We start from the raw sequence: 138,115 nt of genomic DNA on the forward strand, positions 1-138,115 counted from the left end.
TGTGTATTTTTACTCTGCAAGATCTAGGCAGAGGCAGTTTCACCTCTGTTAATCTGTTGCCATCCATGCCTTCACAAGTTGATAAACGGCATCATCTGTGAGTAATATTGTTTGTTATCACTGAGACGACTTGTGTACATTATTATTTGTTGTGAAGGCATGATACAGTTTGCAGTTTGAATTTAATTTGAATGCATGTATGACCTAAGCTAGTAAGGTTAAGCTAGCTCATATGCCATGTGGTTTCTTTAACATTTTGATCATGAGCGTGATTTCATTTGATGTTTTATTCGGGCACTCACTAAACAGATAAATATTGTGCTCATATTTTTGAATATGTGACTTACTGGTGTGTTTGTTATATTGTATATTGATGCAACATTTTTATTGGTTTATTTCTGGTTTTGTCAACAGTTTCACACTTTTTCCTTATTAAATCATCCAACTCAACACATCGGCCTGTTCCTTGGATTTTGATTAGGAGAGTTTTTAAGCTGTCTGTATAGCTGAGTCTATGTTCACGAGGACAACACTTAGTGAGGACAGAACAGGCACAGACAGTTATTTTTGCAGCTTTTTCAACTGTAATTTTAAATTAGAATTTACTTGACAGGTTTGGTTAAAAATTTTGGGTTTAGTCTCCATTTGGTCTTATTTAGTGTCAGGCACAAAAGCATTAGTTTATTTTGTGTGTGTTTGTCTGTTTTTCTAACAACCTGTCCAATCTGTACCCCACTGTTATCCAATGCTAACACTCACACCTATTGTCAGTTTAGAATCACCAGTTAACCTAACTTCATGCATGCCTTTTGACTGTGGGAGGAAACCTCTCAGACACATGCGAACACCACACAGAAAGCCCTGACTTTACACCCATGATTTTCTTGCAAGAGGCGAGAGGTACTAAGTAGTAATCACCAACACCATGCTGTCCCATAGATTAGATCTGTTAGTCCAAAGTGTGCCTGACAAAAATCAAATGACACAGCAACGCTAACAAAGATTTTGCTTTTGAAAACTAGAAAGATAGCGACTAAACATACTAAATACCCATTAATCGTTTATTGCCAAGTTTAATGTTTATTCAATACCAATAGGCAGTACATTTATGTATTTCAAGACTACAAGCAATGAACAGCTACTAGTGGATCTAAGCACCACATGTAATAATTATATACATTCAATTACAGGGATAAAGAAAAACAAATCAAATAATAATCCTATTCATACAGACATCCTAGAGCTTAAATTGGTCTGTAATGAGGTTGCCACCTCCACTGAAGCTCACACTTAGTGACTTACTGTTAAATAATTGCATATATTTACTGCATATAGTAAACAACCAAATATTAAATCATCAAAGTGTAATGCATCAGTTTGGAACACAGTAAAGTTTATATCCTAATAGACCCCACCTAAAATCACAAGGTTAAAACTGGTTCAGGGTTTTCTGCATTCTCTATTAGTTTATTGGTGTCAAGCACATCAGGTTGCGATCGTTCACCATTGAAGTACAGTGGATTTTCAAACGTGGGGAAGGGACCAGGAGACTTCTTGTAGAGGAAAAATGCAATGACTACCAGTGTGGAAGTGATCGTAATCACCAGCACAACTACCACACTAGTGTGGACACGAGTGTGATGATCTTGATCTCCATCAGGTCCTGCAGGTTCAAGCAAGCAAGTTCAGATTTTAAAACATGATTTAATTTAAATTTAAATTTTCACTCTAACTAGTATTACACTATATACTTTTCATGAACATATATATTGTTATATAATTAAACAACACAGAGGCATATAAAGACAGAACTTACCACTTTTTGATCCTGAAGTTTGCGGCATCACTAGTGGCAAAAAAACAAAGGAAAAGAATGAAAAAAATGGTAAAAACTCAAAGATTTAGGTTTATTAGCTCTCTCTTTCCTGTAAACCATAAGACTTTAGCATTAACGTAAAGTAAGATGTAAGATATCCAATGGTAGATGGCATCTGTGTGGGTTACTAACAAGCTGCTTAGTAACACATGTAATGAGTATTATTAATTATAAATTATTACAGTTGTGCATTTGTTAATATTTTCCTTCGATAAATAATTGGATATAATTACTTCACATTGACACAATTATTTTACCTTTGGCTGTTTTACAGATATATGGTCTGTCGTGCCATCTGCGACCTGAGTTCCAAGTCCCATCTGAGGTTTGAATTGCTCCAAAATCAGAATCCGGCTCATCTGGAGCCCAGTTAGTGAAGTCCAAAATAGTTCTATCCAACCAAAGCCATGTCCCTAGGGGCAAACAGAAATGTATTCCTTTTTTCACTTTGCTAACTTACCAATACCCCACTGAATGTGGCTACACAGATGCTGACAAGAAAGACATGATAAACAGTACTGATTTAGTGGTGATTTGAGGTTTTAGTTTGTTTCTTCAATTAAGTCAATCAATTGTTAATATGGTTTCATTAAATAGTTTTTCTATAAACACTAAAAGATTATACTTATTGTGGCCATACCTTTATGAGTTTTAAACAGACCAATCCAGAAAGAGTTGTGTCTATCTTTGAAATTTGTCACAACGCCTTTGATGAATTCTTGCTCAGAGGGATCTTCAATGCTAGCCAACACTCCACCTTAAAAAGAAAACATCGACTGTTTGTAACAATGTTGAAAACACATATTAGGCCTAATCTTAACACCACATATTTACTGTATAGTGATTCTAAAATTGTGACAAAATATTCAGCATGTATCTTACCATGCCTTACACAGCTGCTAGCTGCATCTGCCCATTCAATTTCATCTTGGATAAACAAATAACAATAACCCCTATATGGCAGCCATGTGTAGCTCTGTTGGTACTCTAGATCTGTATCATCAGGACAATTTCCAGGAAATATTGTAGACTCAGTTGGTGCCACGTCTGTGAAGAATAGAAGCAAAAATGCTCAATGAATCATGAAATGTTCAACTGTGACTTGGTGAAACGGTTATCTCCTGGGATCAAAATGTTCTGCGATGTCTGTTACTGTAAATGAATGTAAATAATAAAAGGAAAAACACTTGAGCTGACCAACAGCCAGCTAAGAAAAAAAAAAAACTTTAGTATCTCTTATTTAATGGACAGTAATGGGTCTGAAACACTCACAGGCCATCAAAGTTCTGTTCTCATTACTTTCACATGATCAGAACACAGAGCACTGACAATCCTGCCTCTTACTTTTAACTATATCCTTCTAAAGACATTAATAAGCAGAGATTGCTTGACATTGGCCAGTTAATTAGCAATTGCCAATTTAGTAATATCTAATATAGAAATTAAGACGTATAATCAAGATGCCAGAGATGTAGGAAAAATCATAAACTTTTTAAAAACATACCTGAAGACTGCATACAGGCACTTTTTATGGTCACATTGCAGAAAGCAGTCCTCCATTTTCCATCCACATCTATGTACACACAAGGTTTGTCCCTGCTCGGTTCAAATTCAGCCCAGCCGGCATTGTTCAGATGCCAACCATCAATATATTTAAAATAACCTCCAGTCTGAAAATAAACATGGATCAGATGTTGTCAAATCAATAGTTTTGTTGGGGATGTTTTCTGTCTGTCATGTCTGTTTAAAACTGCTCCTGCCAATATGTATTATATAGATTACAAATTTAGATTTTATTAAGTCAGCAGCCTTGGGCCATACGCCACTTGTAATGATTTTCCAAAATAAGTTATTCAAGAACTTTATCACATCTTATTTTATACATAACTAAAGAACCCCATGTAACTCTTATTTTCAAATGTCCTGTATGTTTAATCATTTTTATAGGACACAGGTGTAATTTTGGATAGTTGCAACCTTGTACCTGCTGTTTGTTAAGTCCAATCCAAAGAGGAGTATTGAGTTTTATAGCCAGCAGCTCAACATATGCCTGTGTCCAGTCATTTCGCAGGCTGGCCAAGTTGGCTTTATCAGCTTTACAACGTTTCTGGGCATCATCCCAGGTGAGATTTTGAGTAACAACCTTGATGCTGTCATTTCCCAGAGTCTCATAGATATTATAATCTATGCTTTCAGGTGGTACTTTCATGTTTGGATCTGTTAAGAGCAAAAAGAAAATTAGACATGAGATTAATTCATATTTTTGCATCGCTGCAAACTATATAACTGTCTACAGGAGTTTATATTTATTTTTGTCCATTATTTGCAAATTCGCATAGCAGGCCAAAAACACTGATGTGAGTGAGCTACCACTGGAATGCAGTTGTACAACAACAATTTAACTTCTTAACATCTAACAGATCTCCAGCGACCTCATTATGGGTTAGAGCTGGGTTTGCATCAACCTCTCCATGACATTTTCACCTGTTTGGTTTGCTCAAATGTAAATATAATAATAGAATTAAGGCTTATGTTTGAAATGAAGCTCTTTTTGAATTTGGATCAAATGCTACTTAACCCTACCCCTAAATGATTCACTAGAGAAGTGGTGAGACTGCAGGAGAACAAAATGTTTTATGAATTATGTTTAGCCTCTGAAAATTTCTACTCCAAAGAGATGGACTCACCAAGATTCCGTTGACAGATATATCCATTGGTGTCATTGCAAGACCTTATTATCCATTTACCAATCCCAAAAGCAGGATTTCCGTTCATTACAACACAGTCATCCTGGGTAAGAATGGTAAGTGATCATGATTTTAAAATCTCTTTTTTAAAAGGTGCAATTAATTAAGATTACTTTTTGCATACAAGCAGTGGTGACATGTTTAAATTAATCTTGAATATCATTACCTCATTCCATCTTTGATAAAAGCTGCCAGGATGACGGTGATATCTCTGCAATGAAAATGATCATTATTAATATTTCATTAACATTTCTACTCCTGGGACAGGAAGGGCAGTTTGACATTGACCTCTGACCAAGCCCAGCATCACTGGACACATCTATAACCACACCTACCTGTCAAATCACAATGCATAGCTCAAACTATGTTTACCTCATTCCATCTTGGATACACCATCCCGAAAGGTTGTTCACGTCTCTAAAATCAAAATTTGCCAGTGTAAATATTTCTTTAAAATTTCTGTGAAAAATAAAATGCTGGTCAGAGCTTGACACTAAATTCTGTGTAGTTCAATTCAGAGATGGGCAGTAACGCGTTACTTGTTTACTGTAATCTGATTACTTTTTTCAAGTAACGAGTAATGTAAGGGATTACTATTGCAAAAACGGTAATTAGATTACCCTTACTTTCACGTAGGAACGCTGCGTTACTGCGTTACTAAAACCGTGATTTTTTTTGCGAGAGTGTCTCATGACAGTGACGTAAGCGAGTGCGACGTTCGTGACAACAGCTGTCTGCAGATCAACAATGGATAATATATCGAGTGCGGGAGAGAGTATGAGCATGCAGCGTTTAAAGCGTGGAAGTACTGACCTTATTTTGAGTTTGATTCCATAAAAAGTGACAAAAACATTAGTGTCCATTGTGCGTGGGAAGAAAACTTATTTTTACAGCGAAAAAAACCCCTAAACTTCCAAGCAAGCAGCGAGTGCGCTACGACGTAATGTGAAATTCACAGAGAAACTCGCGGATTCTTCCACTGACCCCTGTGGCACACCTGCCCCAGGGTAAACCTCTGCCTACCCCAGTCCTGCTTTACAGGTGAAAATAGAGCAACAGGACCGGTAGTCTTTGATTTTATTTATTTTCTGCTGTGTTTTACTTTCATCTATTTGAAAGAGTGAGTGTAAACACAAAAAAATATTTTATTTTATGTGCTGGAATGTGCAGAAAATAGGTTTAAATGTTAAACAAATTTCTTCCAGTCAGAGAATGTTGCATATAATTTAATTTTTGCTTGATGCATAAAGTTAAAAGATTAAAACTAATAAAACAAGTTTTAAAAAGAGACTTTTCCATTTGATTACATTTTGTATGATGGATTATGCAGAAAAAGTTGAATTGGGTTGAAAGATCTATCGCTTTATTACCTATTCAGGTTGTAAATCATGTTTTTAAAAAGTAACTAAGTAATTAATTACTTTTGAAAATAAGTAATTAGTAAAGTAACGGGATTACTTTTGGGGGGAAGTAATCAGTAATTAGTAACCGATTACTTTTTTCAAGTAACTTGACCAACACTGGTTCAATTCAATCATAGCATCACTGAATCTATATCTGTAACTCGACAAGAAATGTGAAATCATGATACAAAAGCAAGCTGTAAAATGACAATACAGCTACTGATAGTTGTACAAAGGATTAGCTTCACATTACACCTGTATGAGATTGAATGAACTCACAGAATAGCCCCAGTTGGTGTATTGCCTTTTTTTCCCATCGGTCCAGAAAAAACCCTCTTGGCTTATAGCATTCAAACCAATCCACAGGTCTGTAGATGCTGTATAAACCATTCTGGTGATCAAAAATGCTGAAAATTGAAGATACAGACACAAGATATTAAATGTAGGTTTCTGGTTTCTTTTCCATTTTTGGTAAAACAATGGAACTCGTTGGTAACTCTTTCCTCCATAATGACCTCCCCTGTGTCCTTAATGAGGATTTTTGAAACCTTAATATACACCAATAAAAATGTGGTTTGACAGCCATTTGAATGGGCTTTAGGTTTTTCTGAGCTTAGCCCTAGTAAAATGTAGCCCTAAGTACAGACAGAGATCAACCACACCAACTTCTGATGCACACCCAGTAATTTTGTTCTGGAAGCAGACCTAAAATATAACAGAAACCAGTCCAGAAAAGAGAAACGAGGGGTACCCCTAGTAGGCATTTAAGGGGGAAAGAGTTAAAGTTTAAATCCAGTTTAAATACAAATCTGAATAAAACATAATTAGAACTAACCTTGCACACTTCTTGTAGGTATAGAGACTAAAGTGCCCCCCACCTCAATGCATTTTGACCGTGCATATTCCCAAGTGATCTGCCTGTCTTTATAGATGTTGTAACACTGCAGAAAAGAAATGTAATTATTATTATGATAAGAGTTAGGTGAAACATTTCACCACTGAAACCTGTGTATTTTACATGATCTCATTTATAATTAGTACTGAATGAAGCACACAGATGGAGGGGTCAAAATTTGCTGACTCTTTTTTAATTCCACTCCACATTTGACAAACTTTTTTCTGCTTCCTTGATTCTCCTTCATTCGTTTTTTTAAATCAGTTCTTTATTACATTTTAAAGAATCAACTTGACATTTGAAGCCAAATAAAAGCTCAATGTATATTTTGATGGTGGGCCTCTGCTATAATTTTGTCATTTTAAAAACTTCTCTGAAATAAAGGTTTAAAAGCCTGACCTTTGTGCCAAATTTCATCCATTTGTTTGGGCAGCCACCTGTTGGAGCAACTGTTGGGGCTGCGGTGGTGTTGGTTGGCGATGTCCTTCCTCGCTTGCAAATAAATGAAAGCTCTCTTCCACAATTAGAAGTACTCCAGAAGCCTATAAGATCAACAGAGTATTCATTAGGAACATTATCCTAATCCATTAATCAATTATTTTATTCCAGACATCATGTCTAGATTTGATCATTTTTCAGTTCAAGCATTCAGAGCATTTTTACTCACCCATGTGATAAGACATATAAACACAGTTTTGATCAAAGCCACTAGTGCTGGGTTGATCTGCATCCCATCTTCGAAATGACACCGGACTACCATCCATCCACCTTAATGTAGAGCATTATAGTTAAATTTTTAATTGAAACATAAGAAAATATTCATCATTTGATGTTAGACTTTTTTGTATTATGGTGTCACTATTTCTATTCCATAATAAATAAACAAACAGTCAGTTGAGTGACAACATGGATTTAGTTCACTGATGACAAAAAAAACCCTTCTTTAGATTAAATGACAGGTCTTTAAAAAGGAAATGTACCTCATTACAAATAGGAAATAGGAAATGCACTTCTTATCAATGATCATGAGTCGGCCTAAAATCTCCCTTTTCCCCTTATGGCATTAATTATTACTCACCAAGGTGACCCATCAAGATCCACTGACAAACCTATATAATAACGCCCATAGCTTCTGGATATCTGTAGAGACACACACATAAATATGCACAATTATATCTAGTGTGTGCCACATTCTAATGTTTTTGGCCTGCTCTAATATATTAATAAAACAAAACAAAAAGTATGAATTAAAAATATAGATATTTACCTGTTTCCATATGAAAACATTTTCCTCTTTACTGGTTATAGATACTAGGTCACCGTGCCTCTGCTGACAGAAGTGACGAGCATCTTCCATGGGCATTGACATTCTGTTAATAAAATACTGATTCCCTCTCCGCTCCAGCCAACCATCCGAAGTGGTATTGAATTCTGTAAAAGTTTAGAAACACATTGATGGGCTTGTCAGTGTTCTACCGAATCTTTTGGTCAGATCCGTTTGTCCAGGTAGACCCAACCTTTAAAAAAAACAAAACTAAAACACTTGGTGGCCACATCAGATTTTTGAAGAGGACTGAAGGTATACAATGAATAAAAAGGTATAAAATGTAAAATCTATGCCATTGATATTCAGATCATCCCAAATATTTTTCAACAAAAATTTATTTTTATTCATTAATTTCTTCAGTGATGTCATTATCAGAGGTGGAGCAAGTAAAGTACCAGCATTCTTTACCTAAGCAGAAGTACAGATATATTTGTTTAAAAAAAATACTGCAGTAGAAATTGAAATACTAATTCAAGTTCATTACACACTCACTCAATTCTACCATCTATTTATTATGCAAAGGTAACTGAACCTTGTCCTGTATTAATGTCATTCTAAAATAATATTATTATTACATGAGAACACAAATGTTATTCCAATCTAAATCTAAACCTAATGAATGAACTTTGCTTAAATCTGTTATGTAGGACACAAGTAGTTAAAAAACATTTTTTTAAAATAACCATTTTCAGTCGTCCACATAGTAGAGCGTGACTTTGCCTCCACACCTCCACCAAATAACTTTTAATGTGATCTCCAGTAGATTTTCTTAGTGTGCAGGTTTTGATCACTTCATCACTTTATGGATTTACAAAACTGAATTCAACATGATGTAGGCAGATGTTTCACAGCTATACTAACAGTATACTGTATATTGTCCTTATACTAGACCTTTAAAGTTGGTAAAAAGGTGGATGCCTCATCTAAGCATCACATGCTTAAATGCAAATTAATATACTACATTTACATAACACTGATCATGAGCACCACAATATGAAAATGGATATAAATTATCGAAACACATCATATACAAATCCAATATGTAAAGATGATGATGATTACATGTAATCAGTTTATCAAGTGTCACTAAGCAGTCCTTATCTTTAAATATAACCTCTCTTCTTCCTCCTTAGTTTTTTTCTATATTGGTCTCATGCTTTATAAAATTACTGTTTATAATTTATAGTATAAGTTTGTTTATTTGAAAGGTAACAATGAAAATGATTTATCATACTGCTTTGGGAATTTGCAAGTTTGAGCTACAATGCGAAACCACCAAACAGGATGAAGCTGTACTCGGGCAAATCCGCAATCCAGGTGTTGTAGTGCATATGTGTTATTCACCCAGGTTATGTTTGAGGTTAATCCATGTGAACTTACCCACCACAGTATTATTCGGAGGTAGTTTGGGAGTCACTCCTGCAAGAGCACAGACAGAAGTCCATTTTATTCAAAGGAAAGGAAAGCAACAGTAAACATGTCGTTGCACTCTGTAGTCTACACTGCGGTATACTGTAATGCAGTCATTATTTTTAGTCGGAAATGTGTTTCAACGATAGTGACAATTTCTCCAATCATATACACTGAAATCATGGCAAGAAGAGATTACAGAATATTGTGAATATTAACAATAATCTTTTCACCCCTGAAGACAGAAAAGAACATGCATACGAAGGTTAGTTAAAAAATGTTCCAGCAGTGAGACTGGTCAGCATTCAGTCAACTATACCTGTACGGATCTGACACAACCAGTCATTGTAACTGTCACAGTTCAGATCATTCCAAGAACCTTCTTCATCCCAGTTATGTATCACAAACTCAGCACAAGATTCTGCATTGTTGAAATTGTTTGGTTCTCCTTCCTGCCAGTGCTGGAAATCTAGCTGTTAACAATAAGAAACAACAACATTATGTTGAGTTATTGTAAATATTTTATTAAAATAACATTTAATGATTTAATTAAAAAAACAAAACGAAAGAAAACAAGAACAGAATTCCATTAACTTACTGGGCTTCCATCAGTCCAGGCGTAACCAGTGCTTGTTTCAGGAATGTGAAGTCCAATCCAGCCTTTTCCACCTCTGCTGTACAAAAAAGGAAACGAAAAACACTCTCACTGTCTTCTAAAGTACTAAAACAAACATTTTAGCTACATTTGCAGTTAGCTGATGGTGTCAGTCTCATCAGTCTTTGTGCTTTTCTGAAGCAGCTAAAACATCATATTTTCTCACCCTACAGGCAATATGTAGTACTTCAGGTGATGAAAGTAGAAAATATGGAGCATCTGAATTTGCTACTGCATAGAACGCAGGCCAGATAAATAAGTGTATAATTTACTACTATATGAATGCTTTTTTTCAGTTTTTCAGTAGGTTAAAACACCAACATGGTGTGTTGTGTGAATGTGAAACATATTTGCCAGCATGCTGAATATTTTAAACAGGATTATTTCACGTAGACCATCATTGTCTAGAGTTTGATCTTATGTTAGGATAAACTAATGGGTGTATCATTTAGACTGGGAAATAATTGACAGAAGATACTATAAACAGTAGTTGTTATTGTAGACTAAGTCATGCTGTACCTGAACAGTCGTAGCTCAGCAGAACTGTGGATGCTAAGCAGATCTCCTCCAATGGCCCTGCAGTAATCCCTGGCCTCAAACCAAGTCTTTTCTTCTGAGCGAGGACCTGTAAAAAACTTCAAACACAAGACAACAACTCTGTAAATTTCTCAACCGCAGATAGTTCATGCAATTGACTGTAGTTAAATTTCATTTAATTTTGTGAGCACAACACTGTATGGAGTCCTGAGGAATAAGGAGAAATAGAATGCAGAACAAGAAGAACAAGTCCCTATCGTAATGAATGAAGAGATTCCTAAAACTGACAGGTTGCTAATGTAACATAGGACTAACACAAAGAGACCCACTTACACTCACATTCACACTTATAGCATATTTTGGCTGACATCACATTGCTGTAAAGGGCCAGTGCTAAATACTCCACAATAGACACAATTTCTTTGAGTTCACTCAAGGCTGACCGAAGGTTGTACCTTAGCGCACATGGCTCTCGTTCCCACTCGAGTCCAACCCTCTGGACATTTAGGAGGAGCCACAGTTGGTGGTGGAGAAGTTGGAGCCATCCCCTCTGCCATGTACTTGCAGATATATTTTTCTTTGTTGGTGCAGGGAAGCAGGTCCCAGAGTCCAGCTAAAACCCCAGTTGTCATGGCAACACAGCCTTGCTGGTAACCTTAGGTCATTGAGGAAAGCAACAGTCATGTGCAACTTATTGGGATGCAGTTTATTCCTGATATTTAAGGAAATTCAGATGCATCCATACCTGGCATTTGACTATTCCAGTGAGTGAACCTTACTGTGGGTGAGTTGGTCCACTCAAAAACATCAATATTATTTTGATTTGAGAGCCCTATCCAGAAGTATTTCTCTGGTCTCAACCCCACCAAGCTGACAAGGAAGGCATTATCCACCCTGCAAAAATGTATATAATTCATAGATTTCTTTTCATGTTGAATATACTGTGCAGCACATGCATCTGCATGCATGTTTGTGGATTTCCCAAAGAAATCGTTATGCGATTTATAACAAAGATGAACTGGTTGTTTTCTTACCCATTTGAAACATCAGCTAAGTATGAGTTTGAACTCTTGCAGTCTTCGCTAGCTTGACTGAAAGTCTTTGTCTCAGTGCCTACAAAGTAGCAGTAGGAGCCATGTTTTTTCCATCCCTATAGGAGAGTAAACACATCACAACTGAGGAGTACATTAAAATTTCGCCTATCTATTTGTAATCTGCTTTTTAAAATGTTCTACTGTTTTTACAAAGTGAAATTTTAACCATAATCATGCTTTGTTATTACTCACAGCTTTACATCCAATGTCTATATCTGGTTCATTTCCAGTGCTTTCAGTGGAACTTTGCTTCATACAGATAAAGCCATGTTGCTCATCACATGACCGATCTGCCCAGTTCCCATTCTGCAAGAACAAAAGCATTGTAAACACTTGCAGATGTGTGGGCTGGATTGCTGAATGGATAAAATGCAAATATTTAAAGCACTGTAATTACAGTTACTCCAAGGTGCTTTGGTATATTTCTCAAAATACTAAGAACTCAAAGTGCTTATACGTGCAGTAAAACACTATCACATCCAAAAAGCCTGTAACTTGCCCCAAACCTTCAAATCATGAAATGTTTTAAAGTTTAGATATTTCGTAAGAATGACACGAGGCTATAGAAGTAAATTCAACGCTTTCTAATTCTAAAAGAGTCTTGTCCTGTTTTCTCTCACATTTAATCTATTTTACCAGTCTGCCACACCTAAGATACTGATTTCATTTGGAAAACATTCAACTTTGTAAACCAGTGTGGAAACTATGAAGAAAAATGTCGGAAGAAAATATCCTGCAGCACACAACTAAGTTAAAACGGTAGAAAAATATGTAAAGTATCAGTATTGTAAAACATGTACTTTAGAAACAGCACAAAAAATACAGTTTAATATTTCTTACAAAACTTTTTCTTGAAGATCAATACATCAAGTGTAGTGTATTATGCTTTCTCCATGCATGATTTGTCTAGCTTAACACATATAGATGAATAAATATGCACAAGGTCTTACCTCTCCCCTGATGAGAACACAGTCATCTCCATCAGTGGAGACTCCTGGTTTTCCATATTCCCAGCTGGTGAAGGACACGTGAGATTGGTCACTCCAATCAAACAGTCCCTCTATCCTAATGTCGTTCAGTCCAATCCAAAGCTCATCAGTGGATGCTACAGAAAAATAATGGACCAAATATCAGCCAGAAGCTAAAATTTCCCCCATTACATTGAAAATTACTTGTACAGTTCATAGACTGGTAAAAAAGTGACAGGCATTGTCTAAATCATACTTTAACATATGAAAAAATCAACAGCTCCCACATGTGTGGAAATATTTGACATAGACTCGCAGCAAGCTGGAGCTGAATGAATGACATGATCTCTATTGTCACTCCTAAATGTACAGTCATGCTGCCAGTTATTACGTGTAAAGTGTGCATGTCATTCGAATCTGTTAAGGCTTTCTTAATTATTAGTCTTTTAAATTCAAAATTCGGTATTTTTTTATTATTTGCCGGAGTAAAAACAATTATGATATAGTGATGAATCCAGCACTCTCTCAATGATTTTTAAGAAGTGAAATTGTCATTCATATATTATTGAGTGTTTACTTGCTTTGTACTCACTGGCTGGTTATCTATTGGTAAACATTTTGGTTTTGATTAAGGACAAACTTGGATAAACTCAGTAGGCGTAAATAGAAACTGGATTAGGTGGAATACACATTTTGATTAGGTTTAGGTGAGATACACAGTTTAGTTAGAGTTAAAAAACAAACAAACACACAATTTAAATTAAATGCAAATAAAAATATTGTGACCTAAGCCTATGTAACTTTTTTTAAACCACACCACAAAATATCCCTAAAGTTTACCATATCCTGCCATAACAATAAAAAGTTTAATGATGCTATTAGTGAATTACAAACTGGAAACCGATATGTTCAGTCTCAGCACATGTGCACCTTCTCAATTGAATTAAATATATTTGCTGTTGGGAATCTGTTTTGTATTAACGTTATTTCATGGAGACAGGATTGCCACATACCGTATCCAAGCTGAGAGATCACAAAGCTTTGATCCTCCACATTTCTGATGCTCACTAAGTCGCCGCCTTCTGCACGACAAGCTTTCCTAGCGCCAGACCATGTTTGAGTATTACGCTGAAGATGAAAACAGTGGCCATTGTAGGGAATCCAAGGTGCTGAGCAAAACCCTTGTTCAACTGATGATGAAGAGAACAAATATATAAGAACTTCACTTTGGATTCCCCCAGAAACTACTGCCACCTAGAGAAACATTCAAATAGAATAGAATATTTTTATATACTTTGTGGAGGTGCTGGTGGGACCCCATCTTTGTAGCAGATGTAGCCCATTTTCTTGGCACAGGATGAACTTTGCCAAGAGTGCTCTCCAGCAGTGTCAAAAATTGCACAGTTGTGTCCTGGAGTAGGAAGGGGATTCCCTAAATCAAGATAATAATGATGATAGTTAACACTCACACGTGACCCAATCATGCACAATAAAAAAATAGAATACAAAAAATTGTAGGAGTACTTTAAATCTTTGAGTATCATGTAATTTGTAACAATATTGGTGGTATTTAGCATTTAGAAAAACTAACAACAGAGGGATAGAATATGAAAATATTGTATTAGTTCACTTGTTAAAAAGATAAAAATGTATAATAATTAGCAGCAACTTGGAGACATGAATGAATATTTAACTGGGTTTTTTTAAGGTTTAGACTGTTTTACTTCTTACAATTATCTACATGAATTCTTGAAAAACCTTTTACCCTAAGTGTCTAGTTGTCACAAGAGTTAACCTGACAGATTAGATTTGCTTAACACTGTAATTTTCTGCAACTTTTCAGTTAATTTCCAGATCGCTCAGATGTTTGAGGATTATTGCTGAAAGGAACTTTGTCTTTGCAGTGAGGACTTACCAGAATCCCATCGCAGATAACGGAAAGGTTTGCCATCAGTCCACTGCCAGCCATGTTCTGGGTCCAAAACTAACCCAATCCAAAGTTTTTTTCTCCCTGCTCCCAATAATGCTGTGTGTTCAAGTGTTTATGAGAGAGAGGGACGAAAAAAGAAAAGCACTTGTTATTTTTTCATGAACTATAACATCAGCTTTAAAATTGTCAATTGGTAGGAATAAGACAGACAGACAGACAGATCGATACTAAAATATATTGCAGGTTCATGCAATATCAAAAGTATTTGTAATCCAAAATCTTGATTATTTCATTTAAAATTCAAAATGCTGCATCTGTTTGAGTTCTGGCAAATAACCACCAGGTGGCACCTCACCTGAGATCAAAGCTTGCTCACTGGGCTCCACAATACTGACCAAGGAGGCAGCCTGCTGTTTACAGCTGGTATCAGCTTGTCCCCAAGTCAGAGATGACTGTATGTTCAGCTGGTAATACGCTCCTGTTATGAGATTTTTTTTCCAGTACTCTGTGGCTGTATGTTGAGAGAAAAAAAATTTATTTAAATAATTCTTACATTTTCACTCCAGTAATGTTGAAATTTGACAAACTCACAAGTGGTTGGGCAGTATCCCCACTGTTCACGTTCAAATTTTGTTTCAACTGCACACCATGGTCGCTTTGTTGAGGAGTCAAATGTAGTGCAGTCTCCATACCACCGGTCTTTGTACAGGAAGGGAAACATGCAGATCTTTCCAAATGCATTTCCCTCAATGGTAAAAAGCTCTAGAGGTGAAAAGAAAAGGAATGAGGTTGGGTCAAGTTAAATTAAAATTTGAAATAAGCCAGTAAACAAAAAGCATGACTTATTTGACATGAGCCTGTATTTCATTGCTCCAAGGTTTCCAGTGCCTATACACAAATGCACACTTACACACAAAAGCATATGTTTTATACTATACCTCTGTATGTTCTTGTACAAGCACCGCTTGAGGTCCCTGTAATTGTGAATTGGTTATTTGGTCCTGTTGTTTTTGAGAGAGCAATTGTTTCATCATCTTTCATCTCAATGAATAAATCATTATTTTTGAGGGCGAGCAGTGTTCCATTCCTGCATTCCCACTTTTGCAGGTCGCTCTTGTCATCACAGTCATACAGGCTCACTTCACTCCCTATACTTTTGCCCTGAGCTCCCAGGCATTTTTTAGTTGTGGTAACAAAAAGCCGGTCATCAGTCGTCCAGCGTAGGTCAAGGCAGCGGCTATACTTTTTCAGCAAACAAAAACCAGTGGCTTTGTTCATGAGTGAAAACGGGGAATCTGCAAAGGGAAAAGTTTGAAAAAAACTGATCAGCCTATTGCACAAAGTTTATTCCAATATGGATTCAAACAAGCCTTTAATGAAAGCCTTGTTTGAATCCATAAACATGCTAAAATATTTTTTTTTCTCAAAAAAAATAGTAGGGTTTCTCAAAGCTTGGTCATGACAAATCGTTAAATCAAATGTTTGAGCTTATACTATACCATTTTTTGTTGAGCATTGGCATGTTGTGATGAAGAGGCCAAAGACTGCTAGAGATATTCTTGGGAGCATCATTCCTCCAATCAGTCTCAGAGCAGCAGACAATGTCCATGCATTGCAAGCAGGGGACTTATGTGCCTGAACGTGAAAAGGAGGCAACCTTAATATCTCTGACATGACTCTGTTTCCCCCCCTTCATTGAGAAAGTCTCATGTTTCACATTGGCACATTTCCACATTTTGCTACTGGTACAGGGGTGGACAGGAAGGAAGGAAGGGCAACATACACAAAAGCACACACTCTTTCTGTTTAACTCCAGACATGGCAAAAAGCTGTCCCATTCACTTCCCCTCCATAGGAAGAAAGAAATGCGTAAGGAATTGGCTTAACATGTTTCATGAATCAGCATTAGTGACCCAGAGAAACAGTAATTCACAAGCTTTGATGCAGTACATATGGATTTATAGTTTTGCCTTTGACATCTTCCTTATGATTAAGTAGAGGTCAGAATCACAAAGTTCCTCACAGTACTACACTACCATAATACTGTAACGATGTTATCAGGATAAAGGCATTCTGCAGTATTCTACACAGTCCAAGATCATCTACTATCACACTCGGTGATAGTAGGACCCAATGACATGTGAGCTTAACTTGTGTTACGAAATTGGCTGTAGGTGCAAATGTGCAAGTGAACGGTTACTCTGTGTCTGACCCGATGAAGCTGAGGTGACTGATGTTACCGATGCTATAATTCATAATGTTATGACAGATACCGGGGGGGGGGGGGTGTCTTTGCTCTGTACATAAATGCTTTCTATCTGACATTCACCCTACAATGGATGCATCAGAGAGCAACTTGGGGTTAGTATCTGGCCTAAGGATATTTAACATGCACACTGGAGGAGCCTGAAATCAAACCGCCAACCTTCTACTTAGCAGATGACCTGCTTTTCCTCCTGAGCTGCAGTCACACTAATGAAGAAAACACTGTGTGCATCCTGAGTGTAGTAACATAATGTCCTGCTTTAGGGTGGAGGCATTCAGATGTTTTTTTGTTTTGTTTTGTTTTGTTTTTTTTTCCAGTTCTTCCTTAATATCTATCACTGCATTTTGTATTTTCACTTCCCCTTTGGTTATTCTCCTTTTCGTGGTGGCACATTGTGCTGAAGTATGAACCTTTGTTACCACAATGATGTTTTTATGATGCCTGTATGAAGCAAAAAAAAGGAAAATAATACTTTTTTCAACATAATTAGAAACTAAACTATTATTGTAGGGTCAATCAAAAGAAATACCTTCAACAATATAAACACAAATGCTTTACAACAAGGTGCAAATTATTATTTACACAAAAAGCCCAGATTAGACATAAAATATCTAAAATGGAGTGCACAGTTCTGAAAAGAAATCTTTGGAGAAATGAAACTACGTAAGATGAATTTGGATGATGGGAAAAGAAAAGTACAAAGAAAGAGAAAAACATTTACGATACGAAAAATTTTCTGACAAACATGGTGAAGGCAGTGTTATGATATCGGCATGGCTACTAGTGGGACTGGGTCACTAGTGATTATTGATGATAGAAGCATCTGGACGAACTCTTTGCTCAGATTTAGCCAAATGCTGGAAAACTGTTTGGACAGAGCCTCACAAATGGATAAAGTAAAGCTGTTGGTTATTTAAGATGTTCTTAAATAACCAAGTCAGTCAGCTGATCTAAACCCAACAGAGCATGCTTCTCACAAGCAAGCAGCAACTGATGGTGGCTGCTTTAAAGGCCTGGCAGAGCATTACAAGAGAATAATTACATGTGATGTACAAGGGTAAAAGGTGTGTGATTTCAATTTCTATCCAAGTATTAAAAACAATCCTTATATCCTTATATTAGTTTGTCCAGATCTTTGTAGGCTGTCAAAATGGGGGCCTATGCAAACATTTTTTCTGAAATTACTAAGTAGTTAATACAATCCTTTTTAAACCCCTTGAATTAAAACTAAAAGTCAGCACTTAAATCGCATTTTGAGTCTATTATTTAGTATTCTCTTTTGAAATGTACAAAGGTAAAATTTGTTTCTGTCCAAATACTTATGGACCTAATTTTGTTGGAAGTCAATTTTTATTGAGGTGAAATGAATGGTTAATGGGCAGAGAACAAGGCAGGAACCTTTGTTGATTTATTGGCTTCATTTATTCCACTGCAGTGGATTTCTAAACTCTTTAACTAAATGGTGCAGTTATGGTGGTAACTGGTTTGTAGTGTTTGTGGCTTTAAGCATAATCTGTAAAGGAATTTGGTAATGTTACCGTAGTATACAAGGAAAAAAGTAAATACAGTTTATTAGTACCTCTGTTTTACAAAAGACATTTCAACTCGCATATTGAAAACCGAACATGTCTGATTTTCCTGGAGCTGACCCAGTTAGAAGGTCAGATCAGACCCAACGAAGCTTGACTATTACAGCTTTTACTTTACAGAAAGTTTACTTCACAAAAAAAGTGAGAGCTCTCAACTTTTGTATATTTATATCAATTTTAATAGCAACAAGACACATTAGTGAGACCAAAAGAAAAAAAAAACACTTAAATACTTGACCATAAAACATGTTCTCAAGCCAATAAATGCTTTTGTAATCTACAAAATATGAGTTAGCCATGCATTAAGAGTTGTAAAAGCAAATGATAGAAATGCAGTGTAGTTCATTGAGCACACCCTGGACTTTGGTGTTTGATAAGGTTTCACAGTCTCAGCTCAGCTGTGGTAATAAAAGCTGCTGTCCAGTATTTCAGGTACAAACACTGGACTTACACTGTAACCTGGTTATGATGTTGAGATGTTTCTCTTTATTTGGACTCTTAACGTTTCTTTTGTCATCTTTGTTTAGATGTGAAACAAATATTTGCTCTGCTTTCAGGTATGTTTCTTCAATCTGAAATTGCTTGCAATATCTTTTTTGTACATCCTGAGCAAATAAGGGGTATAACAGTGAGGGAGAGCACTCATGAGTCATGCAAGCTATGACAAATTGTGCAATGTTTGCTGTAGTAGCTTTAAAATGTATGAATAAGAGTAATATAAATAAAATGCACGAATAAACATGTCTCCTTGATATCTTCTTGTAATGAAACTGTCTTCGCAGTATTGTTAGTCATCACCTTGTCTCGTCCTGATGAGGAATTTAACCGTAATTCTGGTGAATGTGTTCCTGCTGACCTCAACTGTGGCTTCAAGGAATTGTGGCGACGGCTCTGATGAGGAATTTTGTGGTACGTGGTCGTTCTACACAAGTTAAGCTGAAGCTGAAATTTATATTTTAGTGTCAGCTATTTAAAATTTACCAGACATTACTGGAGAAATTGTGCTGTCCTTGTCTCATGCACACGGTCAGCTTAACATGTGTTCAGTAACTCATGTGTCTGTTAAGATTTATAACTCTTTGACTACATCATGATCATTATTTTGTCCCTGTTGCAGTCTGTAAGAAATGTAAACACAATTAAAGCACAAATAAACAAATATATAAGCGATCATGTGTTCTACTTACTGTTCTACTTTGAAGTGACTTATTTTTGTTTTTGACATGAGTAAATTTGTTCATTAATTTACGCACACTGGTTGTGAGATGCTGTGTAAAAGCCTTTTCATTGCACTTTTAGTTTGTAGCTTTCAATGATAAATCCATAATTTGATATATCATCTAAAAGGCTCATGCGACTTTGAGGATCACTCCTGCGGTTGGAAAGATGTTAGTCAAACCTCTTATTCCTGGAGAAGGCAGATGGCAAACATTACCTTAATACCTGGACAGGACCATACCACAGGAAGTGCATGGGGTGATTAGTATAACTTCCTGTCATATTGTTGATGGCACATTTTAAAGTGGATTCACAAACAACTGAGATCCATTTTTTATTTGATTATGAGATTTAGTCTGTTAACACTGGATTTTTTTTTCTGATTGCCACAGGTCATGTCATGCATATAGATGGTAAGGAAGGAGGTGGTTTGTTTTCAGATGCTAATTTGGAATATTCTGTTGACCAGGGAGCTGCTCTGGGATGCCAGATTAGGTACTAAAAATTAATCATTAATATATGAGTCCCACAGCTGAGTCCCTGATTGATAGTGCATATCAGTACGCCCCGTGCCAGCAGTTATCTGTTTTTATGTAATCTGTCTGTTAATATGTTTCAGGTTTTGGTACCATATTTATGATCAAGAATCATCATCACTCCCATCAACATCAGCTCTTACAGTAAAAATGGTCAGAGACCACACTGAAACAGATTTACTGAAGATTTCTGGTGAAACAGATGGTTGGGAGAATGCCACAGCGTTAATTGGGAATCAGCCAGGAGGATACAAGGTTAGCAAAGCATCCTGTAGACTTTAACCTATACACACACAGATAGTAACAGTAAACATTTAATTAAGGTTACTATCTTTTTAGTTCCTCCTTCATATTATATTGATCTTTATCTGATCTTTAACTGTTTCCTGTTCTTCTGGAACACCTCTGCATCCGGGGGAACAATAAAGCATTTTAGGTTTTATTATTCTATTTAACTTTCTTTTTGATCAGTGGCTGAATGTTCTTGCCACATCTGCAGGTACACAGTCCACATTTTCAGTGTTTGTTTTTTTTTTCACTAAAAACCTCTTAACAACCTCAAGTCCTTGTGTCCAAAAAGGACAAGGCAAAACCATAGCACTCAGCATTACGAAGATGCTTTCTTGTAAATTAAAATACACATGATAATTTCAGGTGAACTTAAGCAAACATGCCAACCAGGTAAAATCTGAATGCTTTCCATTAATCAAAGAAACAAATGTATCAAAATTTAGATGTACATGAATGTCAGTGACCTAAAGTGTTATTAAAAAAAGAGGTTACAGTAATACTAGTTTTATCGCTGTTTGTTGTCAAACTCATATAGACCAAAGTAGTTGTCATTGTTAAAAATATGCCTTTAGATTACTAAATGAAAAGAATTAATCTATGCTTCTCATTTTGTCATGTATGGACCCAATAGACGTCTTTTCTACTTGTAAAAAATGTCAACATCCATCAGTTTTTTCAGCCATACTGGAACCTGTTTTAACCCAGTAGATGACATCAGGGTTTCATGGCAAGATGAAGCTGTCATGTTTTCATGTTTTTGGGTGTCTTCAAAGAAATGCAGTAATCAGTAAGGGTGAAAAAATAATTTCAAATTTTTGATTATGAATTTAATACTGAGGTCTTTTTCTTTTTGCAGCTGCTGTTTTCATTCAGTCTATCAATTTTGGAAAAACTGGATGTTATGTTGGATGATATCAACTTTGAATACTGTAAAGAGGGGGAAATCCCAGCTGGAGGTACAGATAACCTTTCATGTGACTTTGAAAAGGATACCTGTGCATGGTACCATGACTACAGAGCCAGTCTCTTGTGGGAAAAGAGTAAAGGTGGATATGATCGCCCAACTGGGAATGGTGAGTAGTATACTGAGCATTAACATACTTATTAACATACGTTTAATATTTTGGATCTTCCTGGGATACATGGATTGAAATATTGTGATTAATAAATAATATTAAATCCACCATGAAACTATATAGCAATACAGTTTAAATAAACTTTAAACAATCCAGAGTACTATGCATGGCCTCTGATATGTCCTTTAGGTCATGTGATCTTCTGTAGTATTAATAATGCAGTTATTACAAATTGCAGTAATTTCAAGTGAGTGTATAACTTGATTTTTCCATCTCACTCATCAACTTTGAAGGAAACTTCAAAGTTTATGAGATTGCTTTGAGTGTATCTCCTGTTGTGCTTTGTTTTTCTTCTACAGGCTACTACATGCTCATAGAAGCTAAAAGAAACCTAAACATCTCATCAGCAGCCAGACTCATCAGCTTTCCTCAACCTGCCGGTCAAGTGCTTTGTGTGAGTTTCTGGTACCACATATTTGGCAACAGCATTGGTACGTGAACCCCTGTCCATAACTGCACTTGGAGGCAAATTTCGTCTAAATGCACAGAGAGAAAACAATCTGTATTTTAATGAATTGAGATACATTAAATGTATTGCTGTTTTCTCATCATCAGGGTCACTCAAGTTTATTGCAAAGCATTCTGGTGAGCCAGAGACAGTTGTGTGGATGAGGAGTGGCACCCAAGGAAACAAATGGCATTATGCTGATCTTACCTTCAACAGCGACAAACCAATACAGGTATAACTGATGGTTTTGTTATTGCTATAGTTTGTTTGTTTGTCTGTTGGCAGAATCATTTTCAAGAAATACTACTGGAAAAATATTTTTTGCAACAAAATCTGATGTATACCTGTTTTCCAGTTTATGATAGAAGCTGTTATGGGAGGTGAACAAGGGAGCATAGCCATTGATGACGTAGTGGTGTTCAGCGGTGAAAATGGTTCTTGTCCACCAGAGAGAGAGTGCACCTTCCAGGGCTCCCTTTGTGGCCTGCTGCCTCACCCATCTGCAAACTTCAGCTGGGACCGGATCACCGGAGAGTCCCAACCAGCCAACTCTTCAGGCCCCAGAGTGGATCACACACTGGGGACAGATCAAGGTATGCAAATGTTTAGGATAACAATATACGGTTGATTTTCAAAGCCACCCATATTAAGTGTTTTGTGTTGTTGGAAGAAAACTCAGTGGATCAATTGAAGTGATATGATTCATCCTCTGGGGAGTATGAATGAATTACATTTCATCAAGGCCAAAGTCCACTTTATTCTCAGTATTTGTTGTTTCCTTTCCAATCTTGAAGTTTAAGGCAGGAATAGAGACGCAGTGCATGTGTTATGTACATTGGCACATGATACGTTTTCAGTAGAAATATTTTATCTTATTTGAAAGTACCTGCAATGTTTTTTTTGAGGATGACGCATTGTCACACATGATACATTTAGTGATTTAATAAACACTGTGCCTTTCCTTGCTAAGCAACCTGTGCACAAAGGTAAATATGCATGTCCTCAAAATAAAGCAGAATGTATGATAACGCCACATATTTTGTAGGTTATTACCTGAGCGCCCAATTGTGGAGCCATCCTGTGGGGTCCAGAGGTGCAATGACGAGCGCGGTGCTCGAGCCCACCCCTTCAAAAGGGGAATGCCTAATGTTCTGGTACTACATGGAGGGAAGTGGCGTGGGAGAGCTAAATGTGTATCTTCAAACCCTTGGCAGCCACGAAGATCCCGTCCAGCTCTGGACCAGAGCAGGTGATCAGGGGAAGCACTGGAGGCATGGAAGAGTGACACTTCTCAGTCCTCATAGCACATATCAGGTATGTACACATAAACGCAATGTTTTTTGGTTTTTATATCATTTTATATATTTTCTGTAATTTGTCTAATGATATAATATAAAATATATACTGTTTTGGTTTTTTTTCCTCCGGTACAATATTGTTACACTTCATCTAATACTTTATAGATCTATAAAGATTGCCACTGTCGATTAGCTGATGTCAAGAACCGATTAACTGATTTTTTTAGTTATGTTTTCTCCTGTATGGCTTTTTCCTTGTGTCTTTGTTTTTACTATTTTGATGCAATTTGTCAAAAGTAATTAAAAAATAGACATTAGCAGTACAGTTAATTTTTTATAGGTTATTTATTTCAAACATTTTATATATTTCAAGGATAACGAAACACTTAAAAAACACTTACTTTCATCATTTTAGCAAATATACTTTAAAGGATGTCATGTAAAAGACAAAGTTATGACACAACATTTGTGCTTTTGAATTCGAGGTGATTTTTGAGGCGATAGTTGGGGATGAACCAAGCAGAGATATTGCCATTGACGACCTCATAGTCCTGAATGATGCATGCCCTCCGACGGGTAAGTAGCCACTGTAGATTTCAGATAACATATCAATCATAGTGTTTATTTGTTCAATTGATTTGATTTGATTACACTGTGTGTATCCAGCTGTATAATGTGTCTGTGTGTTTCTTTGAAGGTTTTTGTGACTTTGAGAGGGACTTCTGTGGTTGGGTCAACAATCCTCCCCCAGAGTTTGGAGTCGAGTGGGATTGGCTCTCTAGCAAAAGTGATAACTCAATGATTCCACCCAGAGACCACACCACAGGATCTGCTTTAGGTAAGTTACATGTCACACATGTACTTTAACTACAGGCTCACTTCAATATCACTGTTATAGCATTTGCTCTATAAGTGAAGATATCCTTCAAATTCTTAGGCAATGTCAGAAGATGCCACTTTTTAAAAAATAAATATGTTTTTCAGGCCACTTTGCATTTTTCATGGCATCCGATTCTGATAAAGAAGAAATTGCCCAACTGGAGAGTGAATCAATGGCAGCTGTTGACCAAGCTTGTCTGGAGATGTGGCACCATGTTGGAACATGGCTGTCAAATAGTGAGTACAGTTTTTTTTACTTTATATTTAGCTTATTTTATTAACAATCTGCAAATATGTGGTGTAAACAACATAAGGTCTGGTTTTCTGCAGTCAAACATGAATAGTTATCAACTTTACAATAACTTAAAGACAAAAACTACCAACATTAATGTCAGTCACGCCATGTTAGTGTTAATTTCATGTTAAGTCCAATGCCAGTCATGAAAAAACTCAATCCAGATCTTAGTACAGTTGTCAACATTGGCATTGTAAGTGGAAAATTTCTTTCAACCTGTCAAAAGACCAGTGAATCTACTGTAGTAACATGTATCCATTAAGGAAAAAATGGGAATACAAAATAATAGCATCAATGTAACTACTTGCAGCCATAAATTGAAGTAGCAAAAGCATTTGTGTGCAAATTAGCATGGAGTTACATTCACTTACATTCATTAAAAAACCCAAACAAAAGTCTTATCATTAGTAGTGCTTTGTGTTAGACAAATAAATTGCTGTCTCTTGTTTTTATTACCTTATTTCCTTGTCATTGTGATCCATTCTCAGCCGTTATTTAAACCCCTAAATAAACTGTCATATGTTGATTATTGAGGCACGGATCCGATACAGACAAGTGAGGCAGGGCCATTTATTGAGGCTGAAGTTAAAGTCAAAAACAGCACACTGAAGTGGTTCAACCAACTCTAAGAAAAACAAAACTGAGAGGAAAGACTGTTTATACACATGAAGGGGTGGAAATACCAAAGTAACAAGTCACAGCTGCAGATAGTCAAGACAGCAGGGGAGGGAGCAAAACCCAAAACCAGGCACAGGAGTTAACTAATTAATAAAGTATAACCAATAATGAATGCAGAGACAAAGAAATGACTCCTCTGTTAAGCATCGCCTCAACAGAAGGGATACCACGGGAGAATGAAACAAAGGGAAACTAGTAAGGGAACTAATAAACTCCATAATTAAGAAACAAATAAAGGCTCCAAATACTAAAATAATAAAAAAAACTTTAAATAAATATACATAAATAGTAAACATAACTAAGAACCAAACAGAGAACCTCTAATAACAAACATAACATAAACAAAGAAATAACAGTTAATTATTCTCTTGATGACCCAGGGCCTTCAGCTATTACACTGACGGTGTTTGTCAATGAGGCTGCTGGACTGCGTGCTGTATGGAATACAAGTGGATATTCGAATAACACTTGGATCCGAGACAGGGTGGATTATAGCGCATCAGGCCCTCACCAGGTAAGAATTGTATCAATTTTGATGTTGATTTTCTCATGAAAATATTGACCAATGATAAATCAGCGCAGAGTTTTAAACTTCTATTGTTCTTTATCGCAGATTATTTTACAAGCAAGGTGTCCCGCCTCAACAGATGAAAGCTTTTCCCTGGATGACGTTCACATAATCAGGAACATGTCTTGTGATGACCTCATTCCAACCACTACACCATACCCAACCACCACCATGACCAGTGCTCCTGCCTCAGCCATGGACTGCACCTTTGAAGAAGGTAAAACTGCTAAATTTACCAGAAATTTAGCAGAAATAGCTTTATTTGTTAATAGTATGCTACAAAAGGAAATGCCATTCAAGTTCTTATGATTACTGGCATTAGAGCTTACAAATCATGGTCATGATAATGATGGCCATGGTATGCTCTAAGTACATACCTAAGCCCACATATGGACACAACTTAGCTCAATGAACAATAAAGAAATATAAATGAATTTACAATATTTGTTGGTATTATTGGTATCCCATCTCCCTCATGTCCAGTTCAAAACACCAGGCTTCATAACAGGACTTCACTAAGTATGCATTGGCTACATCCATCGCTATATATGATCTATAACATATATAGTTATATAAGTATAACTATATATGATCTATCTATAACATTTTAAAATATTATAGATATCTGTAACCACTCCTACATGCATTTTTCTTAATTTGGGTATGTCAATTTTGTCTTTCCTCCTCATGTACTTATATAGTGTTTTAATACTAATATTTATCTCTTGTAAAAACAGGTCTGTGTAACTGGGTCCAGGAGGCCAATCATGATTTGAACTGGACTCTCAGTATTGGACTTCCAGTTGATCGACCATGGGATGGACCTCAGTATGATCATACTGTTGGGAATAATGAAGGTATTCATTATTGACACTAATATAAGCAGAGAAGCAATGCATTTACAACAGAAGTCTAGTGACACACCTTAGCTGAAAAATAATGAACAATTTTGATACCCAATTATCTTTTGTCTTGTTTTTCTAGAAAAAGTCTTCTTTCTTTCTTTCTTCTTCTTTTTTTTGGCTGTTCCTTGTAGAGGTCGCTACAGTGGCTCATCTGCCTTCAACTCACCCTGTCCTTACCATGCTCATCTGTCACATCAACCTTCTGCATGTCATCCTTCACTACATCACTACTTCTCTTTCTGTTATTCTCCCGTTTAGAAGCTCCATATTCAACCCCCTTTGTTCAGTATATCCACTATCCATATTCTGCAAATGTCCAAATCATGTCAGCCTTGCCTCTCTAGCTTTTTCTCCAAGCTGATCAACCTGAGCAGCCCATCTGATGTACATATTTCTAATCTTGTGTATCACTCCCAGTGAAAATCTTGGTACCTTCAACTCAGCCTCTTGTCTTCTTGTCAGTACCACCATACATGATTACATCATACATCTCACAACCAACTTGTAAAGATTTCCTTTCTCTCTTGTTGGTATGCTTCTGTCACCTCTGACACCCATCTCCATCCACTCCACCCTGGTTATACAGTATTCTCCTTTTTTCACAACAGTCTGGCCTTTTATTCTCATCTTCATCTGTTTTTCCCCTCTCTACCAAGGTTTCTTTCTACTTATTAATGGATTTGGATCTAAGGATGATGAAAAAGCAGTCATCTCTGTTCCTGTCATTACTCGCACATCACCAATCTGTGTTGATTTCTGGTATCACATGCTTGGGCCTTCAGTGTCAAACCTGGATCTGCTGGTTCAAACAGTATGTAACCCTTTTAACACAACTGAACCTTCAGTTTCAGGCTGTGCTTTATATCATCTTCAGATTTCTTCACATTCCTTTACATAATTTTTTCTAGCAATCATCTGAACTCTTAGTTTGGACTCGTCGGGGAACGCAGAATCCAGAGTGGATGAATGCGAAAGTAACCCTCAGCATGAATGACATAGTACAGGTAAACCTCACCACGCCATAAAAATGTCAGTCAATTTTCAAGTTATTTTTTAGCTTCTGAATAGAAATGTCTCTAATTCAGAAACATTTAATGTAGCACTTTGGCAGCATTAAACTTTGCATCATCCTTAATTCACAGATTGTGTTTAGTGGTCAAAGAGACACCAGCAGTCAAGGATTCATTGCTATTGATGATGTTAAAGTTAGAGAGGGGGCCTGCAGTAATCACGGTATTTAAATATTAACTCAGTACTCCCAGTTATCAACAAATAATATATAAATCAATATCAAATAAATAAATAAAATAAACCTTGCAGCCTTTTTGTTTTAAACACCATTTAGATGTGTGCGGGTTTGACTCGGACTTGTGTGGCTTTGAGAATGATGTGAGTCATTTGGGTCGCTGGATTCGCAGAAAAGGAACAAAGCATCATGTGGATCACACATATGGAACTGAGAATGGTGAGTGCTGAACTGTGGCACAGTGGCACTGCACAATGTGGGATGAACAGAGCAGAGCAGTCATGGTCTCACTCCAACAAGACAATATTTATGCTGTTACTATAATGCTAATATATAGTCAGTCCTAAGTTTGTCCCTTGTTATCAACCTGTGGATCAGAGCTCTGCAATAATAAGTCACAATAAAAATGTGACTCATCATCTTGTAAAATAATTATCAAGATGGAATATGTTGTGTAATGTAACACATTGTTTTAATGTGAAAATACTGCGTAGTTTTAATATTCAATCCAATCATCTGTATTTGATGTGTTATATCTAATATTTCATACAACTCTATTTTTAAAGAAGATTCTGTTATTTGAAAGGCCTGCAGGATTATCAAGGTGTAGGCTCTTCTTTTAGCTAATCCTCTGCAGTGTTTGACGCCTTTTAGATGGCAGCTAAAGCTTAAACAGCTGTTACAGACAATATAATACAACACAATATTTTACCACTGAAGCAGGAATGTTATAAATTGCCATAAGTTGATTTTCACAATCAATCATAGGAGTTCAACAAATTCTCTGAAAGTAGCAGCATTGCTCTCTGCCTCAGATTTTAGTCATCGTTTCTCAGAAATGTCCCAGTCAACAGTCGTCTTTGCATTTTTGTCACAAAACAAATTTTGTTTTTTAGGTTTCTACATGATGGTAACATCAAATTCTACACAGGGTGAGATCGCTGAGCTGTTCACACCAGATTTACCTTCAGCTAAAGAAATGTGTGTTCGTTTCTGGTAAGTTCAAAGATCCATCACAGATTTACAATTCGAGGTTGAAGACTGGTACACATATTACTGTACATTTAATGTAAATGTACTATTTTTAGGTACTGGTTACCCACAGACTCCTCTAGCAACCTCGCTGTCCATATAAGACAAAGCGCAGAAGTTGGTGATGTCCTCTGGCAGCAGACTGGAGGGCTCTCTACAGGCTGGGAGATGGCAGAGGTCACGGTGTCATCGCCTACAAAATTTAATGTAAAAGCATTTGTTTTCTTTTCTGACAATCAGACAGTCTTATTCTTCCAGTATGTTTCATTTTGTATTTTTCGCTATCTTCTGTGGGAATTCTACCTAAAACAGCTGTGTTGCTTGATCAGGTGGTGTTTAAGGCTGTTCATGTGCCTGGCACGAATACCACAGTGAAAATTGATGACTTTTCTGTGAGGGACGGAGCCTGTAGTCCTGCGGGTAGCTGTGACTTTGAGTCTGGACAATGCACCTGGGTCAACATCCTCAAAGAAGATGGACATGACTGGGTGCTGGCCAGAGGAGGCTTCCACGGTCCACCAACAGACCATACCACTCAGACCCCGGAGGGTACGGCCTTAAACAAGGATTACTGAGTAAAGGTTTTAGCCACAAAAATGTGATATACAGGGAAAAAAACGAAATCAGCCAACAGTTCTTTTTGGTACATTTGGATAAAGATTTTTACATGTTGGGGTGGTTTTCCATTGTCTTGCAAGACTTGCTACAGGACTTATGAGGATTTATATTACCTCCATTGCATTTCAGTCTGATGATATCAGCTTTTTGAGCCTTTTAGGGGGATTTGCATGCACATTGTGCATATTTGTGCATATTAAATAAAACAACCAAGAAACCACTCTTGGTTTAGAAAGTATTTATTTTGACAGCTCAGTTTTCCATTTATATCCGCACTGGGATAGACAGTATTCAGACTTATTTAAAATACATTTAAATCCTTAAAACTGCACTGACCAACATTTTTTATTTGCTTACATATTTTATGTGTAATATTAAAGTGGTGACTCTTGGGATTCCCATCAGCTCTGCACTACTTAAATGTTACTAGTGTTACAGTTTAGGCTCACCCTTACTGCTCTTATCTGCCTTATAAATAGCTAAAGCTTAACACTCAGAAAGTCAACCAATGGTGTGGATTTCTGTTCCTAGTGAACATTTTGTCTTTGTTTGAAGTTTCAAAATGTGACAGATGGTGTGAATCATCTGAAAGTTAGTTAATTATAATAAAAAACTGCTGATGTTGCAACCTGATGGTGTTGCAACCTGATCTATGTGAACTGAAGTTAATGTTTAACTAACATAACATAGTTACTTAAAACGAACAACTTCTCTTTTTTATCCCTGACTTATGTCCTGTTGCTGACCTAACCTCCTCCCTGTCTACATGTAATGTTTCTAAATTCTAGATGCTCTCTATTTATAAAGTTCATATCTAAACCTTAACAACTGCATTAATATCCTTAGAAAATAATATATTTAATTTATTAACACTTATCTTGGTGTGCCCCAAGTTTGAATTATTAAAACAACGAAAGGCAGCAGCATTAAATATTAACTGTATTTATTTATTGTGTGAATTTTGTTTTCTTTTTGAATGGAGGTTGGTTCCTGTTGAGCTCGTCACCAAACCAAAGTCACAGCAGTGTTGCACAGGTAGTGTCTGAATGGATCCAACTTAAAGACACCACATCCTGTCTCACCTTATGGTACCACATGGACAACAGGTCAGCAAAAACAAGAGAGGGGCTTTGTCACCAAGTGCAATATCAGGATGCACTTTATCCCGTTTATCTTGTGTAGTTTCCTCACTGACTTCCTCAAGAAATGTGCACAAATGTCATTTAGTCATGAATCACCTGCTTTACTTTGTGCAAGACTGACAATATTCTGTGGCAGAGTTCAGTTTTTTCCAAAAAGAGTTGCACTACCAACAGTGAAACTAACAGCTTTTTAACCCTGTAGCAATAACAGAAAGATGCCATTATTAATTTTGGAAATGAAAAGTGTACATTTCGTGTTTTTGACAAGAATCTCTCTTTTTTTTCTCTCAACAAAAACATTTTTCCTGTTGTCCATCAGCGACTCCGGGACTTTGCAGGTGTTCATACGTTCATGGCCGTCAGAGGAGGATCTGATGTTCCACAGTAACAGCAGTGAGAGCCGCTGGAGAAAGTTCTCTCAGTCTGTAGAGACGTCCAAACCTTTCCAGGTATCCCAAACAGATTTAGCTGTTACATTAGAACCCAGGAATATTGTATAAATATTTACATGCTCTCTCAAAAACAGCTGCTGATCGAGGCAGAGACTAAGAGCAGAGGATTCATTGCTATTGATGACATTGGTCTCACACCAGGCCTCTGTCAAGGTACTGCTATTCTTTTTTTTGTTGCATTCCTTTTTTTCTTAGCAAAGCAAGTTACAGAAAATATTTTTTTTTCTTTTTGACACAGTTAATGAAACAGATTTGGGGTTTGCGGGTTGCTCGTTTGAGAATGGCACATGTAACTGGGAGGACATCAGTGTTGGCCAGTGTCGGTGGACAAGAGGAAGGAATGTTACTGGGAATACAGGACCGCCCGTGGACCACACTCTGGGCACTAATCTTGGCAAGGCCAAATACACACACTAAAGATATAATAATACAGTTACACCAAGTGTCAAATCAAACTGTCTCAGATTACTTTTCCTAAATCTCAGCCAGCTTTTGTCTTTTTGTACAATTTGTACAATCTTAACAACACTTGTATTTATGCAGTTTCACACTGAGATAAGTGTAGACAATCAGCAGAGTTTTAAGTAGGTTCTGATCTGATGCGTCCAGGTTGGTACATGGCAGTGGAACCTAACCGGGGTGATCAAATGAGCCCTGCTACCCTCCAGAGTCCCTCCATGAAACAGGCTAGCACCACCTGCATACTACACTTCTTCTACAACATGTATGGAGAGGGTATGTTTATAGGATGTATGTCTGCAGCAAATAAATAAATAAATAATACAATTAAAAAAAATGTATTCCAACCTTTGCAACAATCAATCAACAGATGCAGAAGAGCTGAATGTGCTACTGAAGGAGGGATCCAGGACCACCAGGCTGTGGTGGTTATCTGGTAACCACGGAGATTCATGGCAACACGGTGAAGTAACGATTGGCAGAATACCTCAGGACTTCACCATCCTGTTTGAGGCCTCCAGGACCTTCGATATGCCCGGATACATCGCTATTGATGATGTGGACTTCACCAACTGCAGCCTGCCTGGTAGGCTACCTCCTCTACCTGTGCGCTCTGATGTCCTCTTTATTTTTTTGTCCCTTTTGAAAATCACTTTTATTTTTTATCTTTTTAAAAATTATTATTAGAGCCACAGCCTCAGTGTCCTGAGGGTGTGTTCACATGCAACAACAGCGTGTGTGTGGACACCAACCATGTGTGTGACTTCAGCGATGATTGTGGAGACTGGTCTGATGAAAACAACTGTGGTGAGAAAAGAAAAATGCTCAGTGGAAGATTTTGTACTTGTACACTGAATTTTGTTTTCCTAAGAACTTTTTTTCCCTGTATTAGTTACATTTATTTTTTAAATTCTTCTTCTTCTTTCTTTATCTGCTAATCACGTAGAGGTACAAGGTGTGTTGGAGCGATGCAGCTTTGAACACAGTCTGTGTTCCTGGGCAGCGAGTGATGTGGACACATCCGGAGCTGAGTGGACGGATCACAAAGGAGAGGACGCCTGGCCCCACCACGGGCCTCACAGGGACCACACACAAAATTCTGATGCAGGTCTGAGAGTTAAAGACTGAATTATCTTTCCTTTGCATCAGTAATGCTGTGATTTCTTTTATTGTTTAAATCCCTCTTATCCAAACAGGTCACTACATTATACCTGGAACACACCTGACTGCAAGTGGCGAGACATCAGAGATTCTGTCCAAAACTTTATTGCCCAGCTTTAATTGCACTGTGAGTTTACTGTATGTAAATGAAAGTGTTGTTTACAGAAAGACACAACCTTGTTTTTTTAGGGTACTGACAAGTCATGTTACAAAGTTACATAAAAGCTAAAAGAAAATCACCAAAATGTCAAATGGGGAGAAAAAGCAGACAGTTAATAAGCTTTTAATATGCTGCAGTGGTTTCATTAATGCAGATAATAGTAATAGCTGATGGGGGCAAAATCTTGACAGATTGACAAACTGCAGGAGATAATAATAATAACCTTTGATGTATTTAATAGCATCTATTTGAAGCACTTATGGGGCACAGTACAAATAAAAACTGCTGAACACTTCTGTAATTATACTACAGTAATAACAATGCTTATCTACACATATTTTTATTACCTTTCTGATACTTATCTCGAGTAATTGCAGTAAAATATTAACTACTCCTGCAGGTTGCTGAGTCTACAAGACTTCTTTAGCAAATATCATCCTGTCATCAGCCCGTACTTTTTATGCTCACGCTACTGTTTCTTTCAGGTGAGATTCTTCTACTTCAGCCTGAATGATGCTTCAGGACGACTGACTGCACAGTCCAGGACTCTACGGTCCGGTAGTGACGACAGAGTTTTATGGATCAGGGAAGCATCACAAAGCTACAGCTGGCAGAGAGCCGAGGTTACGTTGTCCTCTGCGACCAGCAGCAAGGTTAGTGAGGACACAAGCAGTTAATTAAATGGCAGCCACTGCCTCATGTGTATAAATGCTGTTAGACATCAACTTAAATAATAGGCTTAAATCCCTGACGCTTACAGACATTATTGAAATTATAAGACCAAGAAGACTGTGGAGGCCTTTGCACAAAAATGAAAATATCTGTAGATGAATGAATACTTCTTATATGTACAGTATAATTATGCATTGTATCAGAGCTGCTCCCTAGCAGAATAATAGGTAAAAGGCCACAGTGTAATCTTTGTTTTATCCTCAGATTGTCTTTAGGTATGAGCTCGGCGATGGTCCCAGAGGTCTGGTTGCACTGGACGATGTATCTTTCTCCAGGGATTGTGTATTTGACCCCGACAACAGCGAGCTACCTGACCCGTCGTTCACCTCTGCCCCACCATCAACCTCTAACACACCCACTTCTCCACACTTGACCTCTACTGCCCCAGTAAACCCCTGTCAGGTAAGCTGCAGAATTTGGCTTTATGTCTGTGATAGCAAACTAAACATAAATCATTCCATTAAAAACAACTCTAAATACACAGTGGGTATTTGTCTCTTTTTTTTCTTGATGCAGGATAATGAGTTTTTTTGCTGGCAGTCACCAGGAAAAGTGTGTATTCTGGCTACCTTGCAATGTGATTATCATCCAGACTGCCCGCAGGGGGAAGACGAAGCTGGCTGTGGTGAGAGCGGCATATTGCATTCAGCGTTTCTAGCAAGAAGTTTGTCTTAACAAAAGTGTTATTATCAAAGTCGTGGCAAAAAAACTATTGAAAAAAGGCCATTTAATCACTGTTTTTCCTGAATGTGGCTAATTGGAAAGGACATTTAAAACAGTGATGCTGCCATAAAATACACTTCTGTAGTCCTCTAAATGCTAATGTTGCCAGTCCTTAAAAAAAAAAATCCTCCTTTGCAATGGTTAAAATGGTTTATACATCCCATTTTAAAGCCTGCATGTTGTGGTGCTGCTGAATTTCATTATGAGTAGTGTTATTGTGTGGATGCCCTAAAAGGGCTTCCACACTATTGAGTTCCTGTTTCTCTTTATTCTTTATTCCACTATTTACTAGTTGCTTCCGTATGTTTTTCGGCACTTAACTACTCCCACAGTTTTTATCCGATTTTCACCATTCAAATCTTAAAAAATTCTGCTCTTTCTGCTCTTTCCGGCTATGACTTTTGGTGCTCATAACTTCTATACTTTCTGAGATATTGAATTTTTTTTTTGCAATATTTTTTGCCCATTTCTGCCATATTATAGATGGCCTCACTGATTTTCCTTGCTGGGTTGACCTGTGTTTTACCTCAGTGAGATGAGCATCCGTTCTCAGACTGGGAGGCCGGGGTTCAAATCCCGCTTATGGCAAAATTTCTTTCAGTTAACAGTTAAACTTTTTTAACTCTTTTTAACACAAATTTCAGCTTTTTCACCCCTTTTCAGCAGAATTTTCAGTTTTTTCACCCCTTTTCAGCACAAATACCAGCTTTTTCAGCTGTTTTCAGCAAAAACCTCTTTTCAGCAGAATTCTGCTCATTGACCTCTTTTCAGCAGAAGTTCTGCTGATTGAACTCTTTTCAGCAGAATTTTCAGAATTTTCACTTCTTTTCAGCTCAAATTCTGCTTATTCACCTCTTCTGCAAAATTTTCAGCCTTTTCACCTCTTATTAGCACAAATCTCAGCTGTTTTCAGAAAAAACTTTTGAGGAGAAATTCTGCTGATTCATCTCTTTTCAGTGGAACTTTCTGCTTCTTTATCTCTTTTCAGCAGAAATTCTGCTCATTCACCTCTTTTCTGCAAAGTGTTCAGCCTTTTCACCTCTTATCAGCACAATTCTCAGCCGCTTCTGCTCATTTCAGCAAAATTGTCAGTCTCTCCACCTTTTCGTTGTGAGAGTGACTTTGGCTCAGTGAGATGAGTAGCTACCTTGAGACCAGGAGGGCCAGGTTCGAATCCTGCTCAGGGCTATGTTTTTTTCACCACCATGCAACATTTCATCTTTTTCAGCTTTTCAGCAGACAGCTTCAGCATTAAGGCATCCACACAGCATTTTCGCAGGAAATGCAAATTTTTCTAGTTACATTTTGTCTCCTCTTGACAAAGTAAATATGTTCCAGTAAATATTACCAAACAGTATTATGAAATTTCACTCTTACTTACAGTGTTTATCCACTGTATAAAGATAGTTTTATTCTCAGGCTTTTTTTATGCCAAATATTCATTTTTTAAGCCGTGCTGTGTAAAAAAGAAGCACTGTAATAGTTGGGAAAGTTTTCATAAGAGCAATAAATCACACACAGATGGACTCTGCATAGAAGTGAGTTGCACATTTATCCCCAAACAGGTCATGTGCTAGTTCAGCGCCAATGAAAGAAGAAAATTAACTCCTTGCACAGTTATGCAGTGTTGTGATTTGCAACACTTGATGACAATTTCAGTGCTTTGGCATAACCCCAAAGGGGCTGTTTGTGCTAGAAAATCCTCCAATGTGGTTTAATTAAAACAAAGAAGAGTGGCTCATATTCCTCCACAGCAATGTGAAAGATTCATTGCCAGTTATCACAAACCCTTCGCTGCCAAGGGTGGTGACTACAGTTATCAGGTTTAAGGGGTGATTACTTTTCACATATGGGAGACTGGTAGGTTTGGATAGCTTTTTTTTACCTCTTTTGTGCCTTGAACAGGAGAAAACTGGATCAGTTATGCTCTTCTTTCTTTTGAGGCTTGTTTTTTTGGGCCCAGCACCTGTTTTTTCTTTGGCCGTGATCACCATGAATATTGTGACTGTTTTATCAGCAGAAATTCTTTTGACTGACGCACCTGCATACAACACAAAATCTTTTATAAGTGGTTTACTTCTCTCGAGCGAGTGATTTCTACAGCAGTGTTACATCCTGATTTGAACCCTTCAGGTCCGTGCACGTTTGAGAATGATCAGTGCCGATGGACTGATGTTAGCGATGGACAGAGCAAGTGGCAGAGGCAGCGAGCCAGTAACAACACTGAGCCACCCACTGATCACACTACAGACACAGGTGGCTGTTATTGAGCAGTTCATTGATGTTATTGTCATAGCTTCACTTCACAGCGTGTTTAATCACCAGGTGTCTGTTATTCTCAGGCTACTACATGAGAGTTAATTTCAGTAAGGGGTCTACACAGAGTGAAGCTCAACTCGAGAGTCCCTCACTGTCTCCTTCGTCCCCCTACTGCCAGATTCGGTAAGCAGTGATGCGCAGACAAATGATCGTGTAAAATCTATTTATTTTGATGGATATATTCGATGGATATGTCTGTGTATGAATTGCTCAATGCTTCAAAGCTCCCCTCCCCTCTTTCTACCATGTAAGTGTCTTCCCAATCCAACGCTCTCTCTGCTTCTTCCTTCCTTCTTTCCTACACACAGGTTTCACTTCCACATCAGTGCAGAGAGTGCTGGGTCACTCAGAGTGCTTATGCAGCAAGCTGGAGGGAGTGAAGCAATCTTGTGGTCACGTAGTCACAGCACCGTCTCTCATTGGAGCCTGGAGCATCTGCCTCTTGGCCTGCACCAGCAGCCTTATAAGGTGTTTGATTTTGCCTCCTCTCAACAATGAAAAATGTACACGGGAAGTCATGAGAACAAATGAGTTTCATATAATAATAAATACTAATCATTAAAAGGTGTCTGACCATTTTTTGTCCCCAGGTTTTGTTCAGTGGTGTGAATAATGCAGCTGCTACTCAAGACCATGTTGTTGCTGTGGATGATATCTCTTTTCTAAACTGTGAAAAATCCTACCAACCGCCAGGTACATAAAAGTTAATTCAAAGTGACTGTTAGTGAATATATGACATGAGAGGTAGGGGAATGAGTGTGGTGCATGTATCATTTTATATCCATTTTTGTGCCATGTTCAGACATCCAGGGTTATTTCTATTTTTCTTCCCTTCTCAGCTCTGGCGTCCTTTGGCTGTTCTTTTGAAGATGGTCTGTGTGCTTGGGTTCAGGGGGCTGAGGATCAGCTGGACTGGCTTAGCGGGACAGGTCCTACTCAAACCTCTAACACCGGGCCTGCAGGAGACCACACCAGCAGCAAAGGTCCTTTTACCTCATGCTAAATTTTCATTACACTAACATTTTTACAATAATAGCAAGTCACAATATGGTATTGTTATATATTTATGGACTACCAATTGCCTTGTGTCCTTTAAGGCTGGCCTTTGTAACCTTTGCTGAGCAGCAGCCACTGTAACCATTAATGCAAATTGACTGTTGACATTATGACAAGTAGAACTGAGTGAACATGACAGAAAGTAGACTGAGTAATGTCCATCACAAAATCACAAAATGGCAAAATGCACATAGAAGACAAATCCAGGCTGTCAGAGTAAGACTAACTGCAGGACGGTGCATCTTAATTCCACAGTTAAAGCTTGAAATTGATTAACTGGGGAGTTTTCATAAACTATTATAAACATTAGCTTGGTTTTTGGGACTATATAACCAAAAAGAAAGAGTATTGTATTGCTTGAAGCAGTGGCATGCTTACATAAAATTATAGTCTTACAAAATGTCTATTTCTTTTTACCTTTAGCATTTCTCAATTTTGGTTTCTAAAATTCTCTCTTTAAACTTTTTATGACTCTAAAATGACACAATGTGAAAGTGGAGCATCACTCCTCACATGCCACATATGCAAGCTGAGGACATAAGTTGCAAATTTATTTTTACTAAAACCTTGAAGTTGTCTTGTTTTTGTTTCACAGGGAAATACCTTTACATCGAGAGTTCCTCACCGAGCATCAAGGGTGATTCAGCCCAGCTGAAGTCTTCACTGCTTCCACCTGCTGGTGAAAAAGGATACTGTTTGTCATTTTGGTACCACATGTTTGGAGCCACTGTGGGTTCCCTCAAAATGTTCCTGCAAACATCTGATCCCTTAGAGAAAACCCTGGTAAAAATATGCATGAAATTAGTCATTTTCTCAATTTGTTTTATATCCAGTGAACGCCAAAAAAGATGGCAGAAGCCTTAAGAAGGCCACTTAGGGTTTTTTTTTTTTTATTGTTAGTCATTCCGTTTTAGTCTGGACACGTTACTTCCCTTTACTGCAGGAAAAAAAGGAAAAAAAACGTCTGTGTGGCCGATTGAGAAATATTTGCGGCTGTTTCCACTGTGTTTTTCTCTGTGTTATTATACTTTTCACATTGTTGTGAAATGCTCATTGCAAAATCACATTAATGCATGGCATAATGAATGCAAGATGCACACTTTCAGTGCATAACACTGTGTTGCAAAAATCCTCCTCACATCCTCATTGAGTGAATCAGCATCCTGTCTTTCCTGTAGGTGTGGCAAAAATCAGGAAACCAAGGAGATGAGTGGCTGCAGGTTCAGAGCCATGTGATCCTGCAGAAAGTCCACCAGGTTGTTCTGGAGGCAGCAGTGGGGGGAGAGGCTGGAGACATAGCCATCGATGACATCTCCTTGAGTCTGGGAGCATGTCCTGTTTCTGGTAATGGAGCTAAAAATGATTAAAAAAAATTCCAAGCAATCACATTAATGTCTGTAATTTGCTATTTTTGCTACACATTTTGAGTAATTATTATGTTTCCTTTCCAGCATACTAGCTGTATAGATCAAGTAAAATGTTGAGTGGGGGAGTAATAGTCATTTTGCAAGTATTCGTTTTAAAAATGATGCAATAAGTGTATAAAAACATACCAGGTACTTCAGGTGGGCATTTCAAGTTGCCCTGCCTCACACTCTCCTCTCCTCATATACCAAAACAAGCCCTCCCAAATTTGTGAGGAAGCTGCCAAATTTCTATTTCTTCCTCTGTCGGCTAATGCCCTGCATCTCTCTCTGATGTTTCAAACTTCCATCATCCCAACATCCACCCCTTGGCTCCAAAGAGATGTTTACTTAAGCTTAGACTCTAATTGCATTCATTTGCTCTATTAGATTCCAAACAGGAGCTCTCTGACCAAAACATATCATTGTTAAGCAGCTCACTGAAACTGCAGCTGAAAGTAGTCTTATCCAATGCACAGGGAGCACATATAGCTTACAAGTAGACAGTAATGTAATTAACTGCAACAGATATTCCAGTATTAATCAAGAACTATCATGTCTAATGTCCCCAGATTAAGTTAAAATGTAATAATGTTGTACAGATTTGTGTGACTTTGAGCACGGGAGCTGTAACTGGCAGCAGCAAGCAGCCGGTGATTCTGAGTGGATCAGACATCAGGGATATACTCACAACCCTTACACAGGACCAGAGAGCGACCACACCACCAGCACACCTACAGGTCACTACTTCTACCTGCCTTCATCGTCTACTGACCGAGCTGGCCAGAAAGCTGCAATGTTTTCACCGCTGTACCCAGCAGGTGAGAGACTCACCGGTATTATTATTTAATGCAGACGGGGGCCTGCGTTCAAACAGGGCCAAAACAGTTCAGAGGATTCAGATGTGTTTTTTTGTCCTTCAGACAAAGGATCTTGCGTGCAGCTGTGGTACCACATGTATGGCAAAGGAATGGGGACGTTAAATGTTTACCAGCAAAGTGAAGACGGGAAGGAAGCTCTGATTTTCTCTCAGACAGGAGACCAGGGCCTTCTGTGGAGGTTTGCTCAGGCTTCTCTTCTGCCTCAGCTTCATCCTTACAGAGTGAGTCGCAAAGATCCATCCAAACTAGTGAACAGAGTAATTTAAGTCGTCCTTGATTTAGTCCAGTGAGAAAATTAGTTTTGTGTATTCAACACATACAGAAACAGAGGGCAGCGCTCCAACTGTAAACCAGTGCCTTGATCAGAGGCACAAAAACAGTTACATGAATGACACGTGTGAACAAATAGATGCACAGACAATAATTAAGCAAAGTAAAAGTACAGTGTCTAAATACATTTTTAATTTTTCACACTCAAATTTTTGGGAATATATTTATTTTAGTTGTTTTTATTCTTTATTTTTTTCAACAGCTTTGTTTACTGGTAAAAACAACTTAGCTTCAGTAACTGAATTATTTAAAAAAGTATCAAGTTTGCACAGGATATATATAAAAGTCAATATAACCAGCTCAAAGTATGCTGTAAAAAATATTTAAATGAGCTCCACCTTATCCTGATATACACCATACTTAATGCTTGTCTGTTAATTCAGTAGCTATAAAATATTAGCACATTTAAATACAGGTTTAACCCTGCCGTGGATCATTATGTCCCCATAATCAGTATTATTACTCGCTACTGAGGTTGTTCTTTTTTTTTGCTTGTTTTTTTGATGACACTGTACATTCACTTCCACTACATTGTGGTATTGTTACGCAAGTAAACTCTGGGAGTGTTTTTTTCATTACTACCACTGTATATATTTGTAAGCCATTTCCTTTATGTTGTTTTGATACGCTGCTTAATTTGACTGTGTTTAAACACCATCTGTAAATATTCAAAATAATGTAAGAGGTGTTATATTTTCATTTAATCTTTGTGTTGTGTAGTAAAAAAACTGTTTCTTGTAAAATTGAGTTGTACACATGCACTAATTGTTCCCAGAAAAGTACAGTTTCCTGGTAATAATGTGGTGAAGAAGAGTAATTTACAAAAAACAGAAGACCAATATTTCAAAACCTGACCACATTAAACTGCATAAGCACATATTACTGTGAGAGTTTATTTTCTTGGGCAGACAAAAATTGTGGCACATTAATTGGTACCAGTACTTTGAGTGTACAACAGTGCAGTGTCACGCAAATGATACAAAAATGTAAAATAACACTAAAATAACTCTTCCACTAAGATTTTTTAAAATCCGGTGCTTTTTGTCTCAGATTGTGGTGGAAGGTGTGAAGGTTGGCCCTACACAGGAGGGGGACATGGCTATTGATGATGTACAGCTGACTGATGATCAGTGTCCTCCTCGTGGATTTTGTGACTTTGAGAACACGATGTGTAGCTGGAGCAACCTGGGTGAAGGAGTCGACCAGGGAGAGTGGCTCCGTGGCAGTGGTGGTTCCCCAAACCCACATACAGGACCCAGTGTGGATCACACTACTAATTCCACACAAGGTAGTAACTATACCGGATAGAGATATAAAGTAGACTTTACAGATGCATAAAAAACACAATTGCCACGAGTTCAGTTATACAGCACGAGTGACTCAAACAGCATTCATAAAGAATCATTGTGGGAATAAAGCACTTTACAATTATTGGCTCATGAGAAATAGCAAATGAGCACTGACTGTTTGAACTTTCATGCATGAAACACTTGGCTTAATGCCTAATGCAGAAGTAAGCTGTAAACCACATGACAAAACTGTTAGCAAGAGGTCACTTTTTACACAAGCAGCAAATATAGAGCTACATTTATTCAATGTGTGCATTAACCTGATGTTCTTGAGTCCAACATTCACTTTTATTTTATGTCTCTTTTGGGTCTCCCCTGCTCCTGGAGGAACCTGGAGGAGTTCTTAGTTGCCTGAGTCTATGATAGTCTCCAGATATATAAATAGATTAATTAGATTAATTCTAAATAGAATATAAATATTAATTGTAGCAGTTTTATTCACCAATAAGGTTCCGCATAGAGACATAATTGATTATATAGAATAATTTGTCATCGGTAGACTGTGTTTGGGTACAAATACATAAACCTTATTATAGGTACAATTGGAAAAAAGGTATCAGTTGTAGTCAGCAAGTCCACCATGTCCAACACTATGGCCTAAAGGAAGTATACCATCTGATAAGATAAGATAAGATAAGATAAGATAAGATAAGATAAGAACTTTATTTATCCTGAGGGAAATTCTTTTGTCGTTCATTCTTTTGATATGCATGCTTGTTTGAAATCACACTGTTTTTTATGACACTGGCTGCTGTTATTAATCTGAATGTGCTTGCTGTGTTTCCATCAGGTCACTATGTTTACGTGGACAGTTTTGTGGGTGAGTGGGGAGACTCATCCTTCCTGGTCAGTGATGTTTTACAGCCCTCCACACGAGGGCACTGTCTCACATTCTGGTACCACATGTATGGAAACCATGTTGGGACTCTCCGTGTCTATATAAATAACTGGTAAATACTTCTGTCTGAAGATCATCAATATTAAACAATATTATTATACTAATGAAATTTTCTGCATTACATAATGTCGTCCTGTCTTGCAGGAAAATGCAGGCTGGTGGTGATGAAGTGGGCCTATTGAAGTGGACTGAAACAGGAAACAAGGGAGAAAAGTGGCAGATGGCGAATGTGTCTGTCACACATGATGAAGCATTCTGGGTATTAATGAGCTTGTGATAAGTTTCATGTGGAGAAATACATGAAATATAAAAGTGAAAAATGAAATGTTGATTTTATATTGCAGCAGATTAAATTACAGATTACTTACCATTTACAGTTGTAATATTATATTCTTATGGTATATATTTAAAATTATGACTTATTCAGTTTCATCTCATTCAGCATCACGACGTGGATGTGTGCACTGCTTTTGTCGTTACCAGACGATGAACATTTCATGACCTGATTGTTCCTCGTGTTTTAACTTTGCTCTTTGATGCATAACAGTTCTTCTCAGTTGGTTCTTCATAATATTTAATGATAATTTCACTTATGGATGTTGTGCTTATCTTGCATGATCAAAATTAGTAAACTGATTTTGATGCAATGGTCAGATTGTCCATAGACACAAAATGTTAATGCAAGTCAATTATGCAGAGAAGGTCTGACAACACTTCATGAACCTCAGCATTAACAAAACACTGAAATATTAAACTAACAGCAGCACTTAAGAGATTATGTATTTGTATGGGTTTACTGAGGATTTATATAATTTGTGCCTGAGTGTTTCACTTTTTATCAAAGCCTTCATTGTCTGGGGATTGTGACAGATGTCAGGAGCAAGCGTTTGAAGTTATAGGCGATGGCATACATGCTGTAAATGCACTTGTATTTATGGGCTTTAAGACTTTATTTACATTTAGATAACAGATTGTTTGTCATTACAGCAGTTCTGTTAAACCTACGACTCACTGACTTCATTCACTTCATTCCCTTTAATTTAACCAGTCTGGATCATAATTTTGTGTTTGCATGGAAGTAATTTTATTCTTCTTATGTGATTTGTACACAGCTGCGCGAGCTGAGAGGTGGGCAGCAGTATATATTTGACAGCTACGTTACCTCGCTACAGTCTGCTTCATGTTTTTTTTTAGATATATATATAACCTTTAAACTTCTCTCTCTTTCCTTCGCCACAGTTTGTGTTTGTGTATCAGCGAGGCAGGACCGCAGGTGGGGACGTTGCTCTTGATGACATCACCATCGTCCCAGGCAGCTGCTACACAGAGCCTCCCATTGATCACTCTGATAATAAGGGTAACTGGAAGCCTCCGGAGGATACTTCATAAATACGTGTTACTATTTTTTTCATAGAAAACTAGAAGGAAATAATTTCTTGTACTGTAGAATAATGCTTTTCTTGTGTAAAAATGGACAAATTATTTGTGGGTTTACATATTATCCCCAGTCACCATAGCAAAACACCTACTTGCATTAATATTTGGGACAGACACAGTCTCTTTTTTTTCTTTTGCACTTTATAACACAGACTGCCAAGTAAGGTTTACTCCCATTTGTTCAAATCAAGATACTTTAAATTGGTCATGAATATTTATCATTTGATTTTGGCAGCTTGAAATTAATTTTGAAAACAAATCAAACACGACTAAATACTGAAAATGGATACATGTGATATTTATATATGTCTAGGTTGTTTACCTCCACAGGACAGTGTGAATTTGACTGAACAATGACTACACAGTGCTGCTCATTTATGTGCTTTTATCTGCCTTCACTGATAAGAAGAACATTTTTGAATAATCTCAGCTTCATCTTTCAGAAAGTGAAATATTGGAAAAACAATAATCTGTTTGAATGTGCATTCATCATGGTTCTCTTCGTGTGCAGGTATGATTGTCGGCCTTGCAGTTGGGCTAATTGTTCTTGCTGGGATCATCATCTTCATCATCCTTGTTATGCTGAACCAAAATCATAATAAAATGTAAATTTAACAACAGCGATTAGGGATTCAATATCAGCTGCACAATAATGATGAATGCTCATTTTTGATGTTCAGTAACATTTGCGCTTTGTCGTCAGGAATCAGCAGTTATTTGTGAACGATGATGCGATTAACCAGAACTCAGTGTTTGACCTGTATGACTGCAGAATAGACGTAAGTAACCATGATGTGGTAACAGGAAACCTGGTTTTATATCAGATTTATTTAAATATGTTTCTTTTCAGGGCACGCAACATAGCACTGAATCTGACTTCTCCTTCTTTAACAAGATTTATGATCCATCGCCGCAAGCAAGGGAGGCCGCCACTTCATCGACTGATGCTTAGACCAGATGTTTTTCTGTCAAAATAAATAAAATAAGTAAAATCTAAATGATTTTCTTTTTATTGAATAGATGTTAATTTCATGAAATCAAGTAAATTATGTTAGAATGTGCATGTGGGACTTTTCTCAGGAGAGAACATACTGTAATCATTAATTCCTTATGTGTAGGATGCATCCCCCTAGTGGGCCCTGAAGATACTGCAGGTTGGCGTAACCTTATAACCTTATTATATATATATCTTTTATTGCCTTTTAAACTACTTAAATAAAAAAACAAAACAACACTAGAAGAAGGCGGCCATTGTATTAAAAATGAAGCATTACTCTTAATTTTCTGACCCATTTTCCCATCTTTAGCATCCACTTGTGACAAAAAAAAGACTGTCATAGGGGAAATGGCTATCAGGTGCAAGAAGTAAAGCTGCTGGCAGCAGGTCGACACGAAATCAAAGTGAATCAGTAAAAAATACAATGAAGGAAATACTTGCGAAACTTATAGTCTTCTTATTTTACGAAACAATACATTTTCTTGTCATAGTGTTATAGAGGGCACTTTTTCTACAAAGGATCTTATGATGTCCAAAAGCAGTAACTAAACTGTATAACTCATCTGCACAACAGATTCGGGGTAGTGGCTCAGTTTCTGACCACGCTATTGAGGTTTACTACAGTGTCTAATATACACTGGTGCAGCGGTCTCCATTCCATGGTTATATTAGCATCTATGGTTATATTAGCATCAAAACACACTTGAAGTGCTACTTCTAAAAGGTTTTCCTTACGGAGGATGCATATTTTCAACAATGATGTTGGGTCCTGAGCCCACCCACTTCAACAACTGTGTCTGTCCTGATTGCCCATATGAAGTATTTTCTTAGGTTTTGTTTTCAATTATCAAAAAAAATTAAATAAGTAAATATAAAAAGAATTAATTTGTTTTCTTTTCTAAAAACAAATCTAAAAGGTACAATGTATTAAGTTATCATAGGTTATCATAGGCTAATTGTGACCAATCACAACAATCCATTTCACACTGATCAATAACTGTACTTCATGGTCCAGAGGTTGTTCAACAGAGTTAAAATTAAAAACATTTTCTTCTGTTATTTCACGGCCCATCCTAATTTAAATTTGCCTATCCAAAATCAGAAACCTATCCAAGTCAAGTAAAATACTTTTACCACAAAAAAAGAAAGAAAAAGAAAAATATTTAATTTCAAGGATGATGATTGAAGTACTCTGATGTTCTGCAGACACATTCTTTACTACCCAGTTTTTTAAAATCCTGGAAACACCTGCTTTTAAGATTACCTGTTTGCATAACGTAATAATCTGTGTGTGCAAGAGATTTTTAAAAAGTGTGTTCTAGAACATCGAGGGCCCCTTTTTTCCTATTTTCATTAATTTATTTGATTACTCAAAATAAATAAATTAATAAAAATGATAACTGGAGCTTCATGGGGCCCCTGCTTGGGTTTGAGAACATCACTACTGCGCCCCTGTGTCCGTTCGACGAACCCACAAGGGGGGGGATCGTTAAATTACATGTTTTAAAGCAAAAGATTGGCACTTAACCAACCTCCTCATTTAGTCCCACCGTGGCAGACATCTAGACACATCGAGCAGCAGTTGAAGACAGTCGCTTTTTTTTTTTTTTTTACGGCTGTTAGCCCACCAAACCACGTGGGACGTTATACTCGACGGCTTCATTGAACGAGCTCACAATCAGAGAGTACCAGGAAGACAGAGGGAGAACTGTGCTGAAAGAACAATGGGAGTAGACGTCGAAACCCTCAGACCAGGAGACGGTAAAGCTTTTTTTTTTGTCCTCCCCTCTTCAGTCCCAATTATTCCATCCTTTTAAAACTACATTTGCCTTTGGATGTATATCAACCTTCGTTTTCTTTCTTCAGGAAAGACTTTTCCGCAGAAAGGATCGATGGTTTCAGTGCATTATGTCGGTAAGCCTCGCCTCTTTTTGACCATTTATTCATTTACTTCGTGATTTAAAAAATAAATATGTATTAGTATAAGCTGGGGTTATAATAAGCATAATTTCTCATTTGGTGTACCTGCGGAGAGTTAAATCAGAGTATTGGTGGTGGTGGCAGCAAGCTAATTCTATAGCTAGCACCGCTTAGCTTAGCTTAGTTTAGCGTAGCATAGCTTAGCCCCTGGAAATGAGGGGGCGGATAGCCTGGCTCTAAAGACGCCGTCTCTGTATTCTTGCCCACCGTTAAGATTGCCACGTAATACCTACAATAAATAAAATGTGAGAAACGCTAGGGTAGCATGTGTCTCTTTATTCTAAGTATTTGTGCTAATGTGAGCTATTCTAGCTGCATCCTGACGGCAGCTTCCGGCGTCCCAAGATGTCGAACAATTCCTGCTGAAACTAAGCAGCACCGTGTGCTCTCAGCAGTGCATTTTTACACCTTGCGTTTGAATTCCACAGTACAGCCACTCGAACCTTTACATTTTTACCGTTTGGCTTCGCGGAGGCTATCAGGCTTTGACTTTATTAATTTGGGGCTGCTGTCTGACAGGCACCCTGACAAACGGCAACAAGTTCGACTCCTCCAGGGACCGAGGATCACCCTTCCAGTTCAAACTGGGCGCAGGTGAAGTCATCCGTGGTTGGGATGAAGGTGTAGCTCGGGTAAGTGGCGCTTTGAAGGGGCACACTGATCAATGTTATGTTAAACACATGAAGATACGTTCGTTGTTTTCGTTTTGGGATTTGAAATAGCCCCGAGTAATTTTCCCCTGAAAAATAACAAAACAAAAATATCACTGTGGCTTACTTTTGTGTTTGTGTAAGATTATTCTAAGTCACAAATGAATCTGTTAAGGTGTTGCCGCCTTTAATTATCAGAGGCTGCAAATATGAGCAGAAACCAGGCCATCCATTATCTTCATGTTACACTCTGAGCCATTTTATCTGATGTTTGCTAGCAAGCCATTTTAATTCTGTTATTTAAGTACTGTTTTTTTTTTTTTTTAAGAGCTTGTGCTTTATCATATAGATTTTTATTTAATATTTGCATACTTATTTTGATTTCAAGAGGGTTTTATTTATATTTTTTTTAATGAAGTAATGGCATGTCCAAAATACCAGAGATTTCATTGCTTGGTCAGATTATGTGGTAAAACTGTTTCATAACGGTATGTCGAAGACCGTAATTTGCTTTTTATTTCATGTTTCTTATTCACTTAGTAATGAAGTGCACAAAGGCCAAAACAGACTACTGTGGTTACGAGGTCTATAGGTTTAAATATTTCAAAATACAAACATATTTTTCTGCACAGAAAAAAACACATTGCGATTGGTTTGGTTGCCAGCATCTTGCTGCTATTGTCTGAAATTTGCAAGGAAGACACTGCCTTTTCCGCAAATACTCGCCCACTACTTGCTGCACAGTAGTAAAACACTAACAAGTGCAAACTGGAAGTGCAGACCAATCAGCAGTCATGCAAACTGCAGCAGGTGCACACACAGTGAAACTGTTCATGCTGCACGCTACAGTAACAGAAAATAAAGGCGGCTTTCATCTGGTGCCTTTAGGCCTAGTTTAAGTTGTTTGTTGCTGTCTTATATGGCTTCAGTCTCTTAAGCCGCATGGAACGTCTAATGAACTATATTCACTTGTGTAATAGGACATTCATTATTAAAACCAGGAGTTCTCAGCCTCAGCTGGACTTTTATCTTTTTCTTTTTTTTTCCGTTTTCTTATTTTTAAAACACATCTTCAAAGCTGTATCAATCACTGGGAGGGCTTTAAAAAAAAGTAGACTTTGTTCATTTCACTCACCTATCTAACTTGGTCTTCATCTCCTCCACAGATGAGCCTGGGCCAGGTGGCCAAGCTGACCTGCTCTCCGGACTACGCATATGGCAGCAGAGGATATCCACCCATCATCCCTGCAAATTCCACTCTTATCTTTGAAGTGGAGCTTCTGAAATGCTGAGGGTTTAAATTGAGTGTTACTGTTCATTTTTTCCTCATCTTTTCCATCCACATTTAACAGTTTGATCAAAGGTGCTGTCATTATCATTCACAAACACTGATTAATTATTGTAGAAAGAATTTAAGATGTACTTGAGACAAATGAGACCAGGCAAATAAGCGTCTTAGATTGGGTAGCGAGATGATTGTAAAGTCTCTAAAATTTCAAGTAGTAGTAAAACAATTTGGGGAAATACTGGTAGCTTTCTTACTGGAAGTCGGATGACATCAATAATACTTCTCTTTGTTTAATAAATATGAAAAACCCAGCTTAAGTCCAGAATCAAGAGTGCTTTATCTTGTGATTTTTAAATAAAATTATTTCAGTGGTTTCTTTCTTTGACCATACTCAATCTCTCCAATGAACTGACCAATAGGTTCTGGGTTTTTTTTCTCATTCTGCTGTAGAACAGCACTGAAAATCTAACTGTAATTAGTGATCTAGAGGTGTTGGTAAATGGGTTTACTGACTTTTAAACAGTAGGTTCATGTTCACCAAATGCATATGAGCAATATTGATCTCATCTCACTTTATGTAGAAAGTCGTTACCAAAAAAAACCTGTTTAATAGGTTTCAGATGAAACCTTAAACTGTGGCATTGGACGAAAAAAATCAGTATTAAAAGATACGATTGCTGAATCTGGCCAGTTTATGTTGGTAACCTGAACATGACAATTTAATGCAGTCTTGGTTGCTAAGTGAACTTTATTTAGCCTATTTTTTTCCTGCCACTTGCCTGTTGAATTTTTAAGTTACCTGTTAATTATCTGCATCTTAGCTATTACTAAACGCAAAGGGCACACGATAAAGCGCAAAAAAAAAGACGAGTACCATTTCAAAACATGTTGGATATCAGTCCTTTTTAGGAAATGTTCATATTATTCAAGCGTTTTTAAAGTAGTGTGGTAATCCCTGTCAAAAATGCACATATATCACCTTTTAGTGAATATATTTTTTTCTGAGTAGATTTATCCCTTCAATAAAAGCGTTGATTTGACAGCTTAAACAACTGAGAAAATGGGAAACTCTTTCTTTGTTTGGAAATAGTAATGCATGGTGACCTGTTCAGTTTCAAACCTAATCATGCCATTTATATTGTTGGTTACATTTTACGAAACCTGTTCTCCTTTAACTTTCCTCCTGTATCTTTTGAAGTTACAAAGTGTCCTTGTCTTTTGTCATAATACAGTCACATTACTGGTAGTGGGGTTTTTTCTTCACTGTATCATCCATTGGAATTTGTCTTATGTTTGGAAACTGCATTCTTGAATTAAAAGCGTAAACTACAAATGTCTCATTCATTGCTACAACAAGTCTCTTTGGGAAGTCTAGTTTAGAAGACTGTTTTATTTCCAAGCATTGGTGCAGATTTCTAAATTACTAAAAATGTGTTTTTGTTCTGCTTGCTTAAATGTATGTTAAAATTGAAATCCTTAATAGAAAAGATCAGTTCATAATGAAACAGCATTGTGTAAAATAGCATAAAGAATATATTGCAAAATTAAATTTACTCAAGTACATGTGTTAGAGTATATCATCTCATGTGCCACTGTGCTTTTTTTTCATTGTATATTGTGATCTTGATTTGTGGAGTTATAAAGTAGAATTTAGCAAAAAACATATACAGATATATAGCCTTTAATATAGTTATATAGCATAGCTACACTTCTACTGTAATGCACAAGATGCTGGAGAAACAAAGCAGAGTAAAGCAATAAACAGAAATATTTGGGTACAACCTGGTGGCTCTGAATGTCTCAAGATTACTTTATGTAAGAAGGATCCATCAAGTGGAACGATCTTTGTTAAAAGAATCCCGGTCATTCGATATGTGTTTGGGCTTTTATGAAGCCTATTTAACAAAGCCCACCTATGCAGCCAGTCACGGGCTCTCCAGCTAATGATCCAGATGATGAAGTTTTAGACTGTTACACTTCCACTTAATAATTTGCCTGCATTAGCTCATTTAATATAAGATGATTTTCCTATACTAAATCAAACTCTATAGTATCCATTATTTTCCACTTTCTCCAGAGCTACATACAGGTTTTCACTTTTTAGCTTATGTGTCATCCAGCAGTCACTTTCTTTCTTGCAGAAGCATTGTAGTAGAAAAACAAACAGATCTTCAGTACAAGACGTGTAGTTTGCCTTTCTGAACACTAGAGGGCACTCTGGTACTCTGTGGAGTTCATGAATTCAGAAGGCTATAGAATAATCATTCCAAGAAACAGATTGCTGCAGCATTCTTAGTGTGCTCTTTGTTCTCTTGCTGGGGATTCAGAACGTACATGATCAGTTTCAGCTGTTCGTTTCATTGAACATGAGTTAAAAGGAGACAAATGCTAGCTGGTCGCTGGCAGTTATTTTTTTCTGCAATGACCAAAGTAGATAGGAAAACATGGTTATGATCAAAACATAAAGAAAATAATTTTCTTCACAACACAGAGAGCTTTGTGATCTGGTAGGTGGAAAAATCAGGTAGGTGGAAGATCTCCATAATTTCCACTATACATGATTTGCTTGTAAGAGTCACATTCTCAGGCCTTAGAAATGTGAAGAAAACACAAATACACTCAAATTTATGCCATTCTACTCCATGCACCTCCTTTTCTTTAGGAACCATATGTAAATTATGAAAATGTGATATTTTTAAAAAAAACTTATCATATTAAATGTAATTTTACCTTTTCATCACTGGAGGTTGGTGATTTTATTCCTGTGTGGATCATTTTGATCTTTGTAGCCCTGGTTATTGATCCACTCATAGTTAGATGGTCATTTGTCATAACACCTTTGTTTTGAAGCAGAGAAAACCATGTCTTTACCATCTCTGTGCTGTGTTTCTGAAAACTGTTTTTGAAGCTGTCAAGCTTGGTTTTACTTATTGGGTTGTTCTGAAAGTTTTTAAAGTCCTTTTCACTATCCAACCAGAATTTTGGCATTGAACCAAGGATCGTCAGCTTGAAGGTGCCCACAATATCATCTTTACTTATTGTGTTGGCCAAGTGTGTTCTGAAGATTTGTGATGTACTGGAATAGTACCACTTTAAAGGTTACACTGGAAATCGGTTTTGTGCTGAAATAGCTCATGGGTTTTAATAAGGATAAAAAATTACATTAAAAAATTGGTTTGGTACATATTTGTACCTGTTTTTTTTGTTGTTGTTTTTTTATAAATGGCTCAAAATTACATTAAAAAGAATCGGTTTGATACATATTTGTACCTGGTTTTTTGAGAATTTGATTTAAAAAAATTACATTAAGAAATCGGTTTGGTACATATTTGTACCTGGTTTTTTAAGAATGGGCTAAAAAATTCATGGTTTAGTGGGGGGTTTGTGTGAGTTTAGATTGAACGAGGCTGCAAAATCGTGTGTGTGAGAGAGAGAGAGAGAGAGAGAGAGCTCGGTGTAGTTTTTTTCCCTCTCCTCAATAAGTACGTGTGTTTATGTGTGAGGTGAACGAGCGTAAGCAGCTGTTGTCTGTCTTTTGCTGGGTTTTTGGCTCAGGGGGGAGCCAGAAACAGTGAGAAAAGCCGTGTCTGGGCTCCATTCGCTGAGCCACTGTGAGATTTTGTCGGTTATACTGAAAAAAACAAAAACGGATAAATATCCTACATCATACATGTAAGGGAGACACAGAAAAATATCTAATCATGCAATTCAAGACAAGGTTTACAATTTAAAGCACAACAATGACAACTTTTAACAAAGTCACTCTAACAGATAGAAACTTTAACATAATTTAAACAATAACAAAGAAAATTAAAATAAAAGCATGATGGCAGACATTGCAATTTCACCGTGAATAGAGAATTTGGGTCAGTTAGAGAAATATGTTAACGACCGGAAATATGGTGCCTCCAAAAGGAAGGAAATGGACAAAAAACAAGAGCACATGATGACAATCATAGATACGTGCTACTGGATATTAAGTGGAAAAGGAAGATGAGTAAGAATTGAAAATCCAGACTACAAGTTACAAGGTGAAGACCAAACATTATAAACATCATCACAAAGAACTGGGCTGCCAACTATAACACCTGGAGCTCTACTGTGCTTAAACTCGACCCTGATCTACCTGACTGTTTGAGTTTGCTTAAATCTGACAGCACACCTGGGGACATCGGTCATCCAGTGAACTTGAATTCCATGATAATGGACATTACACCTGAAGGAGAACCTGATGCAGAGAGAGAAAAACAACAGGGTGCTGGTGAACAGAGTGTGAAGGAGAAGCTATCAAGAGATCGGTTTGACATAACTACCAGAGAGGATGCAGCCACAGGCAAGCAAACTCAAATTGCACAGATGTCAAGCAAGGAAAGCACATGGATGCTGGGGCCCTGGTCTGAAGGAGATTCCCCCTCCTCTTCCCAAAACCCCTTCCTTCCAACAGACAAACTACAAAGAGATTCCACACTGATTCCTCCAATAACAACTCAGGAGATTTCAGGAGGAGAACAGCAAACTGGAAGAAAGGAGAAGATGAGTGACTCAGATTCTGAGAATCAAAAAGAAAACACCAACAACGACCAAGAGGAGGAGACTGCGGCTCTCAGTAAGAAACATGCCAAGAAAACTGAGAGACATCAGTCCAAGGAAAAATCTAAACGCACCAAACAAATAAAACAGACAGACTGGCTTGCTGAATGCTGAAATGATGCCATGAATGGAAGAAGAGGACACAACTGGATCAGAATTGGAGCTGGGAAAAACACATGGTTCACCAGCAACATCAAGGAACCAGGAGGATGAAAATGACCCGGAGGATGAAATTGATTATCGAGAAATACCTGCATCTATCCGCAGAGATAGCCGTGTCCACGGGACCAGACTGGAGGCAAGAAAGCAACATCAACAACTCGCTATGCCAGTTCACATGACAACAACAGGCGAACCAGTTTTTCTTAAAGATATAGAAGAACTGGTGAAAACATTACCACCTTTATCTGCTGGAGCACCAACATGGATTTTGACTTTTGAAGACACAGCAGGAGATACACTTGCCATTGGAGACATTCGTACCTTGCTTTTTTGAACAGAAGGAGTACACAGGGCATGGAGACTCTTGGAAGGAATTGGGATTGGATCTGAAACCCGTTATAGTGATTGCTTTGATCCCTTAAGAAATGCCCTGTGGGAACATATGAGAACCCTGTACCCAGGAATTAAAGATCTAAAGGCACTTAAAGGATTGAAGTTGGAAGCCACTGAGTCCTTATCTGAATATCTAGAACAAGTAGCCAAGCTCTGAGAACATCACACAGGAATGCGGCATATAGGAGTGAGACAACCATACACTTGTGCAGAAAACAGTGTGTAATTGGTCTGCCAAGATCTGTGCAAGGCTCTCTTAGTGTAGTGGTTGGATTGAGTGTTATGACGGATTCATTGTGGAGAGAACACTTGCAACATCATGTCAGGAGACACAGAGAAAGCAGAGAGGAAGACGAAACAACAAACCAAAAGGCTGCTTAAGCATCAGAAGGAAGAAAAGGACTCAGAGGTCAACAACAACAAAGTTAAAGTCAAACAAATGGTGGCTGTGTTTGTCAACCTTCAAATAGACAGAGTAATTTGGTTTGCCTGTGGAACGAGAGGACATTGGAGGAATGCCTAAACCAACATCCGCAACAGATGAGGGCCCATAGACCAATATTTGGACCACAACAACGGATTCCAGACTATGACAATAGGAGAGCACCAAACTACCAATAAATGCCCCAGCCTAGACGGAGAGGTGGTCCCCGAGATCTAGACCAAAACCCATACAGATGGGGCCCTGAAGTATGTGCAGGTCCGATTACAACACCTATGACAGAGCCAATGGAAACCTGTATAATCTAAGGTGAGAAGATGTTCTTAATGGCTGATGTTGGAACAATAATTTCATCATTGAACATTTTAACCATTGCCAACAGACACTTTACAGCTGAACTGACTTGGACTCAGAAAGAAGGAGTGGCGTTTTGAGACCAAACAGGCATAGGCACAAGCAGTGGCCTACCTCACCAGACTACAAAACAGATTTTTTGTGGATGTTTCTGAAAAAGACAGAATTGTAAATGCTGTACTTTTTCAGAAAAAGGAGGGAGAAAGAAGAAGACTGGACAACATGGAAAATGGACGAGAAAAATCAGCGGAAAAATCAAAAATCAAGAGAAATCCCATCAAAAGCCATCAAAGATCAATAAAAGTCAACATAAACCATCGAGTCGAGGCATTTTTGAGCTCAAATGCATCCACTTTGACACCAGCAAAAAAGATAAAGATGTCCAGCATGCTTATACAGCCGCATATCACCCATGGCACTCAAGCATACCCCTCTGACCTGTCTTCCCCATGTGATATTTCTGTAATGTATGTATGGTCGGAAGGGTAAGACGGCGCTTTCACGGCTGGCAGCCTTAACCCAATTTCCCTCGGGATGAATAAAGTATGATCAATCAATCAAGTAATCAACATGGCTGAAGGGATGACATCAAGGAAACATCAACAACATGACCGCAAAAAGAAGCAGTTACGGACATCAGATTGACATAAAAACTGAGCCACTGGAACATCCAGATCTCGAGAAAACTTGTTATGGTGAGACAGAGCCATGATGAAAAGACACATTGGTACAAGGAAACATCACGTAATCTGCCGTAGCTCAGGTGGGAGAAATTTTGGCTCTCACCAAAAGCACTACAACTTTCAGGAGGAAGAAGGACTAAAACATCTATACAGACTCAGCAATGCATGTCATGTGGATCACAATGGAAATGGAGTTTTCTACAACCAATCAAGGAACCAAACATGGTTGACAAAAGGAAATGAAGCAGCAGACCTGGCAACTAGAGAGGAAAGGAGGGCATCAAAGACAAATGGTCTAACAGAGGAGACACTACCGCTATTTGACAGAAGATGACATCAAAACAATGCAAAAAGAGGCAGGAGCCTACAAGATCAATGAATGGATGGAGAAAGAGACAACACGGAATAATGGAGAGCACATGATGGGAGGTCAAGTTGCTCAAACAAAATTTCGTCAACTATTGTTAAAACAACCACATGGTCCTTCACATGAGAGCAGAAAACAGACTCAGAAGAACATGGAAGGCCTGTAAGTAACACCCACACATGGAACGTGGAAAACTGTGTGAGGGAATGCAACACCTGCAATGAATACAACCCAAAGCAGCTGTACCAGTGTTCAAAAAGGGAAGTTTCCAACACTGAAGGCTCCTTTTAAGGACATCAAAATGGATTCTACAGACATGAGGAGCTGACAAAAGACAACAAAGAACATTCTTGTGACGGTGGAAATAAGAAGAAGCAACACCCTGCAGAGAAAAGACATAAACCCAGTCATAAAATGGCTGAGAAATGAACTGGTACCAAGATATGAAGTACCAAGAACCATCAGATCAGACAACAGATTCCACTGAAATGACAAACATCTGACAGAAGTGGAGAAAACTTTTGACATCACTCATTCAGCCATTCAGCATTGCGGGCCATTGTAGAGAAGCTAATTAAATTTTATAGAGGACACTAGCCAAAAGCAGAGCAATATTTTTGTATAACAAAGGGTATGGTAGGTTTGTCATGTCCAAAATAGAGTTATGTAATAACAAACACTGGTCCACGTGACTAAGGGTTTTCCCCTTAAAATAGTCAATAATTAAAAAGTAGAATACAACGAGCAGGGGCATATGCTAGGATGTGGTACTGCAACAGAACAAAAGCAAAAGAAAGAAAGAAAACCCATTGTGTTTAACTTTGATGAATTCAAATTATAATGTACCATTACACTCAGAGGATCAATATGAAATTAAATGTGTGTAAATTTTGTATGAAACACATGACTGATAACTGTTCTGTCCTGAGCTCTTGTTTCCTATAGCACCCAACTTGACCACACCACCAGTTTTTACGCCAAAGGAAGGTAATTGCACATGTCTGACGGAGGAATCTCACCAAAAGTGGGAAAGGTAAGCCCCGATGGGGGTGACAACACCATAAATGTCACTTATGGTCAAATTCCTAAAATTTTTACACCAGGGACAGAGTTTTTAGAAACTGTTAAATTTCCTGCCCAGTACCTGGTCAGGTACTTGCACAGATGTCCACTTGGGACAGCTAGTAACAGATATAGGTCATAGGCAAAATACAGTTGTCCAGAAAGTTGAAATAGACTTTGACAATTTTAATCCTACACAAAATTCTCCAAAATTTGTAGACAGAGAGGAGTTCTAGATAAATATAATTTAGCAAACCCTATAGCTATTGGGGGTTTGAATCTATAGTATTTCAAAATAACACCCGATAAAATGATTGACCATGTTGATTATGTTCATTACAATGTACAGAGACTGGCTAACCTAACCAGGGAATGCAATAACAGGACTATCAGTACAGTCGACGTTAAAGTCACTTGTGACAGTCCAGAATAGGATGGCGTTGGATATGCTCTTGGCGAAAAAAGGATTGGTGTGATCAAGGTGTGGTTTGGCCTGTTGTACGTATATTTCAAAAATGATTCAGCTCCGGATGGGTCAGTTACCAGGGCATGGAAGGACTACAGACATTATCAAATGAGGTGAAGGAATTTTCTGGGATTGAAAATCCTCTGGGTGAGTGGTTGACTGAAATATTCAGAAAATAAAAAAAACTATTATTTTATCATTGATGGTGTAATTGGCCACATTCACAGCTATATTGACTTGTTGTGGATGTTGTCTATTCCATGTTTGAGGACTCTAATTAACAGATTGAAAACAGCGGCACTAATGAAAGAACATGCAGTGCCACCCTATCAGATGCCAGTGTCGGTTGGGGTCAGTGATGAAACAGGTGAGCTGGATTCATGACTGAACCAAGACATAAATTGCCCCTAGGTGCTTAGAGGTAGGAAAAGCTAAATGTATATTGCTATTTTCGTGCTAAAGGCTTTAATGATCAAAAGAAACTGAATCATGTTTAGAAGATAAAATGCCTGTGTTCGTTTAGTGTGTTCTCATGAGGAAGCATGCTGACGGTCTGGAAGACCCAGTATCTGACCAACTGAATGGGGACGACAGCTGATTTAGCACTGACATCACCAAAAGATGCCACCCCAGTGAAGAGGGAAAAGCTGAAAGGCTGAGTATCACACTGGAAGGGAACCTGTGGGATAGCAGGCTGAACGAAACACATGCTCTTTTGTTCACACGTTAAAAACGTGTGAAAGGAGGGACTGTTAGGGTTGAAAATTTATAATTATTCTACTAAATAAAGTTGTTTCATATACACATGGCAAATGTGCTCATATGAGGTCAAAAGCTTTGTTCGGCGTGACTGTCCAGACTGATATAATGTAAGAATGACGTAGAGTGGAGAGGGTTGATTGCAAACACGCTTACACACAGATAATGGTTAGAGAGTCCTGAACACAATATTCTGAACCAGAACTTATCACCAGAAGAACAATGGATAATAACATTAGACTATCAAGGCTAGGCAGAGAGGTGTTTGCCTTTTCTGTCTCTTACAGAGGAGGGAGCAGATACCAGATGAGGTCACGGAGGTACGAGAATGATTCGCAGCAGACAGCAAGACTGCCACGTCCGTGCGGGAGCCAGATAACCATAATAATCGATGTTATTGTCGTAGTATAAAACCTGTACCGCCTGATTCAGTGTCATCCTTTTTGTGAACCAGATGCTTGATTTCACACAGAGGTCCACAGCGCTGTGTAAACTTGTAATTTCAAATGCCAAAGCAAATTCAATCTTTTTAAATGACAGACCTTTTGTCACGGTTCTGGGTCATTTTGACCCAGCATTTTCTGTTTCTTATGTTTTGATGTTTTTCTGTACTATGATTTATGTCTGATTCTTTAGCTATCCTGTTTTGATGATTATTATAAATCGATATTTCAGTTTGGTTCTGATCATGAGTTTAGTTTGATGTTAATTCTTCTTTAAGTGTCTGTCGTCCCTGGGTTCCATGTGTTATATTCTTTCAGTCTGCCTCTCAGTGTCAAGTCTGCGTCTTTGTGATTTGTTTTGTGTTTTATTTTGATAGTCCCAGTCTGATATCAGTGTGTTCAGTTTTACTTCTCCCCTGTCTCGTTAGTCTAATTTCTCCCAGCTGTGTCTCCCTCCAGTTTCCCATTCCCTGATTACTCCCCAGTGTATATAAGCCCTGTTTCCTTTGCTCTCTGTCACGTCGTTAACGTCTGTTCACCCTCATTCTCTCTGTGTGTTCCATTTGCTCGCTTGCCTGCCTGTTAGTTTATTTGTTTTCCCAGTTCAGTTAGTTTTCTGTTCTTCTTATTTTCCTGTATTAAACCGAGTATCTTAAGTTCACCTCTGCCTCCGCGAGTCCTGCGTTTGGGTCCAATCCTGCCTGCCTGCACAGCACACAGCCATGACACCTTTCTCCTGAAATTCCTTCTGAAAAATTTTGAACATGACAACACTCAGAGTGAAATTTACACATGCTTCAGTTTTGCATGAGTCAGCCATATATCCAAGAGCGAGATGCTGCAACTAATGACAAGACCTTGACAACCTTCCTTTCATATCAAAAATCCTTGAAAGAGTAGTTGTCAAACAGCTAACAGATCATCTGCAGAGGAATGGCTTATTTGAAGAGTTTCAGTCAGGTTTCAGAGCTCATCACAGCACAGAAACAGCTTTAGTGAAGGTTACAAATGATCTTCTTATGGCCTCTGACAGTGGACTCATCTCTGTGCTTGTCCTGCTAGACCTCAGTGCTGCGTTTGATACTGTTGACCATAATATCCTATTAGAGCGATTAGAACATGCTGTAGGTATTACAGGTACTGCACTGCAGTGGTTTGTATCATATCTATCTAATAGACTCCAATTTGTTCAAGTAAATGGAGAGTCCTCTTCACACACTAAGGTTAAATATGGTGTTCCACAGGGTTCAGTGCTAGGACCAATTCTATTTACATTATACATGCTTCCCTTAGGCAGCATCATTAGAAGACATAGCATAAATTTTCACTGCTATGCAGATGACACGCAGCTCTATCTATCCATGAAGCCAGGTAACACACACCAATTAGTGAAACTGCAGGAATGTCTTAAAGACATAAAGACCTGGATGGCCGCTAACTTTCTGCTTCTTAATTCAGATAAAACTGAGGTTATTGTACTCGGCCCTGAAAATCTTAGAACTATGGTATCTAAGCAGATTCTTACTCTGGATGGCATTACCTCGGCCTCCAGTAACACTGTGAGGAACCTTGGAGTCATTTTTGACCAGGACATGTCCTTCAATGCACATATTAAACAAATATGTAAGACTGCTTTCTTCCATTTGCGCAACATCTCTAAAATTAGAAATATCCTGTCTCAGAGTGATGCTGAAAAACTAGTTCATGCATTTATTACTTCCAGGCTGGACTACTGTAATTCTTTATTATCAGGATGTCCTAAAAACTCACTGAAAAGCCTTCAGCTGATCCAAAATGCTGCAGCAAGGGTACTGACAGGGACTAGAAAGAGAGAGCATATTTCTCCTGTTTTGGCTTCCCTTCATTGGCTTCCTGTTAAATCCAGAATTGAATTCAAAATCCTGCTCCTCACATACAAAGTCTTAAATAATCAGGCCCCATCTTATCTTAATGACCTTGTAGTACCATATCACCCCATTAGAGCACTTCGCTCTCACACTGCAGGCCTACTTGTTGTTCCTAGAGTATTTAAAAGTAGAATGGGAGGCAGAGCCTTCAGTTTTCAGGCCCCTCTTCTGTGGAACCAGCTTCCAGTTTGGATTCGGGAGACAGACACTATCTCTACTTTCAAGATTAGGCTTAAAACTTTCCTTTTTGCTAAAGCATATAGTTAGGGCTGGACCAGGTGACCCTGAATCCTCCCTTAGTTATGCTGCAATAGACGTAGGCTGCCGGGGATTCCCATGATGCATTGAGTTTTTCCCTTCCACTCACCTTTCTCACTCACTATGTGTTAATAGACCTCTCTGCATCGAATCATATCTGTTATTAATCTCTGTCTCTCTTCCACAGCATGTCTTTATCCTGTTTTCCTTCTTCACCCCAACCGGTCGCAGCAGATGGCCGCCCCTCCCTGAGCCTGGTTCTGCCGGAGGTTTCTTCCTGTTAAAAGGGAGTTTTTCCTTCCCACTGTCGCCAAAGTGCTTGCTCATAGGGGGTCATATGATTGTTGGGCTTTTCTCTGTATTTATTATTGTGCTATCTACTGTACAATATAAAGCGCCTTGAGGCGACTTTTGTTGTGATTTGGCGCTATATAAATAAAATTGAATTGAATTGAATTGAATTGACTGACGGTTCAAACAGCGACCTGGAACTCCTCCCTGAAAGTCAATGAAATCATTTCAAAATACAGGTGGCCCTACCTTTTACCAATAAGCAAAAAACAAAAACAAGGAGCAAGAGTCTAAAACAAACCAAAACAAAGCCCATGAAAGGTTCAGGAAAACAGGAAACAGTTCTGAAAGGTTCAGGGGCCAGCCCGGAGGTCGACAACACAAAAGTCCAAACCCGGGCATTTCAGCTGCCAACAGTCCAAAAAAAATAGTTCAGGAGGTTGACCACGAAGCTAGTGGCTGCGATGGAACAGGTCTGGAGGTTGGCCTTGCGGAAGGCAGCGGCAGCAACTGAGCAGCTCCGGAGGCCGGCCACGACAGCGATGATGTCCAGCCAATGGCCTGGAAAGTGGCTGGACAGAACAAGGACGTGCAGGCCGGACGGGATGGGGTGAGGCAGGACCAGATGGCGCGGAGACCTCTGGTGCAGATAAAGCAGGACCAGATGGCGGCATGGCAACCGCAGGTGACGGATTTGGTGGTGGCACTGCAGGCGGCGGTGTGGAAACTGCAGATGGTGGATCAGGTGGTGGCACTGCAGGCAACGGCGTGGAAACCACAGATGGTGGCTGACTGGACTCACCAGAGCCGTCAGCAGACCTGAGGAGGTGCTGAAGCGATTCTTCGGACCCTCTAGCGGAGACTGAAGGCTGAACTGGCCCCTCAGACCCTCCAGCGTGGACAGACGAAGGCTGGAGCGGTTCTCCGGGACCCCCAGCAGGAACAGACGACTAGACGGGCCCCTCCAGAGGAAACAGAAAATGGCTGGGCTACAGGCAGAGCTAATGGTTGAGCTGCGGGCAGTGTAGATAACTGAGCAGGTGGCAGAGCAGATGAAAAAAGTCTTTTAAATCCAGAGAGAATAAAACAATTGGCTCCGAAATTAATGCAGTCTGGGACTGCGATTCCACAGAACACGTCACAGACTCAGCATTAGCAGGAACAGGAAAAGTGCTCTTGTGAATCACTATTGCGAATTGCTCAGTAATCCCGGAAAAGGGCTGAGGAGAAAAGTGGCGGTGGCGAGGGCGACGTTTCCTTCTGGAAGTGGGAACTGGGACTGGTGGAGAAATGGAGACCTCCTCCTCATCTTTCGACCACATAGCCACAAGGAAAGAGGCAGACGAACGGACAGGCGAACGAGGTCCTGGCTGGCGTGTGGAGGAAGACAAAGTCTGTGGCAGCGGCGCAGAAACTCTGTCCCACTGTGGTGACCACTGCGTAAGCTGCTTTACGGCGAGCTCAGACCGCTGCTGCGTTGGCGTAGTGAGGAAGAGGGCAAGCTCACATCCCCTGACCTGCCCCCTCCACGCAGCTATGGTGCTGTCCAGATTGGTGTCCAAGGCAAACTGTTGAAGCCAGGGGCTGGTTTTCACCATTGCTTCCACTGTGCTCAGTCCCACAGGCATAGCCCGTAGGCAGTCGGACTGGGATATGCGGTCCAGCAATTTAACCAGCCTTCCCATCTCAGCATCTAACTCCAAAGTGAAAAGGTCTGCGGGGTCCATGTTCTGGTCGCGATCTTCTGTCATGTGAAGGCTGTGTGCAGGCAGGAGTGGTGATATGGAGGACCCAAAGTGCAGACACTCAGAGGCAAAACGTGAACTCAAAACAGCTTTAATGCTGAACTCAAAAAGTAACAAAACTATGAATCTAAAATAAACTGACGCAGACAGACAGAACACACAGCAAGATGACGGTAGATCGCAACACTGACACAGAGAAACACAGGCCTAAAATACACAGAGGGAGCAATCAGGGAATGGGTAACAGGAGGGGGCAAATCAGGCCTAACGACACAGGGGAAGCAAAACCAGATACATTAACATAAGACATGGACCTTTAAAGTAAAACAGGAAACATAACACAGAAACGCGGACTTGACACGGGGATACAGCAGACAGAGGAGACAGCAACTATGGATCACAGACAGAAAACCAAAACACTAAAACTCTAACAAAACCCACACAGAGAACCTAAACTAAGAATAATCCCATAACCCATAAGACAAAGCTAGAATATAATGAAATAAACAAAATCAAAGAACCAAAAACACAAAACACTGGGTCAACAAGCCAGGCACCCTAACAGACTTATGGCCAATATAGTAATTAAAAGAGAGGAAGGCCCTAACATTGGCCAGTGAGAGAGTGGGGGAGGCCAGCTTTGGGGGGCTTTGACACAACACCACCCCGCCCCGGGTGAAGGCAGAGATCAGAGAGAGACTGGAACCACTAGCATGCCATTAGATTCAATTACAGGAAGAGGCCCCTGAATCCCACCCACAGCCAGGATCTGGATAGAACACAAATAAATAATGAAATGAAATAGACTGAAAATTTAACTGAGTAATCAGGAAGTCCTGTGTTTGGGTCCAATTTTCCGTAAATCTGAAATTTGTTTCTTATAACTGTTGCTTCACACTAACGGTGCCTATTCCATCTAAAAACAGCAACATGGTTTCCATATGACACAGAGTGATGACTTTGATTGAACCTGGTTGATTGAATCTTGATTAAATTTGTATTGTTGCTCTGACCCCTTTGCAAAGACAAATTAAAAACTCACAAAGACAACCAGCTTGTGTGTAATTCTATTTATTTCAGAATGTTCATAACAGTGGCCAATTATGTTTATAGGCCGTTTTCACCAGTATGTTTTAAATACATTTAGATAAACTTTTAAAGTATGTAATATCATATTGGTACATTTCCCTGCAGTTTTATTGTCCACTATTGTGTAAAAACATTTCCATAGAAATAATATATTTTATAATTTCACTGTTAACCCCCCCTCACTAACACCATCATAGTTACACTGAATTAAACAAAAATTATACACCGTTTGCAAGATAACGAATGGGATGCTGCTGACAGAGAACTACATGCAGGTTTTTTTTTCCTGTAGCTTCTGTGATTCATCTCAAGCAGTTTCTTTATTTCCAGAGCTCCTTTCACAGTCAGGCTCTGCAGAATCACTCCAGCTGTCACCTTGTGCTCCAACCAACAAAAAAGAAAATCAAGTTGCTAAATCTTAATATGACACATGTGTAGTTTGTCTCTTGAACACTGGAGGGCACTCAGGTACTTTGTGGATGATTTAGAAGCCTTTCAGAGTGATTAGTAATGTACTACAAGAAATACTTTGTTGCATCATTTTAGTAAGCTCTTTGTGCGCAACAAAAAACAAAATAAAAAACAAAACAAAACACAAAACCTGTCCTAAGTTTGCAATCTACATTAAGCTATAATGGCTCAACAAGCAGTTAGGACTTTCTTTTTTTTTCTGTGATAAGTACAAAAATTAAGTTAAAATTAAACCAAAGGCACAGAGATATCTGATAATGATGATTAGGCAGGTGGAAGATCTCCAGGTTTTCACTGTACTTCATTTGCTTGTAAGAGTCACATTCTCTTCTCTTGCAAACTGAAAAGAAAACAGAAATCCCCTCTGGTCAGATGTTTACCACAATGCATGCAGGTACCTCCCATCCCTTTCATTATGAATCACATATAATATGATGTAAAATTTGATGTTACCTTTTCATCAGAGGAGGTTGGCAACTTCTTTCCTGTGTGGATCATTTTGATCTTTGTAGCCCTGGTTAGCGATCCAATTATTAATAGTAGTTAGATGGTCATCTGTCATAACACCTTTGTTTTTAAGCTGGTCACACCATTTATTTACCATCTTTTCACTGTGGTGTGGAAAACTGTTTTCAAAATCTTTAAGTCTGCTTTTGCTTATATTTGTATTCTGAAAGTTTTTGAAGTTCCTGCTACTATCCAACCAGAATCTTGGCATTGAACCAAGGATCGTCAGCTTGAAAGTACCCACAACATCATCATTACTTATGGTTTTAGTCAAAAGGTCTCTGAAGGCTGGTGATTTTGTACTGGGAAATTCACGATGTACTTCTGCAGGCACATAAACTGTTGGAAGTTCACGGCCATGATATTTGTGCACATCAGAAATGTTCCCAGTAGATGAGTTTGTTGCCAGTTCAAGCATGGCCTTTGCTAATCTGCTATTCTGGTTCTGTTCATGGGCCTTCAATATACTACTGACTGGTGGCTGGTGATCTGCATTGATGAACTTTCCAATTCCTTTATTTTCTTTTGCATATGTTTGCCAATCTTTGTATTTTTTTACTTTTCCAACTTCTTCCTGGCGTAACTTTTTGCTTTCTTTTATGACTTTTCTGGCTCCAGCTCCCTCTAACATGTACCAGTCCCCTCCCCTGATTGTTTCAGTTAATTCTTTCCGCTTGATGAAAGGCTCCCATTGGCCTGGGTGTCTGAGGAGAGTATCGGCCTCCACAGATCGAAGACGATTTGCTTCCAAAGTGATCTCTTCTTTGCTGGCTTGTGGTTTCATTCCACGTGCCAAAGCATAAAACAGACAGCTCTTGCCTTTGTTGTCTATGCTCACTGTCTGGTTATTGATGTGCACATCATAATGGCTATTGGGGTATTGGTCACTCTTTGGTCTGTAGATCAGGGTCACAGTTTGATTGGCATGTCGAGTGTCTGGGCTCAGCTCCTGCATTTTGGTAAGTCTTCCATTGCTGTCCTCTGTTAGGATGACAACTTTAGTGCCAGTGGCTTCTGACAGGACTCTGATATCAAGGATGTTGCCTGCAGTCGTGGAGTTCTTGATGTTTTCAGCATGTGATTGTGAGTGTTGACCTGCCTCTCCTTCAACTTTGTGTTTAGAATTCAGTTTTCTTGGCATGTATGCAATGTATCTGTTGTTCTGTCCAGCTCTGAGCTTTTCCTCTGTTCTGTCACTCTTTAAACCCTTTCTCACATATTTACCAATAACACCATTTGCCTGGCCTTTAACAATAGAAAAAATGTGACTGGAGACCTTTTGGTGGAAAACTTCTACCAAAGCATCAGCCAATAAAGTACTGATGGTGCCGGCTAAATCCTGCTTGAAATCTTTCAACAGTTTAATGTCTTCTGCAGACAGATCACTTATATTCACAGTCTCTGATTTTTGTTGCTTTTCTTTAAATATTTTCAGCTGTTCATGAAAATTTGAAAAGAACTTGTCTGACAGGCTGTCCACTGCACTGATGGCTTCTCCTGCCAGTGTGCCAATGTGGACACTTTGTATACCTATCAGAATTGCTTTTGCTTTTCCTCCAGTGTGTGATTTAGCTTTTTCAATCACTGTGAAGAGGGATGAATTCAGTTTGTTCTGCCAGCTGAGGTCTGCATAGAATGGCTGTATTGCAGTTTTGCTTAACTCTGTGAAAACGGCCAGCAGCTTTTTCTTTCTTCTCTCGTTGTTTAGGTCATGAAGTTGTTTTTTGTCCTCAAGTTGTGAAAGAATAATGAAGTCTACTAATGAAGATGGAGGCTCTTTTTCTATTTTTAATTTCACTTCGTGATCAGTTGTCTCTTTCACTATGCTTTTGATTCCTTCTAATATTTTTTCAAGTATTTTATCTTCTATCTTTCCCAGTCCAAAGGTGATGAGTTCTTCTGCAATTTGTTTAGCTGTGTATTTTACGGCATTCTTCATATTTGCCTTTAAAACAACACTGAGGCCATCTTTAGCTTGTCTAGAGAGAAATTTTGGCATTGACTTAAGCTGTTTGCCAAATTTAAGTAAGGTTTTAAAACATTTGAAGCCCTTTGATATCAGCTTTCCAACTCCGAACCCAATGAGAGAGACACCAATAGAAATGGCTTTGTCTATAGCCCATGACTTCCAGCTGAATTCTCCTGTCCTCATGGCCTCAATGCCAGTGATGCAGTCTGATATTCCCTCAGTAATGAGTCCCATTCCAACTAGAGCAAATGTGCCAAATGTAAATACAGTGAGCAGTGCTCCTCCAACAATCTTTAAAACGCCAAGAAAGAACACCAGAAGACCTTCCCATGAGAAACGAGGCTTTTCTTTCACAGAAAACACATATTTCAGACCTCGTCTGTAGAGATTGTAAGCTTCATCTTGGAGATCTTCATCAGTATCTGAAAATAGTGAGAACATGGGAGATTTTTGGGTAATTGGATTCCTGCCTTTCTCTCTTATTTCTTCTAACTTTTGGATGGCCTCAGTAATGTTTTTATCAAAGTAACTATACATTGTAGACCTGGTTGATAACTGTTTTTCCAGGCTGGTTGGGTTGCTGTTGGCTGAGTCTGCAGAGGACATTTTTACAAACTGAAGACAGACTATTAGTTCCTCATTGAGAAACTTCAGAGATTCCTGTGCCTTCATTAGATCATCTATGGCCTTAGTGAGGTAATCTGCTTTCTTTTGTTGTATAGTGCAGTATGCATGATTGTAAAAAGCTACAGCTGCCCAGCTTTTATCTTGTTTCATGGCTTTTTCAAACATTATGGCTGCAGCATCCCACTGTTTTTCATCCAGTGCAATATTTCCAAACTTGATGTAGTGATAAATGCTGGAACATGGTGAAGTCTTACTTTCAGACTGACTTTTTGCCTTTGACAAATCAGCTTTCAGACTCTCTTGCAGTTCATTTCTCTTCAACTGATCAATTTCCTCTGATTTAGTTTGGAGCCAAATCCCCCAAAACTCATTCATCATGTCAACAACAGCTCTTTCCTCGTCTCCATCAGTGGTGTTATAAATATGTTGAAGTGTTTCACAGTATTCTGAAAACAGGTCCTCCCGCAGTTTCATCTCAGCAACATCGTTCATCATGTGACTTATCTTTTCTGCTGCAAGTCGGTCCCTTGTGCTCTTGGCTTCCTCCAGAGAGGACACTGTGTGGAAAGATGGCTGCAGGTGTTCAGTGGAGATGATTATCTGAGCAGATCCAGGTTTACCTTTGCGTGCAGTTCGTCCAAATGCCTGGAGTTCCACCCTCGTATTTTCAGAAAGGAAGGAGAGGATCACAAATAATCCTCCATTATTGTTCACCTCTCTGGACACTTTAATGTCCGTGCCACGGCCGGCAAGGTTTGTGGCAACAATGACATCACCAGGAAGCAGCTCCTTGTCTATTTTACTCAAACTGTCTCTGTCACTGCGGCAGTAGAGAATCACTTTTTTACTTGGGATGCTGCTCTTCAGCTCTTCGCAGATCTCTTTGGCTGTATTGATAGTTTCACAGATCACCAACGCTGCTCTTCCTTCTCTGTATGAATTTGGGGAAATCTGAGCCGTGACCACATGTTTTATTTCAGATTTCCATTCTTCAGCTGTTTTTTTCAGAGTACCTTTGACCTCAAATAACTTCTTTCTGTTGAATGTTGGTATTTTGCACACAGAGAGATTTGGATATAGATCCTGCAAAAACTGAATGTCTGCTTTGCTCCCCAGTGTTCCTGTTGTTCCGTATATTTTTCCCTGGTATTTCTCAAAAAAGGAGATGTTGGAAATGTAGTTTGTCACTGTTGAAATTGTGCTCAGTTTGACTTGGTGTTTAATCTCCACAAACTGCTGCAGACCATCACCCCATTTCTTATTCAGTTCAACAATACCAGTGGATCTGAAGTCCACTGGACAGACGTTGTCATTTTCTACAACATATTCTCGTCCTTGTTTCAGTAACATTGCCAGAAAGGCATTCTGAACCCACACTGAGACTTTCTTCTCCACCAGAGTCTTCAAGAATCCAGGAATGCTGATTTTATCTTTATTGTTTTCACATGGGGTGTACTGAATCCTCTCAGAGATCAATTCTGCAATGGGCTTGATGAGAACTTCTTCTGACTCATAGAGAGGACAACACAATCCTTCCTCCAAGACAAGAAATGAAAGCTCTGGGATGTCCCGGTCATTGTATGGACTGCACTTTTGAAGACAGAGCAGTCCTTTGTCATCTAGTGTGTAAACAGTAAAGCCGTAAGGAACATAGTCCTCAATTTCTTTGAAAAAGTCAACCATAGCATCCTGACTCACTGTTTTCAGTTTACTGAGAAGTTCATCCTTTTCACTCTTGGAGATATCTTCTGTAAATCCTTTTGACACAATGTTGGATTCTTCAGCAATACTTAAAATGTCCATTGGATCATTAATTTCAGTGTCTTCTGTGTTCATTGAGTCATAGATAGCCTTGAAGAATGAAGCAGGAGGACCTCGTACAAATGTCTGGTGTCCTGTAGATAGGAAGCCATACTGACTGACGTGGCTCCAGATCATGGTGGGAATAATGTTCAGGTGCTGCATGGACACCATGGGGCTGGACAGGTATGTCAGCTGCACTCCTTGATCTAGCAGCAGTGAGTCCACTTCATCGATAATGATGCACTGAAAGTTACGATCAGCCCTCACATCCTTCATCTCAAATATTTGGCGAAGGTGATCAGCAGCAAAGGCTTCAATGGTTCCATAGACCACGTCCTTCTGATAGCATTCTTTCCGATCTTTATCCTCATTTTTATTTGTGTTTGTGTCGACTGTAATGCCAAAGTATTTGTAAAATTTGGCCCATTCTTCAGCATCTCTTTGACATAACACAGAGGAGCTGGACACTACATCCACCTTTTCACCTCTAAGCACACGCAGCACTGCAAACATCGCTATGACACAAGACTTCCCTTCTCCAGTTCCCATCTCCAGGAGCTTCCCAGTGTCAGACAGGGCCAACAGGCACCAGCTTATCATCTGAGTTGTCCTGGGAAACCACTTCCTTTCTGCTTTGTGGAGGTGTACAGCATTGCATAAGACTGCAAGGATCTCCTGTAAATCCCCAACCTCCATGCTGTGACTCAGAGTCCTAGCTCGCTCTATGTCTGTGTGTTTTTTAATTTCACCAGTTTTGATTAGGTTTGTTACATGAGTTACTATGTTGTATGATTTACTCAGTGTTTGCTCAACAATTTCTTTCATCTGCCGTATTTCATAAAAAAGGTTGTCAATCCTTTTAGTTTTCTCACCTCTGAGGCTCTTTTCTAGATGCTGGATCAGAATCTGAGTTGTGCATGAATGTATGAGCTCAATGAGAGATTTATTGTTTTCATCTGTCCAATTGGAGGAAACCTGGTATGTTTCCATCAAATGTAAAATCTTCAAGATGGAAATACAGCCGCTGTCATGGTGGTTGTGAGTTAATGCACCAAGAAGGTTTAAGGCCTCTACTGGTGACCAAAGTGCTTTTTTTCCAAGATTTGAAACCATCTTGAAGACTTCTTTGGTTTCTTTGTCTAAGTCTTGGAATTGTTCCACACAGGCAAATAAGCTCTCTAAACACCATTTGCCCGCAGGATCTGTCATGTTTTTAACAGCTTCTGTTTCTCTAGCAAACACTTGCAAGAGATTTTCAAGAAATGTCAAAATAAAGATCTCATTAGAAAGCAATTCCTTCCCTGTGATTTTCTTTGAGATGGTGATGATTTTTGTGTCAGTAATTGTATCTTCTTTTAGGTTACAATGGAGGACCTGAAAAAGGGCCTTAATAAACATATGTCTCAGTTCCACATCTTCACTGTGAAATTTACTCATGAGGTTCTGCAGGACCTCTGCAGCAAACACCAGGGAGTCATCGTCTTTGAGTCTTGAAAGTTCCAGAGCATGCAAAGCACTGAGACTTTGTTTTTCAATGATGAATCCACGATTTAACTGTGGGTTCCCTGTTTCCATCGTCTCTATGCCTTGTCTAAAGTAATCAGACACAAAATCATCCATTGTACCATAAACAATGTCAGCTTCATAGACATCCTGGAATGATGGATCAGTCTTCTTCATGTTTGTGTTGAGTGAAATGTCAAGGTGCTTGTAGAAGTCAGACCACTCCTTTGTTTGCTCCTCTGAGTGAACATCAGAGCTCAGCACAATGTCCAGTTTGTTTCCCATGCAGACTTGCATGGCTGCAAACATGGCTGTAACACATGGGTCTTCTTCCACACCAACCAGTTGTACCACTCCACTTTTCTGAGTCAGCACCAGTCCACACCACCGCACCACCTGCCTCACTGTGGGCCACCAGCCTTTTATGTTGAACACTGCTTTGCAGAGCTGACACAGACACTTCTGTTTGTTGTCTGAATTCAAAGATTCACATTTAAATGAATCTTTCATAAAAAGTTCCTCTTTTGGTACATTTTCTGTATATTTCAGGACACCAGTGTTAATGTTTTTTATCATATCAATGGCAGAGTCATTCAAATTCCACAACATCTTTACTTCTGCTAAAACTGCAGTTACACTGCTCTCATCGTTTCCTCTTAGAGTCTTTTGGAAATCCTGACAAAATCTCTCAGGAGCAGCAGATTCAAGGAGCTGGATTAGAGAGCGCCCACAGTCATCTATCCAGTCTGGTGGTATGTCATACACTTGTACCAAGGTAAGGATTTCAGTTATGGAATCATCATCTGCATATTTCTGTGACAGTGCTTTAAGCAGTGTGACTGCTTCCATTGGAGTCCATTGGTTTCTTTGTACAAGTTTGAGGAGCATTTCAGTGGATTCTGAGTGGGCTTCTTTTCCATTTAGATCTGTGAGTGTGGATAAGAGAAGCTTTAAACATTGGATTTCCATCTTTAAAGTGAACACAGAGGCTCTTCCAACTGCACTTTGCAGTGATGATGTGAGGGTGCTCAGGAATTCAATTATAAAGAGGTTCTCAGTGGAAATCTCATATTCTGCCCATTGTTTGGCTATGAGGACAGCATCATTATTAAATCTGCTATCGTCACGGAAAAAGTGCATCAGGTTCAGATACAGGGCTTGAGTCAAGAGGAAACTCTCAAAAACACCACATGCTGATTGGCTGATGGATCCCAAATAGGACTGCATATGATTGCAGATGGTTTGTAGGGAAACTCCTTCAGATATTTCCAGACACAGAGCACAGAGCTCTGTGATGAACACCTGAGTGTGCTGCAGAGTGCTGATGGATGGAGCAGCACGAATCCACTCATCAAACAGAAGTTTGTCCAGGACTGAAAGGATCTCACTGAGCTGATCAGCTGTGAGCTGACTCAGACTGATATTTGAATGTGGAAGACTGCATTTCACTGAGAGGATTTCAAGAAGCTCATCGCTGTCACTACCTGATTCATAGATAGCTTCAAACTCATCCAGATGCTCTATTAGAACATCTCGCTTAGACTCACATTCATCTGAGATGTGGCCACTCTGTTGTTTCTCAAGCTGCTCTTTAGCTTGTTGGTGAGATTCTTTTAGTCTTTGATTCAGTTTTTCTTTCTGTTGCTCCTCTTCTCTTCTCTTCTCCTCCTCTATTCTCTTCCTTTCCTCTTCTCTTCTCTTCTCCTCCTCTCTTCTTCTCTCCTCTTCTCTTCTCCTCTCCTCCTCCCTTCTCTTCCTTTCCTCTTCTCTTCTCCTCTGCTCCTCTCTTCTCTTCCTCTCCTCTTCTCTTGTCATTTCCTCTTGATCTCTGATTGGCTTGTTAAAGCAATATTCACATTCATACAATTCATTGTCACCAACTGGTCTGTAGTATTCACCTCCATTGAACACATGCATGTGTCGCCCATAAATAGTACTTTGGTATAAGTCTTCAAATGATTTGCATGGAGGCAAGACTTTAAAACATTTGCAGCATCTCAGGCGGCTTCCCATGTTACTCTCCTTTGGTAATTGATTACCCATTTGTGATGGTTTGGTGTTTGTTTACTAGAAGAAAAAAAGAAAAGAAAGAACAACTTAATGATCACAGACTACCCCAAGTCAGTGCCAGAGCATTTAGGCAAAAAGTCACTCAAGTGCTGCTTTAGGTCATCTCCCAAGTCAGGATCCTGGGATCATTTGGGATAGAAGGCAGAGGCAGTGATACAGGAAACAGAAACGAGCCTGCCAAGGTGGTGAGGGTAAAGAAAACACTCCACAAACCTATGCTGCCTAGCCTTTTCCTCACAAACGCCAGACTATTATGAACAAAATGGATGAGCTGAGGGTACAGCTGGAAGATAATAGACTCACTGGGGACTGCTGCAGAGTTTTGGATTTACCCAGCAAAACCCAATGCAGTTGTCAAGACAGAAACCAGAACTCATAGAAACAACAACAAGGTGGGGGTCTTTGCCTTTATATTAATGAAAAATGGGCAAATAATACTACGACTGTGGACAATCACTGCTCTCCAGACTTAGAGTTTGTGAGATTTTTCTTCCCCATGAGATTCAAGCTATTCTGACCACGGCACTAGATATAGCTTCCAATGCCAAATGTAACTCAGCCCATAGCCTTCTACATAATGCCATTCGCACCCACCTGAATAAGAAAGCTTAATAAGAAGCAGCACACATTAAAGCTGACGTCTTTAATCTTTGAACTTAAAAGTAGCGTTCCCCAAATTCCACCTGCATGTAAACTGTGCTACATCTGGGAAAAGGATAAAGTCTGCTCCAACATTAAACAGAGCTACTACAGAGCCTTTCCCATCACCCGCCTGGGTCAGTTGGACCACATATCCCTGTTTATGTTACCACCTTACATGTCCCTCAGGAAATGACCCCCAACCCCCTTAATTTGTAAACGTTTCAGTTTCAATGGTATTGAACAGCAGAAATTAGGCTTTCTTGTCAGAGGTCATTTTTGAAAAAATTAAATAAAAAAATAATAGCGGGCGACAGTTGCAGCCAGTGACTCATGCTGGGTCCCAGCTTTTGAATTACCTCTCTGCTCTCCTTGTAATATATGTATTCAAATAAAATAATTTGAATGCAGCTAAACAGAAACAACATACAAAAAATTAAATTTTCATCTTCATTTAACTCGATTTAAGCCCAGAAGTCTTTTACCACATGTTGTGGGCATCTGTTGAATTAGCAGGAGCGTTTTTTCTTCTTTTAAAGAAAGAAATAAACTCATCATTTCAAATCCTTTTTGTAAATTGCTTTCATTTTACATTTAAAGCACCCCCAAAACAAAAGCTTCCCTGTCAACTTGTGGCATTCAATTCATTTCAATTCAATTTTATTTATATAACGCCAAATCACAACAAAAGTCACCTCAAGGTGCTTTATATTGTACAGTATATCCTGTAATAATAGATACAGAGAAAACCCCAACAATCATATGACCCCCTATGAGCAAGCACTTTGGTGACAGTGGGAAGGAAAAACTCCCTTTTAACAGGAAGAAACCTCCGGCAGAACCAGGCTCAGGGAGGGGCGGCCATCTGCTGTGACCGATTGGGGTGAGAGAAGGAAAAAAGAATAAAGACATGCTGTGGAAGAGAGACAGAGATTAATAGCAGATATGATTCAATGCAGAGAGGTCTATTAACACATAGTGAGTGAGAAAGGTGACTGGAAAGGAAAAACTCAATGCATCATGGGAGTCCCCCAGCAGCCTATGCCTATTGCAGCATAACTAAGCCCTAAATGCTTTAACAAAAAGGAAAGTTTTAAGTTTAAGCTTAAAAGTAGAGATGGTGTCTGTCTCCTGAATCCAAACTGGAAGCTGGTTCCACAGAAGAGGGGCCTGAAAACTGAAGGCTCTGCCTCCCATTCTACTTTTAAATACTCTAGGAACAACAAGTAAGCCTGCAGAGCGAGAGCGAAGTGCTCTAATAGGGTGATATGGTACTACAAGGTCATTAAGATAAGATGGGGCCTGATTATTTAAGACCTTGTATGTGAGGAGCAGGATTTTGAATTCAATTCCAGATTTAACAGGAAGCCAATGAAGGGAAGCCAAAACAAGAGAAATATACACTCTCTTTCTAGTCCCTGTCAGGACTCTTGCTGCAGTATTTTGGATTAACTGAAGGCTTTTCAGAGAGTTTTTAGTACATCCTGATAATAATGAATTACAGTAGTCCAGCCTGGAAGTAATAAATGCATGAACTAGTTTTTCAGCATCACTAAGAGACAGGATATTTCTAACTTTAGAGATGTTGCGCAAATGGAAGAAAGCAGTCTTACATATTTGTTTAATATGTGCGTTGAAGGACATGTCCTGGTCAAAAATGACTCCAAGGTTCCTCACAGTGTTACTGGAGGCCAAGGTAATGCCATCCAGAGTAAGAATCTGGTTAGATACCATATTTCTAAGATTTTCAGGGCCGAGTACAATAACCTCAGTTTTATCTGAATTAAGAAGCAGAAAGTTTAACTAGATGGTGTGTGTTATCTGGCTTCATGGATAGATAGAGCTGCGTGTCATCTGCATAGCAGTGAAAATGTATACTATGTCTTCTAATGATGCTGCCTAAGGGAAGCATGTATAATGTAAACAGAATTGGTCCTAGCACTGAACCCTGTGGAACACCATAACTGACCTTAGTGTGTGAAGAGGACTCTCCATTTACATGTACAAATTGAAGTCTATTAGATAGACATGATACAAACCACTGCAGCGCAGTACCTGTAATACCTACAGCATGTTCTAATCGCTCTAATAGGATATTATGGTCAACAGTATTGAACGCTGCACTGAGGTCTAGCAGGATAAGCACAGAGATGAGTCCACTGTCAGAGGCCATAAGAAGATCATTTGTAACCTTCGCTAAAGCTGTTTCTGTGCTGTGATGAGCTCTGAAGCCTGACTGAAACTCTTCAAATAAGCCATTCCTCTTGTAGAATTATAGGGATTATTTTACATAACCATCATCTTATCATTGCATTAATTATCATTTCATCAAAGTGTTTATTGAAGCTGCTGGCATTATGGTATAATTTATATTATAGGGGTTATCATAATCAAATATTAACATGTTTATTACAGGTGCAGTTATAACTACTTTAAAATGATTGAGTTAAATATATATATATATCATAACTCATATGCTGAGTATATTGTTACAGTAAAATAGTAGCTGAGCAAAGGCCTGAATGTATTCAGCTTCTTGTGGTATTTGAGTTTGCTTAGTTACAGGTGACAGAAGGATGTCCAGCCCATGGTGACCTCAAAGGCCTTAGATCATCACCATATTCTTAAGAGGATGCCAGAAAGAGGAACCTCTATGTTGCAGTTAATTCTTAAAATACATGAATGTTCTGTACATGCAAATTATGTGCTTGTAAACGCAAGAAGGGGCGTTACAATACCCTGATGTTATAAAAGCAATCTAGAGTGTATTTTGGGTAGAGATGTACAACTGTTTTGCAGTTTACACCTCTCCACGCTGCGTGCATTCATTAAAATCAATTGTTTGATTGACCTCTTCTGGACCATCATTGTTTTACTCTCATCCTCAATTTCGGACCCGTAACATTTGGTGCATTGGCCGAGGGTTGAGGGAGAAAAGTTGGAGCTTGAGACTGAGAGGGTCCAAGGTGCTCAAACAGGCAGACACGAGTCAGTGGTCGAAGTGAGTGGACATAAGCCGGCTTATTCAAAGGTAAGGCACTACCTGTTGAATTATTTCCAAACAGTGCTGAATTGGTTCTGACAAAATTGAAAGTCTACTCACTGAAAATTACTGGTAAAGGTCTGTTTTGGTTTTGGTGAAAATCTCATGAGAATTGAAGTTGAAGTAATGATAACGTAAGGTTAAGTGACAGTACTGATTAAAGGAAATGCAGTTGGACTGCTAAGGAAAGAGAATTTAAAGTAGTTGGACTACTGAATAGGAATAGGTAAAAGTAACGGAAATAGGAAAAGGACAAGTTAAAGTAGTTGGACTACTGAATTTAGGATATAGGTCATTTGAAATCTGTATATGGTCATACAGTTATAATTGAATATAAAGCCGGGCTTGGACACCGATATGGTGGGTTTGTGAGTTTTGGGGTGTCTTCAAAATAATTAAATTGTATAGAGCGGGACTCTGGGAGTCTAACAAGTGCATTTTTGTCGGAAGGTGACGCTTCCAATTTGTCGGTGACGATCGACATCTTCCTCGGGGAGGGATAGTTCACTTGGCAAGTGTGGAGAACTACGACACTCCAAAATAGCCACTGACTGGGTCAGTTTGCCGTCCGGGGCGGTGGTTTGCACTTTTTTGGTCAGTAGAAACCGGGTTTCGGGCGTGTAACTTTTAACTTAAAACTTCGGGGAAGCCTGGGATGTGAAATGTCCCCAAACAGAGCTTTTCGGCAGGGGTTGAGTTGGTTGACGCTTTTAAATTGTGTAGGGTTTTAGATATTTGACCACGGTCCGGGGCCGAGACTGGTTAAATTGATCACAAAAAACTCAGGGAGTTTGTCCCTTGGAGGGTTAATTTAAAAATTGTCTAAATTGTGTAGGTTTTGGAATGAGAAGCCTAAAATCTGGGCAGTTGTAATCATAGGACGTCTGTGTAAATATATTAAGAGACTTGTCTGAGTCTGTGAGTCAGGCTGGTATTATTTTTAGACTGTGTGTGTGTGTGTGAGAATGCAAATAAGGCAGCTGAGAGGTCAATAGAGTATGAGGAAGTTAATAGGGACTGCTAGACATTGCTGGTGCATGTACTTAAGATGCTGGTTTTGTTTATTACAATATGTAAGTAAAGTTTTATTTCTTGCCATGACTGTATGACTTTTTGAGGGGTTTTGAGATAGGATACATAAACTGTTGATACTTAAGACCGTTACCTGGGTTCTGAGAACTGAAATTGAATTTGAGATAATTTAATTAATAAAGATGTCTGTAAGCGATGTGTGTTTTGGGGTGTCGAAGTAAGATGTTTTAGGATTTTTAGATGGGTTTTGTTTCAGTTTGAGATAATATATACAGTTACATTTTCTGTGTGTGTTGTTGAGTGACAACATGCGCAGTTTAAATTGGGCGCTGTTCCTTCCTCTTTTTAGTTTCAAAACACAAAGGCTGTGAGATTAAAATTACTGTGAGTAACGGTTTGACTTTTGACTAGGGAAATAATATGCTTACTTTTGGGTCTATGAAGATATTTGACCTTCAGGGATGTTATGAGAGGTTTCAGTTTTCTTTTTCTTTTTTCTTTTGACTTGCTCTTTCTGATCATGGAAGGCATGTCCAAAATACTCGTATGAAAGCGTATTTTGTGTGATTTTAACTGTGTGAATGCTGTCAGTATTTGATTTGAGTGACTGGGTGATTTGTCTGAGTAAGTGAAAAGGGGAAGTCTGAGAGAGAGAAAGGCAGTGCGTGTGAGACGATTTATGGCGTCTGAAAGAGGTTAGAGCATTTAAAAGGTGTGTATGGAATAAAGGAGTGTGAAATATATTTCTTGTGTGATGAAAAGTAGGATGTGCTAAAGTTTGAAAGTGTTTTTAATTCAAGAAAACAAAAAAAAAACAAAGGAGTTAGATTAGTTTGAGGAACAGGAACTGTGCATGCCCATATATGGGAACTGAGTGTGTACAGAAAGAACACAGAGAGAGAGATTTAACTCTAGGCACATGAAGCAAATGAAGCCTTTAAGAAAAAATGAATATAATACTAATTATATGGTTTAGTGTGTCAATACAGGTGGGCGTCTTTCAACTTTGCAACCTTGAGTTCAGCAGCAGAAAAGTAGATTAAAAGAATTGGGAGAATAAGCCAGTTTTTGGCTCGAAATTGTGCGGCTGGATCTCTCACTTTGTCCCTGAAGCGGAGAAGAAGTTCAAAGGACAGTTAATCGCCTGATGAAGACCGATAGAACATCGTGGACTTGAATACAGCAGGCAAACGACAGTGCCACTGATCCAGTAACACTGATGACGACTGACGACCAGCAGCAGCATGTAAGAGTAATGTAACATGTACTGTGAAAATACAGGCTGGGCAGTTGAACAGTGGGATAAAGAATTGTGGAAGAGCACTGGACATTGAGTGATATTTTGCCATGCTGGGACTTAATCTGAAAGAAAGACTGTAAAGAAACAGAGAAGAAGACAACAGCTGAGTTGAGACTGTGTTTGCTGGAGCTTTGAAGCCCGAACAGGACATTGTGCAGAGAGGACCAGTGAGAGATGAAGCTGGACGAGTTTGACTGCGAGAAGATAGGAGATGATTGGATTGAAAATTGAAACCTGAACTCATGAATCGTTTAGGGATGTCCACCATAGCATAACAAAGAGGTAAACATTAGAAAAGGTAAGAATAATGAAAGAAATAATTGTCATTACCTTAATGAATAGAAAACACACATACAAATTGTTACACGTGAGATTATTTTTGAAATGAATCAGAAGTGAGATAGTTTGAATCTAAAGCTCAGTGGTGAAATGCATAAATTAAATATGAATATATAGGATGCAATGAAGAAACAGCTTACACGTAGTGTACATTAACATGAATACATAGAAATGCAATGAGAAACTCAATGAATTAATTTAATGAAGAAGCAGTTTACACCCAATTAACATAAAATGCAGGGAAGAACACGCTTACATGCCTGGCATAATTGGTGTTTCTGACCAGAGACAGAGAAATGGGTTATTCAACCACTGGTGATAATAATGAAAATGTCTTAGTTTTGTTATTTTCAGGAGTAAAGCAGACTTGGACCGGCTCTCCACAGCAGCAGTCGGAAGAAAGTTAGAGGTTAACATCTATGGATAAGTTAAGGCAAGTTTCTGGTTGAATTGTTCACAGCAGGATGTGTCCAGGAACCTGAAAAGCAAGCCCCAGCTCCTGGCTGAAGACCAGGAGGGCGGTAATTTAAGGTGGGAAATCAAAATGTGGGTTAGTAACTCGGGGAAAAAGAAAACTGACTGCTTAACTGGAGAGTTGGGAAGAAGTCTGGGAGACTGTGAGGTCATAGATGCAAAATAACATATACCCATACACACACAAACAGAAAATGCATTAACCTTATAAAGACAAGCTCCTGAAGCTTAATGAACAGATATTGATTAAAAACCTGGCTAAGAACATAAGCATATGCAATGAAGATCTGCTTGCTGCTTGTATGAGTGAGAGAATGGTGTGAATGGTTCATAAAATAGATGGAAAAACAAAGAAAAGTGTCTATAAGAGTGACTCAGGAGTGCTCTTGCACTGATTGATCAAAACAAGTGATTAGTATAGAAAGAAAATGAAAATAATTCAATAATGTGATAAAGTTTAAACATGTATTTCTTTTGCCAAGTTAAATTGTTGAGAGATGGCTGAGTATGGAAAAAGTTTGAGAGCTCGTGTGAATGTGGACAGAGGAGGTTGCTGTGTGTGTGTGATTGAGGCCTTAAAGGAGGGGTAGATTGTTCAGAGGTGCAAATTTGATTAAGAGGTTTATAAATTAGTGTTGACATATTGTGAGAACGTGCTTATATGTTAAGGTTGAATGTGAGTTTGGTAAAGTGCTTAAAGGGGGATCTCGTGTACAAAACGGTGTAGCTTTTTTACGTTTTGGGTGTGGTCTATGGGTGAAATTTAAGATTGTTGAAGATTTTTGAGGTTGTTGTTTTATTTTTAAAGAGGGAGTGTTAATAAACATGGACATGTTTAAGGGGTTTTGTAACAGTGCACTTATAAAGAAAACCTGTCAGGTGATTTTGTTTTGTACTTTGATGAGCTAATACTCAGCTCTCTTTTTTCTCATTTTTGTTCTAAGCAGGCCTGCAAAAGAGTGGATAACAGCGCTGACAAAGTAAAAGGATTGCCGCGACCCAATCCAGTCTAAAAGCAGAAAGAACTATTTTCTTAAAACAAAGTAAAACAAATAAATGAGTTGATGTTGCTGAGAGTGAAGACTGAATATTTGCGAGATAGTCTCCACTGTCAGCAATACCTGATGGTAATGCGTGTGAGTGAATGTGTGGGAATGGACAGGTGAATGGACGGACGAGGCAGACCATAGGTTGGACCGACTGGACACTGACAAAAGACTGGACTAAGGTTGGACATATGACTGATAATTGTTCTGTTTTAACTTTTTTATATTACAGGTTGGATGAAGTGGAGAAACTGAGTATAAAAGGTGATGTTCTGGTTAACACACAGGTTTTTGTTTCTAGGACGTTTCAAGGATGCAGGCTGTGGATGGAGCCAAGAAAAGATTTGACATGATGATTAATTTGATTTCATTCCTTAAATACAGGTTTGAAGGGCCGGAGCATTTATACATAATATGATAGGACTAAACTTTTCTTTTAATTCCCTAAGCTTGAGTGAAGGATTTTGAGTTTGTAACACATGAGATGTGTCACAAAAAGGGGGGTGTTAATATATGCGATTAGCTACATGAAATGTGCTGTTTTAGGGTTACTAAGCAAATTTCTACGTGACCTTTATCTAATAACCTTTGTGAGGATAAACTTGTTTACCGACTTGCTCTCTTGTAGAATATACAGACTTAGAAAGCTCTGAGTTCTGAGAATAACTCTGTTAAGTTGACAGGAAACACGTCGAGACAGCAATATAGGGCAAATCTGTTTGAGCTTGTAATTAAATGTGGGACTTGAAAAGAGGAAGTAAATTTGGTACAGGACGTGCTTGAGACGATCAGACGAGAGAAGGAGAAGGTCAGGAATAGTTTAAACTAAGATTGAGAAAGTAAATGGGGTGAAAGGGGGTGTAGCTTCAGGGCAGTTCACAGCCTGGCGTAGACGCAAGGTGCTGTCACACAGCTTAAGTTATTTGGTTGATTTATTTATGACAAAATAATAAGGAAATATTAAAAATATACAACACGTTGAGGAGATCTCTTTTGTTATATTTTAGTGTTTAACATGGAAGATGCCTCTCTGGAGCTTCTCTCCTGATGCTACCCCACCAAAAGAAGCTTATTTATAGAGACTATGTCAGCTCCCAAACAGACAATAATAAACCAAGACTAGCAAAAAACAATGTAAATATAAAGAATAAGAAATAAAGAACAATACAGAATCCAAATCTGAACCAAAGAACAAAATAGTGAAATGTGGATTATTGGGTTTTTCTCTGTATATATGAAGTATTTGTAATGTGTATCTGCTAATGAAGGCTTGTAGAGGCCAGTTTATACTCACAAACGAGTGCTCAGCCAGACTGAAAAACAGGAAGCTTTAGTGCACAAGGCATATTAATAAATATAGACATAAAAAGAGGAACTCCCCATATAAACAACGTTCAAAAATGTGTGAAGTATAAAGTACCGAAATAACACTATATAAGTCACAGCTGATGATTCTAATGTTAGAGAGCTCTTGCAACTGGCGTCTGAGCTGTGCAGAGGTCTCTCTTAAGACAGGTACTTATGTAGGTTAGCATGAGGTTGAGTTAATTTTATACACAATGCATAACTGTGCTTGTTTAGAGTTGATGTTCTATCCAAGAGGGTTTTAAGCTTCACTGGTGAGAGTGTCCAGGTGATACATGTTGAGGGAAGATGAGAACATAGCAGGTGAATTGCATGCACGCTTACAAACACACATGATTTAAATATAGGCCAGGCCAAAGGCCTGGACTTGATGCAGCTTTCAACTTTACAGCTCCTAACTTGCAGGAATGGCGGGGAGTGTAATGAATGAATGCAAAACATGCTTACAGACACAATCATAACAGGGGTTTATTTTACAGGGTAAAGGTGGACCACAGGTTGCTTTGTTTCTGCTTAGCAACTCCGGAGGTAAAAGGTGTTAAAGATAAATATGCAATAAGCGAACAGGAAATGTGTGAAGGTGAGCCGGGTGAAACAAAATGTTGTAGATAATGGAAACTTGTCTAACGGGCATTAACAGTAACCTTGGCATGTTATGTATATGCTTGAGGCCAAAAGAGGCGTAAATCCAGATAGAAAACTTTGAAGTGTGCTTTTTAGCGGAGATTTAGGCTGACATGGGGATGGTGTGCATTTTACTTGGGTTGTGTTTAATAAGACTAAAAGCGTTGCTCACACACATAAAGAGTATTGAGATTAAATAAAGTTAATATAATGGATAGAGCCCAGAACAGGATAATACATAAGTAAAATCAAATGTAATGTTTGATTTCACTTTTATTGGGAAAATAATTAGCCAAGAAATGTGTATTGAATTCTCCACATACTTTGAAACTGCGCAACTCTGAGTGGGCAATGTAATGAAGCAACTGTTACATATTTGCATTAAACTAGCCAACATAGACTCACCACCACATGATGTTGCCCTGCAGCGGGGGCAGAAAATCATTTGCAAACCAGGGATCTTATGTTGATTATCATATTCTTACTTATGTACACACACACACACAGAAGAGAAAAATTTCAAAACAAAACAAAAAACAACTTCGCTTAACCTGTCAAGCACAGGAGCAAAATAAAAATCTTTTTGGGCTTTGTTAAAATTTCTTTAGTAAAAGTGTAAAAGGCCAAACCTAGGAAGTTCGGCAAACAGGAAAGTTCCTTGAGTATCAGGAGTTAATAGTCAGGAAACATTTCTCACATTAACGCCTTATATCTGACAAATCATTGACTCATAGATGCAGATAGACACACAAGTGCACATACATCCAGATGTGCATTTAGACATTAAAAGTGTAGAGACATGTACACACAGATTGGCAAACCGGTACAGAGTCTAGCTGAAGAGCTTAACAAAGTAGACGTGGCAATAGGGTTTGTGATTTGGCCTGATATGATATTGTGAACCAACTTTGAATAATGACAGGAACCTGAGATGAACACAGTAAGTTAGTAAGGTGTAGCAGAGAAAGGTTGTTTGTTTTCTATCCCTTACAGGAGAAGATTTCCACTAGAGAGGGACCCAGAAAAGGAGCAGAGACCACTTAAGCATGAAGTGTTTTCAAGTGGGAGCTGGTGTTTTATTGCTGGACCACCTAGAGGACATGAGGTTGTTGTCTGATTTGCTGAGTCAGGGGGCGGCTAGAGAGGGTCAGAGCGAAGGTAGTGGACCTGGGAATGGTGTAGTGACGTCTTTGGAAGACGTCAAAAGGGGGAATTGTAGAATTATAGGGATTATTTTACATAACCATCATCTTATCATTGCATTAATTATCATTTCATCAAAGTGTTTATTGAAGCTGCTGGCATTATGGTATAATTTATATTATAGGGGTTATCATAATCAAATATTAACATGTTTATTACAGGTGCAGTTATAACTACTTTAAAATGATTGAGTTAAATATATATATATATCATAACTCATATGCTGAGTATATTGTTACAGTAAAATAGTAGCTGAGCAAAGGCCTGAATGTATTCAGCTTCTTGTGGTATTTGAGTTTGCTTAGTTACAGGTGACAGAAGGATGTCCAGCCCATGGTGACCTCAAAGGCCTTAGATCATCACCATATTCTTAAGAGGATGCCAGAAAGAGGAACCTCTATGTTGCAGTTAATTCTTAAAATACATGAATGTTCTGTACATGCAAATTATGTGCTTGTAAACGCAAGAAGGGGCGTTACAATACCCTGATGTTATAAAAGCAATCTAGAGTGTATTTTGGGTAGAGATGTACAACTGTTTTGCAGTTTACACCTCTCCACGCTGCGTGCATTCATTAAAATCAATTGTTTGATTGACCTCTTCTGGACCATCATTGTTTTACTCTCATCCTCAATTTCGGACCCGTAACACTCTGCAGATGATCTGTTAGCTGTTTGACAACTACTCTTTCAAGGATTTTTGATATGACAGGAAGGTTGGAGATTGGCCTATAATTAGCTAAGACTGCTGGGTCTAGAGATGGCTTTTTAAGTAAAGGTTTAACTACTGCCAGCTCGTAGGCCTGTGGTACATAGCCGATTATTAGAGATAGGTTGATCATATTTAAGATTGAGGCATTAATTAGTGGCAGGACTTCTTTGAGCAGTTTTGTAGGAATGGGGTCTAAAAGACACACTGATGGTTTGGAGGAATTAATTATTGAAGTTAACTCAGAAAGATCAATTGGAGAAAAAGAGTCTAAATGAATATCAGTGGTACTAAAAGTAGCTATAGATTAGGGCTGCACGATATTAGGAAAACCTGCGATGTGCGATAACTGTGATCAATATTGCGATAACGATATGACTTGCGATAAAATAAATAGCAAAAAACAAAACAAAAAAAGAATACATAATTTCCATTTTACTGCAACAGTTTTATTTAAAGAAAGCTGCTCTATTAGCAGTGTAACAGCAAAGTGCACTTTAACATTGAAACATTGACCCCATAAAAAAAATTTCTGAGGCTTGAATTCTGAAAGACATCCTTCCGGGTCTCTATAATTAGTTTTAAATAAACATAACTTAAATTATACTGCAAATTATCTCAATGCAGTTTGTCAATGGAAAATTGTACTTAGTAGTCAGTATAAGCTTTTAATGATATAAGTTTGCATATGATAGAATACTGTATGTTGACATTTTGATGACTTAGACTGTTGTCCACTACAAGACTGTTTTATAAATTCTTTCTCACAGCGATAATAGCTGAACAAGCAGGAAGAGGAGAGCTGGACACTTTTATCTGCGCTCTCTAACAAGAAGAAGGGTTGCGTCCTTCTGAATCTCACAACACACACACATACACCTGAACCACTCTTATCTTCACTCCCTACGCACTAACATTCCGGAACGGAATGTTCCAGTAAGATAGCCACATACTGTTGTATAGTCATTTTTCTGAGAAGAGCGAAAATACGCCGCCCTGTTGTGTGGGCACCAGTGACTATAAATGCACGAATAAAGAGGTACACTGTGTGACTCTCTGCGGAGACGTTCACCCATGTACATGTGATTAAGTATTTTGTCTCACTGTGTTTCTGTTTGCCTTGGCAGACTTCTGTTTGGGATTTTCCCTTAACACAGTTGTTCATCATTTTACCACTCACCAAGTAGTTATGATGTAAGTCAAAACTGGAGAGGAAACTTTACTGTAGGGCTTGTGTAGTTTTCAACTTGGCTCAGTTCAAACATGACGGTCTTGCGGCATGTTTTGTACATTTGTGGAATGGCGACATGGGAAAAGTAGTTTCGTGAGGGGATGCGGTATCTCCGGTCCACTTTATGTATCAGACTGGTGAAGCCCTCTCTGCTAACTGTATTTATAGGCATCATGTCTTTGTCAAAAAATGTGTAATGGCGTCTGTTATTTCTTTGTAGCGCTTCGACATTTTCTCATGAGTTCCACTTGAAAAACTCAGATACAGAGATGGCTGTTGGACTGCTGTGCTCTTTGTCTTAACATTAGCAACCTTTGTTTGGCTAGCCCTATCTTTCTGGAACTCTTCAAACAGTTCTCTGTGGTTGTATTGAAGATGATGGTGGAGATTAGTCGTGTTTCCTCTGGTGGTTGCCACGAGTGTTCGGCAAGTTTTGCGGAGTACCTGTGTTTGGAGAACGTCCAAAGTACCTCCAAATAAGCAAGTTACTATTTTTTTTTAGGCACGAGTTCATAGTCAGAAGTGTTCTCGTCATGCGTCTCGCTCTCAGCCTTTACAACTCTGACTCGTTGCTGCAGCGTTGTTCGCTCCCCACCTGCGTAGGAGGCGGGCCTCTAATCCATTTGATTGGTTAATGCCGTGAAGGGCTCTATTCAACTGGTCAAATGTGTAAAGGGGTTTCTTTGATTGGTAAATTCGTTAAAGCACGTGTGTAAACATTTTAAGGTACCCAATTATCGCAGTTTACGCCGTCTTTTGCGATGGGCCCATCGCACAGGCTGATATTGCGATGACAATAAATTTTCGATTTATTGTGCAGGCCTACTGTAGATAATATTACATCTGCGGGATGATTATTGGTAATTTTTTCTCTAATGTTAAAAATTTTATTTGTGAAGAAGTTCATGAAGTCATTACTAGTTAACGTTAAAGGGATGGTTGGCTCAACAGAGCTCTGACTTTTTGTCAGCCTGGCTACAGTGCTGAAGAGAAACCTGGGGTTGTTCTTATTTTCTTCAATCAGTGACAAATAGTAAGATGTTCTGGCTTTGCGGAGGGCTTTCTTATAAAGCAACAAACTATTTCTCCAGGCTAAATGATGATCTTCTAAATTTGTGAACGCCATTTCCTCTCCAACTTACGAGTTATCTGCTTTAGGCTACGTGTTTAAGAATTATACCACCGAGTCAGGTACTTCTGATTTGAGGCCTTAGTTTTCACCGGAGCTACAGTATCCAGAGTCGTACATAGTGAGGAGGTAAAATTATTAACAAGATAATCGACCTCTGTTGGAGTAGCATTCAAATAGCTGCTCTGCTCTATGTTGGTACAGGGCATTGAAGATGATAACAGTGGGTGGATTATAGTCTTAAACTTAGTTACAGCGCTTTCAGAAAGACATCTACTGTGATAAAGTCTACTCTCCACTGCTGTGTAATCAATTATTGTAAATGTAAATGTTATCAGAAAATGATCAGACAGCAGAGGGTTTTCAGGAAACACTGTTAAATGTTCAGTTTCTATGCCATATGTTAAAACAAGATCTAGAGTGTGATTAAAGTGGTGGGTGGGTTCTTTTACAGTTTGAGAGAAGCCAATTGAGTCTAATAACAGATTAAATGCCATGTTGAGGCTGTCATTTTTAGCATCTACATGGATGTTAAAATTACCGACAATAATTATTTTATTTGAGCTGAGCACTAAATCAGATGAAACGTCTGAAAAATCAGACAGAAACTCTGTTTAAATGGTAAATGGTAAATGGCCTGTATTTGTATAGCGCTTTACTAGTCCCTAAGGACCCCAAAGCGCTTTACACATCCAGTCATCCACCCATTCACACACTGGTGATGGCAAGCTACATTTAAGGCCCAGGTGGACAATAGATGATAACAAGTAAGACTGGTTTCTGAGTTTTACAGCTGGGTGGACAAGGCTAAGCATCAGGCTTTCAAATGAATTAAAAGTCTGTCTTGGTCTTTCGTTAATTAATAGGCTGGTGTGAAAAATTGCTGCCACACCGCCCCCTCGGCCTGTGCTTTGAGATTTCTGGTAGTTAGAATGACTCGGGGGTGTTGATTCATTTAAACTAACATACTCATCCTGCTGCAACCAGGTTTCTGTAAGGCAGAGTAAATCGATTTGTTGATCAATTATTAAGTCATGTACTAACCAGGGGCGATTCTAGGATCAGAGCTTTGGGGGTGCTGAGCACCCAGAGAGCTGCCCAGCCAGGCAAGATAAACTTTACACGTCACGATGAGACTTCTTCCCTGTCTCTGTCAGTCCCTGCATCCTTAAATGTCTCCAGTTGTCCCGAGTTCTCTCTGACTGTCTCCTTGGTGCATTTAAACCCCTGTTCCTCCCTGTCCTCGTCGTCTGTTGTCTTCGTCTCCGTTATCAGTCATCATAATTTACCATCTCTGTGCAAGTCTGCAAATTTCTTTCTTAAATCATAAGATTCTTAAATTCAACAAGTCTCTCTGTGCCTGGGTCCTCGTCACAAAACATGACATCACTGTTTTGTACATTTTAACACAATTTAATCCCACATTTGAGAAAGAAAGGCAAAACACTTTTTTTGAAAAGTCTGTAACAAAACCATCAAATCTGATCAAGGTTATTTAAATGCTGCAAAAGAAGAATGGATTGGGATAAAAAAAAATACATATCCTAACCTTAATTACTGGGGGAGAATAATGAATGATGCTCATAGTGAGTAAGAAGTAAACTGAGTGCATTATTTGGACAGAGATTCACTTTTAATGTGTGTGTATAATATAATACAGATACATAAAAATACTCCCAAAACAGAATAAATTATTACAAATAAAAATCTTTACTGCAGATACTAATTTTACTAATTTAATAATACTAATTTTGTGTTGTAAGATTTATGAGTTTCATGCTTTCATAGTGGTGCTTGGGAGAGCTTGACATTTTTCTCAGGTGGTACACACTGTAAAAAGTTTGAGAAACACTGATAAGTGTATGTGTGCTTTTGGAAAACATTTAAAGCTGCTGTACAGAATCTTTGAAACAAGCTTAAAACACTTTTAGAATATAAACAGAGCACTCTGCTTCTCTTTACAGCTCCTCACTCCACCAGGGCTGTTTGGCACTTTCTGATACTGTACTGCGACAGTCATACAGACAACTGGACAGTCCAAAAGTTGGCCCACCTATTACTGGCTGAGGTTTTAGTAGAGTTGTGGCTGAACCACATAAAAATATATCATTAATTTTAATCTCCCCAATCAATGATAATGTTGGAATGTTGTTAAAGAGGGTCAAAAATGTTTCAACCCAGTTTGTTTTGCAGCTTCTGTATAGCAGCTTTAATATAGGGAGGACACAACTTCCTGATTGTATGAGTAAAATCAGGTTTTTTCTCTTTGTCAGTTTAATAGTTTCTGTTTTGCCTGTCACTGTTCCCTGTCTGTTTTCTTACCTGCTTCTTCCTGACCATGTACTTTCTCCTGACGTTCCCTCTTTCCTCTCTCCCTCTTTGGACTGACAATCATACACAAATAGATTGGATTCAATTAGATGAAAAATTACATTAATATGAAAAAATACTATTAAGATCACTAACAAAAAGTCCTCTCTCAGTGTACTTTCAACCAAAAGGCAAATAACCAAACCACATGAACATCTAATAAAAGATATAAATATTGAAACACTGATCCAACATTATCCTTTATTGATGGATCATTTGTTTTTACACTTTTACCTGAATGTTGCTCCTTTTTTTGAAAAAACTTCCTTATATCCCTTATGAACCTGGCTGTCTCTCTGTACACAAACACATACACACACACACACACACACACACACACACACACACACACACAACCGTAGTTTTAAGGTTAATGGGCATCCAGTCAGTTAGCTAGTTAGTATCCATTTCAAACAGGACAGTGGTAACAACAGTAGGCTACGGACAATTTTTAGTTTTAGATTTTAAATATGCTATATAAATTTCAATGGGAGCAACAGGACGGTCAAATGTCGCTGATTTTACTACAGAGTAGGACGGATTGTAGGGCAGCAAACATTGTCGGAAAACATGTTTTCAACACTGCAGGTTACCTGGTGTAATGTTTTTCAGCTAAAAAGAAACATGGCCTGACTGCTACCTAACTATATAAAGAGTAACTGAAGGTTAAATGCAGCTAATATGTCCTGTTTTAAGCCAGGCACTTACACCTCCGCTCCGCTGCGTCTGCTGCCGCTCTGGCAGCAACAGAGCTAGAGCCAGAGTAAGGGAGAGCCGAGCTGGAACAAACCATTTTGGGAGGGGGGGTGTTATCTATACTTTTGTTGTTAAAATGTTATGTTTCAACCAAGTACTGTATGGTTTTTATATTTTTAGCAGTGTGTCACACAGACAGCAAATATTGTCCAAAAAAAGTAAGAAATCTTTGGGGGTGCTTTGATTCATTTTGGGGGTGCTGAAGCACCCCCAAAAATGGGCTAAAATCGCCCCTGGTACTAACAAAGACTTGGAGGAGAGAGACCTAATATTTAATAGTCCACATTTCACCGTTTTACTCTTTGGTTCAGATGTGGATACTGTATTGTTCTTTCTTTGTGATTTTTTTATGTTTAAGTTGCTTATTGCTGGTTTATAGTTTGTTTTTTGTCTGTTTGGGAGCTGACACAGTCTCAATGGAGGTGGGTTTTTGGGGGGGTAGCAGGAGGAGAGAAGCTGCAGAGAGGCGTGTAAGACTGCAACTCTGCTTCCTGGTCCCAACTCTGGATAGTCATATTTTTTGGGGGGGGGGGGGTTAATAAATTTGTCCATATTTCTAGAAATGAGAGCTGCTCCATCCAAAGTGGGATGGATGCCGTCTCTCCTAACAAGACCAGGTTTTCTCCAGAAGGTTTGCCAGTTATCTCTGAAGCCCACATCGTTTCTTGGACACCACTCAGACAGCCAGTGTAACGATGTCAAAGAATTAACATGGTTTTGTTATGTTTAAATTCCTGTTAAACTTGGGATCGCAACCATGGATTTATTTTGAATGATTTGGTTCTGAAACTTTTATTTTGAAAATCCACAACGGAAGTCTGCTACTGGTAAACTGGTTTTCCCAAAGCTTATCCGTTTAGTAGCAACGAAAGTAACTGAGTAGATTTCGGTTTTATGATCTTGTTTTGAAATTAATGGGTTAGACGGTAGAACAAAAATGGACACGCTGAGCTAGCGGCTAACAGCTAGAGGAGACTGTTGTGTCTAATAATTTGAAACTTCCTTTGATAGTTTGGGCGGAATCCTGTTGCTGGAAACCCGTGGTTATTCATGTCCCATGTTATTGCAGGTATGTGTATTTTGAAACATGTATTTGGTTGAGCTGCTGGTTAATTCTGTTTAGGAAATACTGCTTATTAAGTTTTGCCCAGTAGATGGTAGCATTGTTCCATTTACTATTGTACATGAAAGGACATTTTGGCTTTGGTCTGGAAGTTTATTTATTTTCACATGAATATGAATGTGCATTTAAGTGAATTAATTTCTCTCTTTTTTTTACCTAAACCACAATGCAGTAATATTTTATTTTCCGTAATAAGTTTTGTTGCCATTTTATTTTTCAATCAATTTTTGGTTTTTATTAATTTTGAGAAAACTAAGAGTTCCACTATACGATCATTTGTTTATCCCGTAGTAGCAACGAAGCTTTTGCTGTGTTTGGGCGGAATCCTGTTGCTGGAAACCCATGGTATTCATGTCCCATGTTATTGCAGAGACCCTCAAAAGGGGGAATAAACCACACCTGAGCTCTACCCATCTCGAGTCCAGAGAGTTTTACTCATACAGCACCAGAAATAGACACTGAGAGGGGTTACACCAGCAATTTAAGGAGAACATGCAGCTAAACATGTCACTCCTTCTCTGATTGGGGAGGGGACCATAGAAAACAACAGGCATCACGGCAGCATCTTAGTACCATCTAAGTATGTTTCTTTAAGTGTGAGGTGAATGGTGATAATGTCATGTTTGGAGTTGGTTCAAGTGTGGACCCAAAAGCAGACAGAGAAGGAGGCAGATTGCAAAGTGAAGCAAAACTCATGAGACAAGAGCTTCCAAAATAAACCAGGAAATAACTAAAGCATGAGAACATCTTACACGGAGATGGTGAATTAACAAAACAGGGAAGGTGGTATAGACTGAAACAGTGACTATAATCAAACTATAACCAAGAACTAAACCTGCAAAACTGTAAATAAGAATAGCCCAAGGATGAAAACACGAAACTAACCATGAATATTTGCAATAGAAAACTCCAAAAACTTAAAGCACAATAACACAGGATGCCCAAAAATAAACATAAAAGCAAATGACATGATTTTAACTAGCTGTCTCTCCAGCAATATTTTATATTGTGAATGTATTGTGGACACTGTCCCCAAATCTTAGATGAATTAATAAGATGTCATTAATACAGCAGTAGGCCCAGGCTATAACTAAACAATGGACACACCATACAGTTTATCCTACATACTTTGCTTTGAAATGACGACTGGTTCAGTTTTGTTGAATTCCCATTTCCCGACTCCGCACTCCTTTGCTTGTATTTCTGAAGATGTAGAACTGTGAAGAGAGAATGGGGGGACTGAGAAACAACAAGGGAAAAACAGAAGTGCAAAATGCTAACCAGTGTCTTATTTTAATAATATTTTAGTAATATCTTTGACAGCCCATGCTGCTCATATGCAGAGGAATTTGGCTGAAAGTCTTTTCTCCTCAGCGCATCTCTCCATCAGTATTTTCTAACTGTATCTTTGGGAAATATAAATATGCAAAACAAGTCCATCTGAACAACACTATGCAGGTCTGTGTGTCTTCATAGCTCCAAATCATGTTAACTTAGTGTGTGCAAAGTAACTGGAACAACAGAACATAGCTGTCAAACAAAACCCAGTCAAACAGACTATTTAATAGCCAAATCTAGAAATGAACACACACACACACACAAAATACAGCACTTACTTTCTTTCTATGTCAAAATAAAAGCAATACAAAAACAACGTCTCATCATTGCACTGTTTTATGCTTTATATGTAATAATGGCCATAACTCCTAGCAGCTAATAGCCATACTTTAGGATAACCTCTCGAAGTAAAGCTGAAAGTCTGTGCATAAATCACATATTGACTGAAGAAGTATGCATTTAAATCAGTCATTTAATCAAATCAAATTTGATTATTGGTCACATTTAAGTATAAACAGATATGAAAGAACGTCCTTGGCTCACACTGGATGTGCATGAAGTGTTCTGAAGTCTGCCACATATAAAATAACACATTTATGCTTTTCACCTGTCTCTTGGTGTGATTTCCTGCTGTCTCGACGTAAAGACAAACTTACACGTCTTTGTTTCAGAGGATCTCCAACACCGTCTGGGTTTACAGCTGTGTCATCCAGAAAACCACAGTTTGTGTCCCCATCTGAGCTTTTATTCTGCCCGTGAGTTTCGTTTTGAGTCGCTGTAACGGGACATGTTATGTCCCGTGTGCTTTTTTGTGCTTTTTTTAAACTTAATGTTTTGGGGTTGTTTCACCAGCTATTTATTTCCGCTTTCAGAGTTAGTCATTTGAGCTGTTTGCAAAGGTCGAGGCATGTAAGGGCTTAGAAACGTGACAATGAAAACAAATGTTGACTTTTCAGATTAAAGATATTTTCACTTGGATTATTCCACCAGGCTACTCTCACAGTGGTACATCCCATCTTCCCAATATAGAAAAGTTACGAGTTTTCTGAGAAATTTTGTTGAAATGTCCCTAATTTATGGTTGACCATAAAACGACAATGATGCATTGTCAAGAGATGTATTCTATGACACTTCTTCAGCTGAGAATCAAAGAGGAGAAACACACACACGCTGCAGTTTTTACTTGTAAGAGCAGTCACAGAGCACTCACACGAGAGTGGGGGCCTTGTGAAGTGCGCTCTGCTCCTGCTCTGATCTTTATTTATACAACAGTAGGTGCATTTGTTCATGACATTGGAATGTGGATGTGTATATGTGTGTGTGTGTGCCAGGAGAGGCTTCTCTTCCTGGTACGAAGTGAAACTGCTTGCTCAGTTCTTATCTATCACTAGCAGGAACTGCTCCTTCCCTGCATGATAACGGGTCACAGAAAAAAACAACAGTCTGAGTCATAAAGCGGTCATCATGCAGTATTCTATCTTTCGCAGACTTATATTATTAAAAGATTATACTGACTACTAAGTACAATTTTCTATTGACATGCATATTAAGTAGAAAATCTTGAATGAATAAATGAGTATAAAAGTTTGTTATGTTTTTTTTTTCTCATTAGATTTATTCACTTTTTGCTTTTGGTTTTTTCTTTTGTAGATGGAGTGACTGAGCAGATGGGCTGAGTGGTCCTCTCCATTACAGATGTGATCCAGACCAGTTGGAGACAGAATATCATACAATTTAAAAAAAAGAAAAACAACACCAACAAAACAAACAAAAACAAAATTCTAAACTTTTAATATTGATTTAATAAAATGAATAAACCTGTCATTTTAATGCAAAGCTGCCTCTTGTTATTTACATTTTAGAATCCTAATGTTTATTGGTAAGGTTAAAAAGGTTACAAATATCTGAAAAAACATCATCACAACATTCATCTTGGCCATACATAAAGAATAACAATAGTTTAAAGTTTTATTAGTAATTTGCTGTGTATCAGCAGAAATACCACTGAAGTCTTACTTCCCCTTAGCAGTGACCTCGCTGCTGTTTCAGTATTGCGTTAGGGTGCAAATATGATCAAGAATCAATGTCAGACTTCAACATATATATTCAGTTAAATTCAGTGATGGGAATAACAGTGTTACCTTTTTCAGTAACAAGTAATCTAACTAATTACTATTTCTATCGTTACAACGCCATTACCGTTACTAACAAGAAACTCGACCACTTCAAGATGACACAGCAACAAGGTGCTATATACCATTTTTTAAATTGTGTTGATAGGCCACGTAAAACCAGAGTCATGATAAACAATATAATACGTGGTGTTTTTTCCTGAATACTTTTGTCATGTTTACTGTCCAAGGGCAGCACTAGCAAGCACTCTCTGCTTATGGCCAAAAATAAAAACATAAAACAAAACAAAAGACACCCCTTTCATGTTGGTGGAAAAATGTACCATGTCCACCAATCAAAAAATGATATGGCAACATGACATTTGGTCGAGAGAGAAAGAGCGAAAAGAAAGAGAGAGAGCGACTTTTGAGATGTCTTGTGTAGTTAGTGTGTAGTGTAGTGGATAGTTTTGTGTGTCAGAACAATGAGGCGACTGCTGAATGTTACAGGTGCTGCTAGAAAGCCACCAAAGGCAGATTACAGTGTAAACGGTGTCTCCAGGTAGAAAACAGGAGGAGTGATACACCTGTTGCTGCCAGACCTGCAGGCTGTGATGTTCTCCTTTATAGTCGACAGAAATTCTTTTTTGGAGTGGCACAAATAATTTGTGTGGCATCTTATTTAATGCAGAATACCTGATTGTTATGTAAATAGTTTGAAATGGCTGCAAATAACTTTGTTTGCAAAACTTGTGCATAGGATTTTAAAATTTACAATTTATATTTACATTTAAAGTTATGAAATATGATTGAATAAACATGTTTGTGGTTGTTACAGTAAAAAATATAACTTTTTCTACTTGGATTTTTTGTTTTTTGTCTGATTTTAGATCAGGTGTGTTAATACAGTATGTCAAAATGAAAACATAACTGTAAATTCAGACATGTGAGGTTGTGCTGAAAAGAATAATACCAAACTAGGGAAAGTAAATAGTTTTAAAAGGTGAAATGAAGAGGTAAAAATAAAAGTAGTCAAAAACGGCCAATTGTACTCTGGACCCCAGAAGGTTAAACATTAACCTTAAGTAGTGCAATAGTTACTTTTCCTAGCAATTAATTACTTTTAGAATCTTGTAACTCAGTTACTTTTTTGAAGAAGTAAGTAGTAACTATAACTAATTACTTTTTCAAAGTAACTTGCCCAACACTGGTTAAATTAAATATTCAGTTACGTTAAACCTGACAGTCGGTTTTCATACTACTGAAGTCCCATTGACCTTCAGTCATGATTTCAACATCGTTTCAGTATAGACTAGTGTAATTTCACAGTGATGTGACTTTAAACTTAATATTTTGGATATTTACTCTAATTGACACTTTTCTAAGCAGTGATGATGATATCAGTTGGATATAAAATAAAACAAGTTGAGTGTTAAGACGAACAATTTGGTGGTAGATTAAAGTCAACCACTGACTGAGTTTAACCTCAGTTTCAGTGTTGAGAAATCACAGTACCAAAAAAAGATTTATTGTTAGTCGTTATTCTGAAAGTCAATCACTTAAACTTTGTTCCAGTTTTGTTAAAAACTTTCCACTCAGTTTGAGGCAACTGGAAATCCCGGGAAATTCAGCATTATAGCATTATAATGTTCCATCTAGCTTTGGCCTGCCTTTGTTTGTCCCAGATTCTAGTGGCAAACATTTCAAAGACCCATGAAAGTCTCGCCAAAGACACAAAGAAAACCTCTGCTTCTTTCCCAAATGCGACCAAATTTTTCAATGGTGCGACTAAAAAAATTCTTAGGTTGCACAACTTTGTTGTTGTTGTTTTTTGTTTTTACTTAAATGTCCTCAGACAAGAAAGTCTAATTTCTGCTGTTCAATACTGAAGAAATTTAAACTTTTTAAAATTATGCAAAATTGCAGAATATTTTTAAGGTTATCTGCTATAAAAAGCCAGGCCAGGAAAAAGAGTTTTATTCTCAGTTACTTTGACACAAAGGCATCTGCTGTGATGTTCACACCTCTGATGAAGTCTCACAAGTGTCAGTACTGATAAATGATTAGAATTCTAATATTTCTGACTATCTGAGGTAGGGCTGCTCAATTAATCGAATTTTAATCTCGATTACGATCTGGGTTTTCAACGATCATTAAAAATGACTGAGCCGATTATTAGCACCTCCCTCGTGCTTTACTCTCGCGCTGCTCCGTGTGGCAAATCGAGCGCACCTCTCTGCGTTTCGAACACGCGTCACAACAATTAAGAGGACCCGAGGGAAGCTCGGAAAGCTAAGCAGAAGTTATTTGGAGAGGAGAGGATAATGGCTGCTGAAGAAAGAATGCCGTTGGTTGAAAAGAGAGGTAAAACGACTTCAGTGGTGTGGAAACTAATGTTCCCTCTAAGCTGCGCACGTGCGCAATTGCGCACTGCTGGCACGGTCTCTGCGCACAGAAAATCTGCGTTGCGCACAAAAAAAAATCTAACCTGAATTGAAATTAAAATTAAAACTTTAACAATTCTGTTTTGCAGTGTTAGTCAGTAAGTGACTGGCTGCTCCTGTATGGGATTAGAACGATGCCACCTTATCCTATAGTCCAGCCAATAATGCGATTCACATTCGTATATACGCAGCCAATCAACGTCGTTGACAGGCTATGACAGCGTCCTTATGTGCCGACACCGGTGTTTTAGCTGGCAAAGCGGCGTGGCTGATGTGCAGTGAAGCCACATTAATGACAACGTGTACAACCATTGAAGATGTGAGCAGGACAGACGGAACAATTGACGGAAAAAGTGTGGACTTTATACCAGTTTTTAAATTGTGTTGATAGGCCACATAAAACCAGAGTTATGATAAAAATATTTGCAATGTTTGGTTTTCTTCCTGAATACTGTCGTTGTTTATATTTACTGCGGGAAGAAACGGTAAAAACGGCGTTTTATAAGGAAAACGCTCGAAAGCACTCTCCGCCTGTGAGCAAAACCAAAACCAAAAAACCCCCCACCCGTTCCTATTGGTCGAAAAAAGTACCATGTCGACCAATCAAAAAATGATATGGCAACGTGGCATCTAGATGTTAAGAAACGGGAGGAAGTTTTAGGAGTGACAGCAGTGTTCTGAGATGTGAGAGATTTGAGACGTTTAGCGCAAATCTTGTGTAGTTGGTGTGTAGTGTAGTCAATAGTTTTGTTGGTGTGTCAGAACAATGAGGCGACTGCTGAATGTTACAGGAGTGATACATCTCCTGTTGTCAGGCCTGCAGGTATCAGGCTGTTGTTCTCCTTTATCTCATAGTGGACAGAAATTATTTTTTGGAGTGGCACAAATAATTTGTGTGGCATCAGATTTGATGCAGAACAGCTGATTGTTCTGTAAATAGTTTGAAATGTTTATTTAAAAAAACGCCTTGGCTGCATTAAAAAAAATAAATAGCTGCAAAAAACTTTGTTGTTTGCCAAACTGAGTTACTTTTTTGAAGTAGTAACTATATAATTAATTGCCCAGCATTGGTCATTATATACTGTATTTGGCAGACAGAGAGTTACAGGACTCTCCCAGACCACAGACTCATAATACAAGTCAGAGCTTTATTTAAAAAAAAAAAGAAAAGAAAGAAAGTTGTGTTTTCAAAATTGGAGTTCAAGTTATTTTTACTTCCAATAGTGTTAACATACTACACAGGTCATGAACAAGATTTTTTTTAAAATTTTCATTGTAAGTGGGCTAAAGCAGTTAATTAAAAGTAGTCTAACATAAATGTAAATGCTGTAATTTGATTATTTTAATAAACCATGTAACTTGGATGGATTAGATGCTGGCGTGACCACAGTGCAAACGTCTGATGTCGCTCACAGTGGTCCAAGGGATCGCTCAGGGAGTTTGTGTGTTCGCTCAGACACATGAAATATTTGAGGGAACATTGGTGGAAACATTATGGGTTCGCGGAGTCAGACGTGGATCAAATATTGTGCAGTATTTTGAAGTTCACTAAACAGATGTTTACATTTTTCATTTATTTTTTATATTGCAAACATTTGCACTGTAATCAGTATTTGCACACTATTTTATATTATTTTTTGACAATCTTTAAAGCCATTATTCAATACATTGTTATTGTTAAATAAATATCATCAAATAATCGAGATCTCAATTTCAGTGAAAATAATAGTGATTATCATTTTTGCCATAATCGAGCAGCCCTAATCTGAGGCAAAACTGAATTGAATCGAATCTGGACCTTGTGAATCGGAATCGAATGGATTATAGAAATCAGTGATGATACCCAGCCCTAGTGAGTAGCCTAGGCCTGACAGAAGTGGATGTAGCTGTGGGTAATAAGAAAAGATGAAAAGAACTATTGATAACTTTTGTGTTAAGTTAAGGCCTGATCCGTCTGAAATTCATAGCCAGTGCTCTGACACAGAGCCATCAATCTTTGAATGCTGAAAAAGCACAGTGTATCCAGAAAACACATTATATGTCGTGATAAATGCACTGCCCAAGTGTCTCTCGCCCCACTGCCTTTCAGCAGCAGGCAGCAGCAAACAGGTCGTCAGAGGAGGCCGAGATGATGATTAAGTTTAATATTGTCTACAATATTGCCAAAGAGTGCCAAAGCACTTTAAACACAAGCACAAGATTGTTAGTTAATCATTTAAAAATCAATATTGTCTGTATGGACAGCAATTCCCCCCCCCCAAAAAAGTGCACATGTAAAACTGCGGTGTTAAGCGATGCGGTTGAAAAATTTGGGTGCGCCTAACAGTGCAAACGTGGCAAAAGTTAGTCTAGAGCCCTGGGTAGTGTTTACAACTCTGCAGAAAGGAGGCGGCTTGACCCGGAACTGCAACCGGTAACCCATAGCAACGGTTCGCAGCACCCACGGAGAGGGCGCAAGTGTGTCACTGTGGGAAGTGAGCAGCCAGCCTGCCGGCTGGCCTGCAGCATCATCAGTGGGGCTTTGTCGCCCCCGAGTGTGTCTGCAGGGGAATGCATTGCCTGCCTCACCTGGCTCATTCTGCCTGCGGGACTCTTTCTCCACTCAGAACCAAAGTGGGGAGGGCTGAGGCCTCTTCCTCCTTGGCATTGGGTCCCACCGGGGGCCTTTGCTCCAGGCCAACTGCCGTGTAGCTCGGACTGGAGGATGTGCTCCCGCTGGTGGCACACCCACTGCAACAGTGGGTGCCAGCCTCTTGCCAGTCGGCAGATGAGTGGCAGGCCTGTGAGAACTAGCTGCGGGCTTGGGGTTCGCCTGATGTCTGGGGATGATGTCGCGCAGAGCTTCTGTCTGCTTCTTCCTCAGATCAAACCTAGCCTGAATGGCTTCAAGTGAATGTCCGAATAACCCAGCTGCAGACACTGGTTCGTCCAGATATACAGCCCTGTCCCTTTCCGGGACATCAGAGAGGGTCAGCCACAGGTGCCTCTGCGCCACTACTGTCAGAGCCATCCCTCTGCACAGGGAGAGCGCTGCACAGCGGGACTGACTCATCAAGAACAGGTGCCAGCGGGCTGTCATCAGGAACCAGCGATCCGAGCTCCGCCAGGCACATCGCCTGGTACGTCTGGAGCATGGTGACAAATCATAGATGTCCAGGCTGATGTCCAGCACGTCATCATCTTCCTGGGAAGCGCTGGTGGGCTTCAAGGCAGGCTGAAGCCTGTCAGCCAAGGCTCGCAAAATTTCAAAATCTCTGGTAGCCCTTCGGGCAGGCACTCTTCAGTTTTTGGTAGCCCAAAATAAATTTAAGTAGCCCGAATAAAAAAGCTCGTCATATTCCAGCCACAGAAATTCTTTTGTCCATGAAACCAAAAAAGCTGAGCTTTCTTTTTGCCTCATAGTCTGATTTGTCATAACTTTTCCGTTTTGTGGTAGGCTTTTATTTGGCTGCCCCTTCTTCACCCTGACCTGTCTTATTTGGCTCAGCAGAACTAAAATACCGGCGTAAATCCTGCTGCTTTTACACGCGCACACATAACGGTCAGCGATTCTCTGCGCAATCAACCTCTCACATGTTTAAGCTTGCTGTGGGAGATTTCACTTGTCGCGTTTGAATAGTAAGCTAATGAGTGATAAGACGATGTCAGAGGAATTGGTGCGCAATTAATCGTCACTCACCAATTAGTGCTGCCGCTCTCTACACACCGTTCGCGCGATCGCAAAGTGAAAGTGAAAGCAAAAAACAAGCACAAATTCAAACGCGATTTCAATATGTCACATATTGGCAGTGGCTCATCGATGCCAATGAGATAATTACTCAGCTACATTTTCGAAAGAATGCAAAAGCATTGACATATATTTTCCCTTCCTATGATAGCCCGACGGGCAGGGCTGAGATGGATTTTGGTAGCCCGACTGGAAAAATCGCTAGCCTCGGGACGTCGGGCTAGCGATTTTGCGAGCCCTGCTGTCAGCACTCCTGCATGGTTCCGGCTCGTCTTTGACTAACACCTCAACATATTCCATGTGGTCAGCCCAGCTAACTGCAGGGACATCAACCAGGCTTCGGGCTCTGTCAACGCTCTCCCAGCGTGGACGATCCCCAGACAGGGCAGGCATCGTGCCGGCTGTCGTGAAGAGAGAAACCGCATCCCTGAGGACAGGGGTGAACAGAAGATTTCTGCTTTGCTCAATTCAGTTTGTAGTCCATTCCAAAACGCAAAGCAAACCGTTGCACAGAAAAACTCGAAATTACCGCTCCACGGGCAGCCTACGCACCAACTGCGCGGTGGACGCTAAAACCAACAGGGGGTAGTTAAGCACACCATTGTTTTTCTTGTGACATTACCAATAAGTTTGATGTGTCACATGGCCCTCTTCCTATTGGAAAAACAAAAGTTGTATCCAAGATGGCCAACTTCTAAATGGCCACCATGGTCACCACCCATCTTGAGGAGTTGGCCCCCTCACATATACTAATGTGCCACAAACAGGACTTTAATATCACCAACCATTCCCATGTTATTGTGGTGTATCCATATAAATGGCCCACCCTGTATATTTCTGCACTACGTCACACCGACACGCAGTTTACTTAGTTCCGCTTTTTGTGTCTGGTTTATTAATATGCCTATTAATATGCCAGCTCTGCACTAAAATTTCCTGTCTCTGCAAAAGCATGCAGTTTCCTGACAGTACTATTGGCTCAGATTCTACTCAGAGTTGGCCCTTTTAGACTGGAAGCAAACTATATTAAAAACAAGTAGCAATAAGCACTAACAATATATTAATTTTGTGACACTAGCAAAGGTGTTCTCAGCACGGTGAAGAGCGTAAGTACTGAGGGATGACTGTGATGACAGCGGTTATATGTGCAGGCCTGGCTATGTGCATGTCATCAGAGGTCATCTGCCTCAAAGGCGTGAATAAAGGTTTCTTCAGCCAGGAAACGTGAAGGCGTGATTTACCATACCTATGTGTTGTACCGAGTGAATCAACTTAAAGGGAACCTATGGACTCCCTCTGCTTCTGAATTATAAACTATAGTGGTCCCTCATTTATTGCAGGAGTTACGTTCCAAAAATAAGTGAAATCCGCGACAAGTGAAATCCGCGAAGTAGCCAACTTTAGTTTTTACAATTATTATAGATGTAAAGGCTGTAAAACCCCTCACTAAACACTTTATACACTTTTCTCAGACAGGCATGACCATTTTCACACTTTTCTCTCTTGTTTAAACTCTCAAAGCCCAGACCTTCCTAGGAAAAAAAAGGCAAGTATTATAGAATGAAAACAAAGGCACCCGTGGTTCCCTTTGACGGTGCAAAACATTTTGTCGACATTGTTGTGTTTGTTGGGCAGAAAACTTAAAAAGATACAGCACAGCATTTCAGAGTCACACTGCTAGCGATCAAAGATTTATGTAAATTTGACAAGCTGAATGCATTCTGTACTGTGCCAACCAGGGCGCAGAACACAATGTGCTGTAAAAAAACAAAACAAAACAAAAAAAAACCCAAACATGCAAAATTGCACAAAAAAAAATCTGTGAAACAGCGAGGCTGTGAAAAGTGAACCGCGTTATAGTGAGGGACTACTGTACACAATTAATACTTATCTGAATAACTCAGTGTATATGGCTTTCAACAAATCTCTATCCGTTCCACAGTCACTTCCAATTGAACACCTCACTATATTTAACACTGACTTGCATTTTTCTACTTTTTAAAAAATATTTTTATCCATGCCACTCTTTGATCAAACAGGAAATCAAGAAGCTTCAGTTTTTTTCTTAAACTCTTCCGTGTATAATTTGATTTCATCACAGTTTCCCTCGTAAAAAAACATTTCTGTATTTTAATATCCAGACAATTTAAAACCCTCATTCCTATGACCACTTTTCCACTTTTGAAATTGCTCCCTGTAGCTTCTTTACAATAAATTCAAAAGTTCTTCCTCTTCTTGAGACTGGCCCATCACCCCCATTCAACCATCTATGTCCTTAAATAACAATGAAAATAATAACAGGCTCACTGTGCTGTTTTCCACTAGCAAACGTCCTAAATAAATCCTTTATTTGTCTTGCACTAAAAAAAAAAAAACTTTATCCAGATGTAGAATCAACCACTGATACCTGCTTAGATCATTTTATTTAGTGGAACTTCTCTCCACATCATTTCATGTGCTTTTTCTGTTAAAAAAAAAGGAAAAAAAAGACCAACACACTGTTTACTTTGCTTTTCTTATTTGGTAGGTTTGGTTGTACTGTATAAGAAATACAATCTTTTCTTTCCTGGTGATATTTAATTTGGATTTCATAAGTTATCATTTAAGTTCTGTCTTTGTAAATGGTATATTTAATCAGTCATTTGTGTCTTCAACTTGCTTTTGGCTGCTCTCCTGTCACAAGGATTCACTACATTGGTTCGCTTCAAATATTTGATTTGTCAGTTTTTGTCACTTCTGTTTCTTGTCCAGGTTTCAATTATGATATTTTGTGTGTTCCTTTTACCAAAGTAATTGCAATCGTACATTTACACTAATCAAAATTCAAGACAAAGTGATGTATTCAATTGAACATTTTATTCAAAAAACATAAACAGCACAGGGTGGCTATAAATTACTACCCAGTCGTATGCTAAGTGTTAAGGCCAATATGTGACCCACCTTCCACTGGGACACAAACTTCAACACAAGAGTAGCAGATTTAGGTCAGTGTAATTTCACAAACTAACCACCTATTACTAGTTTTAATTCACTTTTTGCATAAATAAATACATTTCTTAAAATATGGGAACCATACATATTCTCTTGTGAGTAATTTCAAGCACTGGCGGGCTTCAACCCAGGCTGAAGGCTTTACACCAGTTACCCATCCTGACGTGACCCCAAAGGGGATTTTTTTCTATTTGCTACAATATCACCCTTTTATCTAAAGATTTAATTTCTCTTCATTTTTCCACTTATTTACTAATCTTATCTGAACTATGACAAATATACAGGCAAAGCGTTTGCTTTTGCCTGTGTAGCTGTCATAGCTTCATCATTCTCATCATTCTCTTAGGGCATCTCCTAATCAGAAGGTTGGTGGTTTGATCCCTGGCTAATTCAGTCTGTATGCCAAACATCCTAAGATATCCAAGATACTAACCCCAAGCTGCTCTCTGATGTGTGTGAATGTTAGATAGGACAAAAAGTGAGGAAAGTTGTGTAAAGCACTTTAAGTGCTCAGATAGAGTAGAAAAGCAGAACCAGTCCATCATGTAGCTACCCTGTCATTTAATACTGGATACCATACTCTCTTTTAATGGCATTCATCGTTTTAACCACTGATCAGACTTCAAGAATTTCTGTCTTTTTCCTTACCGTGTTTGTCTCCCTTTGCATTTTTACTAATTCTTCTTGTGACCTTTTATTTTGAGTAAGATTTATTTAAAAAAAAAAAAAAGTTATTTCAGCTTTTAATTGCTTTTAATTACTTTATCACATTCCTTTGTCCACCTGGGTACAATCTTCTTTTTGCTCTCACTTTCTTCTTTATAGTCAGCTTGCTGCTTGTAGAACAGCGTTATAAACATCATGAACATTCATATCAAATATTTTGTATTTCCTGGCCACTAAAAAACCTGAGTGTCCCCCAATCTGCAGAAATGAAACACCACTTCTGCACACCCCCTGTATCATACTCCTCTACACTCAGTTCGCTCTCAGTCATTACAGGATGGTGGTTACTGATCTGAGATCCCTGTGTTGCTTTTGTTCTGCCATTATCATAATAACGTTGGTCCAGGATCGATGTGATGTCATGGCTTTGCAATGTGAGGAAAATTTTTAAAAAGATTTAAAAAAAGCCTTGGTTTCTGTAAAACTGTTAAGCATTTTGGGCATTTCTTTATTGATTTATGTAGTATCTTAAATATGCTATCAAGCTGTTAGCCAAATTTACATTATTCATGTTGGTTTACTAGTGACCATTTTTTCTTTGTTTGTTTGTTTGTTGTTGTTTTTTTTTGCTAATGCTAACTGAATGCTCAGACAATTTCACTGGTCAGTTGTTCCCCTCCTCAGTTGTGTCCCTCAACATAAATACACCCTCAGTAGAGAGTGTATTTAACTCACAATACACCATCTGCTGAGAGAGGCCTACCTCAGGCTGTTCAGATCTGGGTGTTTACCGTAACATCTCAGGGCCCAGATGGGGGGTTTTTTCCTCCTCATCTGGCCATAGACTGCAGTGCTCAGCAGTCCCTGAAATTTCCCTGAGGGTGTTTAGGAAGTGTGTCTGTGGTTGTAGTGATGAAACCCAGCAGTCGACATCCACTGGGCAAACTGCTGCTCTCCAGATTTCCTGTTCTGCCTTCAGCTCGGTATATCGCAGCCTCTTCCTCTCACTGATGTCTTCCTCTGATACTGTAGTAGTAGTAGTAGTAGTACAGAGAGAGGTGGACCAAAGTACCAGACTGGTCTTAGGATGAATAAAAATGTACTACTTTGGCACTTTTGTTTCTTGTCCAGGTTTCAATTATGATAATTTGTGTGTTCCTTTTACCAAAATGCAATCGTACATTTACACTAATAAAAATTCAAGACAAAGTGATGTATTTCCTTGAAATTTTTATTCAAAAAACATACACAGCACAGGGTATTGGCTATAAATTACTACCCAGTTGTATGCAAAGTGACCCACCTACCACTGGGACACAAACTTAAACACAAGAGAAGCAGATTTAGGTCAGAGTAATATTACAAACTAACCACCTATTACTAGTTTTAATTCACTTTTTGCATAAATAAATACATTTCTTAAAATATGGGAACCATACATATTCCCTTGTGAGTAATTTCAACTTTTGCGAGATCTCGCAAAAGTCCATCTTTATTATTTTTTTCTGTTGCGGGCCTCCGTATTTCCGGACTATACTACCTCTGTCTGAAAAGTTTCTTCTAAACTGTGTCCCCGCCACACTTCCATCCCATCACCGGTTTCTCCGTCTTTCTGGCCCTGTCCCACTACGAACCGTCGTCCACTCATCTCGGAAGTCGGAATACGCCCTAGTTCAATAATTCTGATTTAATCAAAAACGCACCATGAATTCACGTCGTCGTGCTCCACCCAGTACGCCACAACCGGTGCGTTCCAGATTAAGTTTAAAATCGGATTCCAGTTTTTTCCTGTCGGAATTTTCATTTGAAAAATGGTCCTCCTTGAGATTTCCACCTCGCAAACGTTGGAGCAGCCTCACAATCCCAGAGTTAACCATTCAGAACACTGATGGCTTTTAGGCATGAACGCCCACACTAAACGAAGAACAACGTTTAAACTAACTTTCTCTACAGAATTGTAAAGGGTTACTGTTATTTAAAAAAGAATTGCTTCAGTCGCGATATAAGGCAGCATGTTAGCCTGTGATATCATGGTTTCTGTGTTCCTCGTATTTGGTAAGTCAAACAGCAGCTCCATGTTTGCAGCACATCCTTTATGTAAAGCTAACCTTAGCTTAGCTTGTAGCCTGTGTGGAGGATTATCACAGCGTCTTGATCCTGTGCTTGCCTGCAGCATGTCTCGCTGCCCCCGTGGTTTCTGCGGTGTCTTGTCACACAAAGGAGTATGCAACAAGGGATGGGCAGTGCTGCCCGATGTGCCAAGAAGGTACGATAAGAAAACATTTCTAGAAGTAAACCCGCCCACATTATGTGAGTTCCCACTGTGAGAACAAAGAGTAAATAAACAAAGAGCCGTTTATCTTATTTGATGTTACATCTGCTTCTTTTATCTCACAACTCTTTAAGTTAATAAACCAGAAAATCTGCTGACTTCATCTCTTTTTTTTTTAATCATGTTTTTCCCTGAAACTGTCAACTAACCTTCATAAATAGTTAGAATTGACACAGTTCAGATAATAGCTTTCAGGAAACATCACAAGTATTGTAAATACATTGTAACTGTTTGTCTGAGAAGGCAGCACACAAACAAGTTATTAAGTTGCACCTTCAGATGAGATAAACCTTTTTTTCATACCTCCAGTCCACCTCGACTCAGTTCATCTTACACATGCTGAAACGTCATTTCATATGATCATATGTGTTGAGCGTGTGCCTCTACAGCACTGTTGGCACAGGGTGAAGTGCGGGGTAATGCAAGGCTTTGTGGCACACTATAACCATTTCAAATGTACCAGAGCTGTAGAGGTTTAAAAACAACTTGATCCCCATATTCACAGTTCAATTCACATGTTATTTATATAGCGCCAAATCACAACTACAGTCGCCTCAAGGCAGTTTATACTGTAAGGTAGACCCTACATACAAGAGACACCCAATGACCTCTTTTGGTATCGTCACATCTTGAAACTGCTACTGTGTGAAAAAATAATGATGCACACAAGGATTGTACAATTCTAAACAAGGCAATTTCTTATACCCATCTATCAATACCTGAAAAAAGTTGTTCTTTTCATCTGCACGTACATTTGAAACAGTGATGAAACATTTCTCTATCTATCAACAATTAGTTCTTCATAATGCCCAAAAGATGACTAGGTAAGCTACTAGTTTGTGTTATCTTGTTGTTGTAATAATTATGTGAAATATGCAGATGGTTCACAGAGCAGAGGCTCCTCCACTATCAGAAAAAGTTGTAAGTGGTGCATACTGTTATCTGCTCCACAGCACACATCCACACAGGCTTGTATTTTGCAATAATTGCGCACACCAATTGTTCTTGAAATATAAAAAATTTCAAAATATAGTAGGAGTACAGAGGAAACTATTATATTCTGGCAGTTATTTTGCCAGTACCAGCTGCTGGTTGCTTAGTAACTTTACACAGTCTATTGTGGTGTTTAAAGTTTTCTAAAATGTGTGTCTAAAAAGATTCACCCCAGATTTAATACACTGTGCATTCACTGTGGGTTTGTGTTCTTGAGCTTTAATGTGGCTTTAATGTTCACATAAATGTTGTGCTGTGTTGAACAGGTACAGTTGTTCAGAGAGACTGCACAGCATATTCAGGAACTCTGTGCCGTTTCTGTGAACTGGGGACTTACATGAACCAACTCAATGGTCTATCTCACTGTTTCCCCTGCACTACCTGTGATACAGGTACAGATGGAAACTTCTTAGTCAAATTTTAATTTAAAAAATAAAAAGGTTTTCAAATTGCACCGATGTTTTTTTTTCAGGTCATGGTCTCTTTGTCAAGCGGAACTGTACACCAAAAACTGACACAGTGTGTGACGTTTTAAATGGATATCACTGCAAAGATTTGATAGATAGTAATGGATGTAGTTTGGCAGAGAAACATTCACAGTGTGCAGCTGGTCAGAGGATAAAAGAACCTGGTAAGAAAAGTTAATGTCACAGTCTATTTTTTAGATGAGCTGATAAATTAGAATTTTTTTTGTGTAACAATGAATGCGTTTCTTTCAGGAACCAGCAGAAGTGACACAGTGTGTGAAGACTGTCGGACAGGCTTCTTTTCCAAGGACGGTGTGAACTGCACGGCTTGGAAAATGTAAGTCATAATTTATAACAAAATCACTCTAAATGTTTATTTTATTTTCAGTTATTGATCATCAATGTCTTAATGGAATCTCTCATATACTTTGGACCAGGGCTGTGCCACATCATGTCATCTGCAATAATATCGGTATTACACTATACACTATGTGTCGCTATAGCAAGAATATGTGTTTGTATCCTAGTGTTTATGACAAGGAGTCAAAACCATGCATGTCGGAATGTAAGAGCAGTGTGCAACTAAAAATGGAGCTACTTCAGCAGCTTCCAGTGAACACAGGACAAAATATGCAGGAAAACTGTTTGGAAAAAAGTGAAAACAACAAACTGGTAGAAGAGGGTAAAAACACACCTTTGAGTAGAGAGAGACACATAGGACATGAGCAGTCACTAGCTGCACTCGTTAGTTAGGCTCTATATAACAGGAGGAGCAAACAGTGGATGGAAATTAGTGATGCAGTTACATGATGGAAAAGCAGGACTTTAAGCATACACTTTAAGCATAGACTGACCAAGGCAGAAAATATTTTTTATGTTTATATTTTTTAATATTAATATATGACAATATTGTGCAGTTCCTAACATTTCACAAGAGTAAGGCCATTTAGTTATTGTCAAACTCAAGTTTTAAAATTTATTTTATACTTTCACTTGAAAATTCCAGGGAAAATACTACCTAGGCTAGTTTTGTGCTCACATTTTCTTTCATTAGATTCACACTTCAGTTTAAGTAGTCTGACATTGATGAGAGTAGCTCTCTGGAAAAGAAGGATGCTTCATCTACTTACAGTTATTAATGCTGCTGCCTGTAAGCATTTAAAAAACATACAGTATTTTTTTCTATATCTTCATATCTCTGTCATCATATATTACCCACCTCCACACAGGACTTTGGGAACTGCCCTCCTTTAGTAACCTGAGGACCAGTGATTCAGCTGATTAAACAGAAAATTAGCCAACTTTTATTTTAAAAAATGTTGTAATGGTACAAGAAAAACTTTGAATTTGTTTAAAATAAAGTTTTGAATAGTTTAAACTACAGTCATAGATTATGGCTCATAAAATAAAATAATAATTAAGTTAGAACTTAAAAGTTAGAACTACTGATGTGATATTCAGACTTGCAAAATTACTTCAGTTTTTCATCAACATATGACAGGATATTGAAATATTATAACAATTTACTTACAATTATTATCTTGAAAATTCGCTGTGGTCCTGCTCATCACGTGGATTTATTTGGATTTATTTGTATTTTCTTTCTCTTTCACTTCTCTTTTCCAACAGTTGCTCAAACAGACAGATAAAGGTCAAAGGAAGCTCAACCAGTGATGTTGTCTGTGGGAGAACATCAAGTCAACATTACTTTGTGTTTTTACCTTTTTTGCTTTGCTCAGTAGCATTTAGTAGCCTCGTAACAGGTTAGTGCATCGTCTGTATTGTGTTGATTTTTCAGTTTAAAGCCTTAACAACACAGTGTTGCCTTTTTATTATTGCTTAGTGGTTTTTTTTCCTGCTGTAACACTAATTTTCTTTGTGTACCAATAAAGCGAAGAAGAAGAAGGAAGGAAAAAAAATTTCTTTTTAAAAAGAAAATTGAACTCACTAACTAGGAGCAATTTATTGATATTATTAATAGACTTTTAGCTGGGAAGACCAGAAGACCCAGCATCGACAACTGAACAGGTGCATTTGGATCACAGTCTTGTTCCAAAAGGCGATTTCTGGTGTTTCTGTATGTTTTTTGTTTTGTTTTTAATGTGTAATGTCTTTGTTTATATTGGTAAGTAGTTACAATTTCCGCTAGCCTCTTGGACCAACATCTCTTTAAAAAGACATTTTTAATGTTAATGAGGCTTTTCAACTAGATCCATGAAGCATATATAAAAGTCACTTTGTCAAAAGCTGATTGCAGCTTCTACCTTGTGGGAAAAAAATGTTGTTTTTGGTTAAAAATAACTCGATATCATTCATGACAGAAACATTTGACATACTTTTTACACATTTTAGGCCAACAGGTCATTTATGACAGTTTAAACGGGCAATCACTTTTTGGAAAATACCGGAAATCACTTTTTTGGCACCACAACTAACCACAGAAAACAGATGTGTCCAAAGTCAGAGGCTCTATTCACGAAAAGTGTAATTTAGTCACAAAGGACTAAGATGTAGAGTATCACATTAAACAGTGCAGAAATGTAGTGTATCCTCTGTACTGTGTGTGCTGATGGGCTTTGGTCTGAAGGAAAAGAGTTCATGTACAGCAACATCAGATAAAGTCTGTAGAGGGACTTTACTGAATCTGAAGGTGTCAGCTGCATGAAGACACAGAAACACAGGTTTGTAAACCAGGACACATCAGCCAGAATGGTTGATTCTCTTGCTATGAGACATACCAGAGTACCAGATTGATACAAACATGTAATGTAATTATAAATGTTAATAAATCATATACAGTTCTGTTCAGTCTTGTATAAAGTTATTAAAATCAAACTAACAGATTTGATGGCTGTTATGATGTATTTGGTTGATGCTGAAACTGTGGAAAATACCTTAATTAATGTTTCATAGACTCTGAATATTGTGTTAATTTGAAGTAAAATGGTAATTAACTAGTGACCTGCTGGTTCACTTTTCATTCACAGCTCTTTAAGTCACAGCTTACAGGCAAACAGCTCAAAGCAAACCTGATGAAAAGAAGCAAAGACTGTGGGAGAAGCTGTTGGAAAAAGTAAAAAGAAAAAGTAAAAGTTACAGTGAAAATAAGATGTTTGAAATAATCTGTTGGCCAAGTTCAGTGTTCTGTCCAATAGAAGCTGATTCGCCTTCTGTGGTGTGATTTTAACCTGAAGCTTCACTGGGTCATTCTTTCACAGCTTAAAGAATAAACAAAGAAATGTTTTTAGATGTTTTAAACTTTTTTTATATATCAGAATGAAAGAATGACTCCAATGAGGTCATAACCCACACATCCTTCATAATATGACCTGTAAGTAGAAAGCGGTGTATATTTGTGGTTTTGCAGGAACAGCCTCCACAGATAGTGGATGATATGACTGCAGCAGTGGAACATTAACACCTTGTCACTCACGCACTAAGTGACACTTCAGAGCAGACATGGACACGTGATTTCTTCCAGTGCAACAACTTTTTCATTTTTTTTTTCCCCTCTGTACCTTCCAGATGTGAGTCATTAAGCCAGGTGATAACTCCTGACTGATGCTCAGTGTTGGAAATAAAGGGGAAAAAATTGCTACCATCACTGGCTGTGTGGTGGTTTTAGTTATGATTTCCATAGCTTTGGTGATTTTAATTATTATCATTTTTAAAAGATGTATCTATGTGAGGATGTCAAAGAACTCTGACATCATGATTTAGATGATATTTTCTGTCAAGTAATAACTTTTTTTCAGACAAAAATAAAACTCAAAACAATAAAGGAAATGAAATTTTTTATGTTATTTCTGAGAAGGAAAGAAAAGAAACAGAGCCACTGAATGGGTCAAAGCAGCAGGTAAGACAACAGTGAGGTGTTCACTGTGGACTCTGTGATCTCTTTTAAAAAGCAGCTAAAAACTCAACTTTTTGAACTTGTATTTGGGTAAAGTTTTGTTTTAATGTCTTAGAATTTTGTAATGAAGCACTTTGCCATATCTATGAGACGATCAGACCTTTACTGCAGCATTATGGAACAAAGAAGAGCAGTTTCTAATGCTTTTATCTTTGCGATACAGATTTTCCTTGGAACTGGTTGTGGATGTTTGTGTAGATAAAAGTTCATAGTCAACACGTTCTCACTCCCAAAGTGTAACATTTTACGTTGCCATAGTTATCCTTGTAATGTATTTATGGGGAATATTTCATAAAAAAGGTTGACTGCACAGAGACAATAAAGAAAACCTTCAACAAACTTGTGTAAAGCAGACTCTAGTTCTTAATCAGATTCATGGACACTAAAAAGTTTGCATCTTTTTATGAAGTTAAGGAGCCAACATGTTAGTCGGTATCACAGACAGCTGGTTTTATTTCATTTCCTGCACCCTCACATCTCCAGTTTCACAGCCTTGCACTTCCAGCCTTCTCGGTCTTCTAATGACCCGGCCCACGTAGACCGCGAAGGGCGGTATCTGTCGGGGATACCTACTTTGGCACAACACCGGGTCCTGCAAGGATGCGGTCCAGGTTTTGGGACACAACTATTAGGTCCTACGATTTCCTTCAAGCCCTCTCCCCTTTTTTTGTCTTTGTCTAAGCCAGAGGTTCCCAAACTGTGGGGCCCGCCCCCTAGAGGGGGCGCGGTATGAAAAAAAAGAAAAGAACGCTTGGACACTGCAGCATAATGGACAGGTTTTTGACGGGGCTCCCACACAAACGCAACGCAGGAGATGAAGCATCGCTAAATATGTTTCCAAACCAACTTCCTTCCAAGCCAAAGACTAGAAAATATGGTGAAGCATATCTTCCCTTTGGCTTCACCTGCACAAGTGCCAAGGTAGGTCTCCCCTGCAAAATTAGTTTTCCTTGCGTCGGGAGCAGCGCTGGGCTCTTCAAATCACGGACAAACAGCATCCCACATTCTTGATTTTTAGTTCACAAACACTTCTTGTAATGACTAACTACTCCTGACATTTTGGACATGTTAGCTCTTTATGCAGTAAAGTTACAGTGGGATACAAATAATATCAGGCTGATCCTGCAATTTGTTCCCCCCGGTTCAAATCACGGACTAACAGTATCCCACAGCTGTTTTTGTTTTTGAACCCATTTTGCACAGAGAGGCATTTTTTGAAAAATGTATTGATAGCAATGTTGAATATTATTTCACAGGAAAAAAAAAACTAAAATAATTACACCGTGACGCCTCTGACTTTCTAAATGGAGGGACAGTAACTGCGTGTGTATATGTAAGCGTGTAAAACCTGAAGATAGTCAGATTAACAGTAACAGTATTTTGTCTCTATCTGCCATTCTGCAATCCAGCTCATGTAAACAATAACGTGGCGCACAGCGTGACGTGAAAAGAAGCACATACCTTTGTCGTTGTGTGACGAACTCTGTATTCCTCGTCCACACATAAACGCAAAAAAGGAGTTTTAAATAATCTCCGTTTTCGGTGAATCGCAACGCCGTTTACGTGTGGACGAAAGACCCAAACACATAAAAACAGCGCGTTTTCAAAAAATACCCGTGTAGGTGTGGACGTACCGTAAAAGAGTTAGTAGTATATTTTATTACGACCTGTAATTTATTGCCGTTTACTTGTATTTGCTTAATTGTTTACTAAATGTTTGAGGTGTCAAATAAACCGCAATGGAGTTTGTAAACAAAATATGGGTGTGTGTGTTTGGAGGATGTGTTTGTGCGGAACGGGGGGGGTTAGGTGGTGGTGGGGGGGCGCGAACATTTTTCTTGTAAAACAAAGGGGGGCCTAGCGAAAAAGGTTTGGGAACCACCATCTGCCCTCAAACGTCATAAAATGGCTTTTTTTTACAGTTTCTGTTTTAAGCCACGAAAACCGTTGATGCTCATTTTTTCCAGCAATGAATAGATTTCCTGTTTACACCCACATCAAAACCCAAAAGCGATCATTGCTGTTAGATTTATATAGAAATTTGGTGAAACAGGGCCTACAAATGTGTTATAAGGCAGCGTGTTAGGATGTGATATCATGGTTTCTGCGTTGCTTATCTTCGGTAAGTACAGCAGCAGTTTCGTTATACGACACAGCTTTTAGCTTAAGCTAACCTTAGCTTAGCTTGTGAGCTAACTGAGCTATATATCTATCCCACGATATTAAAACTCATGTGTTTTCCTGTAGGATATGCCGCTGTCTTCATAGTGCCCGTGTTATCCTGTCGACCAAAGGAGTATAAGACAAATGACGGACAGTGCTGCCCGATGTGCAATCAAGGTACGAAGAAAAGGGACGACTGCAATGAAACTCTTTGTAGTATGTAAACTATTGTTTTGACAGAAATGTGTACAAACCTCCAAAGCAGGCCATTCCGAAACATAATAGCTTTATAGAAGAAGAAAAAAAACTAAACAAACCACAGATAAATAAGGGGACATAACTTTAATATTTGATCTTTGCTTGATTTCGTTTTTGAAAGGACACGATAGACAGAAGTGTTTCTACCATGAAATCAAGGGTTTGCTTACACAGATGACAACCTTGTTTTTATTGTAAAAGTTTTAAACATTAGTGTTACATGAAAACACAATCTATCATTAGATATTTTATGTTGCATTTAAGTAATTAATAATTACTCCCTGCATCTCAGTCAAACATAAAAGGAGAAATATGTGTGTTTTATGTGTTATTGACCCAGAAAATCTGTTGTCTTAATTTTTTTTTCCTTCCAACAATCAGATAAATTTATTGATACTTAGAACTGACACAGTTCACAAAATGTTTTCCAGAAGCAGTAAAATGAAGCACAAGTTGCATCACCAGCAACGGGAGACAATATATGTAAAGGCAAGAAGTCGGTAGTGAGCAAGCAACGTATGAAGTACATTCCAGGGTTCTTAAAACAATTAAGCAAGATGGATAGTATGTCTTTACATGGAAATGTGTTAATAATGTCTGTTTACCCACTTTCCTGTGATTATTTCCATGTTGGCTTGAAGTGAAATATCTCCCTCTGCTGTTACTTCAGGTTGCTGGAACTGCACATGTGTCCATTTCATGCTTGGTGTCTCCAAAGCATGAAATGGACACAGTGGACCGATGTGTTTATTACATGTTTTGCTGTACGGGGTCAGGAAATAGGGGCACATTGAATTTGCAGATCAGTAATGCTGTATCGCTCAGTTCACTTTTGATTCCCAAGCTGCTTGACTTACCGTAAAGTACACCCCAACACTACAACACTACTGTAGGTTCATTCTGGGACAAATGGTAAAAGTTTGATATAAAGGTTATTCTGTGTTGAACAGGTAGAGTTGTTCAGAGAGACTGCACAGCATATTCAGGAACTCAGTGCCGTTTATGTGACCTGGGAACTTTCATGAACCAACCCAACGGCCTGTATAACTGTTTCCCCTGCACATCCTGTGACACAGGTACAGTCAGATGGGAAATCCTTTGTAAAATTTACATTAAAAAAATAAGGCTTTCATTTAAAAGTAAATTAGAGAATATTTTACACTAATGTTTTTGTTTTTTGTAGGTCATGGTCTTTTTGTCAAGCAGAACTGTACAGCAACAACTGACACAGTGTGTGACATTTTAAATGGATATCACTGCAAAGGTTTTACAAACAGTAATGGATGTAGTTTGGCAGGGAAACATTCACAGTGTGCAGCTGGTCAGAGGATAAAAGAACCTGGTAAGAAAAATTAAAGTCTAAGACCATTTAGATGAGCTAATAAATTAGAATTTTTTTTGTGTAACAATGAATGTGTTTCTTTCAGGAACCAGCAGAAGTGACACAGTGTGTGAAGACTGTCAGCCAGGCTTCTTTTCCAAGGACGGTGTGAACTGTACAGCTTGGAAAACGTAGGTCATAATTTATAATAAAATCACTCTAAAAGTGTTTAATATATTCAGCTATTGATCATCAATGTCTTAATGGAATCTCTCATATACTTGGGACTAGGGCTGTGCCACATCACATCATCTGCAATAGTACCGGTATTATACTATATACTGTGTGTTGCTATAGCAACATTATGTGTTTGTTTCCTAGTGTTTATGACAAGGAGTCAAAACCGTGCATGTCTAAATGTAAGAGCAGTTTGTCAGTGATGATTTAGTAAGTAAAAATGGAGCTACTTAAGCAGCCTCCAGCAAACACGGGACAAAACATGCAGGAAAACTGTTTGTAAAAAGTGGAAAACACTCCATTGAGTAGAACGAGGCTATGAAGACACATGAGGAGACAGGAGCAGTCACTAGCTGCACTCACTAGTTAGACTCTTTATAACAGGAGGAGCAAACAGTGTGTGGAAATTAGTGATGCAGTTACATGACGAAAAAGCAGGACTTTAAGCAGTTGGTTAAAATCCTGACACGATAAACTGCCCCAGATAGAAAATATTTTTTATTTTTATATTTTTTGATTTATTAATAACAGTTTTAAAAGTTTTTTATACTTTATTTGAAAATTCCAGGGAAAATACTGGGCTACTTTTGAACTTACATTTTCTTTTGGTAGATTCACACTTAGATTCACACTTCAGTTTAAGTAGTCTGACACTGATGACAGTAGCTCTCTGGAAAAGAAGGATGTCAGTACTTACAGTTATAAATGCTGCTACCTGCAACCATTTTAAAACTCAATGCTTTTTTTCTATATCTTCATATCTCAGTCGTCATATATTACCCACCTCCACACGGGACTTTGGGATTTGCCCCCCTTTAGTAACCTGAGGCCAGTGATTCAGCTGATTAAACAGAAAATTAGCCAACTTTTGATTTTAATGTTGTAATTGTAGAATAAATACTTTGAATTTGTTGAAAATAAAGTTTGAATAGTTTAAAATACAGTCATATATTATCAGAGATTCATTAATAGTAACATCGTGGTGTCTCAGTTACTGTGTATAGAAGATAAACATGATTACCTCTGGAAAGGAGGTCATGTTTTTAACAGGGTGTGTGTGCATGTGTGCCATTCTGTCTGTAAACATGATAGCTTGAAAGGTTTTGAATGACTTCTGATAAAACCTTGTTGGAGTGTAGAACTGACAAAAATCCTCATAACTTAGAGCAGTGTTTCCCACCCACTGTGCTGCGGCACATAAGTGTGCCATGAGAAATGATCAGGTGTGCCGTGGAAGATTATCTGGCTCCACTTGATTAGTACTCTAAGCGTCCGGCATGAGTAACAGGCAGAACAACTACATTCTCTTCCACTAGAGGGCAGTACAACTATCTGTTCTAATTGAATGAGTTGCCAACAGCCAGTAAAACAGAAGAACCAAGAAGAAATTACATAATAGTCACGCGGTGAGTGAGACAACGCAGCGCATAATAGCAATAAATAAATATTTAAAAAGAAAGAGTAGTCAATCAATCCTTGGTCCTGGAGAAAATTCCGACCCAGATGATGCCCCTAGCATGAGTAGTGGTCAAAAGAAAGCAAAAAAAAAGTGTACTGGGGACAAACTGAACCAATTCTGCTATGCCATGTGCACGGGGAAAAATGATCAATATGCTTTTTGTGACATTTTTGGTTTTTGGTGTGCCGCGTGATTTTTTTTTTTTTTTTTTTATGTGAAATACATGCTGTGGCCCCAAAAGTTTGGGAAACACTGACTTAGAGTGTAAAATTCTTACATACATGTTGCATATTATCAACACATAGAAAGCACCATATAAAAATGTAAAACACCATGTCACATTTGACCTCTGACCTCTCCTTCAATAGACTGAGACAGATGACAGCACAGTTGTGGCATCAGTTGATCCTGATGGCCACATTCAAACACATCTACAGATGTAAACAGGAGCTCTGCTTTATCACAAACATCTTGTGCCATTAATTAATTCTTCGATCTTAAATATGATCAACCTATCTCTAATAATCGGCTATGTACCACAGGCCTTCAAGGTGGCTGTAGTTAAACCTTTACTTAAAAAGCCATCTCTAGACCCAGCTGTCTTAGCTAATTATAGGCCAATCTCCAACCTTCCTTTCATATCAAAAATCCTTGAAAGAGTAGTTGTCAAACAGCTAACTGATCATCTGCAGAGGAATGGCTTATTTGAAGCGTTTCAGTCAGGTTTCAGAGCTCATCACAGCACAGAAACAGCTTTAGTGAAGGTTACAAATGATCTTCTTATGGCCTCTGACAGTGGACTCATCTCTGTGCTTGTCCTGCTAGACCTCAGTGCTGCGTTCGATACTGTTGACCATAATATCCTATTAGAGCGATTAGAACATGCTGTAGGTATTACAGGTACTGCACTGCAGTGGTTTGTATCATATCTATCTAATAGACTCCAGTTTGTACATGTAAATGGAGAGTCCTCTTCAGACACTAAGGTCAATTATGGTGTTCCACAGGGTTCAGTGCTAGGACCAATTCTATTTACATTGTACATGCTTCCCTTAGGCAACATCATTAGAAGACATAGCATAAATTTTCACTGCTATGCAGATGACACGCAGCTCTATCTATCCATGAAGCCAGGTAACACACACCAATTAGTTAAACTGCAGGAATGTCTTAAAGACATAAAGACCTGGATGGCCGCTAACTTTCTGCTTCTTAATTCAGATAAAACTGAGGTTATTGTACTCGGCCCTGAAAATCTTAGAAATATGGTATCTAAGCAGATTCTTACTCTGGATGGCATTACCTTGGCCTCCAGTAACACTGTGAGAAACCTTGGAGTCATTTTTGACCAGGACATGTCCTTCAATGCACATATTAAACAAATATGTAAGACTGCTTTCTTCCATTTGCGCAACATCTCTAAAATTAGAAATATCCTGTCTCAGAGTGATGCTGAAAAACTAGTTCATGCATTTATTACTTCCAGGCTGGACTACTGTAATTCACTATTATCAGGAAGTCCTAAAAACTCGCTGAGAAGCCTTCAGCTAATCCAAAATGCTGCAGCAAGAGTACTGACAGGGACTAGAAAGAGAGAGCATATTTCTCCTGTTTTGGCTTCCCTTCATTGGCTTCCTGTTAAATCCAGAATTGAATTCAAAATCCTGCTCCTCACATACAAGGTCTTAAATAATCAGGCCCCATCTTATCTTAATGACCTTGTAGTACCATATCACCCTATTAGAGCACTTCGCTCTTGCACTGCAGGCCTACTTGTTGTTCCTAGAGTATTTAAAAGTAGAATGGGAGGCAGAGCCTTCAGTTTTCAGGCCCCTCTTCTGTGGAACCAACTTCCAGTTTGGATTCGGGAGACAGACACTATCTCTACTTTCAAGATTAGGCTTAAAACTTTCCTTTTTGCTAAAGCATATAGTTAGGGCTGGACCAGGTGACCCTGAATCCTCCCTTAGTTATGCTGCAATAGACGTAGGCTGCCGGGGATTCCCATGATGCATTGAGTTTTTCCCTTCCAGTCACCTTTCTCACTCACTATGTGCTAATAGACCTCTCTGCATCGAATCATATCTGTTATTAATCTCTGTCTCTCTTCCACAGCATGTCTTTCATCCTGTTTTCCTTCTTTCACCCCAACCGGTCGCAGCAGATGGCCGCCCCTCCCTGAGCCTGGTTCTGCCGGAGGTTTCTTCCTGTTAAAAGGGAGTTTTTCCTTCCCACTGTCGCCAAAGTGCTTGCTCATAGGGGGTCATATGATTGTTGGGTTTTTCTCTGTATTTATTATTGTGCTATCTACTGTACAATATAAAGCGCCTTGAGGCGACTTTTGTTGTGATTTGGCGCTATATAAATAAAATTGAAATTGAAATTGAAATTGAATTGTGTTTAGAATGAAAACACAAGATGTTTGTCAGTAGGAACATTAACTGTAGTCCATGTACTTGTACAATGCACTTTACAGATTTCAGTACACTGTTACATTAGATGTCAGGCTCATAAAATAAAATAATAATTAACTTAGAACTTAAAACTTGGAACTACTGATGTGATATTTAGACCTGCATAATTCAGTTTTTCATCAACATATGACAGGATATTAAAATATTATAACAATTATTATCTTGATAATTCTCTATGGTCCTGCTCCTTCATGTGGATTTATTTTGATTTTCTTTCTCTTTCACTTCTCTTTTCCAACAGTTGCTCAAACAGACAGATAAAGGTCAAAGAAAGATGTAGAGTATCACATTAAACAGTGCAGAAATGTAGTGTATCTAGGACTGGGCTATATCTTACCGTTCACGGTAATACCGGTGTAATTTTGGGCAACGATAGGAAAATGAAATATCGCGATAGAATATGGGTAAAACCCGCATGCGCAGTGCCTATGTTTACATACGCACATGGCGGCGATGCAGAATGAGAAGAGTGAAAGTGGATCATTAAATGAAACGGATGAACCAGAATTGGTTTGTAAAAATGCTGCAACTTCAGTGGTGTGGAACTGGTTTAGCTCCACACCTCCGATCTCTAATCAATAATTTTTAGATACACAACAAAGCTCTATTTTTGGTAGAGCATGCAAGCGGGGCGTCATTATTACCGTGTTGTTTGGAAAATACGGCACACTTAAAATCAATCCTTTGATTTTTTTGAAAATCGACAGTGTCCCTTATAATCCCGTGTGCCTTATGTATGAATTCTGGTTGTGTTTACTGACCTCGAAACGATTTTATGTGGTACACGGCGCTCGAAAATCTGTCAAATGTTTTAGTACGACTTTGCTAAGCTACGAAGCCGCACCGCTTGATGGATTGTCGGAGCATTACGGCTATCGTAGGCAGGCGCCTCGCGGAGTGATACGTACTGTGCTTCAACATAATATTACCGTATTGTGTGTGTATAACCTCTTTTTAAGTTTTGTGGATATTCTACATGGTTATGCTCAGGATATGTCGGCCAGTTTCCACTGGAAATGCCTTTTGGTTAAACTGTCCGCAAGGAATTTGCACTGTTAAATTTTTATATAACTTTAATGCACATAAAAAACAGCTGCTTGTTTAAGTGAAAATACATTGATGGGGTTTTTTGCACTAATAAAGTTGTGGAGTTGTAAAGTATTTTGTCTAGTGTCAATTATATCGTCAGTTATATCGTTATCGCAAATTTTCAAATGTATATCGTGATAAATATTTTTGGTCATATCGCCCTGCTCTAAGTGTATCCTCTGTATTGTATGTGCTAATGGCTTTGGTGTGAAGGAAATGAGTTCATGTACAGCAACATCAAGTCTGTGGAGGGATTTTACTGAATCTGAAGGTGTCCACTGCATGAAGACACAGAAACACAGGTTTGTAAACCAGGACACATCAGCCAGAATGGTTGATTCTCTTGCTATGAGACATACCAGAGTACCAGATTGATACAAACATGTAATGTAATTATAAATGTTAATAAATCATATACAGTTCTGTTCAGTCTTGTATAAAGTTATTAAAATCAAACTAACAGATTTGATGGCTGTTATGATGTATTTGGTTGATGCTGAAACTGTGGAAAATACCTTAATTAATGTTTCATAAACTCTGAATATTGTGTTAATTTGAAGTAAAATGGTAACTAACTAGTGACCTGCTGGTTCACTTTTCATTCACGGCTCTTTAAGTCACAGCTTACAGGCAAACAGCTCAAAGCAAACCTGATGAAAAGAAGCAAAGACTGTGGGAGAAGCAGTTGGGAAAAAGAACTGCAATAAGACTAAAAGTTACAGTGAAAATAAGACAGAAGAAATAATCTGTTGGCTAAATTCAGTGTTCTGTCCAATAGAAGCTGATTCGCCTTCTGTGGTGTCAAGATTTGGTTTTGGCATTGGTGGGGACGGGTGTTTCAACCACCGAACCCTGCCCTGTTTCTTTTTTTTTTCCTTTTCGTCTTTGCTTCTTGATAAAAAAGAAGAAATATACTTGCCTACATATGCTATTCTACATGCTATTAAACCGTTTAAAATTACAATTCATAGTTTTATATGTGAATTATATAATGTTAAATTACTATTAAACAAATGACTGTCTAAGTATTTTAGACTTTAGTTTACTTCAGCCATATTCCACATAAATCAGGTATCATACAAAAATAAAAATAGCTTCAAATACAGTCATGACAATAAAAGAATATAACTTTAAGGACTTAAATGTGGGATGGAGAGATTTCGCAGGTCTTTCCTCCCCACTGCTGTCAGACTCCACAACAAAGACTTTTGCAGCTGATCAAACACACACATGTGCAATAAGACGTTGTAAGTTGTATTTTTACTCAGTTGTATATAACATGTGTATTCTATTTTATTCTACTATTTTATTCTATTCTGTACAGTTGTGTACAGTATATTATTCTTATTGTATTCTAATTTTTGCTATATAACTTTGCACTGTCCACTTTCTGCTGTGACAAAACGAAAGGTGATCTTATCTTATCTTAACACGATTACTTCAGTTATAGTACACCAACTTCTCTTATACATTAGCACTAAGGGAACACTAAATGAACTGGTGGTTTTTGTCGATAAAACTCATCTAAGATGACCACAAAATTATTATTCTGTGCTTGATGTGCCTCACCTTTGGCCCTGGCTTTTCCCCTCTGACTGCACTAGGACATATTGCCTCTTGTTAAATTAACACATTGATTCGTGCCATATAAAAAGTGAGACATGTCAATTCAGATTCTTAGTCAAATCTACACTAATCAATCAATTTACATCAGCAGCCTAACAATTTTAGTGCAAACTGCACTACAAAATCATGACTACCTCATGATATTTTGTCTCAAAAATTAACCCTATGAATATGTCAGTACCACTAGGATGAAATTATTGTGTCACCAACATTTTAACGTTAGACGTATAATTTTAACAGCCTCTTTAAACTAATATCCTGGCTTGCTCGAGGCTGCCGTTTTCTCTGACAGTTTCAATCAAAATTAGAAATGTTGCTCTGAGACTGAGATAACTAATAGTGCTGCCTGTTGTGCAGTTAGTTTCCAAAACACGTAATTCATGGTTACACACAATTTTAGACTGATGTGGGCCAAAGCCTAGCATAGCCTGTAACGTTATTATGACGGACACATTTTATGAGTGAGCTTGGCTTTAATTGACTTACAGGTTTCTTTTGAAAAATACTTTCTTATATGCACGTTCTTCCTTTTTGCTACCGTCCTCCTCTCAGCGCAGGTTTGCCGCTGCTGAAACTAAACAGAGCTCCCTGAAAGGCTCAGCCAATCACATTGGCCATATTTGTCACATGAGGTCGGACTCCAGTAGAGAACGTAATTTAACTCTTTCTGCACCGCTGGGTGACTGGGTGACGCTGACAGATCTTTTTTTTTCTTTCTATCGGGTTTGGTTTTTTTTGTTTTTTACAAGAAGCGATCAAATTATTGGTGGGGACATGTCCCCTCCGTCCATGCCAAATCGACGCCCTTGTGTGGTGTGATTTTAACCTGAAGCTGCACTCGGAGTGATTAAATTTGGAATCTAAAAGCAATGTGAGGATGACAAAGAACACTGACATCATGATTTATATTATATTTTCTGTCAATAACCTTTTCTCAGACAAAAATGGAACTCAAAACAACAAAGGAAATTACATTTTTTATGTCTTTTTTTATTTCTGTGAAGGAAGGAAAAGAAACAGAGGCACTGAATGGGTCAAAGCAGCAGGTAAGACAACAGTGAGGAGTTTGTTGTGGATTCTTTTTTTTTTTTCTTTTTTTTCTTTAAAGCAGCTAAAAATTCAACTTTTTAAACTTGCTTTTGGGTAAATTTTTGTTTTAATTTCTTAGTATCTGTCACAGATTATTAGGCTGAGGACTCACTCGCAGGACTCTGAAGTTTAGAGAGAAGGTGAAGGATTTATTTACAATGAGGCACCAAGTGGGGATATATACATATATACAGTGAGACGGATAACACAGGACTCCAGGGGGTCCGAAGGGGAGGGAAGGTCCAAGGCAGGCGCACACACATTCCTCTTCTACTCAATCCACAACTCACTCAGATAGTCCAATCCAGAATGCTCATGCTCACTCACACACATCCACAGGAATCCAGACAGCAGGGAAGACGGGCAGGGAACCCAGAAGGCCTGTACACAGAGGGAAAACAACGTTAGGACGAAGCTCTAGGAAATCACAAAGAATACTCAAAGGGCTAGGCTACACTGACACTAGGTAGTGTGACGATCCAGTGAGGAAGCAGCCTTCTGCTGTCATAAGTAGTCTGCCAGGGATAATACGTGTGATGAGAAGCCAGACGAGCCACAGGTGTGTGTTGAGGGCGGGCTCAGAGGCGGGGAAGCAAGGTCCAGCTCTGCCCTGGTGGGAGAAAAGACACACACCACAACCTCTCCAGATCTTGAGAACCATGACAGCATCCTGTAGTGAAGCACTTTGCGATATTTATGAGATGATCAGACCTTTACTGCAGCATTATGGAACAAATGAGAGGAGCAGTTTGAGATGTTTTTATCTTTGCTATACACATTTTCTGTGGAATTCGCTGTAGATGTTTGTGTAGATACAAGTTCATATTTATCCTTGTAATGTATTTATGGGTAATATTTCATAAACAGCTTGACTGCACAGAGACAATAAAGAAATCCTTCAACAAACTTGTGTACAGCAGACGTATAGTAGTTCTTCATCAGATTCATGGACACATCTTCTAAAAAGTTTACATCTTCTTAAAGAGTTAACATGTTAGTTGGTATCACAGACAGCTGGTTTTATTTTATTTCTTGCATCCTCACATTTCCAAGATTCTGTGTAACTGAAGCACTGCCGTGTTGATCATTATGAGGTCACGAATTATTTGAGTCTACATACAAAGAAGATTAATCAAATGGAAGAGGAGACTGTGAGGATGGAGACAGAGAGACATCAGCATGTCCTGAAAGATAACGTAGCTGTTGAAACTCCTGGTTTTCTCCAATCACTGCTTTGTACTGATGCTGCTTAATAATACCAGTGAAGAGGTGACTGGCTGCAAGTCATTTTCAGTCAATTCTATATAAAGACACTCACTTGTTTTCTTTTTTTGTTTGTTTTTATTTGTCTTATCTATTTATACTTGAAGTAATGATGGTACTGAACTGTTTTATACTTCTTGTGCTCTTTTATCCAAGCCATCATTGGATTTTCAGCTCTTTGCAGTGAATACACATCTCATCAGCTGGAGATTACGTTTCACCAAACTAATCCCTCTTAAATAATTACTCTTAAAACCTAAATATTATTAATTAATGGTAACCATCTACGTGGCTATAAATTATTTACTTTTTATTTCACAGTGGCAAATAAGAATCCAGGTGCAGGTTCAAATAAAAATCTCAGCTTAGCTATGTCATTATTCATTAGTAAAATCTTCGGCTATGAATACTTCCCCAATCCAGTCTGTCTCGTGTTACTCATAAATATTCATCGGGTTCAAGAGAAGGAGTTGTAAGAATTAAAGAAATTAGTTTACTGCTGGACTGTATATAACCATCATCTTATCGTTGCATTAATTATCATTTCATCAAAGCATTTATTGAAGCTGCTGGCATTGTGGTATAATTTGTATTACAGGGGTTATTATAATCAAATATTAACATATTTATTACAGGGGCAGTTATAACCACTTTAAATCGTTGAGTTAAATCTATAATCTTAAAAGCTTATATGCTGAGTATATTGCTACTGTAAAATAGTAGCTGAGTGAAGGCCTGAATGTATTCAGCTTCTTGTTGCATTTGAGTTTGCCTAGCAACAGGTGACGCAAAGAGGAGGACAAGTCCATGGGGACCTCAAAGGCCTGAGATCATCACCATATTTGAAAGAGGATGCCAGAAAGGGGAACTTCTGTGTCTGCATTTATTTCTTAGAATAGATCATTGTCTGTACAAGGGGCAAAGAATGTTCTTAAGATGCAAATTATGTGCTTGTAAACGCAAGAGGGGGCGTCATAATACCCTGATGTTATAAAAGCAATCTGAAGTGTATTTTTGGTCGGGGATTTACAACTGATGGTTTCCAGTGTACGTCTCCCCACGCTGCGTGTATTCATTAAAAATCAACTGTTTGATCGACCTCTTCTGGACCATCATTGTTTTACTCTCGTCCTCAATTTCGGACCCGCAACAGAGTAAAACATGTGTACAAATTAAACATTAAATCCTACGATTTCCTTCATCTTCCTTCAAACTCTCTCTGTTTTATTGTCTCTGTGTAAACGAAGATGATCCTTATAAAAGATAAGTAAAATATCTTCAGTTTCTTATTGTCGACAACAGTCACGAGAATCGTCAGTGTGGGATGGACTCTGGCTCTTTCTTCCCCAAGTTTTCTTCCTGTTACGCCCACATCGCAACCGAAAGTGTAACTAATTGTATCTGTTAGATTTGTATAGTAATTTAGTGAAATAAAGCCTACAAATGTATTACAGAGCACCGTGTTAAGATGTAGTATCATATCATGGTGTCTGCGTTGCTTATCTTCGGTAAGTACAGCAGCAGTTTCGTGTATACGACACAGCTTGTAGCTTAAGCTAACCTTTAGCTTAGCTTGTGCGCTAACTGAGATATATGTCTATCCCAGGATATTAATATTCTTGTTTTCCTGTAGGATATGCCGTCGTCTTCATAGTGCCCGTGTTATCCTGTCGCCCAAAGGAGTATAAAACAAATGATGGACAGTGCTGCCCGACGTGCAACGAAGGTAGGAAGAAAAGCGATGACTGCAATGAAACTCTCGCCAGTATTTAAACAAACTATTGTTTGGACAGAAATGTGCACAAACCTCCAAAGCAGGTCATTCTGAAACACAATAGCTTTATAGAAGAAGGAAAATCCCCACAAACCACATATCGATAAGGGGACATTGATATTTGATCCGCTTTTGGTTTCGTCTTTGAAATTACACGATAGACAAAATGCTGTTCACAGGACAGCAAGAGTAATCGATCTGGAGAACCTTGTCTTCGCTGTCGTTCCCCTCGTATGTTTTATCACTCCGACTTCAGCGTTTTCGCTGCATAACTAAAGCGTGCAGTTTACTTTGTGTTCACTCAAATGGAGTCGAGTCAACTATCGCCACCTGTGGCCAAGTGCCATAGCCTGCAGCCAGATTAACTTGTGACACACACGACTGCACCACGTCTGAATTTGTTTCATGCACAAAACATTTGTAACTTTCAATTTTGTCTGTTTTTGCATCTTGCAAATAAACCTTTAAACTGAATGAAATTATATTATGTATTTATTTTCAGCCTACATCAGTAGAAAATGCCAAATTACATACTGAAAGTAATAGAAGTCACCACTCATGATTTTAATTTTATTTACCATAACAAAGAAATACATCTTGAACAAATATATGACACATTAATATTTCACTAGAGTTGTAACATCACATCCTGTAAGCATAGTCTGCCTGTGTTAGGAGGTTAGGACCTATCACACAATCTGTTGTGTGATAGGTCCTAACACATCTGTTGTGTAGAACACAACAGATTTAGAACACAACATTTTAACTTTTTTCTTCTTTTTTTGTCTTGTTTTAAGCTTGCTTGCTTAACTGGACTCAGTTTGCAACTGAACAGCTCCACTCTCCTTTCTCCTCAATCCACTCTACAACAACAGTCTCCTGCTTCCCTTTTGAAAACTCTTACAGATTCATTAATATCCAATTTTTTTGCTATGGACTTCTCATGGACCAAGATGACCTTTTATGTAACATGGTGTGACGACAGGGGGTTAGGACCTATCACACAGCATTAACTTTCCCTTTGCAGGCTGCTGGAAGCTGGGGTGAAAAGTAAATGAGTTTTACTAAAATCGCTGAGCTTGACTAAAATAGATGTATTTTTTAGTTGTTAATTATCTCACGAGTCGCTGTGATTTTGATGACAGAGATTTGCTGCTTCATTTTGCTCTGTTCTGCCTACTGAGAAACCTATCAATGGGTCATTTATATACTAACAGTGATTGGATGTTTAGCTGGGGGGAGGGTGAGAGGGGGTTTTCTGCTGAGTTTTGTGTGAGCCTGTGCACAAACGGAGCACGAAGGGAAAGAGCGAACAAGAGGTGAAACCATGTCATTTGTGCCTTTTCCAGTGCATTTTTCAGATGCTGTAGTAAATCTTGTCCATATTCAGTTTGTGGGTAATCTATTTTTTTCTTTTTCAGCTTCTGAAAGGTTGATTTAAGGGGGCAGGACGTTTGTTTAAGGGGGTGTTTTCCCTTCTTGCCCCAGTGTAGAGCCGCCTGGTCTATTATTAGATATTTTATGTTGCATTCAAGTAATTAATATTGACTTCCTGCATCTCAGTTAAATTTAAAAGAAGAAATATGTGTTTTATTATTTTTATTATTATTTATCACAAGCAGTAAAATGAAGCACAAGTTGCATCACCAGCAATGGGAGACAATATATGTAAAGGCAAGAAGTCGGTAGTGACCAAGAAACCTATGAAGTACATTCCATGGTTCTTAAAACAGTTAACAAAGATGGCTAAAATGTATTTACATGTAAATGTGTTAATAATGTCTGTTTAAACATGATTATTTCCCATGATTATTTTCATGTTGGCTTGAAATAAAATATCTCCCTCTGCTGTTACTGCAGCTTCTGCATAAGTGTCCATTTCACGCTTTGGAGAGGTGAAGCATGAAATAGACACAGTGGACCGATGTGTCTGTTACATGTTTTGCTGTGATACTGGGTCAGGAAACTGGGCCACGTTAAATTTGTAGATCTGTAATGTTGTAGCTGCTTGAATTACTGTATATTACACCCAACACTACAACTGCACAACTGTAGATTCACTCTGGGTTAAATGCTAAAAGTCTGACATAAATGTTGTGTTATGTTGAACAGGTAGAGTTGTTCAGAGAGACTGCACAGCATTTTCAGGAACTCAGTGCCGTTCATGTGACCTGGGGACTTTCATGAACCAACCCAATGGTCTGTATAACTGTTTCCCCTGCACTACCTGTGATACAGGTACAGTCAGAGGAGAAATCCTTTTTCAAATTTAGATTGAAAAAATAAAGCTTTCGTTTTAAAGTAAATTACAGAAACATCATTTTACACTAATGTTTTTTGTTTTGTTTTTTTAGGTCATGGTCTCTCTGTCAAGCAGAAGTGTACAGCAACAACTGACACAGTCTGTGATGTTTTAAATGGATATCACTGCAAAGGCTTGACAGACAGTAACGGATGTAGTTTGGCAGAGAAACATTCACAGTGTGCAGCTGGTCAGAGGATAAAAGAACCTGGTAAGAAAATGTAAAGTCTGAGTCTATTTTTTTAGATGAGCTGATAAACTATGATTTTCGTTTTTTTTTCTGGATTCTGTGTAACAACAAATGTGTTTCCTTCAGGAACCAGCAGAAATGACACAGTGTGTGAAGACTGTGAGCCAGGATTCTTTTCCAAGGACGGTGTGAACTGCACAGGTTGGACGATGTAGGTCATAATTTATATTCAAATCACTCTAAAGGTGTATTATATATTCAGCTATTGATCATCAGTGTCTTAATGGAATCTCCAATATCCTGGGCTGTGTCACATCACATTGCCTGCAATAATACCAACATAAATTTCCATGTGATTTAGTGTCATACCAGAATATCATTGCTATAGCAACACCATGTGGTCATGTTCTCTTGTCTGTATATACAGTCGTATATTATCAATTATTAATTACCAATAATAATGTGGTGTCTCAGTAACTATGTACTGATGATAATCATGATTTTAATAATATAATATCTGTAGTGTGAAAGTCACATAGTGATAAATAATTGTCTAATTATTTGTTGTACACACTCTTGCTACATTCTTAGACTCTTTTTTTTTAGTTTAATTATTTTACCTCAAAGACAAAATAAAGGTTTAGAAAACTTTGACTTTAAAATGTTTCTATAGATATTGCAATAATGATTATTTACATGATTGTTGTGAAAATTGAATCATGACAGCCCAATAAAATGTTAGTAAAATGATGAGAACTGGGTAATCACAGATAGATTACTGGGTAGTTACAGGTAACTAGATATTAAAGTGGAGCCAGCTATTTGTTGATTGGGTCCATTACAGGACATGTTTGTGCTGCACATTTGAGCCACAGACAGACGACAGGACAGTTAAACAGTTAATACTGATGATCACATTGTAACAAACATCTTTGCAGTGCAAACACAAATAAACACTGATAATAATGATTTATTTATATTTTCTTTCTCTTTTGCCACAGTTGCTCTGAAAGCCAGATTAAAGTTGAAGAAGGAACCTCAACCAGTGACGTCGTCTGTGGAAGCGCACCAAGACATCATTATGGTTTAATTTCATCTGTTATGCTTTTCCTAATAATAGTAATTTGCCTTGTGATAGCAGGATTTGTGAAAGCACGTAAGTACCATCTAACCAGTGTCAAATCTGCTCACTCTGCACAGCACCTACAGTCACTAACATGTTAATAACTCTGTTTTTTCAGGAAACCAGATAAAAGCAGAAAATAATTGCTCAGGGACCACCGACGATGTCTGAGACTCTGGTTTCATGGCCTGATGGCAGAATGCGAACCTCCTGTTCGCAATCTCTCCAACATTTTAAAGGCAGGAGTGATGTCCTGACATTGATGATGGCTTCACCTGCTTCGGGACTCACTGTTCAACGTGGCACTTACACACATGTGCACAGCTGTTTAATCAAAGTGATGCTGCAGTCATCTGTTGAGTGTGCTGACCAGCCATCACCAGTCCGGTTTTCTCTGCTTGATGCTCGCTCCATTACAGACAAACCACTTATTCTAAATGATCTCTTCATCAAGGAGTCTCCAGACTTCATGCTCCTCACTGAGACATTGCAGCAGGATATGGATCATGTTTATTTTGAGGAAATCCGGACAGCTGGCATTTCCGTCATTGTAACTGGGTGTCTTTCGGGATGTGGCAGAGGACTTTCTGCTGTGTACCAGCACAGACTCACATGCAGGCTGATGAAGTCAGACTCTATTTCTTCATTTAAGTTACAGATGATTAGGGTCGGTTCTTTGAAAACCTTTTATTGTATTTTGATCTACCAACCTCCTGGTGTTGCCAGAGTGTTTTCAGCTGAATTCAGCAACCTTTCATCGTCAGTCATTACATTGGGGAAGGTTGTAATTCTGAGATATTTTAACCTTCATATCGATGGATCCTGTAACTCAGCTGCTGAGTCTTTGAACTTTAAGCACCATGTTTCTGGCCCCACACATATAAAAGGCCACACGCTGGATCTTGCTTTCTCCCGGGGTTTAAAAACAAATGATGCATGTGTGAAAAATGTACATGTGAGAGACCACAGCTGTATATTTTTTAGTCTGTCATTTGTTCTGGATCCTTCACTTCATAAATTGATGATTCACAGGTGGATTATAAACCAGGATCCTGCTGAGAGGGTCCCTGCCTTTTTTGATGCCAACATGACTCATAGTGATTTTCACACATTTATTTTGTCCTTTAACAATGAATGTAAGTCTACTTTTAACACACTGGCACCCCTAAAACAAAGAATTGTCAAATATTCAAGTTTTTGTACTTGGAAAAATGAACATATTTATTATTTTAGGAGATATTTGTACAAGTTGGAACATTTGTGGAAGGCTTCCAAGCTCCAGCTTCACGAGTTACATGTTAAAGAATCAGTTTCTTCACTAAATGACAGGTCAAAAAATGCCAGAATAGAGTATTTTTCTAAGCTTATAGCTTCACAAAAGAAAAATCTTAAAGTCTTGTTTGATACAATTAAGAATTTTGTCTCTCCCAATATTCCTCATGCACCAGTGTTTTTAAAGTCTGAGTGCAAGAAGTTTTTGCACTGTTTTGTAACTAAGCTAATGATAAACAGGCTTAAGGACATGTTTGGGAATACTGGTGATGTTTTAAAATGGCTCATGTCATATCTGTCTGGGAGATCTTTTAGTGTTTTTATGAATCAGGTTATCTCTGAAGCAACAGTTGTTCCTTCTGGGATACCTCAGGGGTCTGTTTTGGGTCAGATTCCTTGTTTGCTTCATGAACTCCCTCTGGACCGAAATATTAGAACTCATTCATGCTGTATAGAGTCTACTAACTCTTTAAAAGAGCAGCCAAACACATTTTTGTACAAAGCTTGGTATTTTATGTTGTATTATATCTTTATGATACATTATCCTTTTGTTTCTTGTATAATTGTGAGGCAGTTTATATTTAAAAAGTTACAAAATGTAAATAAATTTTACTTTAATTTACTCTCCTCTCTACTACACTCGATACTGTGTCCTTGTTTTACAAGAAGAATTTCAATTTTTTATTAATCAATAACACTTCATAATAACTGTACACTATTAACATAAGTAAGGTATTAGTTTTCAGTCTCCTTCAAATTTACAGTTCAGATTAAAGAAAACTTGTAATCACTTTGTCTAATCCCAAACGTCTTCCTTGCTTTGCTCACTGTGCATTTAAAAATCAGCCTTTATGAACACTTTAGAGGATGTGGGGGTGATAGTCCATCTGTTCTGTTCTCTGTTCTGCTTTTTTTTGCTGTGCTGTTTGTTTTTAAGCCCTGACTCAATATACATGATTTCCTGCACATGCCTCACCCTAAGTACATGCATTATACTGTGGAGTCCAAGTGTTCAGAGACATTTATAGTGAACTAAGTCAAGACTTCACCATTAATTTTAGGTCATTTTTAATCTTCTCAAGAAAGCGCCTGATTAGTCCCATATTCATTTTACAACAAGACAAGCTCAAAGATAAGAGTCACAAACAACTACAACCACACTTCCAAACAAGATGGAAAGATGTGCAAAATATAAATAAAAACAATGCAATGATACTTACCTGTTGCCTTGTAACTTAATGAGATGCAAAATGTTCCTCCAGCTGTTTCTGTTTGTTGCTACTTATTTCTTCAGCCTTCTGTTGCACTAATCGCAATGTTTTTGAGAGATCTTGTTGTCATTGAATATTTTTTTTTCTTAAAATGTAAATAAAATATGGGTTTATGTGATACAAAAATACTATATTTAACTTTCATAGTTCAAAACAGTAGTCATTTACTATAATGTATGAGCACTGTCTCTGAACTATAAAAGCTGAATTTATAACCAAATTAACAGTTTACCTGTGTTCTGTTGCTCCTCACTGGTCGTCACTGCCCTGCCACTCCTGCTCTGGGCTGTAGGAGCTCTGTCTGCTGCCTCCATCTCCCCCTGCTGGGGTGGAGGCACAGTTGTGATAGTGATGTGTGGCCTTGGGTCTTCAGCACTCATGGGGGACCCCGGATGGCCGGCGTCTCCTGGTTCTTTCTTCTCTGCCTCTGGCTCTCCCTGTTTTCTCTTTCAGGCACTGCGTATAAGATGCAGCAATTGGAGACCAACGTGTCTGCTTGTTTCATCCCCCACCCCACTTCTTTTTTCTGTCTTTCTGTCCCTTTTTTTGTCTATTCCTCTTTTGTCTTCTACTATCTTTTGCCAACCTGGCCTTCTCCTCCTGCCTGCTCCAGCATAATATCCACACAGATAATAATAAAAATAATAAATAAATGCAATGAAAATATGAATAAGAGGAGCCTACAGAGAGTCCATAGTGCTTCTCTTGGAAAAGCAAATGTGTTTGGCACAACAAAGCAATCAGATCATGATTCTACAAACTACAAGTGTTGCATATAGCAGGTGTTTAAAAAAGATAATGTGCTGATCTGAATTTCCTTTAATACAAATACAACCAATAATTATAAATCATTTAACAAACATAAATACATTTATATTAGCCCAGTATTTTCATATTTCACAAATGTTTGATTTTTTTAGTGTAAATCATGAACCTTAAAAAAAACCCCACACATCAATGCAACAGATTCAAAAAGAAATCACTGAAACATTGAAAATATTGCAGCTTCAATCCTCTTCCTCGGTCATCTCCATGGATACATCATGTTTGTTACCTGTGGGTAGAGTTGAGAAGTCAGGATGGAGAACTGAAGGAGTGTACATTATGGTTGTGTGAGGGGGAAGAGGAGGCTCTGCAAGAGACATGATGAAGATGGTTCAGTTTATTATCAGGTCAGCAGTTTAGTTCATGGTTATGAATGAAAGCTTTTCTTATTTTAACTTTCTCACTTCCTGGAGTAAAGAGAGAGAAGAGGGATTTGTTTTAGATTTTTTTTGCCCCCGACTCATATCTTTACAGCAGGAGTGATGTTGCTGCTCTGACCTTTGACCCTCAGCCTGCTTTGAGGAGACTGATGAATAAAAGTAGAACACGAGTAGAGCCCTTCATCAGACTGCTGCACATTATGGAGAATCAGTTTTCCTTCAGGTCCATCTCCAAGTTTGACTTCATCTCTGAAGAAATACGATTTTTTTGCTGAACCGTTTCTGGGTTTCTGAGACTAACAGACTGACACTGGATAACCCACAGCAAATATTTACACACAGTTTAACAAAAAAGGAAAAAGAAGAAATGTTTTGGTCTTTCCACAAAGTGAGATTACAAACAGCATCACTAAACAGACTAACAGGACTACAGATATGGAATGCCAGGAGTGACAAAATGAATTAATTAAATACACCATTAAATAATTAAATGCAGCAATAATTAATTAAAATTGGAATTAATTAAAAAATGTTTATGACATCAGGAAATAAAGACCTGATAGGTATAACCTCAGAAAATGAAGTTGGTGTACTGTCAGCTGGGATTATCGCGGGTGTGTACCAGGACCAGTGCTTTGTCAGCAGTAATAACAGCTCGAGCGCTTGCGAGGTGAGCGGGTCTATTACATCGAAGCACTTTTGCAAAGAGGCTCTATCTTGACAAACTGACCAGATATCCTGAAGATTAAACCAATACATTCTCCGCTAAAAAATATTAACACTAGAATTACTGAGCCTTTTTTCCTTGGTGCAAGTCCCTACTACTAGATTTACTGGCCTGCGCAGATTTGCGTAAATTCCCCCCGACCTTAACACCTCTTGGCACCCCGCTGAGATTTTCACAGGTCGTCAGCTCCATTGTTCTCCTGCTTTTGTTGTGCAAACACACCCTCCCCCAACCCCTAACCATGAGAGATTCAAGTTTTTCCTTCCCTGCAAGGCTACTTTCCTTCCTTACCTGCCTGCATGCCTGTCCATAAACATATATACACAGAGTTGTACATATATTTATATATTTATATAGCCACACCTTATATAATATGCATAAAGTCTAGTATATACACACACACACATATATATATATATATATGTATATATATATATGTGTGTGTGTGTGTATATATGATATAGATGTGTCTGTGTGTATAACTATGTATATATATATATATATATATATATATATATATATATATATATATATATATATATATAATATGTATATATATATAAAATGTTTGTATAGTGCACTTTCTATACCGTGCTCTGTCCACTTTTTTGCAATGACAATGCAGATTTTCCACTTGTGGGACAAATAAATGCAGATTTGCTGTGTGTGTGTGTGTGTGTGTGTGTGTGTGTGTGTGCAACATTGGCATTTGTTTACTCAGATCCAAGGCAGGCCAAACCTCTGTGTTACAACCTAGATACAAAAGACAGACATTCACAATATATGGGTACACAAGTCTGTTTTATTTCAAAGTGTTTCAAACTTTACAGCGTTTGCAGACCCAGTGTCCATCATCCCTGCATTTGGCACAGGTGAATTTCTTACATGTTGCACAGGTAAATCTGCTGCGATTCCTGTTGCAGCTCTCTTGCACCTGGCACTGCGTTGTCTTTACAGTCCCTGGCACAGCAGCTGCAGCAGCCTGCCTCTGTGCTAAGATTTCCTTGTGCTGCATGAATCGGCAACGAAGTTGCTGAGCTAGAAGACGCAGAAACAATCTTCTTTTGCCTGTCCACCCTGTACATGCCTTGTATAAAATGTAGGCATTCACTGCCGCCAGGTCCAGCATACTGTAGAAAACCGCTACTGGCCACCTGCGTGTTGCTGATCTTACAGAATACATCCGTGCCATTTGGTCCAACACGTCTACACCACACTGTAAAAGCAGAGCGAGAGAGTCATGAGTATATGTTTTTTTCTATAGGCCTGTACAGCACACATCAGAAAACATTGTAGCACTGGTGTAAAATTGTACACACATTCACATACCTTCATGTGGTTGTAGTCTGTGATCGTGTTGGGTTTCCTCTTTCTGTCGTCACCGATCGTCACGTCTTGGTGCATGGAACTTAGAACACACACAGTCTTGTTTTTTTTAGGTGCATAAATTGTCAAGGAGACACCGCCACTTCTAAGCACTGAAGTGGAGAATACCTCTCGCTTTGCAGTATCTTTTGCAAGTTGAGGAAGTTCACGCCGGACTTTATTCACCGTGCCCAGTAACGTTGTTTTGCGCTGCAGCAGTCTGTGCGACAGTGACAGTGAAGTAAAGAAATTGTCCGTTGTGACATTTCTTCCATCATCCAAAAACGGCTCCATCAGTTTCATGACCACGTTCTCTGCCAGCCTCTCTCCCTTCTGACGACTGGGGTCCTTTCCCAAGTAAGGAGATGCACTGCAGACATATTTGGTGTCCAAATCCGTGGCCATCCAGAACTTGATCCCAAATTTGTCTGGCTTGGTTGCAATATACTGGGTGAATGGACAACGAACCTTGGTAGGGAACAGCTGTTCATCTATGGTCATGTGTTCCCCTGGAGTGAAACTCTTAGCACAGTTCTCGTTGAAGCGTGTCCAGATGTCGGAGATCGCTGCAAATTTGTCTGTTTTCACCCGTTCTGCCCGCGTGTCCCTGTCATCAAATCGAAGGTGTTGCATAATTGAAATGAATCTATCTCGGGGCATTGTCTCTTTGATTAGTAGCACCAGAAAACTTTCTGACCAGCAATCCACAATGGCACCAACAGGACACATGATTGCTCTTACAAACAGGATTGAAATGAATGCCATAAGTTCATGAACTTAAAGCATAAAGTCTAGTTATACACACAGACACATCTATATCATATATATATATATATATATATGTATATATATATATATATGTGTGTATGTGTGTGTATGTATATATATATATACACACACACACACACACACACACACACACACGTAGATAGATAGATATGTGTGTGTGTGTGTGTGTGTGTGTGTATACATACACCAATATTTTTGAATACACGTGTCCATATTTATGTTTCCAGATTGTTTGTATAGTGCACTTTCTATACTGTGCTTTTACTGTGTAAAAAAAAAAGTTGAGCCCGTCCCATCTCGATCAAGTGACGAGGACAACGATGTGACCGTTTCAGGAGATGATAAAATATTTCTTAAAACCCCGATAGCTTGCTGAAGAACTCGAGTTTCTTCTCCCCCCTCCATACTGTCAGACACTTGAAAGTGACCCGCGCGTGCTTCTCAGCCAATCACAGCGGTACAGACACCCAGCCTTCCGTTTCCATTAAACTCCTTCCGTTTCCACTATACTCTTTCATTCACATACATTAT

The 138,115-nt window shown here is 38.5% G+C and overlaps 6 protein-coding genes and 3 long non-coding RNA genes across 19 annotated transcripts; 6 read left to right on the forward strand and 3 right to left on the reverse strand.

The window, feature by feature from the left end:
• Positions 1–1,053: 1,053 nt before the first annotated feature.
• On the reverse strand, positions 1,054–16,494 carry LOC100709747 (macrophage mannose receptor 1). Of its 4 annotated transcripts, none has more exons than XM_005476531.3 (32): positions 16,342–16,494; positions 15,781–16,137; positions 15,434–15,604; positions 15,198–15,353; positions 14,828–14,938; positions 14,207–14,344; positions 13,926–14,102; positions 12,895–13,049; positions 12,137–12,250; positions 11,885–12,000; positions 11,596–11,744; positions 11,306–11,505; positions 10,833–10,948; positions 10,257–10,329; positions 9,978–10,131; positions 9,629–9,667; positions 8,189–8,352; positions 8,000–8,061; positions 7,589–7,689; positions 7,321–7,463; positions 6,862–6,967; positions 6,306–6,433; positions 4,996–5,040; positions 4,790–4,834; positions 4,564–4,666; positions 3,861–4,093; positions 3,381–3,546; positions 2,759–2,923; positions 2,517–2,633; positions 2,134–2,289; positions 1,817–1,846; positions 1,054–1,663 (listed from the first exon to the last, which is right to left on the reverse strand). In XM_005476531.3, the coding sequence occupies exons 1-32, from the start codon at positions 16,412–16,414 to the stop codon at positions 1,422–1,424; spliced, it is 4,305 nt and encodes a 1,434-aa protein (XP_005476588.2). In that variant the 5' UTR covers positions 16,415–16,494; the 3' UTR covers positions 1,054–1,421. The 4 variants fall into 4 exon arrangements, with proteins under 4 accessions (XP_005476588.2, XP_013126124.1, XP_005476589.2 ...); XM_013270670.2 differs by having other exon boundaries at positions 10,257–10,332; XM_005476532.3 differs by lacking the exon at positions 4,996–5,040.
• Positions 16,495–19,143: 2,649 nt separating this feature from the next.
• Positions 19,144–45,345, forward strand: si:ch211-106h4.4 (MAM and LDL-receptor class A domain-containing protein 1). Its single transcript, XM_005476533.3, has 51 exons — positions 19,144–19,254; positions 19,480–19,606; positions 20,045–20,173; positions 20,308–20,410; positions 20,535–20,706; positions 21,599–21,815; positions 22,178–22,309; positions 22,434–22,558; positions 22,682–22,919; positions 23,372–23,640; positions 24,110–24,200; positions 24,322–24,462; positions 24,609–24,740; positions 25,857–25,990; positions 26,090–26,261; positions 26,782–26,901; positions 27,606–27,760; positions 27,858–27,953; positions 28,092–28,182; positions 28,295–28,414; positions 29,092–29,191; positions 29,284–29,434; positions 29,557–29,776; positions 30,828–30,951; positions 31,307–31,436; positions 31,514–31,592; positions 31,678–31,833; positions 32,049–32,174; positions 32,269–32,484; positions 32,586–32,705; positions 32,845–33,006; positions 33,095–33,186; positions 33,705–33,872; positions 34,156–34,353; positions 34,468–34,576; positions 36,808–36,930; positions 37,017–37,116; positions 37,302–37,461; positions 37,584–37,686; positions 37,833–37,976; positions 38,645–38,832; positions 39,228–39,393; positions 40,055–40,273; positions 40,376–40,554; positions 41,714–41,951; positions 42,803–42,962; positions 43,055–43,169; positions 44,150–44,267; positions 44,859–44,952; positions 45,051–45,126; positions 45,198–45,345. Exons 2-51 carry the CDS (start codon positions 19,510–19,512, stop codon positions 45,297–45,299), a joined length of 7,170 nt encoding a protein of 2,389 aa, XP_005476590.2. The 5' UTR covers positions 19,144–19,254; positions 19,480–19,509; the 3' UTR covers positions 45,300–45,345.
• A 1,598-nt stretch (positions 45,346–46,943) lies between these two features.
• LOC100707584 (FK506-binding protein 1) lies at positions 46,944–50,591 on the forward strand. Its single transcript, XM_003438055.5, has 4 exons — positions 46,944–47,105; positions 47,211–47,258; positions 47,844–47,956; positions 49,141–50,591. Exons 1-4 carry the CDS (start codon positions 47,069–47,071, stop codon positions 49,264–49,266), a joined length of 324 nt encoding a protein of 107 aa, XP_003438103.1. The 5' UTR covers positions 46,944–47,068; the 3' UTR covers positions 49,267–50,591.
• Positions 50,592–64,239: 13,648 nt separating this feature from the next.
• On the reverse strand, positions 64,240–93,691 carry LOC102080375 (uncharacterized). Of its 2 annotated transcripts, none has more exons than XR_003214999.1 (4): positions 93,600–93,691; positions 92,734–92,822; positions 65,198–73,220; positions 64,240–65,084 (listed from the first exon to the last, which is right to left on the reverse strand). It is a non-coding gene; the product is annotated as an uncharacterized LOC102080375 (long non-coding RNA). The 2 variants fall into 2 exon arrangements; XR_270067.4 differs by having other exon boundaries at positions 93,551–93,687.
• LOC102080304 (uncharacterized) lies at positions 91,320–94,777 on the forward strand. Its single transcript, XR_270066.3, has 3 exons — positions 91,320–91,551; positions 93,615–93,698; positions 94,594–94,777. It is a non-coding gene; the product is annotated as an uncharacterized LOC102080304 (long non-coding RNA).
• An 11,320-nt stretch (positions 94,778–106,097) lies between these two features.
• LOC100709475 (tumor necrosis factor receptor superfamily member 5) lies at positions 106,098–112,652 on the forward strand. Of its 5 annotated transcripts, XR_003214716.1 has the most exons (8): positions 106,098–106,937; positions 107,056–107,148; positions 108,474–108,599; positions 108,680–108,838; positions 108,927–109,011; positions 109,112–109,146; positions 110,304–110,437; positions 110,567–111,517. XR_003214716.1 is itself a non-coding variant. In XM_019347980.2 (7 exons), the coding sequence occupies exons 1-7, from the start codon at positions 106,895–106,897 to the stop codon at positions 110,321–110,323; spliced, it is 561 nt and encodes a 186-aa protein (XP_019203525.2). In that variant the 5' UTR covers positions 106,099–106,894; the 3' UTR covers positions 110,324–111,517. The 5 variants fall into 5 exon arrangements, 4 of the variants coding, with proteins under 4 accessions (XP_019203525.2, XP_019203526.1, XP_005476592.1 ...); XM_019347980.2 differs by having other exon boundaries at positions 106,099–106,937; positions 110,304–111,517; XM_019347981.2 differs by lacking the exons at positions 109,112–109,146; positions 110,567–111,517 and adding an exon at positions 111,830–112,652 and having other exon boundaries at positions 106,101–106,937.
• A 1,765-nt stretch (positions 112,653–114,417) lies between these two features.
• Positions 114,418–126,193, forward strand: LOC100709212 (tumor necrosis factor receptor superfamily member 5). 3 transcript variants are annotated; one of them, XM_013270512.3, is made up of 7 exons: positions 114,418–114,709; positions 114,835–114,966; positions 115,959–116,084; positions 116,192–116,350; positions 116,436–116,520; positions 124,219–124,260; positions 124,383–126,193. In XM_013270512.3, the coding sequence occupies exons 1-6, from the start codon at positions 114,685–114,687 to the stop codon at positions 124,241–124,243; spliced, it is 552 nt and encodes a 183-aa protein (XP_013125966.1). In that variant the 5' UTR covers positions 114,418–114,684; the 3' UTR covers positions 124,244–124,260; positions 124,383–126,193. The 3 variants fall into 3 exon arrangements, with proteins under 3 accessions (XP_013125966.1, XP_025755753.1, XP_019203529.1); XM_025899968.1 differs by lacking the exons at positions 124,219–124,260; positions 124,383–126,193 and adding an exon at positions 121,802–122,168; XM_019347984.2 differs by lacking the exons at positions 124,219–124,260; positions 124,383–126,193 and adding an exon at positions 120,741–121,006.
• On the reverse strand, positions 124,363–127,617 carry LOC112842721 (uncharacterized). Its single transcript, XR_003214717.1, has 2 exons — positions 127,374–127,617; positions 124,363–124,913 (listed from the first exon to the last, which is right to left on the reverse strand). It is a non-coding gene; the product is annotated as an uncharacterized LOC112842721 (long non-coding RNA).
• LOC100708941 (tumor necrosis factor receptor superfamily member 5) lies at positions 126,624–132,149 on the forward strand. Its single transcript, XM_019347983.2, has 6 exons — positions 126,624–127,074; positions 127,200–127,292; positions 129,453–129,578; positions 129,695–129,853; positions 129,959–130,043; positions 130,834–132,149. The coding sequence occupies exons 1-6, from the start codon at positions 127,050–127,052 to the stop codon at positions 131,054–131,056; spliced, it is 711 nt and encodes a 236-aa protein (XP_019203528.1). The 5' UTR covers positions 126,624–127,049; the 3' UTR covers positions 131,057–132,149.
• The last annotated feature ends 5,966 nt before the right edge of the window (positions 132,150–138,115 follow it).

This window comes from Oreochromis niloticus, linkage group LG18 (genome assembly GCF_001858045.2).
Source record: "Oreochromis niloticus isolate F11D_XX linkage group LG18, O_niloticus_UMD_NMBU, whole genome shotgun sequence".
In the NCBI taxonomy this organism is placed as follows: Eukaryota; Metazoa; Chordata; class Actinopteri; order Cichliformes; family Cichlidae; genus Oreochromis; species Oreochromis niloticus.

Excerpts from the sequence above, each read along its gene's own strand:
- LOC100709212 (XM_019347984.2), top strand. The coding sequence starts at position 114,685 with ATGGTTTCTGCGTTGCTTATCTTCG. Across the intron at positions 114,710-114,834 it reads TTCTGCGTTGCTTATCTTCG|GATATGCCGCTGTCTTCATA; the intron begins GTAAGTACAGCA and ends GTTTTCCTGTAG. Across the intron at positions 114,967-115,958 it reads CTGCAATGAAACTCTTTGTA|GTAGAGTTGTTCAGAGAGAC; the intron begins GTATGTAAACTA and ends TGTGTTGAACAG.
- LOC100709475 (XM_005476535.4), top strand. The coding sequence starts at position 106,895 with ATGTTAGCCTGTGATATCATGGTTTCTGTGTTCCTCGTATTTG. Across the intron at positions 106,938-107,055 it reads TTCTGTGTTCCTCGTATTTG|CATGTCTCGCTGCCCCCGTG; the intron begins GTAAGTCAAACA and ends GCTTGCCTGCAG. Across the intron at positions 107,149-108,473 it reads CTGCCCGATGTGCCAAGAAG|GTACAGTTGTTCAGAGAGAC; the intron begins GTACGATAAGAA and ends TGTGTTGAACAG.
- si:ch211-106h4.4 (XM_005476533.3), top strand. The coding sequence starts at position 19,510 with ATGAGGAATTTAACCGTAATTCTGGTGAATGTGTTCCTGCTGACCTCA. Across the intron at positions 31,834-32,048 it reads CACTCTGGGCACTAATCTTG|GTTGGTACATGGCAGTGGAA; the intron begins GCAAGGCCAAAT and ends TGATGCGTCCAG. Across the intron at positions 43,170-44,149 it reads CACATGATGAAGCATTCTGG|TTTGTGTTTGTGTATCAGCG; the intron begins GTATTAATGAGC and ends CCTTCGCCACAG.
- LOC100707584 (XM_003438055.5), top strand. The coding sequence starts at position 47,069 with ATGGGAGTAGACGTCGAAACCCTCAGACCAGGAGACG. Across the intron at positions 47,259-47,843 it reads GGTTTCAGTGCATTATGTCG|GCACCCTGACAAACGGCAAC; the intron begins GTAAGCCTCGCC and ends GCTGTCTGACAG. Across the intron at positions 47,957-49,140 it reads GGGATGAAGGTGTAGCTCGG|ATGAGCCTGGGCCAGGTGGC; the intron begins GTAAGTGGCGCT and ends TCTCCTCCACAG.
- LOC100708941 (XM_019347983.2), top strand. The coding sequence starts at position 127,050 with ATGGTGTCTGCGTTGCTTATCTTCG. Across the intron at positions 127,293-129,452 it reads CTGCCCGACGTGCAACGAAG|GTAGAGTTGTTCAGAGAGAC; the intron begins GTAGGAAGAAAA and ends TATGTTGAACAG. Across the intron at positions 130,044-130,833 it reads AACTGCACAGGTTGGACGAT|TTGCTCTGAAAGCCAGATTA; the intron begins GTAGGTCATAAT and ends CTTTTGCCACAG.
- LOC100709747 (XM_013270670.2), bottom strand. The coding sequence starts at position 16,414 with ATGATGCTCCCAAGAATATCTCTAGCAGTCTTTGGCCTCTTCATCACA. Across the intron at positions 7,464-7,588 it reads TTATATGTCTTATCACATGG|GCTTCTGGAGTACTTCTAAT; the intron begins GTGAGTAAAAAT and ends TTGATCTTATAG. Across the intron at positions 2,634-2,758 it reads TAGCAGCTGTGTAAGGCATG|GTGGAGTGTTGGCTAGCATT; the intron begins GTAAGATACATG and ends TTTCTTTTTAAG.